The sequence below is a fragment of the Anser anser genome, assembly GCF_964211835.1.
Source record: "Anser anser genome assembly, chromosome: 1".
Taxonomy (NCBI): Eukaryota; Metazoa; Chordata; class Aves; order Anseriformes; family Anatidae; genus Anser; species Anser anser.
The window spans coordinates 137,330,453-137,452,862 of NC_139720.1; the positions used below are offsets into that span (position 1 = coordinate 137,330,453).

General features: G+C 39.7%; 5 protein-coding genes across 20 annotated transcripts; 3 read left to right on the plus strand and 2 right to left on the minus strand.

The window, feature by feature from the left end:
• Positions 1-5,259: 5,259 nt before the first annotated feature.
• On the plus strand, positions 5,260-22,453 carry LOC310880185 (arylsulfatase D-like). 6 transcript variants are annotated; one of them, XM_083795648.1, is made up of 11 exons: positions 5,260-5,917; positions 8,463-8,512; positions 9,066-9,215; positions 10,174-10,295; positions 11,718-11,840; positions 14,582-14,795; positions 15,907-16,043; positions 17,256-17,390; positions 18,039-18,201; positions 18,495-18,616; positions 19,259-22,453. In XM_083795648.1, the coding sequence occupies exons 1-11, from the start codon at positions 5,816-5,818 to the stop codon at positions 19,627-19,629; spliced, it is 1,689 nt and encodes a 562-aa protein (XP_083651774.1). In that variant the 5' UTR covers positions 5,260-5,815; the 3' UTR covers positions 19,630-22,453. The 6 variants fall into 6 exon arrangements, with proteins under 6 accessions (XP_083651774.1, XP_083651769.1, XP_083651773.1 ...); XM_083795643.1 differs by having other exon boundaries at positions 5,261-5,917; positions 14,372-14,795; XM_083795647.1 differs by lacking the exon at positions 5,260-5,917 and adding an exon at positions 5,955-6,164 and having other exon boundaries at positions 14,372-14,795.
• An 8,182-nt stretch (positions 22,454-30,635) lies between these two features.
• On the plus strand, positions 30,636-45,347 carry LOC310887931 (arylsulfatase D-like). Of its 4 annotated transcripts, XM_083814142.1 has the most exons (12): positions 30,800-30,854; positions 33,793-33,858; positions 34,854-35,771; positions 35,900-36,049; positions 37,348-37,469; positions 38,416-38,538; positions 40,023-40,446; positions 41,364-41,500; positions 41,714-41,848; positions 43,381-43,543; positions 44,263-44,384; positions 44,856-45,347. In XM_083814142.1, exons 4-12 carry the CDS (start codon positions 35,964-35,966, stop codon positions 45,221-45,223), a joined length of 1,680 nt encoding a protein of 559 aa, XP_083670268.1. In that variant the 5' UTR covers positions 30,800-30,854; positions 33,793-33,858; positions 34,854-35,771; positions 35,900-35,963; the 3' UTR covers positions 45,224-45,347. The 4 variants fall into 4 exon arrangements, with proteins under 4 accessions (XP_083670269.1, XP_083670267.1, XP_083670270.1 ...); XM_083814141.1 differs by lacking the exon at positions 34,854-35,771 and having other exon boundaries at positions 30,778-30,854; XM_083814143.1 differs by lacking the exons at positions 33,793-33,858; positions 34,854-35,771 and having other exon boundaries at positions 30,636-30,854.
• A 141-nt stretch (positions 45,348-45,488) lies between these two features.
• LOC310887949 (arylsulfatase H-like) lies at positions 45,489-70,127 on the plus strand. 4 transcript variants are annotated; one of them, XM_083814182.1, is made up of 13 exons: positions 45,489-47,843; positions 48,570-48,676; positions 48,871-49,143; positions 50,203-50,281; positions 50,748-50,888; positions 51,714-51,835; positions 52,805-52,927; positions 54,487-54,910; positions 56,027-56,163; positions 57,918-58,052; positions 62,400-62,562; positions 63,556-63,677; positions 69,224-70,127. In XM_083814182.1, exons 4-13 carry the CDS (start codon positions 50,247-50,249, stop codon positions 69,592-69,594), a joined length of 1,773 nt encoding a protein of 590 aa, XP_083670308.1. In that variant the 5' UTR covers positions 45,489-47,843; positions 48,570-48,676; positions 48,871-49,143; positions 50,203-50,246; the 3' UTR covers positions 69,595-70,127. The 4 variants fall into 4 exon arrangements, with proteins under 4 accessions (XP_083670308.1, XP_083670311.1, XP_083670309.1 ...); XM_083814183.1 differs by lacking the exon at positions 45,489-47,843 and adding an exon at positions 47,870-48,490; XM_083814184.1 differs by lacking the exon at positions 45,489-47,843 and adding an exon at positions 47,870-48,490 and having other exon boundaries at positions 48,930-49,143.
• Positions 70,128-75,781: 5,654 nt separating this feature from the next.
• GYG2 (glycogenin 2) lies at positions 75,782-93,680 on the minus strand. Of its 5 annotated transcripts, XM_083814232.1 has the most exons (10): positions 93,398-93,680; positions 93,162-93,243; positions 87,916-88,057; positions 85,953-86,127; positions 84,524-84,686; positions 83,826-83,952; positions 82,609-82,831; positions 81,330-81,470; positions 79,548-79,658; positions 75,782-78,225 (listed from the first exon to the last, which is right to left on the minus strand). In XM_083814232.1, the coding sequence occupies exons 2-10, from the start codon at positions 93,166-93,168 to the stop codon at positions 78,064-78,066; spliced, it is 1,251 nt and encodes a 416-aa protein (XP_083670358.1). In that variant the 5' UTR covers positions 93,169-93,243; positions 93,398-93,680; the 3' UTR covers positions 75,782-78,063. The 5 variants fall into 5 exon arrangements, with proteins under 5 accessions (XP_083670358.1, XP_083670357.1, XP_083670360.1 ...); XM_083814231.1 differs by lacking the exon at positions 93,398-93,680 and having other exon boundaries at positions 93,162-93,379; XM_083814234.1 differs by lacking the exons at positions 93,162-93,243; positions 93,398-93,680 and adding an exon at positions 92,189-92,342 and having other exon boundaries at positions 79,548-79,672.
• A 1,636-nt stretch (positions 93,681-95,316) lies between these two features.
• Positions 95,317-118,338, minus strand: XG (Xg glycoprotein (Xg blood group)). Its single transcript, XM_083814314.1, has 9 exons — positions 118,003-118,338; positions 107,249-107,290; positions 106,758-106,814; positions 102,996-103,031; positions 100,485-100,550; positions 99,552-99,608; positions 98,844-98,882; positions 98,439-98,558; positions 95,317-97,131 (listed from the first exon to the last, which is right to left on the minus strand). The coding sequence occupies exons 1-9, from the start codon at positions 118,061-118,063 to the stop codon at positions 97,115-97,117; spliced, it is 495 nt and encodes a 164-aa protein (XP_083670440.1). The 5' UTR covers positions 118,064-118,338; the 3' UTR covers positions 95,317-97,114.
• Positions 118,339-122,410: the final 4,072 nt, after the last annotated feature.

Sequence of the window (122,410 nt, forward strand, 5' to 3'; positions counted from 1 at the left end):
ACCCAAGCCAGTAAATTCCAGGATAGAACTAAAAATAAAGAGGCTTTTAAATAAGTGCTAGGGTTAATAAATATATAACATTTAAAGTACAAGGAAATTTTGTTTTCTGCAGAAGTATTTTGCCAAACATTAAAGAGTTGTTCATTTTAAAAATGCAGTAAGGGAACTCTAGTTCTGCTACTGAAAATCTGCTTAAAACAATAGTGGCTAAAAAGTCACTACTTAAATTTCTGTAACAACAAAGTAAATAACAATTGTCAAGTTCAAACACAATTTCCAATGCCTCAGTAAATACATATAGAGAGAGAGAAGGGGCAAAAGATAAAACTTTTTTAACTGTATTTGTTGGTATATCCTGTAGTGGAGACCTTCCTCAAACTACCCTTGCAGTAGAATTGAATTCAATAACCTGTAAAAAGGGGATCCGTAGTACTTAGTTACAAACCACAAAAAGCCAAAAGGGAGGGAATGGGTTGGAAAAATCAGACATATTAAAATATAATATGCACATGGGGGAAAAGGAATTAAATCTATAACTTCATAAACGGAAAGAGTACCTGAATGGGAATTTTTAAAAAGAAAAAAAAATAAAGAAAAATAAATAAATAAGGAGAGAGAGAGAGAGAGAGTTGTCAGAATTTTTATGAGGCTACAGGTGCTACAGTATTTGGATTCCAGATCATAGCATATAAGGTACCAGCAAAAATTCCAAGGGTATTTCTGTATGTTTGTCTATTCACCTCCCCCCAAAAATCTCCAGATGTTGAAGTGAGATGCTAGCATAAAACACAGCACATTCATGAGTGAAAAATGTGAGATCATGTCCACTGTAGGAGTGCCTGGATGGCATACTGTCACTTAATCATTCCTGCCGAAGATGCATTTGTACCCAAAAAAAAACCATTTCTAGCATTTTAGTTTATTTTAGCAATTTCTTTCCCACAATGCACTGGCAAAAATGCACTTCACAACCTTAGCCAACATACCTATGCTAGCAAAAGTCTGTGGTACAGCCTTGGGTTAAGAATGCCACTGATATAAAAACATTTCACAGAACCTAATCCATGTTTTTGTTCCATGTAGACCATCACAGCAAAGTTGGTTCTATGCGGCTTCCTCAGGAATTTTCCCATCATTGATTTCTGGAGCAAAACTGCCTTGCCTGACAGTGCAAACAATATCTGTTTGAACTGTTATGAACTGACGTCCCCTTTCTGCAGTGGTGGAGCTGTTCAGGTGCTTAGCTGTTGAAGTGGGCAATTCATGTGACTTCTGGTCTGAAAGAAGCAAAAGGTGCTGTTTTCTGAAGTGGATCCTTGATTCCGAACGACAAATGCTCTTCCCCAAGTTTATAATACAAAAATACTATTTAAAAGGACTTTGATTTAACAAGAACTATCCATAATGCTCTGTATGTACAGGCTAGCGTTATCCTTTTTTCTCTTCATTGTTTTCTCAGTGTGAGGATTACAATTAGAAGGCTTGAAATCAAATCATGTCATGGTTTCTGAAATTCAAAACTCAGTCACTGCAGCTGGTGGCAGTTGCCATGAAAATACTGAAGATGGTTTTAAGTTGTCACGCGAGCTGCAGTAACAAGACACATAATTTCTATAACTCTAAAATAGTAGTCATTACCAAAATGTACTCCAGGATCTCTTTTCAGCTTTGCCACTGGGGCTCTTTACAGATAAATATGAGTGTTGTTCTGTCCCCTGCAAGTCATATATAATCTACATGCAACGCATGCTCTATGATACCGTTTCCAGCTTTTTAAGGAGTCTCAAGACCTTTCACCTTTTCAGATCCCATAGTTCTGTGAATGCTGAATTACAGATTTCCTGTCTGATGTCGTAGGAACTGTTGCATGTAAGTTAAATGACTAATAACAGGCAGGAGGTCTCTCATCCTCATTATTTCCTTTATCATGGGATCACTTTTCAATAGACAGAAAAGTTGACTTGAATATGGAACACTCAAAGTTGTTAGGCCATTTGTTTTACTGGCATTTTATATAATGCCCAATTATTAATAGTCATTAATTGCTAATGAATAAGCAATGGAAACTAAAACCTCCTATACTTCCTTTTGAAAATCTTTGATAAAGTATGTTAGCATAAATGTATTTTTGACTTCATACTCAAATTTAGAAAAATATTGAAAATCTGTAACACCTTGTGAGTGCCTTATCTAGCTCTTTTCATTTAGTGGCAACAGTGGCTTGTAGTTTTCCACTGTGTTACCTTATAAATTGGCATGCTAGTAAAAATATTTTATAAAATTGTCATAAGAAGTGTTCTAGATAGACTCAAGCTGTGTGAGTATATTTGGTCTCAGCATCAGAAAACAGACTGAAACTAAATACTTTAGTCTTCTAACCATCCCCCTATAGCTGGACTAGCACCCCACTGAGAGTGCAGCTCTCGGTATCTGCAAGAACTATTGCACTGCTGGAAACTTCATAAGATGGCAAAACACAGGATCAGGTAATACCTCCAAGTTTCAAGCACATGCTTTATCCCAGCCTATTACTGGTTTAAGCAGTTTTAAAGGGCAGCACTTTTAATAACATGTTAGATAGGGTCCTTGCTTCTGCAGACTGTCAAAATAAAAATCTGTTTTGTGTATTTTGTAACTTGTCTGAGAAAATCTATGATTTTTTTTTTCACATCTCACCACTGTTTCTCAAGCACTAAGATCAATACATTCTTGTTTTATTGTTTTTCCCTAATATTTCCAATGTACATTTTAGTCTAGCCATCTCAACTACCTAAAAATTTAATCTTCTATTTTGCTCGCTTTATCATGTGGGGAAAAAGGAATAAATATTTGAAATAAGCTCTGTCAACTCTGGTATGTGTATACATATATATATATATACATACATTCACACGCTAGGTTATCTCTACCTTCAGTGCAATGGAAAGGAGGATGAGAGACCTCCTGCCTGAGTTAAATCATTTAACTTACACATGACAGTTCCTAAAGAGTAGTGTCAAAGCAGACTGCTACAGACGCTTATTCAGCCTGCATAGTCTGGAGGGGGTCAACAGCGGGAGTGATGATACAGTGCTTAGAAGAGCCAGGTGTCCCACTGGAGTGGCAGACAGAGAAGCGACCACCCCTGTGGGACAACACAAGGACTGTGAGTGGGAAGCAGGCAACAGAAAAAACAGCATATGTAAACCTGGGACAAAATCAGTGCATGTCCAAGTGCAGCACAAGGGCCTCAAGAGTCTGAATTGTGTACTCTCTTGTGCAGGAAAGCCCAAGAAGAAAATTTCTTTTCCACTGAGGATCACCTACGGCAGGTTTTCTTCAGCTGAAGAGAGCTAACTTCTGCCTCTCTTGTAAAAGGTGGGATTCATGAAAGGGAAGTCCAGAATCATGGTTCACAGCATCAGAGAACCACAGAGTGGCCGAGGCTGTCGGGGCCCTCTGGAGGCCACCAGGCCCAAGCCCTGCCCCAGCAGGGCCACCCAGCGCAGGCTGCCCAGGCCCATCTCCAGGCGGCTTTTGGAGATCCCCAAGGAGGAGACCCCACAGCCTCTCTGGGCAGCCTGTGCCAGGGCTCCTCACCCACATGGCACAGAAGTGCTGCCTTGTGTTTAGACAGAGCTTTTTGTGCTCCTGTCTGTGCTCATTGCATTGTTCCCATTATAAGGGCTCTTTATACACCTTCTTCACTGTTTCTAATAGAAAAATCCACCAGAAATCAAGGGAGCAAGATACAGAAAAAACATGTTTCAATTTTTTGGGGGTTAGTTCCCACCCTACTCTGCTGAAGAGTTAGATCATACCTACATGCAAGCATCTGGCCCCTACCATTTACACTGGCTTAGACTACACCACAGCAAATTGCTTTTCAGAATGGAAACACCCACAGATTTTTCGGTTCCCTTGAGAGGTTAGATGGTGTTTAAGTGATCTGAATTGCTCTCTGATACTTGTGGCCAAGTGTTTTCCAAGTTAGGCCAGAAGTAGGTAGGTAATGGGAGCACCTGAATTGCTGCTTTAACCTAGACCATGAGCACGCTTCTGAAGCATGTCTCCCAGTCACCCCTACTTACTGCACTCCATTTAATGTTGCAGAGCTGTCCTGGAGTGCAAGCACCAAGTTGCTTTCAGATGACGCAAACCTGGAATACTTGCTTCCAGGATGACAGGTAAGGCTCTGCAACTGCTGGTGGGCATTCACCCCTTGAAAACCCAACACAAATCAGACTTCAAAGAAATCACACCGTTTTACATCATTGCAAACAGATATAAATGTCTTTTAGAAAAATAGAGCAGCAATGGCTTCTAGAAAAATAGAGCATGAGCCAAATATTCTTTAAAACCTAACAAGAGTTCAAAAATAAATTAGTCACTAGAGGGAGACTCTTAATCATCATATCCTACTATAAAACTGCTACGAGTATGGGACTTCAAACTCCTAGATGTACTTTAAAAAGGTCAGTAAGTGATATTTCCTCCATCCCTTAGTTTAAAGAAAACAAGGCTAAAAGACAAGAGTATGCAAGATTTTTGCAAAATGCCACAAACATTCATAATTCAGAATGAATACGGGCTTTCTGAAGATTTCCCCACAGAAAATAGGTACAGAGAGCGCAGTGGCAGGGAACAGAATTAGCTTTGCTTAGGCTTTGTGAAAAAGCCCTCTGTATGTGGCATCAGTGAAAGGACATTCATCTTTCTCCCCCTCCAAGATAAAATACCAAAATAAAAACCACTTGCCATTGTGAGAGGATTCTCCTTAAACCACAAAACCCTCTCTTCTTCCTTTATCTTCCTTACACTATAGTTGTGCCCAGGTGGCAATTCCCAGTAGCCAGGTTTTAAGGAGTGCTGCTTACACAGTAGTGATCTGGTCTAGCTCCTTATGAGTTAGAAGGCCACAAGCAAAACAAGGAAGACATGTTCCTGCAATGTCACTATAGATGTGCATTCAATTTTCTGCTATGCTCTAAATTTAGTAAATAATGCAGCAGTTATAGTTTGTGGTTTTCCATTACAAACACTATACAATTTGCAAGAAGTCATGGAAAAACATAAGAAGAAACAGAAGAGCTGTGGAGGAGACCCCAGCTGCAGGAGGGCCTGCCCCAGTCAGCACTGGGACTGATTGCATCCTGGACAGAAAAATGCAGCACCTCTGAACGTGCTTTCATTTTAGAAAACATTCAGCAGCAGAGGGCATCAGACAACCAGAAACTGTATGTGTGTTAATGAATCCTGAAGTGCTAAAGTGAAGGGGAATGTGAACTGGAGATGTACAGACTGAGTGACTGTAGAGGAGGATAAGTGGGGATAAGGAAGCAGGCACTGAGGGTAGGAGGAGAGAAGGGAAACCAAACACATCATTTCTGTGTGTGCCAGCTGTAACCTCTCCAGCACAGAAATTTTGGGTTGTGAGAGAGTGGAATAGGGGTCCTGTACAGTGCTGTAATTAGCCTCAGACATGTTCCACTAGCAAAGTAACCTGAGCACTGCAGTTGCTGGTGAACCACCAACTCGTAACAACATCCCTTCTCTTTTAAGGCATGAAAGCACAGGAAATTCTCTGTCAGCAATGCAAGATTGTTGTTTGTTAGTATTTCACATTTTCCCAAAACACTTGGTACAACAGGACTCAAAGAAGAAAAGTCAAGAAAGAAAGCATTAGCCCACATGTTAACTTAAAGCATCCATTTGAGTGATGACTAGAAAACAGGCAGTGCTCAGATATGAAGCTGAATGACTCATTTTCCGCAAGGGCAAACTCAGGTCTCTTCCTGCCATTTCCTTCCCACACCCTGAAACTGCTTCTTACTGCATGTGCAGAGGTGACCTTGTCATCACTGCAGGCGCTCAGGGCGGCTACAAAGTGAAGATATGCACTCCATTCCTGTTTCCACAGGCAAAGAATTGCTGCTTTGTAAGTACAGTAAGTTTCTGTTTTCCTCGGTGGAATGCGGGGAGGTTTATTGGGAACTGTTACTTATAGCGTCTTTCATTGGAGCCTGTCAGACTTGAAGGAGGTCCTTTGCTGCCCATGAAAACATGGTGGCTGGGCAGAAAGCATTTTAGCTACATCTCTGGTGCTCCCAGCCTGACCTTCATGCCTGTATGAATGTCATCGTTGTGCGAATGGCAGCAGGACGTGCAGCTTGAGGGACTCCAGTGTAAGTCAGACCATCCAACAGCTTGTCAGCTCTGGTACAGCAAGGCTTTCCTGTGAAAAAATGCGCATGAGCAGCCAGGGCAGATTTAAGGACTGCCTTCAGCAACAGATGTTAGATGCTGTGATGTAGTAGCAGTTGCTGTGCTGAAAAATTTGGAATGGTTTTAAGTCGACTGAAAATAAGCTCACACTCCAGTGCATCAGCTGCCTGCTTTGAGCCTAACTTGATATTACCAGGTACTGTATTTCTCCCCTGCTGTCTCTGGAAATGCTCAGGAAAATTTTAACGGGTGTTTGAAAAAGTTTGTTGCTGTTGTAGACAAAAATATCTCGAGGAAGTGTTTCGAAGGCATTTCCCTTTACAACAATATTATTCTCATCCATGCCTGAGTACAAAGTGAATCGGCAGCAGAGAACTTATCATGAGTGAGTCTGGCTTTTTTTATCTATGTGAAGTCTGCAGATAAGGAATATTTAGAAGATATTTTCACAGACTGAAGAGTAGCAGACTGAATGGAATATAACCTGGAAGAGCTTTCAGTGAGTGTTGCGTAGCTGATGCCACAAGTGGGTACTGTTTTTGTGAAAAGCATCTGAGCATAAAGAATGTGAAAAGTGCATCTGAGCTTATCTGAAAATGTGAATAATTTATCTTATGCAAACTGGCTTGAATTGGGATCTCAGTATCTTGTGAGAATTTTAATAGAAAAGCAGAGATGGATTTTAAAAATTCAGTCAGTAAAGCGAAAGAGTAAGGTAAGGAAGACCTGCAAGTTATACCAACCTCCCCCCACCCCATCCCAGGATTATTAAAATGGATGAAAGAAGAGATAAAATCTAAGTTATTATTGAGGGGTTTAACTAATGGGAGAGGGAGGAATGAGTTTTGCTTGGAGCTGTGTTTGGTTCCCTCAGCAGAGCCATGCAGGCCCCACAAGGTTTTGTTCCCAAAAGTGCTCGTGGCCAAGTCAGCATCACTACTGTGTGGGTACATGGGGCCCTCTCTAATTTCTCAAAAAGGTGAGGAACAGGGAAAAAATGCTCTGATTATCCCTTTTATTCCCCTAGGAGCTGCTAGGGTTCCTCTGGCAGCACTCCCGCTGCTTTCACTAAGGAAGCGGCCTGGCAGGAGTAATGTCATGCAGCACAGCAAGCTGTTGTCTGTATTTTACCTACTGTTTCACAGGCAGCTTCCGAGGAAACCCTTCCAATTCCCATTAATTTCACCTGTTTTGGAGGCATGTAGCATGTATACATAAAACATGGCTCAGCTGTACCCTAGTATCTTTCCTGTAGAGGCCTAGGATGCACCAAAGGCACAAATTCAGATGCAGGAAACAAAGTTTGAATGTCTGTAGATAACAATGCTGCACCAGCATTTATGCATTGTACACGTCTGAATATCAATTTTCTAAGCACAGAAATGTGCGAAAGCTTTCGCCGTGAGGCTTGGAGTGTTGATCAATAAAATGTATGAACCATGGCTATTAACTAAGTTGCTAAATAGTATAATTTCTGGAAAACAAATGTTAAACCAACAGGATTTTTAAAACTGGGACACTTGGGATAATTTAACCAGACATGGGATAAAATTGAAAGGAGTCTTTTGAAAAGCCTGGTCACTCGGCTCCAACTTTAAAACCTTTTAACATTTTGTCTCGCCCTGGTAGTAAAAGAGAAAGATCCAGAAGAACCTTTGCAGAAAGCTGTACAGAGAAGGGGAAAATAGCATAAAACCCTGAAATCTGACACGTACAAAGAAGGAAAAAGGCTCAGCTTAGAGTATAAAGCCAAACAACAGGAGGACACAGATTTGGTGTCTTCTGTGAAAATGTCATCATTGAAGGAAGATGACTAGAATTTCTATGGCTAAAGATATCCCTCATAAGCCTGAAAGGAAACTTGGCACATTATATGAAGAAGCAGCAGGCTGCTTCTGTCTCTGTGATTACAGAAGAATAATGATATTGAGGACTAGGTTTTAAAAAGATCTTCTCTTCCTTTCTGACTGAATAGTAAGTATTTTTATAAAGCTGTCATGTAACAAAGGAGAAATATTTTGCTATTTTAAGAAAAACTTCACAAAAGAGCAAAATTCCTCTAAGAAGTGAAGAAGTCCTATCAATAAAAAATACTTTAATGCCCTTACTCTTCTTCATTTAGGAGCTGATCAAAGTCATACTAAAGTAAATAAAACAAAATGAATGTTGTACGGTTTTGATTAAGTTTTATCTATTTTTATTGCCTTAACTACTAGGAAGATGCAAACATGACAAGGCTCTTTCTCTTGGTTTTACAGGATCTGAACACTCCAAATGCAAAAATGATTTGGCAACTAACATCTTACTGGTAAGAAAAGAGTTCATGAATTCTTTTTATGTCATTATTAAATCTAAAGTGATCTAAGTTTAATGACAGAATATCATATTATAAAAGAATGAGGTTGTTTATCCATAAAATATACTCATGATGTTATTTTTTTGTCTTTTTGGTTGGTTGTTGTTCTTACCATTGTTTTTAACACAAAGGTCTCAGTCTGAGCAAGAAGGATGTCAGTGGAAGCTGACCAAATTCTCAGTTTCCCAAACCAATTTCTAGAAACATCCCAAATTATTAAAGCAAAATAATTTCTTCATCATCTTTAATGTGTAAATTCCCAAGGGACACTGCTCATGAGAATTTTGTAAACAAATGGGAAAGGGTATCTTAAATTTATGCTCCTGACGCTTTCCTTTTTATGACATCTGTTTGGGTCAGTGATCAAAATTTAAGATCCCCTCTATGTTCTGGGCAGAGAATGGTCTGGTCTACAGACAAGCTCATGTGGGAAGGTCTTTAGCCATGAGCAGTGGGAGGGATGAATGGACAGACCTTTGGCTTCTTTCCTTCTTCTGTGTTTCAGGACATACCTGGTCACGTCCGTGATTTTCGGTCTGCTTCTGCAGCTACCACTGGCACAGCTTTCCATCATCACACAGCCAAACTTTGTCCTGTTGATGGCTGATGATCTTGGCATAGGGGATGTAGGTTGCTATGGGAATGATACTATCAGGTAAGGAAACAGACTGTAATAATGAACAGACCTGGTGTTATTTCCTGTAAGCCTGCGATCCTCTGCCCATCATCAACCATTAGAGCTCTCTTCAGATTTGTTTACTGGAGAACTGGGGAGATTTCCTGAGGGGGTCACTATGTAAATATAAAGCACTACCAGGATTATCTCACACACTAGAGGGCATTCCCAGGGCCAGCTCTGCTATCCAGAGCTGTTCCACTCCGGAAATATGTGAATAGTTCTTGTGTATTCCTTCCAACACTGAGAAATGCAATGCTCTTGCACATACCTGAAGATAGAAATGCTGTTTCCTCTTTCAATGTATCAGGCCTCATTACCTCATTCAACTCTGTTTTGCCATTCTTTCCAAGTCTCACATAAAAATACAGTTTTAATCACTATGATGCGCTATGTTACTGGGAAATACTTCTGTATACAGACCCGAGATCATAGAACTTGTCTACTCGTTAAAAATTATGCCACATTAATGCCTGCTGGCTTCCTACCAGCTTGTCATTTCTCTGCAAAAAAAAACAGACTTGGTGGGAGCACTCGCCTCATCCAGCAAAGATCTCAGAATCTCACCCTGCTGGCACCAACTGGCAAGTTTCAGACAGGCAGGTGATGAGGCTCTGCATGGCTCAGCCTTCAAGATAACATCATCCCCAAGGCATGAGTTCTCTTCTTCAAGAGCAGTGGGATGCATTTTGCCAAGACACTTCATGGGACTTAGGAAATAAGAGGGAATGACTGGGTTGAAATTTATCCAGGTAGCTATTGTTAAATGAAAAGAAAAAAAAAAAATAATCATCCCCATTCTTGAAAATAAATAAAAGAAATCAAAATAATTAAAATAGAATAAACTTCCAAAAATGAAGATAAGTGTACTATTTCTCATTCTCATTCCCTTGAAGGCCCTCTGAATAATACCTAACAGTGTTGGTTGCATTTTTAGGACACCGAACATCGATCGCCTAGCAAAGGAAGGAGTAAAACTGACCCAACACATCGCTGCAGCTCCACTTTGCACCCCAAGCAGAGCAGCTTTCCTCACTGGCCGATATCCCCTCCGATCAGGTTTGCCTTGCACAGCCAAGTGGCCTTTAAACTTTGCTTTATTGCTGAAGGGAAGAGTGTCGTACAGTTGGCACAAAGGAATGAAGGCATGCAGAGACGAAGTGCCATAGACTTACCGTCACTCACTAAGGACACAAAAGACTCACCAGCTAGGTCTAGTACCTTGGAGGCTGCATCTATATTTATGGCATACAATGAACCAGCCCGGAGGGAAGTAAGGCAGAGAAGAACCAGCTCTGCAGAGCAGCTCTCTCCCCACCAGCTAGCAACTCTTGTTGCATTTTGGTGCTGTATTGCACAGCTTGCAGCCAGAATGGAGTTGGTACAAATTGTTTCATTCAAATAAGTCATTACACAGAGTATGAAAAGTAACACATCTTTAAAACACTGGTTACATTTAACTTCGGTTTTGGGGGACTCCTCATCAGATATAAGAAATAACAGAGCCCTTCAGGGAACAGAATATATCTATGCAGATTTGCGTCCATTCCCTCCAGTCTGCATGCAGAGTGAGTCATTTACAGGTCAGCTTTGTAAACCTATATATCAAAATTCATCTGTCCTACAAAACAACAGTTTGACAGCTATATTATTTTTCCCAGTGCTGTTTTTGAAGAAAAAATACTATCCTGTCAAAATGCATTCCTGAGCCGAAGAGGTATGAAAAGCAAACAGCTCTGTACGTTTCTAACAGTGACTCTAATGCTTGTTCTATTGCAAAAATCTTCAGTGCCTTCATTCCTGAGGCATTTTGAAGCTGACATGTCATCCTACTCTCATCCTGACAGCTCCCACTGAGATAGCTGAAAAATGCACATGAACTTGTATAGACTCTGTGTCCCCCTGTAACAGCAGGGCTGTTCAACACTTCCAAGACATTTCATACTTCACATTACATTATATGATGAGGTTATGCCAGCATATAACGCTGAATAACGGGGTGTAAACCTGAGGAGAAGACTAGGGTGCTATATAGCTTCTCTGTGGTTTTCAGCAGTTGTATACAAGCCCTCCCACCAGGCAGGGACATTGTGAGTTTGCAGGCAGCCTTATGCATGCTGGAGTTTGAGGCTGAGAGAGGGCTGAAATCTCCCTGCCCTGCTCCCTGCCCTCACCAACACACCAGCCCAGTATACTGCATGCAGCCTGGATGCCACCGCAACATAGAAATGCATCTTTACGACTGTGCCATTCCAGATAAAATGGTGTAGTATGAAGTGCAAAGAAGGATAGGTAATATGCAATGGAGAGATTTAAATCTTTTAAAATCTCACCCTTGTACACTGTCCAAGATTCATTTCCCTAAACAAACAGCATTAGGATAAACATTTGACACTGTAATACCAATGAAACCAGGAAACAAGGAAGTATATTTGATAAAACTACCAGTTGTACTTACTGAGATTTTATTATATTTTGTAGGAATGGATGCAATAAACAATTATCGCGTTATTTTTTGGAATGGTGGCTCAGGAGGGCTCCCTCCAAATGAAACCACTTTTGCCAAAATTCTGCAGCAACAAGGCTACAGCACAGGACTCATAGGTATGGAGATGTTCCTGAAAATGTTCCATTCAGACCATTTGGTTTGGTTAGCAACTGCTTATATCACAGTTGTGATACTTTTATTTCCTGATACAAGAATATTATGTAAGAAGAAGTCCTGACCAAAAAGAATCTCTCTTAAAAGAACAAATATGTGATAAAAAATGATCTTTACTGTTGGCCTGCTTTCAAACACATTGACCTATGGTAGTTAAAAGATATACTGGAAAATATGTTGTTAAAAAATATTCCTTAAATACAATTCTACCACTTATATGATAATTATTCCAGTACTATTAAATAAGAAACATATAGCGTTTCATGCAAAGATGCATGTGCATGCTTTCCAAAGAGCAGAGCAGACAACTTGTAGACAAGAGAACAACTGCTACTTAAAGCAATAGGATCAGTTCAAAATGTCACAGGATTTGGTCTTTCAAAAACAAACAAAACAATTATTTCTTCTTTAAGTACAGCGTGCCACTGTAGTTCACTAATATTTCAGTACAGCCCATGAAATATTACTTCCTTCAGCATTAATAAGAATTCCATTTTACTTTATATTTTACAGGACTTTTTTTTAATACAGTTGTAAATTTTTTGTCATGATCCAGTTTCAAATATTTATTTATCTTAGATATGTCACATAGTTTCACAGACTGAGGAAATACAAATGTTCCTGAGCTGAGTCATGAAGCAAGAAATCTTATGCAGCACGTGCCCACATCACCACAGCTGAATAGCCACTACATTGATTCACCTAAGTGGTTTGTGTTTGGTTTGTTCTGAGCACAGCCAGTGTGACTGCAAAGTTAAGTCCTATTAATAAACTGTGGCTTGATGTGATAAGCAGACTTTATGTTGGGAAATGCTTTACAAAGTCTTTGTAGTCAGAAATACAGCGTTGTATAACAGGGTCTCAAAGATTAATTTATCTTAATCAGACAATTTATTATCTATGGTATTGAGTCTTTTGCAGCATGTCAGAAGCCTTTATTGACCTCAGCTAGAGGTTTAGGTGTTGAAGTGCATCTGAAGCCCAAGAATACATTAACTGCACCTCTATTTATGACCAATACATTTGTATGTTTATTACAAACCTGTCTCATTTTATAGCTGGCTCTAAATATATTATGAGGTAAACTGAATTTTAGCTGAAAATAATTCATCCACCAATAATATAATTTTATATTTACATCCAAAAAGTAGCATTTTCCCCCTCCAAAGTAGATTTTTCTGCTCCTATTGTAATGCATTGCAATTCTTTTGAAATCTACTCAGGGGTCACTGTTAGTATATGTATTAGTGACATAGTGAACCAATTGCTTAGGATAATATGTTTTTGTCAGTGCACAGTTCTTTACTCCACAATAAGAACTGGTTGCAAATTAGTTTTCAGGTAAAATTCTAAGAGTTCACTTTGATCTATAAATCTGGTATCCAAGGCCTACATTACATCAGTTGTAAAAATTAATTAACTGCCCCTGAGACAAAGAAGAAAAAAAAAAAAGAAAAAAAAAAGTAAATTCTGGTCACTTGATTCACATACCTGTAACCCTCAGTGTTTGAGCCAAATGAAACAACTTGTTATTTTTCCATGTAAGTGCCTAACCAGTCTGGCTGAATAGACTTAAGAGGGAGGAAACGCATGATTTTGATGTGCCATTCATCATAATAGTGGACATATGTTCATAATAAAGAACAAATGTTATTGCAATTGCAAACAGCCATGAGGTGTTCCTTTTGATATATGAAGACTTCATTATAAAAAAAAAAAAAAGGCTTTGACAATTATTTAAAACTTGATTAAATACAAATAAATGGTAACAAAATATAAAACAAAGCTTTCTATTCTCACCCAATATATGGAGATACTATTATCAGCAAAGTTACTTACATATGTACAATTTCATAATAAATCTTGATCTCCTGAGCTCAAGTTCTTCTGAATCTGATGGTTTGCCTGGCAAACTCAATGTTGAGATGCAAGCTGTTTATTTACACTGTCCGTAGCTGTGACCAGCACATCACTGAGTGTTGCCATAGGACTGCCATTAAGCCATCCAAAACTTTCCAGAAAAAAAAGATTCCATAGCATCTTAAAGGTAAAGAGACAACAGAACAGCGTTATTTTTACCCGTGCTTACAAAAGGACTCCTTCCTCCTATTTCATACCTGACAGGTCTCCAGGAAAGCCATACATTTTGCAAAGTTCTGAAAACCCAAGGTCTTCCCTATTTCTTGTTCCTTTTATAGTCCAGACTTTGTTGCATTTGATCAAAGCTACAAGGCATGAATATGTATACAGAGCACCCTAACAGGGTGGTGGAAATAACTCTGGTGGAAATTTATAAATTGTAGTGGTTAACTTTCATCATTTATAAGATATACCCCATTTTATCAGTACATACTTGGTATGTATCTGTAGGATGAAGAAGCAGGAAAAGAAAACATTTTTTGAGAAATGTTTTTAATGAGAAAAAGTTTGTTTTTAAATATTAACTCTATATTTTAATAATGCATATTTTTAGGGAAGTGGCATCAAGGTGTTAACTGTGAATCCCGCAATGACCATTGTCATCACCCTTTGAACCATGGGTTTGATTATTTTTATGGGATGCCTTTTACGCTAATAAGTGACTGCCAAACAACAGAAGCACCAGAGATGGACAGAGTCTTCAGAAGAAAACTCTGGCTTTACACTCAGATTATTTGCCTTTTTACACTCACTGCTGCCCTAGGGAGAATCACCGGCTTGATTCCAGTCCGCTGGAAAACACTGACCTGCCTTGCTGGGTTTAGTCTCCTGTTCTTTGTGTCTTGGTTCTCAAGCTACGGATTTGTGAGATACTGGAACTGCATTATGATGAGAAACCATAAAATTACTGAGCAGCCAATGGTGACAGAAAGGACTACATCCCTTATCTTGAGAGAGTCCATTGCATTTATTGAAAGGTAAAGTACATTTCCTTTGATCACATTTATTCTGGTTCTTGCATATCTTTCAACAGCATTTTCCCATGTGAAGTCTTTGTAGAATTATAGGATCACAGAATGGTTTGGGTTGGAAGGGAATTAAATCCCATCTAGTTCCAATCCCCTGCCATGGGCAGGGACACCTCCCACTAGATCAGGTTGCTCAAAGCCCCATCCAACCTGTCCTTGAACACTTCCAGTGATGGGGCATCCACAGCTTCTCTGGGCAAACCGTAATATCTATAACTGTGAAGAAGAATATAAATACTATTATGCCTATTAAATACTAACAATGCTAATAATGACACTACAGTATTAAACTATAAATTGTCACTTAAAGACATCTGTTATTCATAGCCTCATTGAAGTGGATAACCTTTCCAAATTTCCACATGTTGGATTGAATGTTTATAGGCTATTTTGAGGAAATGCATATTTCTATGCCTGTCAGTGTTCAAGAGGCATTGGATAATGACCTTAATAACATGACTTAACTTTTGGTTAGCCCTAAAGTGGTCAGGCAGTTGGACTTGTTCATCATTGCAGGTCCCTTCCCAACAAACTCAACTCAACTCAACTCAACTCAACTCTCCTCTGCTCTCCCCTCCCCCTCTCTCCCCCTCTCTCCCCCTCTCTCCCCTCCCCTGCCCCCCTCTCCTCTTCCATTTTGTGACTCCAACAGTGAATCTTTAAAGGATAACAACAGCTTGTGGTAGAAATGTGTGTGTGGGCAGGGGAAAGAGAAGAAGACCTGTGAATTAACCTTATTGTATGGACTGACATGTGGGGAGCCACTGACAGGCAATGAACTTGCTGTTTTTATTTTAGTAGCACGGTGATGGTTTACAATAGTTGAAAGTGGAGTTTCAATGTGAAAATTTTCTATGTATGATTCAGAGAAAAAAGAGAAAAAAACATTTTATCAGACAGACCCTAATCACTGGATTTTAATACCTTACAAAGTAAGATGTTTCTGAAGTGGTTGCTGAAATATGTATGCAAAGCATAATAGTGTTTTCCATTATTCTTGACCTCTGTATGTATTGGGAACCCTCCTCCTAGTAACAAAGCATTGATTTCTGTTTTTTAGAAATAAGCACAAGCCATTCCTCCTCTTTCTTTCCTTTTTACACTCCCACACCCCTCTCCTCACCACAGAGAAGTTTCTGGGGAAGAGCAGCCATGGTTTGTACGGAGACAACGTAGAGGAGATGGACTGGATGGTGGGTAAGTGGCCATAGCAAATAACAGTGTCTCTCTAGCTAATGCCTAGGTGTGAATATGTAATAAAAATGCAGTTGTTATTTGTTAAGAAAACAGGGAAGAAAATTAAAAGCAAGAAGGAAAAGAAGTCCTAACATCAGCCTTGTATGAGCACTATTGGTTTACGCTGTTGGCTTTTTATTTTCTCCAGTTTTGTACCAAGTGAATCTGTTTGTTTGTCTAGTGTTTCCCAGTTTTAACCATGTCCCCTTGGCTGCTCTAAAGATAACCAGCTGCTTCTCTTCCTAAATACTACATGAACTAAGAACTATTTAACTTTCTATAATTATTCCAGATCATGTAATTTCAGCCTCTTCTGTTCATGTCTTATCTGTTTCTAAGCAGGACACATAAGAAGGTGATAAAACTGATAAGCAAAGTAGTTCCAGGTGTAAACCAGCAGGCTATTTTTCTGTGACTGATGAATTCTGCAGAGTACTGAATATTTTTCAGTCCACTCACTAATCCAGAAATGTTCATAAATGTTAATTGATGTTTCCAGAAATTAGATTCAAGTAATTTTTCAACCTGTTTTTTTCAAGGAGAAGGAGAATAATTTTTTATTATCCAGCCATGCAGTAGGAAAAGTAGTTACATTTGTAAAAGAAATAAGAATCAGGTGTATATATACAGAAATAACTGTTTTTCATACCTATCTTTCAAACATTTTCACACTGTAGATATACTTAAAAAGTCAGAATCAGATCAAGAAAAAAGATTTACATCACTAATATATGTTAAATGCAACCGGTAACTTGATGTAAATACTAGCAAAGGTCTAGAAAATTATAAGATAAACGTATACGACATTTTTTCTCATTTTTCTCTGTGGCCATCACTTATGCAGAATCTTACTTTCTGGGAATCTTGGATCAAGATTTCTTTCCATATTTTTATAGCACACCACTTCTGTCCTTTACAATAGAGGCTAGAGGCTTCTCGTGTAGTTCTTGCACTCTTTTCTTATAATAATAATAAAGGGGTTAGAGCATGTCTTTTTTTGTGTGCTTTTATAGACAGTGAAATGACATCTATACATCTCAGTGCTGCATAACTCTTCCTTTAAACACTGAGTAGACCTACATTTTTTAACGTTTGCAAGTCAGAGGGTAAAATCTATATTGTGTGAGCTATGTTTTTGATTTTTTTAATGCACATATATTCCTGTGTTTACAGGACAGGTTCTAGATGCTATTGACAAGGAAGATTTGAAAAGTACTACATTGGTTTACTTTGCCTCTGATCATGGTGGATGGCTGGAAAGACAAGAAGACAAAAGGCAGCTGGGTGGTTGGAATGGAATATACAGAGGTAAGAGCTGTCAGGGGTGGTGACAACCCAGCAACAACTAGCAAATTACTCAGAACACCTCTAAAGATGAGATAAGACTGTATGCTTCAGGATTAACTGTCTTTATTGTTGAGAAGCATTTTTGTCTCTTACTAACTATGCATTCAAAAATATACACAAGCCTAGCACGTGTAGATGTTCTTTTAATGAATAATTCTCAAACTGTCATTTCCTCATGAAGTGATTGATCACAAGTTAATTTTCATTAAGAAAGTGTAACTTCTCTATAAATATTATTAGCTGCATCTTACATCTGAGACTTTGCTTTAACTACAACAGGTATGTTATATGGTTGCAAAAGAGAGAGGAGAACTTGGCTATGTAATCACTTTAGACCTACAAATTGTATTCACACTGAGTTCTAATGGGGTAATGTGTTTGTAAAACAACAAAAAGGAGTAAGGTTAAATAATGTTACTTATGGGGTGATATAGTGAACACATTATCAGTGATGCTGATGAGAAGGAAGTTAGTGGTAACATCAAGAGAGTATGGAAGACTCATGAAGATAACATTAGACAGTTTTATGCTAATACCGTGTCATTAATCTAAAAGGTAAAAACTGTTTATTTCAATGATATATATATATATGTTATTTTTTTATTAAAGGTGGAAAAGCTATGGGAGGCTGGGAAGGAGGAATCCGTGTCCCAGGGATACTTAGATGGCCAGGAGTGTTACCTGCAGGCACAGTTATCAACGAACCTACAAGCCTTATGGACATTTACCCCACAGTAACTCATCTGGCTGGAGGGGTAGTACCACAGGACAGGTACAAACACAACTGTCATTATTGACCCTTTTCTCCCAAGACAATAGAAAATCTACTTTGGAAACAAGTTCTAAGGTTCTAACATTTTCTTTTTCACTCCTGCTCCTTTTCTAGACACATAAGTGTTACCACAGCTCAGTCACCTCATCTCTACATTTGAGATTCAGCATCTACTTGTAGTCTTCTACAAACTCTTCCTTGTTCAAAGATGTCAATTCCAACCAGGAGCGTACAAAGGAAACACAGTACCGTACAACTTATCCCAGTCTGATGGTCTCCCTTTTTTCTGTTAGGGTAATTGATGGCCGGGATCTGATGCCTTTACTGCAAGGAAGAGTTGAGCACTCAGAACACGAGTTCCTGTTTCATTACTGCGGCATTCACTTACATGCTGTGCGGTGGTACCAGAAGGACAGTGAGTACAAGAATCCTTTCCAAGAAATGAGGTCGGTCTACAGAAAGCAGATTTATCTAACGTTTTTTATCTGGGACTGCAGCTTTCCAAGTAGCTCCAGGTGTAAGGTGATAAAGAACTTAATATCATTGTCGTTACTTATATGGCAAAAAGTGCTTGCTCATAGCTTCCAGGTACATGACACAAGCTCTGCCATGCTAGGCAGGATACTGGAGCTCAGGATAGGTCTCACCTACCTCTCTATTTGAATGCTAGGCCTGGGAAGTCCATGCCCTTTTTCTCTCATGGAGAAGTCTTTTCCTCAGTCTTTTGTCTGTCCTTCTGCTACCTCAGCAAGGAAGCAAGCCATGGAAAATCCAAATCTTTTTTGCATGTCTTCATAAAAAAAATCAAAATCAGGGATAAGTGATATCTGCTGGAAACTTTAGAGAAATTTAGAAAAATTAGAAATCATTTGAAATTATTGATTTTATTTTGTGGCATTTAATTTAAATGAAATTATAATGTTATGTCAACTAGTGAGTATAGAGCTGAAGTGCAACCCAGTGCCCAAAAATAAACTCTAGGAAACTATTCACTCCTGTTATACACACCTGGTGATAGCCACCAGTATCACTGCAAGCCTTCTTTCTTTCCTGCCAGGTGGAGCCACCTGGAAGGCTCATTATGTGACCCCAAACTTCCATCCACTCGGGGCTGGAGCTTGTTACGACAGAGGATTTTGCCCGTGTTTTGGGGAAGGCGTGACCCATCATGAGCCTCCATTGCTGTTTGACCTCTCGCGAGACCCTTCTGAAGCCAAACCTCTGTCAGCTGACACCGAGCCCCTCTTTGACACTGTGATAGAGCGGATTGGGAGAGCCATAGAAGAACACCGCAGGACACTGACTCCAGTACCGGAGCAGCTCTCCCTATACAATGTCATCTGGAAGCCGTGGCTGCAGCCCTGCTGTGGGACATTCCCTTTCTGTTGGTGTGATAAGGAAGGTGATAGCGAACTTGATGACCTATAAGGGAAACAACCAAAGTTCCTAAAGTTTTCAGGTCTTTTTTCTCTGAGGGTGTTTATTGGTGAGTTGTTTGATTATAATTTTTTTTGTTGGTTTTGTTTCATTTTTAATGAAATCTTTATTCGAGAATTTCTCCAGTGAATGGCACAGTATTTGGTAAAGGTGTCTTTAAGCTGGATATTCTCAGGGAGGGATAAAGACAGTATGATCTGAACTGCATGTTTTAACTTGCATCTGCTGACAACTGAATAAATAGTTCAAATGCACTGAAACAGGCCAATGTTAGAGCTGTACCAGTAATTCTATGACTGGTTGTTTATTTTTGTTGTTTATGAATGTGCATTTAGAAGCTTGGTTTTCTTTTTTGTTCTGAATTTCTAAGTCATTAAGGGTCTGAGGTGTCCCTTATTTTTTTTTTATACTTACTGGCAATGCATAGCAGGCCCTTATAAAATATTTTTGCAGACTACTTTTCCTCCTGCCTCGCAAATAATTCTAGAGTAATTCTGCCTACAGTTCCTCACAGAAACTCCTTTATAAGTGGCTTCCTTCCTTCTGTGTAGTTAGTCTCTCCAGCAGCAGCAATGATGGCAGCTGGATAGCCTGGCGCTTCTGGATCAGGATTAATTGCCTGGTTGAGGATTAATTGCCTGGTTGAGGCATAAAGCTTGAAAATGTGATGAGCTGGGGCTGCCAGTGATTTTTGAGAAGGAGAGGACTCCTCTGATTGGAGTCAGCCTCTTTTGATGGAGAACAAAAAAACCAAAGGCCTTCCCTTTCCAAAGCCCCCATTGCACCGAGATTCCTAAGCAGCACTGGCAAAGGCATAGTGGAATTCATGGTCACAGAAGTACAACACAGATAAACAGTTTAGTCATTTGGGCACAGGTCACATAAGTTATCTTGCTGCCCTAGAAATGGCTAGGACCCATTTCTCTCCTTTGATAAATGTTGGACTTCTTTTGGTTTTATTTTCCCCCTTGTTCCCCACAGTACATCCACTGGGAAATCTGCAGCTAAATAAAATCCTGCAGATTAAAAGCAAAGTTGTATTGCATGCTGTGACCTCATGCATTTCACAGACTCTTGCTCCCAGAAGAGCACCTAGATGCTCCTTCACTGCTATTCATGAGAAAAAGCTTCAGTCCTATTGTGAAAACTTCAGGAGATGAAGTGAATCCATTACTTCACATATACTGTATTGTTGCTTAATTTTCTCCATTTTTAAGTGTGTGTGTTTTATTTCTCATTTGAATTTATTTGATTTCATTGTTTCTTTCTTGGCTAGATTTAAAGGTATTTTCATATTCAATAGCCAGTATTTTCTTTACAAGAGTTTACTGCAATAAGGCCAGCATTTATCAATCTTCTCAGTCTTTTTCCAAGACCTCACTTCCGTTCTTAAGCCAGTCTAGTATCTGAGATTTTACATCCTCTCAGTTTTTTAACACCCTTAAAAATATGCAGGTATAAGACCTGTTCATATAACTGAAACAATTTTTCTTGCACATGAATACTTCATAGCACTGCACGATATCTGTTTGGAGCTAGATGGCACAGGAAAACATCTGAACTAGAAATTGTGCTGGTCATTGGGGGTTGGCCATGAAAGCACACTTATCGGGGGGGACAAAACTTTTGCTTGTTCCAGTCTCAGGATCATCTCCTAGGCACCAACATGTAACTCTTCCCCCTCCTCTCCCCCTTCAGTCTTCTTCCTCCACGTGCTGTTGAACAGCTACATAACAATGTCACCCCAGCCCCCAGTCTCCCTTAATAGGAGTTTTATAAGCAAATGGTGGCCCATGCAGTCAATAAAATTGGCCCATGACCAGTCATCATGCTGTACCTTCCAAGAAGTTTCAGATGTTGCACTTCTGCCACTTTTTGACCTGTAGCTCTTCCCAAGACTCAACGCATTCAGGTCTTGTTTGCATAGTCCTGTTGCCCATGGTCGATTATACCCAGTTAATATGGCACAAGCAACATAAAACTCATTCAGCCCACAACAGTTAATGAAAATCTGCTTTCAGAAAGGTTAGCATTATTAGGACCCATTGAGATATGTTTGCTTGTTCTTTCACCAAAGCACAGACTATCTGAGAAGATTCTGGACCACCCAATCACTCAAGATACAACTCTAACTTCCTAGGTTTTTACCACTTCATGGCCCTTGATCATTAGGGATGCTGCAGATCATGGAGAGTGTGGGAAACATACCACAGATGCCCTATGTAAATTTGCACAAAGCGTATGGGGACTGTAGACTCACAAATAGTCATGCTCTTACACCTGGTGTTGACTCTGTTGGGATTTAGTAGTGGTTAACTTGCACTACCAATCACTCCAAGAAGAAGGCCTTCACAGCAAGACATCACAGGTGTAACTAAATGCATGATAATCTAATTGCAATCAATATCACCAGGACAGGGTGAAGCAGCAGGTGTAACAGGGCTTTCCCAGTCACTGACCATCCTCCAAAGACACCACCCCAGCAGGCGGTCAATGAGTTTCCTACAATAACTTTACCATCACAGTTTTGCCAGTCATGTTAATTCCTCAGTCACTCACAGACACAGACGAAATGATTTTCATGCAGATCCACAGAACACAGAGAAGTTCTTTTTTTTTTCCTCTTTTCTTTTTCTTTTATGTATTTGAAGTGACTCTTGCAAAGCAGGGGGTTTAAAGAATCCATATGCAGAAGCTCATTAATCTCCTCTAATATTGCATTGTTCCTTTTGAGTGCTTTGTTCTCAGGCCATTTGTGAGTTGATAGCAACCCATTTACATATGTAATTCTGGGAATAAATTCTTCAAATGATGACTTTTTTAAATGAAGAGCTGTGAAATGTTTTGAAAATTTCAGGCTTTTAAGACATTTCTCATTCATTGTCAGTATTGTAAATTCAGCAACATTACTATTTACCACACAAACTGAGAAAAAAAAATAAAGACAGCAACGGGATATGATGGGCAGACCACTCAGTGCATAAGGGATTGGCTTGATGGTGGCACTCATAGAGCTGGTCAACAGCTCAATGTCCAAGTGGAGATCAGTAAAAAGTGGTGTTATTCATTGGGACTGACATTGTTTAACATCTTTGTTGGTGACATGGACATTGGGATTGAGTGCACTCTCACTCGAAGTTTGCAGATGACAAGAAGCTGTGTGCTGCAGTTGACATGCTGGAGGGAAGGGATGCCAGACAGAGGGACCTGCACAGGCTTGAGAGGTAGGCCTGTGCGAACCTCATGAGGTTCAACAAGGCCAAGTGCAAAGTCCTGCATCTGGGCCGGGGCAATCCCAAGCACAAATACAATCTGAGCAGAGAATGGATTGAGAGCCACACCTAAGAGAAGGACCTGGGGGTGTTGGTGGACAAGAAGAATTACATGAGCCAGCAATGTGAGCTTGCATCCCAGAAAGCCAACCGTATCCTGGGCTGCATCAAAAGAAGCGCAGCCAGCAGGTTGAGGGAGGTGTTTCTCCCTGGAAGATCTGGATGCCCCGTCCCTGGAAGTGTTCAAGACCAGGCTGGATGAGGCTTTAAGCAACCTGATCTAGTGGGAGGTGTCCTTGCCCATGGCAGGGGTGGTGGAATTAGATGATCTTTAAGGTGCCTTCCAACCCAAACCATTCAATGATTCTATGACTCTATTTGAGTCTAAATTTTTTACAGGCTTCAAATTAGAAATTCTCGACACTAGGGACTTTCTAGTTCAACACACTCTCCCTTCCAGCACATAAATACAAGATAGTGTACTGTCTAGTCACCTAAGGCAAGAATCTGTATTTGGTAAACTGCATTGCTGTGGACTATATCATCTAAAGTGATAGTTTAAACACGTAGTTCACACAAACATCTACATTGTAAAGATGCCTATGTAAAGGATAAGATTCATTAATCTAAGTAGGTATCTAGTGTCATCTCAGCTGTCCTAGGGTATGAAATGTCTTTCCAAATCCCAGTCTTCTATACACATAGGCTATTGGTCCAAACCTAATTGTGTCTTCCAAAAAAGAAGGAAATATATTAATTATTTTTTTCTAATGAAAGCAGACAGTGTCTGCTAATGATCCACCAGAAGGAATGGTGAGAGATAGGCATCATTCTCAGACAGGGTGAGGAAGGGACCAAATCCTCTGGAGGCATATTTTGATCTTGGAAACTCAAGCTAAAGACAGTAGATATCCTGAAAATATGTGTATGTTCAAAGTAGTAATGGTGAGCTCCCCAGAGGTTATTTCACGACCTCTAAAGGGAACTGGGCGGAATTTTAGCATTTATTACTATGAAAATGACACTCTGGTAGCCATGAAGTCCCTCCTACAGGACTTCAGCTGCTTCTTTGAGCTCAGTACATCCTTTGGGAGCTGCTAAATGTAGGCAGCTCCACGCTCACTACAAATGAGTGCATACTCTCTGAGGGACAATCTCCTACTGAGACAGGAGCAGTCATGAGGAAGAACAGTGCTGCAGGCAGTGTATTTTGTTATTCAAACAGAAAAATGACTATGAATATGGGTGACATTTGGACTAATATGCTGGCCTGAGCATATGAGATGATAAACATTTGTGATATTTTTTCCTTTGGCTATGCCTTTAGCTTAATCTCACAGAATGTGTAATTTTTATCTCTATATATTATTTTCAGTCACCGGTTATCAATTTCTTTACTTGGCCAAGTAGTACAAACTGGTTTATTACTATCTTATTAGAAATAGAATAAGAATTTCTTGTTGTTTTAGAAAGACTAGCACTGAATGCTTAATCCCAAGTGTGATGTTTGAACTCTTAGTATTTATCATCATTGCGTCCTTAGGAGTACAAGGGAATTATTTATATGTCGTTTAAAACAGAGGAAGTCAGTGAAAGGCTTCTGTGAATTTGTAGTACAACTAAGTAGTAGAAAGTAAGCCAGGTAATAAGTAAATAATCATAGCAGCAAATTTGACAGAAAGAGAGATAAACATTCTTTTGCTCCTTTGTGAAGTAAGTTTATCAGACTCCTCTCATATGTAAAATAAATCATATTATTTCTGCTAGACTCAGAAATTTATAGGTTTGGTCCTCATGTACACAACATTTGGCCTTCTTGAGTCAAATCATCCATGATTATACACTAAGGGAAGACAGGGTATCATATGTCTTGTATGAACTAGTACATTATTATTAGATAGAAACTACACCAGTGAGTACTACAGCTCCCAAATTCTATACTGCTCAGGGTTACATTTGTTGTCAGTAACACTCGGTTTGCTGTTAGCAACCCTAGGATACTGGTCCTGGGAGCAAACATCCTTTGAAGCTGTTCAAAGTGCATCAGCAAAATTGCTACCAGAAAGAAACAGTCACATGAAATAAATAAATAAATTTGTATTCTAGGCAAAACACTTACATTTGGATTGGTAAAAGTAGCCTCCAAGGATAGAGAATGCCTATAAACAAGATTTTGCCCTGTGTTGTGACAGTTGCAGTAGCCTTCTAGACTGCTTAACTCACAGCTTTAGCATATTTATGATAGTTTGAATAAACAGCTCCTGAGAAGCTTTCTTCAGCCAAATAAAATCAGCTCAGTCAAAGCTCTGCAGAGTGCTGCATGTTCAGGTATTGACAGATGCGCTGCTCTGGGAGCCTCACAGCTATCAAGACGGAAAAAAATTTCCCCCTTGCAACAAATGTGCACATAGATATCTAAGAACCAAGAGATAGCCCATATATCCTCAGCCTGGTCTGTGTTGCCTCTCCTTTCCTCATTTATTTCCCTCTGAACTCTGTGAAACCATGGCCAGGCCCTGCATCTGACTAGTTTTTGAGAAATCACAAATAAGTTACTGAATATTTTGCTCATGTTCTAGCTGTAGGAAACTCTCAGTCTCCCTTACGATGGGCCCCTGCTCTCTCTCCACAGGACACTCAACGGTGAGTCATGAAGGGATAGAGGATTAATTGCTGTCTTGCGGACACAAGTGAAGCCCACATGTTGAAAAAAAAAAAAAAAGTGAATAAAGGTGGATTTTATTTCCTATAATAAATAATTACTGTTCAGAAATGTGTGATCACTTATCCCTCCAGGTAAGAGAATAAATCCATGCAGACTTGCACTCATTTCCCTCTGGCGGAATTCCAGGCAGAATGGGTGGCTTGCAGAACAATTTTTGTTAGGTGTGTATCCCATTTTGTTCATCCTGTAAAATAGTGACCTGTTTCACAACTATATTATTTTCTGAAATTTCTTCTTTTAAGAAAAGCTTTTCTGTCAAAATGAAATCCTCAGAAAGCTCCAAAAATGAACTAACGTATATATGCCTCTATCAGAAGCTCCCTAATGCCTGGTGCTGCAATGATTTCAATCTGTAAATTCTTGGAGACTTTACTCCGATGCTGGGAACCTCCCACTGTGATCAGCTGGTGAGAGCTAGGCAGCTGGCCAGTGTTTTCTGCAACTTGACCTTTTGTGTGCTTTTTGAAATACCTCTTTTGCTAAATCTCACTGTTGTTGAATGGAAGGCTGATCTTTGATGGACAATTCACAGTCCTGTTCCCGTGTGGGTTTCTACTACCATTAGACTCAAACTCACGGCCTTACTTTCACACCTCTGCAAAGAGAAACATTCAATCTAAGATGAACAGAACTGGTAACTCTGAAATTCTTCAACAGATCTTGAAACTTACAGTCTATTATTTCCTTTCTTGGCAGAAGTAACTTGGATCTCTTATTTACTTAGCCTCCGAATTTCACTGAGCATGTAGAAATTCAGTATCTTTGTGACTCCTAATCTCTTCTTATATTTGGGGGTCATTTAGCAATGAAATAAGAACAGAAAGTTCTGGGAGGATGAGGATCCTGTATTGAATGTATTTCTTTAAAGAACAGGACAGCACATGAACCAAATTGAAGGCTTGTTGTTCAGTCTAGCAGATTCTTGTCTCAGACGAAATTATACACTTCCGTCTTAAGAGAGAAGCAGCAATATATTTATTGATATGATGTAGTAATCTAACAAATCTTAATTGTAAATAAGACATCAACTTAAGATTTGAGATGCCAAGGTACACTAGATTATTTATTGCATAGAGGACAGGGTAAGTCAGACTCATTGGGGGACTCCTGTTGAGTCATGAGGTTCAGAGTGGACCCCTGTGCTTTCTAAATTCCTTAAACCAAAGAGGTAAGGAGACTAGGTGTGGCTGAATCTAATTCTAGTCCCACACTTGGTAAATGGTTTGTCTAAGGATTATAAATGCACAAACAATCTAAGATATAATCTTAGTGAAGTTTACAAAGTTTGGCAAGCTATCAATCACTTACAGGATCTGTTGCCACAAGGAATCTCTGTGAGGAGTAAGGGATGACCCTGAGAGGTGTCTCTGCTCAAGGTGAGATCCTCTTATGCAACCAGTTGCCATGCAGAAGAGTTCAAAGGGCTTGCTCACTATTTAAGGGGTAAGACACTGAACTAATTGACATATTGATTTTTGGTGCATACTCCATTGGCCCTCAGCTGCTGAGCAAGATGTCTATCTGTCAGTTTCTCCAGCACACAGCTTGAGCCAATATTGTAGTCACTATCCACATGAGCAAGGCCTCAGGTGTAGCCAGTACGCTGGTGACTACCTGCCTGAGCAAGTCCTCCGGTGCAACTTGACTTCAGCAAGAAATCACCTGCAAGATCATACACAGTTTTCAATATTTCAGGATGTGCTATTCTATGGAGATCACAATGCAACATTTTGAGAATCTGTCTGGCCCCATGGAGTAATATTTTTGTTCCTGAATATACAACTTAGTACCTGCGATGTCTGCACTTAGGGACATGGTTTAGTGGGTGATATGGGTGGTAGGGGGGATGGCTGGACTAGATGATCTTGGAGGTCTTTCCAACCTTCATTATTCTATGATTATCTCAAGCTTGACTGACAACTTCTGTCAAATAGCATCTCAAGGGCAAGAAATGAATGGCAGTACCTGGAAATGTCAAAATCAGAATTATATGAAAAAAAAATCACATGGCCTCTGTCTGTACCACAATACTGAAGTGCATACAACATTGCCACATAATTTCTATTCAGTGTCACATCAGCTTGTAACTAAGCATTGTTACAAAAAATAATAATAATAATAATAAATGTTTAATCCATAAGTAAATTACTAGTAATGTGATATAAAGAGGAAAGACTTCTGTCATGTTTTTCAGGATTTGTCTTCAATTATTGTTTCCTTATCAGTACTTCAATGTTCTTCTTTTGTCTATTCTTCACAGGACTTTTTTTTCGTATGAAGAGTTTTACTAACCTCAGCAGAAGACTGGGATACTTCCAAAATTCAAACACATGAGATAGCTACAGGGTTGACTTTCTTCAAGTTTGGAAAATATTTTTTAAACAGTCAGCATACCCATTAGGCAGTCTATTTATTTCTTATTAATCATTGCTAAGATTAATAAACTATTTACAGATGAGTTACCTCAGTTTCTTCTTTCCATGAAATTTCATAATCTCCTTCTAAACAGTGAGGGTAAGACATGAGTGGTATGTAATCCTTTGATTACTACAGGTTATTTTTTCTATTTCTCAAAGCTGGCAGAATTCAAAAAGGACCAGAGCTATTCTGTATGAGATTGTGGTTTGCATCTCCTTCTTGTGTGTGACCTACATTAGGGGGCCATGCAGACAGCCTCCAATTTTGATAGAACTTTATCAAGGAAAAGAAAAGCTAAAGGCTAGCAGACTCTAAGTGAGGAAGCTAATTTTTAAATATTGTTTCTTAACATTTAAAAATATGTGTACTTTCAGGAAGCCACCACCAAGGTGCTTACTGTAAAATCCACAATGACCACTGTCATCACCCTTCAAATGATGAGTTTGGTTATTTTTATGGAATGCCTTTCAGCTTAGTAAAGAACTGTCAGATGACTTAACCTCCATGATTGATGAGAGTGTTCAGAGTGAAGCTCTGGTTTTATAATCAGATGACTGGACTCATTATATTCACTTTTGCCTTAGGAAAACTTACTGGCTTGGTATCATCTGGCAAACCATCATCTGCATTGTTGGGTTTGTTCTCTGCCACTTACTGCTTATTATTGATTTGTAAAGCACAGGAACAGGGTTATGATGAGAGCCCATGAAATTACAGCACAACCGGTGCTAATGGAAAGGACTTCATTTCTTATCTTGAGGGAGGCAGCATCATCTATCGAAAGTTAAAGTGTATTTCCCTGCAAATATACTTTTGTTTCTGAGGCACCTTTCTTCTCTGTTTGAATGTCTGAGAAATGAATGATCAGTAAGCCACCAGTTTTCAGTCTTTCTCTGTAGGCCAAACTGAAGATGCTGTTGACAAGGAGGGTTTTTAAAAAATGCCATATTACCTTTCCCTCCTTCTGATTATGGCAGACAGTTGGAGAAACTAGGTGGCAGAAAATTTCTGGCTGCTGACAGTGGGATTTCTGCAGGTGGGAACTGTCATTCAGAGACAGGAATGGTGTGGTCAGACCTGAAATAGAGTAAAGGGGCCAAAAACAAATCTTATTTATGCTGAAGGCTCCTACTCCTTCCTTGCTTTCACACTCTCCTTTCTTTGTCCCACTCCATGAGCTACAGCTATTCCCATCAATTACTTCTTTGGGCTGAAGTTCTTGGTTCTTGAAGAAAATAATGCAATTGCTATTGCAATATGCATATAAACATTTAAGTCCCAAATGCACCCCTCAAGACTTATGTACTGTACCCAGTAGGGACACTATGAATCTCTTCCAGATGTTGGTTTCATCAAGGTCTACTTATCAAGGTCTATATTGTTTGTTTGTTTTTCTTTTCTCCACATTGCAGGGATATTTTATATTAATATTTATTTTGGCCTCTGAGCATTTTAGGATTCCCAATAAGACGTCTACACCAAGAACCTCTACCCTCTTTCCTATCTCTGGTTGAATAAAAGTACATTATTCATAGAATCATAGAATGGTTTGGGTTGGAAAGGACCTTAAAGACCATCTTTTTCCAACCCCCCTGCCATGGGCAGGGACATCTCCCACTAGACCAGGTTGCCCAAAGCCCCATCCAGCCTGATCTTGAACACTTCCAGGGATGGGGCAACCACAGCTTCTCTGGGCAACCTGTGCCAGTACCTCACCACCCTCAGAGTAAAGAATTTCTTCCTAATATCTAAATCTACCCTCTTTTAGTTTAAAACCATTATTCTTTGTCCTATCGCTCCATTCCCTGACAGAGTCCCTCCTCAGCTTTCTTGTAGGCCCCCGGTAGGTACTAGAAGGCTGCTACAAGGTCTCCCTGGAGCCTTCAGTTTTCCAGGCTGAACAACAACCTCAGCCTGTCTTTGTAGGAGAGGTGCTCCAGCCCTCTGGAGCTATAATTCAGTGCATTATAGAATGAGACTTTTGTACCCTGTTTTTAAACCTCCATAAACACACATTCTGTAAAAAGAGGGGTCTTGTGTTCCCAGTGACCTCTGAAGTTGCATGACAAGCCAAGCTATGCAACCATGCAAGTATTAACACTGGCAAAGGAGAGAACCCACAGACAGAGGAGCTACAAGGATACAACCAGGCATTACAGAGGCTGGAATTGCAATGCACACACCAACATGACACTGCAGTGACTGACTGTGTCTGGGCTGGCTTGCTTGCCCTCTGCATTAGCCATGGCTGCCCTGCTTCCATCTGTAGGGTGATTCTCCACACAACACAGGGCAGCCGGTAGCCCCACTGCTTGTGATTTAATGATCTTCCACTCAGTTACCACTAAAGCTCTTTCTACTGGCCTTGGCTGTGAGAGTTTTTACTTTAAAACAGTTACTATTTGGTCAGCATTTGTCATAGGGAATGAGCAGAGAAGTCCTCACCTTATGGTAAGTGGGATGAAAAGCTTTGCACAGTAATTTTGAAGGAAGTTAGCACCCACCGATTACTCTGAAACAAGTACTAGCAGTGCTTTTGAAAAACCTCTCTTTACAAAGACCAGAAAGCTTGAGAGGAAGAGGAGAGCGAGAGCAAAGCTCATGCAACAGAGTGAGCATGAAGTTAGTATAAACTGAGCTGCTAATGAGGGGGAAAAAAATAAAAGAGCCTTCGTGTTTCCCCCAGGACGGACTTTTCCCTCCTCCCCTTGCAGGCCGCTGGCGCCCTTCCCAGCAAGCTGGGGCTGGCGCTCCCCGGGCCTGGCAGGGCCTCTCCGGCACTCCAATAGCCAAAACAACGTGTGAGTGGGGTTGGGGGGACGAGGGGGGTGCTCCATAATTAATGGTCTCTGTTTTCCTTCTCCTTGTAACCCTTCACACCCAACTCCAGTTCTGGGAGGATTTGGTGGTGAATGGCAGGTATTCTGCTTTCCTTATCATCTTTGGAGAATTGCTGGGGCCTTGCAGTGGTGAACAGCAAACACAGTTCGCCTCCAGGTTGCTTCCATGCAATGTCCGTGGCTCCTCTAGCATCAGGGCTCGTCCTTGATTAAAAAACACAGGTTGGTTGCTTGGAGAGTTTGGGTGAGTGGCAATGCAAAACACCAAGTGGTAATACAGTGCTATAACCATGGTGACAGATAGCAAGTACTGATGGCAGCAGTATTAAATCTAAACTATGATACAAAAAAACCTCACCAGCTGCAAGTACTGACTGTGCTCATACCAGCTCCCAGCTCATTGCCCACACCCCTCCCTGAGCATCTGGCTGCCTGGAAGCTGTGCGAAGAAGAGGGGGAAAGGTGGAACAGCATGTTGCACATGGCATGTGTTTCTTCAGGAGCCATAGGGCATGCTGCAGTTAGCACTTTTAATTGCATTCTAATATATTGTTGAATGTGATTAACCTGTTTTGCAGTATGTATTTACAGGAGAGAAAACAAGCATTTATTCTCAGCTAACAGCTAAGCAGCAGCGTACCTCTACACATTATTTGGAAAAGTTTGTCCTAATACTTATAATTCATTTCTGATGTATTTAAATAGGTGGCAAAGGGTGTTTTGTTGTTGTTTGGTTGGGTTTTTAATTTTTGGTGTTTTTTTGATTGTTTTGCTTCAATTAGAAAATTATTCATTTCAGTATCCAAAGTAGAAAAACAAAATTTAGAAATAAAACCAGTTGTTTTGCTGTGTCTGATGACTGACTTTTCACATAACTGACATTTTACATCTGTACATCTCCTAGCATCTTTAAGAAGGAGTTGATTCTTTCAGCTCTGATGGATTCCCTGAACGCATGGTGGTGTGGCCAGTCTTCTGGGGATGAGGGAGATGAGATATGAGAGACATGACTGGCTTTGCTAAATTAGTATTTTGGTCATGGGCAGATGTTTTTGAAATGGAGGCGTGTCTTTTTTCTTCTCCATAAGACTCAAAGAATAGACTCTAATCTGGGAATGTATTCAATATGTGAAATATTCATAGGATGGGGGGAAACTGCCAGGAGTCAAGCTGCAGTGGGTGAGGAAGGGGCTGATTTTCTTGCAATTTCAAGCTTGCAGCTTGCTTGCTGTAAAGCAAAGCTGAAGAAAACAGCTCTGCATGACAAAGTGCCTAGAAAAAGCTTTATAAACCTATTTGGAGTTGTTACTAATCCATTTGAGTTAGGTCCACCTGATTCAGCCACTTAATAAACCAAGCAAAAGCTTCTTTTGTTAAATCTCTTAAAGTGACTGTTTAGCTTCAGGCTTTGCAGCATTGCTGGCAGGTTGAACGAATTGTATTGTATCAATTAAGACTTCGCTATTGGTTGATAAATTTGGAGAAAGAAGTGGTGGGGCAGTCATGTGTAATACCACTTTCAGAAGAGAGTAATTTCTAGATAAGGCTTACAGACAATTAAAAATGTTTAACTGAGCGAGATATGTCCACGCAGAGTTGGGCTGGCCTGTTCCTGTTGCTCATGGCTCATTTTGCAGAAATGTTTAGTGTGATTTACTACAGAGTCTCATGAAATTTTATGTGGAGATACTAGACTGAATAACTGGTGGTGCATACTTCTGTAAATGGAGAAATAAAGTTTTTAGTTAACAATGCCATTTGAGAATTTTTCAGCTGAAATTAACTAGTAATACCATTGATTATGTTCAAGCCAATAGCAAGTAGTCTTACAGTTTGTCAGCTCTATTCGAGTTTGGGGAATCTGCCGTTACTTCTAGTCATTCTTTGCCTGGGAGACTTCTGTTGAGAGTAACTTAGTACCTTCAGAGTTTCCTTTGTCCGTGCAAAGACTAAGCAATCTATAGATTTATTATTTCAAGATTATTTTGGTATTACACTGGCTAGAAGAATTTATGTATTGGGGAGCTATATTGGGGCAAGAGCTAACAGCAATATTGCAATTGAAAAAAAGAAAGGAAAAATTTGAAGAAACTTCCTCAAGTGCAGAGCCATTTTCTTCAGGTTATTTGAACCCTTTAGGTGAGAGTGTTAAAATTGGCTTTAATTGAGCTCTTTTAGATGCCTGTAAAATGTAGAGTAGTCTTATGGCTATTTGGGAATATGTTATGCAGTTTATCTGTAATGCCAACAACTAGATGCTGGTTCGTGGGCACACAGATATGTTTGTTGCTCTGATAATGTTTACTATTAAATTTCAGCTGACTGTCCTTCTGTGGAGCCCCATAACTTGTTTCTTTACAATACTTTATTTCTTCCACTTTAGGCACTCAGTCTTGATCATATTGCACTGTCCTTGGAAGCATGATTGAACAATAAATTACCTTGCTTGCAGAAAACAGGCATGCATTTTTATGCTTCTCCTTCCAAAAACTGTCTCAGTCTCAGCAAAACTGATGAGCTAAGACTTGTGTTTTGACCCCATGAATTTATGCACTAATTAATCTTCTACTGTTTTGATCTTAACTAAGCTCTTTTTCTCATTCAATATAAAACATCTTTCCCACTCTTGAATTCTTTATTTGTTGTTTTCTGCCCCCTCTCCAGTTTTTAAACTTAGTTTTGACCTTTTGATCAAAAAACAAAACAAAACAACAGTGTGATTCCCATCAGTGCCATGTCTTCAAGGTAAAATCACCTCACTAGTACCTCTCTTGTAAAAAGACATAATTGTCTTTTTGTCTCAGATTGACTGAGGGGTTTTTTTGTTTTGTTTTGGTGGTGTTTGCTTTTCTCTAACATCACAGTAGTGACTATACTCAATTTGTGCACTTATTTTCAGGATCGTTGCCTACCAGGAGATGATTGCAGCCCTACCTTACACAGCCATTGCTGCTGTTCTATTCAGGTGAACAGATTTCTGGCTCCCTCCTGCATGTATTTGTTTGTACTTGTATTTTTTGTCGTATTTTTTGATTGGCCCACCTTTTTTTCCCAAGCAACCCAGAGTTCAAATTAATCATTTTTCCTGATGATTTGCTTTGTATTTGTTCCCTTCCTAACCTCTGTGTAGGAAATTCAACTCCATTAAAAATCATGTCATTAATGTTCTCTCTCTCCTCCCCCCCCCCAACTTTTTTTTTATTCCTCCTTGACTGTTCTAAGGTGAGTACAGGAGCCAAAATTTAACAGCTCAGTAGCTTTTCCAACATCTGGTTGCCTGTGCCAATGGCTTCTAACCTGTACTTGAAAGGTCATTGTCAGTAAAAATGTATAGTTGATCATCTATGGTGTAAATCCATATTAAGTCTTGTGAATAAAAATATATAAATAGCAGCCTGTGTTTTCCTAATGGTTTGCACTTACCTAATTCATTAAACTGACATTGTAAAATCACTTTGTAATAATATGTCTTTATGTTTTAAACAAGATCTCTCTCCCAAAGTGGAGTTCTCTGGCTATGCCTTTAATATCATAATTTCCAGAATCTAATGGGTAGTTCTGTAGGTAGTTCTGAAAAGGTTTATATGTGTGTATGTTTTGTATTGTTCTTTATTTCAGCTTTATTGCTTTTGAGTTTTATGAGAGTTTAGTAACAAAACATTCTTACAATCTTCTTCCAAGTATTAAAAGATGGTCACTTTAATTTCCAAGCATGGTTATTTTATAATGTAAGTTCATGCTACCTGACACATTAGGATATGGACTTGCAACTATAAGCAGTAGGTTACCTGGGATGGAATTCGTCCTTGACCCTATCTAAATCCACAAGCAGGGTTACCACTGGGGTCAGCAAATACCCAGCACTTAACGCCATGAGAAAACAAAATGCTAGGATGCTGCTGCAAACGTAATTAAAAGTGGATTTCATCATTTGCTTTCTTTTTCTCTTTTATGTAACAGACGGAGACGGGAAGGACTACTCTTGTCCTCAGCATGGAAGGAAGAATGCCCGAGTGACAGCAATTGGCTGTCAGAGGCTGCTTATTTACAGGGTTCTCTAGGGACCGTCCCCCTGCACCTCTAACTGAATGTATTAGCATTCTGGAAGGATTTATTATACCAGTACAATGCTCTGAAACTCTTATGGAATGGTGCATTGACAAATAGGAAATTTTCCTTTGCTTAAAATAATTAATCCAAGTATAGAAATTGAAAATACCAATGTTGTTTCTAAAGCAACGTCTCATCACAATTCTGTAAATCACTGTTTTAACAAAGTACTAGAGTGTACAAAACACAGCTAGAACTTTGCTCCTGGATGATTAAATTACTGTAGTAACCAGCTGGTTACTTATTTACGACTAGGAGTGCTCAGTCTTGTCTGTTTACAGAAAATCCTGTGTGTTGTGTTTACCTGTTAGAGGTGATGGTTGCTTGTTTATTGAAAAATATGTTTTTCTATATAAGATCGTCACACCAAAATTGCAAATCCTGGAATGATTTGCAGGAGATTTCTCAGTCTGTGCAAGAGACTAAGCTGCCCTGTGTCCATCAAAATTAGCATGTATTGCAATGACAGTGTGCAAGTTAAAAATCAGTCCAGGACTAGGTCTTAAGATTGTTGATCTAGCAGTACTTAGTTGGAAGATTATGTAGTTTCAAATATTCTAGGCATATTTATATAAGTCTGGTATGCATGTGTAAAAATGTAAATTCTCTTTTTGCCAGATATTAAATATAATTGTCTGGTATGGGGATGCTGGCATCTTGGAATGCCAGTAGAAAAGCTCCTGCAGCCACTCTGACTCAAGTGACCTAGGTGGTAGTGATGGAAGAAGTGAAACCCATAAAACTCTACCCTTCTGCTTCCCACTGAAAGTAAGGCTGGAAAATGGAGTTTCCCACTGTTTTGTTTATCATATTGCAGATCTGCTGCCAGAGGGACTCCCAGCACTGTCCCAGTCTTACAAGTCCCATATGTTAAAAGTTACTTTGCTGCATTACAGGAGATGCCTTCTATTGGCACTGTCTTCATGCTTACTCTGGAACACATTTGGCTTGACTACAGCTATGGACTCTAAACCCAACATAGTTTTATTTCTGGCTGACGATCTTGGCATCGGAGATGTGGGATGTTATGGGAACAATACCATAAGGTAAAAAAAAAAAAAAAATTAAAGTCAATACAATATATAGCATAGAATATCTTGGGTAATTAAACCTAATGATAAAATAAGAAACATTCTTAAGTCAAGGCACTGGTAATTCAGGAATTTGTGCATTTAAGTCCTTGTTGTATGCATGCACACGGATTGAGGCCTAAGTAAACAATGTACAGTGAACAAAAAAAAAATCATATTTTCATTTTGATCTTTTTAAAGTTCTTTCTGAGAATTTCTCCCCCACTCCCCAATGTGCTAACTCTCCCATCACCTGTTTTGGTAATAAGGTTTTCTGTCGTTCTTGTTCATGAATTTCTTTCCATTTTATACATAGTTAAGCCTTCCTCTGTCCACCCACTGTTTTTCCAGAATCCCTTGTCCACTTGCTTGCTGTCTCCTCCAATACACCCCAGTCTAGACTCCTGTGGGCTGACACAAATGAGTCATTGCATGGTTAAGTTCCTTCAAAACCGGTGATTACATTCCTTCAAAACTTAAAGGCAAAGCAGAAGTGAATGGGCATTGGGAGCATGTCTTATAAGCCTCAGCTCATGCCATCTGAATGGTGTACAACCTTTTGCTGGCAGGCTCTGTGCTCATCTCCCTCAGATGATGGTGGTGGGGTTGTGCAGAGGAATAGGCTTCTGGAAGACCATAGTCCTCTTTTGCTGGTGGTGAAATAGTCAGGAGACCTCTTTGGTGGTGTTGTAGTCCATTTATGTGGGAGAGCTAGGCTCCCATAAAAATGTAAGCACATAAAGTTACATGTGAAATGTTAGAATATAAAATATTAAAATATTAGTTGAAAGTAAAGTTACATGCAAAGATGCACCACTGTATTATGAAATAAGTACAGTGTTTAAAAGTATGGAACAGGAAAACTTGGTTCCAATAACTCTAGATAGTCTGGGAGACTCTCTGGCTTAATTAACTCTGAAATTCAGGGTCCAAATGGTCTGACAAAAGCAACTTGCAGGAAGTATTTGAATACAAAAATATAACCCTCCTTAGATAAATCTTTCCAGTTTTATTTTCAAACTAAACATTACCAGCAAAGCCCAGATTTCTTTTCAGTGTTGCCAAATGTACTCTATGGCTATGTCCCAAAATGGATTCTCCAGTGGCTATAGCCTAATTCACCCACTGTATCAAGTTTTGTTACTATACTAGTCCTGCAGCATACAGAAAATAACTTTTTGAGGAAATGCTGAAAAGCTTCAGTTCTTCTTGGAAATGTATTAAAATAAGGTTTGGGTTACTTTGCTTCTATTGAAATTGAAACTCTGTTTTAGGACCCCAAACATTGACCGCCTGGCAAGAGGAGGAGTGAAGCTTACTCAGCACATTGCCGCAGCTCCACTCTGCACTCCCAGCAGAGCAGCATTTCTCACTGGCAGATACCCCATCAGATCAGGTTGGGCCCATTTTGAATTTCGAATTTCTATGTACAGTGCTGAGGTACTACAATAACCAATAAGAAGGAACAGAGGAGAATTCAGCTACTTCCTCACCCTGAGTTGGAAAGTACATTGCCAGTGGCTATAACTTTATATATGTGACTTCTGAATGGGAACCACTGCCTCACCAGCTGAGACACCTTTAGCCTTACTTTGTAGGATTCAGGAACACTATATGATAAAAATAGATATGTATGGAGAAATGCTAACAGTAATGTCTGTCATTTCTTTACTACAATAAAACCTGGGGCAAACTGTTGGAAGTCGTCTTGATGGTGGTGGTTAGAGGTGAGGGGTTGAAACAGGGCTCCCAAGAGAAGTGAGAAAGTTCGTAGCCAAAATAGTGCAGAAAGTCACAAAACTCCAGTGAAAATGGAGTGTTGGATCCACTCCTCACGTACCTAAGGCACCTTTTGGAGGAATTCATAGATATCTTTCTTTCACTAGGAAACATACAGCAAAATTATATGCTTAGTTTAGGAGACCTACATGCAAAATCTGTATGTTGGGTAAACTGTATATCACTTAACATTGCATGACATCCCCAAGACAGGGAAATGCAACTGTTATCTGTCATTTTAGACTAAGAGCAGAGAGACTAAATTAGCACAGTTACTCAGAAAGGCAGAAAATAAAACCTGCTATATAATGTCCCTATTGATTAATTCTTAGCTTGATGGTAAATCTGGTGCCAAGCGGTATTTGTTTTGACGGATAACTCTTGACTATCTGAAGCACTTAGGCACACTATTGATAATGTGATGTGACTGCCTTCAAGATATGCTTGGCAGAGTGAGGCACTCTGCTGTCTTCAGGTTAAGCACCTGATCTGGGGGCCGAGAGGAGCAGCCCAGCAAGCAGAGTGCAGGAGGCTGGCAGGACTGACCTAACTATTTCCATCAGGGATGGCTTCCAGCAATCAGTACCGAGCACTGCAGTGGAATGCTGGATCAGGAGGGCTCCCTGCAAATGAAACAACTTTTGCCAGGCTTCTACAGCAACAAGGCTATACCACTGGGCTGATAGGTACGTGAAAAATTTTTAGCATGAGTCTGAAGGATGACCTGGTTACATGAAGGGAATTTAGGGATTGTAATTGCCCTAAATGGTCCACAAGTACTCTCCAAAAGATTGAGGAGAGAAAACAACTTGTATTTGCAAAACTAAAAATACTGTGGTGTAAAGAGTTTTAAGAAAATACAAATGCCTGTACATGGTATGGGAAACAGAAAGGATTAAAAACTGTCTCATAATTATAATGGGTGAGAATTTATTTTACTTGGCCTAAGACTTTTCAATGGTTGGTCCACTGAGAGAGTTTTGTTAACATAGAGATTGTTCCAAATAAAACAGTCTTTAAGTATTTCACCTGCCTTTATGGGTCAAGAGGCAAATAAACCAAAGGGATAGGGAAAGAAAGAAATAAAGCTTGTACCCACAGAGCAGATGGTCTCACAGGTGAGATTGTGAGGTCCCAAAGAGTCATGGTACTGTAGCAGTTCCCTCAGATGAAGCCAAGATGCAAAGATGTCAGAGAAACACTGCCCTGGAGCACTTTCCTCTCTGTGACTTTGAACAGACTTCAACAGTTCCAAGTTTCATCATTCTTTTGCCAAATACTCAAAAATGGACTGGCTAAGTGTCTCTTTTCACTTCTATTCTGCTTTTACTACTGCTCAAGTGATAGAAACTTCTGCAATGGATGCCTTAGCATGAATTAATAGGTAGGGTAAGCACTGTATCCCTTAAAGTGAAGGGGTTCAGCTGTGCCAAATGTAGTCATCTCCAAGTTCTGGAAATAAATATGGCTGTATTGAATCACAAACTAATGAAGTGAATCTTTCTGGCTGAGTCTATAAATTACTTGGCAATCCTGTAACCCAGCAAACATCAGGGTGGTTTGATCCAGCAGTTTTCTAAGCAGGAAACAGCTTTTGTCTGCTTGCTCTGTTAGGGAGACTGGGCAAGGACAGTGTGAAAGGTTGGCATGTAGCTTTTTCTCCTCTTCATGTTGAGTAGAGATAATGCCTGGGAAATCATCTTCCTGAGTCCGGTGATCAAAATGTTTGGTAATGTAGGCAAAAAGTTTACTGGATCTTTTAGTAAATTTGTAACATGATATTAAAATGAAGTTGCAAGTAAAGCATTTGAAAGTTGGGAAGCAAATGTAATAAAGCAGATGGTGATTTAGAGTACCATAATCCCCTGATCCTCATTAAAAGGTGATTAAAATCCCATCCCTATGTGACCCTCATCACTTTAGTAGCTGACCACCCTTCAGATTTCCCTGTTTATTGCATGACCATTTGGGGATTGCACATCATGATACAACATTCACCTGATCAAGCACCGATTTCTCCGTGCATCCTTATGCACCTCAATACTCTCCTGAAAGAGGGAGTGACTCACCTAATCCCCAGGCAGATGCTTACAATGCTACCTTGGGCTTCTTTTGAGTTGTCCAAAGTTGTTTGAGTGTTCTAATTTCTGTCATGCTTTAAAACTTTCAGGAAAGTGGCATCAAGGTGTAAACTGTGAATCCTTCAATGATCATTGTCACCATCCTCTAAATCATGGGTTTGACTACTTTTATGGCATGCCTTTCACACTTCTAAACAATTGTCAAGAAAACAAACCTCCGGAGCTGGATGTAGCCCTTCAAGCTAAGCTTTGGCTTTACAGTCAGATAATTATCGTTGCTGTGATCACTCTTACCACTGGAAAACTGACTGGTTTGATTTCCATCCGCTGGAAGATAATTGCCTGTTTTACTTTGGTGGGCTGCCTTTTCTTCATTTCATGGTACTCTAGTTATGGCTTTGTGCAGCACTGGAATTGTATCCTGATGAGAAACCATGATGTCACTGAGCAGCCGATGAGATTAGAGAGGACTGCTTCCCTTATGCTGAAAGAGGCAGTGTCATTTATCAAAAGGTAAATGATTGTAGTTTTCTTTAAAAGTGGGAGAATACTCTGGGCTCATGGAATAGTATTTTTTTCCCACAATAACTATAGCTGTATCTTGATAAGTTTGAAACCCACATCCAAGTTCCCTATTAAAAAACCCAAACGACTTAAATTTTAATTGCAACTGCCCACTTTGGAAGTAACAGCAAATGAGATGACTTTTCACCAAATCACACATGACCATCTCACCATACACTGTAATCTGTACATAGTTAATTCACTCCAAGATTACCCAGCTAATTTTTACATTTCACTCTACAAGCCTCATTTTTGCTTTTTCTCCTAATCCTTATAAAACACACAGATAAAAGGTGCATGATGCACAAAATCTTGTGAAAATCTGAAAACACTTGAATTCCATTTTCATGTCATTCAGACACTTGAAAAGGAAACTGGGTAAGATCATTCATTTACTAGCTTCAAGTTCCTCTTTGGCCTGCACAGCTGTTGATAAACAATTCAGTGTGCCAAATGTCGTTCTGGAAAACAAGGAGAATAACTATTCTTTTCTTAAAATATGTGAAAACAAATGTACTGACAAGTATAAAAGGCCATCTTAGAAAAGCCATACAAATCTTAAAGTAAATATAAAACTGTATCCATTTGCATTTAATTAAAGAGGCATCAGAGCCAGGCAACTGATTCATTTAAGCACTGTGTAAATGCTATGCCTGTTTACACATTGGAATTTGAAATAATCTGGCTGGAAATGATCCTTCTTGCCTTCATTTTATGCAAGAAAACAATAATTAACTATGATCAATGAGGTTCAGTATGTGTGGGTACAGTATAGACCCATTGTGTCTGTGCATGGATGAATACGAAAACTCAAAATATTACAAATGTACATCAAAAATTATGTTCATTTTTTGTTGTTTTTAAAGAAACAGGTATGGACCATTCCTTCTCTTTGTTTCCTTTCTACATGTTCACACCCCTCTCTTCACCACAGCAAAATTTCTTGGGAAAAGCCATCATGGTTTATATGGAGACAATGTAGAAGAAATGGACTGGATGGTGGGTAAGTATTCTTGATGAAGGATTTGTTTCAGATACATATGCCTGTGTATTTTAAAGCAGGAGAATTAATAAAACCAAAATATCCACAGCAATTTAAGCTGTTAAAGACTTCTTGTAGTGCATTGCAAAAGGTTATTATTGAAACATTATAAATGTGGGGTGATCTTTCTAATTGCTTAATAGGAAACTTGCTGTTGCTCTTCTTAATTTTAAGGCAAAATTCTGGATTCACTTGACAAGGAAGGTTTGGAAAACCATACGTTCATATACTTTGCCTCTGATCATGGAGGACACTTGGAAGCTCAGGATGGCTCTGCCCAGCTAGGTGGCTGGAATGGTATTTATAAAGGTAGAAAATTCATTATGGCCTTACATCTAGGTTAGAAACAGAAACAATGAATTTGCCTGTCTGCAGCTGTCAAGGCTGGAGTGAGTTATATTGTTTTCTAGCTTGAAATACAGGTGACATTCAGAGGTAATTTAAAGTTACCTTTTCTTTCAGTAAAGTTCAAGTGTTATTACACATCTCCTTGATAAAGGGATTGTATAGTTTGATACCTGTAAACTATTCAGTGTTCTCAAATGAAAGTCACTGAAAAAAATGTGATAGTTCCCTTCATCTCTCTCCTCTCCCCCTTGCCACCTCCAATAGGACTGTTCCTGATTTGCTTGTTTCTTTTCTCATTATCTTCCAGAAATCATTGCTACTCACCTAATTGTTATGAAATAGGGTAAGGGCACATTGTGCTATGACTTGCAGCAACCATGTAGTCCCTCTATGCTTTTATACTCTATGCAAAATCGGTGATTAGTGTAAGATCTGAATGACTTTGGTGGTCTACAAAGACCTCACTCTCTACGTTCTAATCTTTGTGCTGTGAATAATGCTTCAACCTGCTCAGCAGTGCGGTAGCATTTTCAAGCCAAAAGGATATGCATTCTTTGCATATTCTCCCACCTACCCCAGCAGCCCTGTGTAATCAGATCACCTGTCCTGTCATTAATAGGTGAGAGCATGCGCTGGGGGAAGGAAAGCTCAGGGTGTAGGCTCTGTTACCAGCAGTGAATCATCTACTTCTTGTCCAAATTTCTGATGTGTTTATTTTCACAAAACAGGTTTCTTCCAATTCAAAACCTTCTTGAGCCTCTCCACAGGACAGAGACAAGGTCAAAGATATGAAATTTTGGCTTCCATGTGATGGATGCTTTGCTGCTGAGCAATGGAGTTTTTGGCTCTTATGAAAGAGAAGGGCTTTCAACTAGTACACAGATCTTCTATCTCACTCCATATTTCCTGTCTTTGCTTGATAAATTATTTGTTTTTATGGATAATAAGACTGATGCATAAGCCTGATGGGATCTAGCAAAGGCAGTGTTTTTGCCATATTGAATATCTTAATTAAAACAGATTTCTGCTTTCAGAGTTAGTTAAATATTGTCTTAATATGTATTGAGCATCAGAATGTTTTATTAGGTTAGTTGATGCTGGTAGCAAGTTGGAGAAAGGTGTTTTCCTGCCATTTTAAGTAATGTGTATATGGCTTGATTTTATAGGTTCCGATTTTTTGCTTCTCAGATGTTCAGAGATGTTGCATTAAGCATCGGGAGAGTCAGGTCCAAATCTCAATTTCAAAAATGTAAAATATGTATAAGGCATATGGAAATGTAAGTGTTAAGGACACAGATTTTGAAGGGAATCCATGGCTACAAAAATAAAATTTTTTTTACAGCTATTTATTAAAGTAGGATACTAACTCTTAAGTCTTGTGTAGGTTTAAACAGAATATCAAATATTTCTTCAGTCTTGTGAGTACTTCCTCTGTGAGTTCTTCCTCATGAGTTTCCCTCTGAACTGCCATATGTTGATTAATTTTACTGCAGGTGGAAAAGGCATGGGAGGCTGGGAAGGAGGGATTCGTGTGCCAGGAGTATTCAGATGGCCAGGAGTGTTACCTGCAGGCACAGTTGTCGGTGAACCTACAAGTCTGATGGATATTTATCCCACAGTTGTTCATCTGGCTGGAGGAATATTGCCACAGGACAGGTGTGGAGATGTTTTCAACAAGAGAAATTCATAGGAGAGCTAACTACTAAATAATTAGTGTTGTGTTTTTGTTTATGTTTTTGGTTTTTTTTTTGTCATCCTTGGAGATCCCACAAGTATTCCCTTAGTCTCAAGCCTAGTCTAAAATTTTAAATGAGAGAACAAATCCCCCCAAATACTCCCACAGATATGCATGTGGCCAGAGGAGTTGCTCCTGCAAAAGACCAGGTGCTTCTTTCAAAAACAGGTTCGACATCTCTCATGAAAGAATTGGTGGCTGAGGTTCTTCTGGTACTGACAGACCTCTGTTATGGACACAAATTCCACTTTAGGTTCCTCCTAAAATGATTAAATCCATTCTTGTCCAACAGATTTCTAAAAGCTCCTTTGAAATGTGCTATATGTAAACAATTATGAGATCAGTATTGATTTTCTGAATAAAGGATATTTTTCGAGTAGACCAAACTCTAAATGGTGTTTAAATATTGCTAAATGGAATGAGTTGACCCAGCTATTTTAAAACTAACTAACTAAATTAATTAAAATCTAGGTATTTAAAATACTGGCTTGACAATCTTCTGGCTGCTCTAAATCTATGAACAAATTATTCTGTAAGCTGTCTCTAGCACCAGTGTAGCTAATGCAAAATCACTAATAAGTATACAGTTCATACTGTCAGGCTTGTCCCCACCTAAGTACATTTCTCCCCATTACATTAGGGTGATCGATGGACGAAACTTGATGCCTTTACTGCAAGGAAGAACTCAAAGGTCAGAGCATGAGTTCCTGTTTCACTATTGTGGGTCCTACCTGCATGCAGTGCGGTGGCACCAAAAGGACAGTAAGTGTAAACATTTGTTCCATGTTAACTGCAGAATATGAGGTTTCTCCTCCTGTTGGCTGCTTTGCAAATTGACAGGTTTATTATATGATAGGTGTTTATCTGTACTGATATCTGAGATTCTTGAAATTGTTATGCATGATATACCAGTACTTCTAGCTAGCTGGAGGTGTCTTACAGCAAGGAGAGATTTGTAATAAAGGAAATGTATTATAGGAAGTGGGGTGGGAATAGAGGCTGTCTACTACTACACTGGAAGATGGATGTTGTTGTCTTCATATTTCTAGTGTTTTCCATCTTCAAAGTCATTACTCAGTGCAGAGGATCTGGTTTGTGGTGATGGGAGAGCCACAAACGAGAAGAGGTGTCTGTAGTAAATAGTCATACTCCCTGAAGACACTTTAACTTGAAGACACTTTCCATTTTCCTCCATTGTCTTATAGTCGTGCCATAAGTTTTCTTTCCTGCCAGGTGGAGCCACCTGGAAGGCTCATTATGTGACCCCAAACTTCCATCCACTCGGGGCTGGGGCTTGCTATGGAAAAGGAATTTGCCCATGTTTTGGGGAAGGCGTGACCCATCATGAGCCTCCATTGCTGTTTGACCTCTCGCGAGACCCTTCTGAAGCCAAACCTCTGTCAGCTGACACCGAGCCCCTCTTTGACACTGTGATAGAGCGGATTGGGAGAGCCATAGAAGAACACCGCAGGACACTGACTCCAGTCCCGGAGCAGCTCTCCCTATACAACGTCGTCTGGAAGCCGTGGCTGCAGCCGTGCTGTGGGACGTTCCCATTCTGTTGGTGTGATAAGGAAGGTGACAGCACACAAAATTTGTGAGATGAGTGATTGTTAACATGTCCTAAGGCACTAAGTCCTCTGCTGAACAAACTTTCAGAAAATAATCAGGTCTTTCCACTGTCTGGCAACCAAAGTGGCTGAAAATAAAGAGAAGTAATGTTGAGTAGAGATTTTCTTCCTTATTCTTCACCACTAGCCAGAAGTCTAAGGAAATCCTGTCTTTTGTGGTAAAGGAATTGAACAGATGGATACTGTGTTGTTTTTTTTTTTTTGTTGTTCATTTTTTGTTTTCAAATTTGCATGTAAGAGACAACTGTAGAGGTATATGACTAAACTCTGTCAACTTTATGCCTGCTCAACGAAGACAATTGGAGAACTCTGCAGAGAGCCTAGTGTATAGTGTTGAGCAGGCATACAGTAAGAAATATTGGACTTAGAAACACTACATGTTTGCAGTCAAGCCCTGTGGTCTATAAATCATACTTATCCAACATAGCAGTTTGAGTCATTATAGCTTCCTGTATTTTTCTGTTATCTTTCCAAGAATATTGTTGAGACGTTGAACAATTGTGAGTTTGTGGAGGATACTCCCCAAGCTGTAAATAACTTCTTGAGTAGAAGAATAGAATAGAACTTGAATAGAACTAGAACTTTGAATAGCACTTTTTGAAGCTGTAAATAACTTTTTGAATAGATCTGCAGCTTTAGTGAGTGACGATAACACATATCACAGATAGTAGAAAGTACCAAACACTGAAGTCCGGTATAACTCTGCAATACTGACAAAAGAGAGAGAAGCATTTTGCTCTACAGAAGGAGGTCTTGGTGCATACTAACTTGGCAAACAGCAGTTTTATTGAATAAAAGATGCCAATTAAAATGTTTTGGATAAATAGCTTGCACTGTTTCAAAGTCAGTTAGCAAAACACGGTTCATTTGAGAGTTATATTGGAATTAGTGCTTAAGAATATTTGGCAGCAGTATACTTATGTTTACAAACTGTAACTTGTAAAAATGGATCATGCCAATACTAGTTAAAACAAAAAACAAAACAAGCAAACAAAAAAACCCACTAGTGATGTGATCCTAGCTAGACTTTCTAAGGAGGCATGTAAGTTTGTTTGCACTGAAGTTTGCAGTGAAACTGTAGAGATTTTAGTGCTTTAAACTGTATTTTTGACCATTCTTTGCAGTATGTAGATGAAGTCAGAGTCTATCATAAGGATGCTGCTAAAACTCTGTAGAGAAATTGGGCTTTGAAGTGAGTAAATGGAAAGTGAATGTTTGTAGGGATTTTTTTATTCTCCTGTGACAGCCCCTGCAAGCATTTTACTTGCTCAGCCGGTTTAATTGCTTAACAGTTTTCTTATCATCTCAGTGTTTTTTCATAAGCATTACATTAAGAAAAAATAATAATAATAAAAAAAAGATTTCTGTTTGTGTCATTTCAATATTTAGCTTCTTCAGTACAATAAGTTCACTCTGAAAACTTGTCAGAGTTATAAGAGAATATATCAATGTCAGTGTCTCCTTGTAGTACTGAGATGTGAGAAACAGAGAGGCAGTATAAAGCACACAAAAACTCAAATGTTTTTGCTGGCAGAGAATTCACCAGTAGTACTGAGTAGTGAGGAAACAACAAATTCCTGTACTTTGGTGTAGTTTAAAAACAGCTGGAAAGGAGGAAATACTGCAGGGCTGGGAATGCAAAGAAACATAATCCCCTTTCTGCTTCATTGTTACAAACCTTTTTTTTTTTTTTTTTCCTTCTCCTAATAAACGATCTTGGTTTAAAAATTAATTCTGTTGGAGACAATAAGTTATCATAGGTGTTACCTTTGCTTTGGGTCACTAACATAGTGGCGAGTAATAGGATGTAAGGGCTGTACGAGCAGCCTCCACTTCCAGGCATAGTTTTATTACTAGGGAAAAATTCAAAGCGTTTATTATTATTATTATTATTATTATTATTTCCTTGTTGTTTTAAAGACATGCCAGCAGCAGCATGGGCACATCTTCAGTAGTGATCACATGGTCAGAACAATGGAAACAGTCTAGAAAACTGAAAGAAAAGTTTAGTCATAATTTGGACCAAAGACAGATGTAATTTAATACTTACATTACTGGCAACTTTTAAAGACACACCTTTCCCAAAGTGTGACATAATTTTCAAGAGAGACAATTTTCAAGAACAATCTTTGCACCAGAAAGATCACAAGCTGTTAAGCAATTGTACCAAATAAGTATTATAGTCAAGTAGGCTTTAGTAAAAGTAGCCAAGTTTGACACCTTGTGTCTTAAAAGGTAACCAAACGTAGTCATGTGTGCAAAGAGGTCAACAAACAAAAACCTGCCTCCAGCCGTGGTTATCCCTGCCAATGTGTTACACAAACCTGCCAGGTGAAGCTGCTTCATCTTTCTGCCTCACTGACTTCTGCTGACTTCTCTCGAGTGCAGAGTTAAATTCAGCACTGGCAGTGTTCCAGAGACTGAGAGGACTGAAATGTCAACAAATGAAGAGACAAGAGTTTCTCTGATTGCTCAAGACCTTTGGAAGGGTAAAATGTATTACAGCAGAGCTAACTTCCCAAAGAAGTGTATGTGTGGAAGGAGGAATGCTAAATACTGCGGGAGAAGACAGTGCAATTAATATCTTCAGGTAGGTTTAATATCACAGTAGGTTTAGCTTTCCTGAAAATGCAGTGAAGAATAAAAGATGACATGAAAGAAGAAAAGGGAGAGGACAGGCTAATCCTGTTATCCTGCCTGGAAGGCAAGAAAGCAGGGTGGGAGGAAACAAAACCGCAGGCTCTGAGTTCAGTTTTGCAATTATTTGTGGCATCTCTTTGGAGGCATTAAAATAGAGCAGTGCTAGGCTTTACACAAATCTGCACAGAATTAACCGGGTAGGGAGTCTAGAAAAGGCGGTGGCCGTGTTGTGCCAGTGTTTCAAGAATAAAGACTTTGTACTCTGCCTGGAATTCATGTGAAACCTCAGCGGCTGTCCCGCTCGCTCGCTGCTCCTGGCAGGCATCCCAGCAGTTCCTGTGTCCAAGACTGGGGGAAGGGAGATTAAGAGCAAAAGCAGTAAATCCAGTCCCGCTTCCTCCCACGCACATCTTAGAGGATCAGGACTGCTCAACAAACCAAGGAGCAAGAAGAATTTGAGAGCAAGAAGAATAATTTGTTTTCCACATTGTCAAAAGGGGCTGGCCTTTTTTATTAGACTTGATGTCCGTTTATTGTGGCTTACTGGTTTACAGAGGAAACTGCTATTTGCCGGATTTGCTATTTTCTTGGATTTGTGTAAGTTACTGTGTGGATTCTAGAGGACAGTATTTTTTTAGATTTATGCATTACATTGTTTTTTGTTTTTGTTTAACAGCTAAGAATTCTTCACAAGCCCTAGGCCCCAGTATAGTGTTCATCACACTCCCAGCAATGTCAGTGAGAGCTCTGCTTTTAGAAGGAATCAGCCCCTAACAGAAAAAGGTGAATATGTATATTTAAATTGATTTTTTTTAAAAAGTTTAGTATTTCTTCTAATCCTTCAGTAGGGGTAGTGTTCGTAAAATGGCTTGTATTAAATCGGGAAGCACTATTTTTAATCTTGCCACAGCCAATAGTATTAAGATCCAAGTGTCTTTTAATATTACCACTGCAGCTCCTCAGTTTGTATTTCTCAGCTTTCTTTAGAAGCTCTACAAAATCTCAATCTAAACATCAATGTAACTGCTGTCACCAGCTGGCTGTGCCACATGAACATGTGGGGACACAGTGGAAGGCAAGAGAGCTGTTGTACCAGCTTGGAAAGCTCATCGACACCCACAGGAGATGAAGAGAAAGAAGTGTGGCAAAATAAGGATTACTCATGGACTGGACATTTCATATTGTGATCTCATTTCGCAGTGAAGCAACAAACATCTTGAATTTACATCAGTGTACAGCATGAAGATGAGGTATGCCAGTCCCAGTGCAACCAATTTATCCCTGGCATCTGCATGTCTGTTTGAATGGTTCCAGTGCAACAGCTTCTGCAGATCTCTTGGTCTGCGTCTATTCACAAGCAAAAAGAGTGCATGCCCCAAGCCATTCTTTGACCAAAGCAACTGACCTCAGCAGGCACAAGAAACTGCTTCCACTCATAAAATGTGTCTTGCCAGGCAAAAATAAATATTTAGAAACCTAAAAGCCATTTCTAGACTTTTAAAGTCCAGGTTGAGTTCACAGAGATGGCAGGTAGAAAAACCTGCTTGTAAACTTATAAATGGCATTATGCTTAGAAGTTCTTTATCAGAATATTTATGTTTCTGGACAGTTTTTAGTAACATTCAGATAGAAGCACCTCCCTGAATATACTAGATGGCATCCAAACCTAGGTGTTACGGTCCCTTCCCTAAGAATTAAACTCTAATTATTGATTTCCAGACGGGCTTTTCTTTGATGCATGCTTTGTAGTTTCTAAGCTCACGATAAGGATTAGCTTCTTTTCCTGGACCTTAAGATAGTTTGATATTACATAGAGAGTGAGGTATTAGTTTTACTTATCACTTCCTCCCGTTCGCCACCTAATGGAAGCCTTCCTTTCATGAAGTTCTGTGCTTGTATTTAGTAACTGGCATCTTTAATGCTTGTTTCAAGCTGTGGGCATTTAGCCATCTTGCCAAACACCAGTCCCCCTGAAGTCAGTGGCAGATAAGAGCAGGCTGCATCTTGTAAAACTGCATGCTGTGCTATCTGACCCTATGTGTCCTCAGAAGCACTCTCTCCTACCTTGCAGTGTCAGTTCAGGAGGGCTCTGCACACACGTGTTCAGGAATTCGGAGAGTGCATGATCAAGCCCTAGTAGTTCAGTCCCCCCGCTCTTACAGTCAGCCCACAGGCGGTGGTGATGTGATTGTGGTAATGGAAGGTAGTTAATGACTAACTTCACAGACAAGATCACAAGAGCTGCTGGGCTCTGATTGCTGGTTTTTGTGGTTTTTTTTTTAATGATTTTTTTCCTTTGTTTTAACCAGAATTATATAACAAACTGTGTACCCATTCCATACAAGGGGAAGCCATGAAGTTTACCAGGGAACACAGTGGTAAGAAAAGGTATCGCTAAGGGTCTTTCCTATGTTTTTAAGTGTTGCACATAAGAAAATGTAACCTCTGATATTTAAAAAAAAAAAAAAAAAAAAAAAACTTCGATAATCTAAGAGCAGAAAATATAGATTTAGAACTATAGGTCTTTCAAGACCTTTCAGCCTATTCTTATAGGATACGGAGGTTTAGTGGCATATGTAGTATATGGTGTATTACATGTAATATACGTCTGATGAGATGGGTGCAAATGTCAAGAAGGAAAAGTACATACAAGATTCCTGTGCAAATGGGAAAAAAATAATACTGGTTTCAGAGAAATCAAGTTTTGTAATACTCGAGAGCTCCATCTGCTGCCAGTATTTGGTAGCTCTTTGCATCTAAAAAGTCTTCATAATACTTAAAGGATAATAATTTAAACTACATTCTAAAGCTCGCAGCAGTTTCCTAATATTAACCTTTTTACTTTTAACTTCAGGAGCTGCCTAAGCATTTGGCTCATTTTATGTTTGTTTCCAAGAACTTGTGTATCAAATCCTTCAAAACCCAATTTTTTACTGATACTGGCTGATGATCTTGGTATTGGAGATGTGGGTTGTTATGGCAATGATACAATAAGGTAAGAGTACATGCTACAGATTAAATTATCTCCCCCCCTTACTGGTGAATTTTAGTAGAAAAAAAAAAAAAGCCACTGATGGCATTACTAGAAAGCTCCTTATTAACGGATTAGTTTATCTAGGTACACTTCTTTTCAAAGACATGTATAAAATAAATGTTCTACAGTAATTTCTACTGGAGTAATAATTATGCGAGCATGCTTGAGTGACTTTCTTGGACTTCCAATTTTCAGCATGTATCGTCAGAATTTTGTAAATGTGCACATGCCCTATATTTTTCAGGCATGTGTATAGTTTGTAAGTTTCCACAACTCATGGGTTGAAATGCTAAGGACCACGATTAGGATATAATACCAGCTAACAATTCCAGTAGGCTTGTTACAGAATGACAGCCCAGTCTATGATGTGATCTATTTCTCCCTAGTGCAGTTTTCAGTCTTGATGTAGCCTGGCTGATTGGTAGAATGATTGTGTGTATATATATCCCTTGCCTATTCTAACCTATTTTAGTCTCACAAATTGTGTGTCCTGTTTCTATTAGAATCTTTTTCACTGTGCTTCATGAGCTTCTGACATAGGATAGACCAGAAATACCTTTATATATATATATATATATATATATAACATATCTATAGAAAATTTCTTTTCAAAGTAGTTAAGATATCTCAAAAATATATAACACAATTTTCCTAGTTGAGTTGTAGATAAAAAGAGGAATTTGTAAATTTGGTGATGATGTCCTTGAGAAAACTAGAAAGACTAGAAAGACACTGAGAAGTTCTGTATAATACATTTTTTATCAGAGATGTGATTTTTCTCTTTAGGACCCCTAACATCGATGGCCTGGCAAAGGAAGGAGTGAGACTTAGTCAGCACATTGCTGCAGCTGCTGTCTGTACTCCAAGCAGAGCAGCCTTCCTGACTGGCAGATACCCCATCAGATCAGGTTGGGCCTCTCTAATGGTTGACTGCAGTTTGTCTAGCCATTATTGCTATTAAAAATCCCCTTAAATAAACCCGTTATAACCCTTTAATAAAGGCTAGTTAATCTAAGGATTTGGGGCATCAGTGAGATGGGCAGAAATCAAGATGACTAGATTCACTGATTGAGTTGTATGGGAAAAGGCCCACATAAAGCACATTTAATGCAGTTAAATGACCACACAGAAAAAGATAAAAATCAAAACAGCACAAAGCACTCAAAGGTAGAAACATGAAGAAAAACAAAAAAGTGTGTAAACGCTGTATGTTCAGTGGTATTAAAATTATGTTAAACAAACCATAATATTTTGAGTATCCTGACAAACGTTTTCATAATGAAATCTGTTAGATGGTGGAATAGTTCTCAACAATAATGTTTTAAAACAAATATTTTAAAAACAAGACAAAACTTGAGCCATGTTATCTCCCAGTAATCATGAGTGTAGATCTTCTGATCTGATTCTGACTTGCTAAAGAAGATGGCTTTGTGGATAAATGAAATCATGAGCTGTACATTTCAGAAGTGTGTACCCATGACTCTGTTAATCTTTTGTTTTACATAAACTTTCCCCTTTTTTGTCTCTTTTTGTTTGTTTGTTTCTTTCTTTCTTTCTTTTTAATGTGTGATATTTTAACACTGTGATATAACTTTTGTTCTAAGAGGTTGCCTAATGTCCAAACATAGACATCTTGGTGCCATTTTAGACACTCCAGCATAGCTGAGGTATCTGCATTGGACTAGCATTTACAACATGGGACTTGGAGGGGATATCCTTCTGGGGATCAATCAGAATGCCCTACAGCATACTGAATGTACAATAAAAAGGTACTAGACTTAGGCAGCTGAATCTTATTCATTAGAAAGAAAAATCTGAAAAGACTGAAAATCTTAAGTATGGCTAGTTTTAGTTTAAAGACTGTTGTTTTTCTCCAGGCATGGCATCCAATACGCAATACCGTGTTCTTTTTTGGAACGGGTGTTCTGGGGGGCTCCCACCTAATGAAACTACTTTTGCCGGAATACTGCACCAGCAAGGTTATTCTACAGCACTTGTAGGTATGAGATGTAGAAACTTGCCACCTTTTCATTGATGTTATTCAAATGAGGCTGTGTCAGTAAATATTTTTCTTTTCCAAATGTCCAAGATCAGTTAAACTAGAGTTTTTGTAGGCATAACTTTAAAAATCAGCAGGGTTTTTAGAATCCCACTCACAACCCCCAGTGTCAACACAGTAATGATAAATCCAAAATAAGGATGTATGGAATACTCAGATATACACAGCAAAAAATAAATAAATAAATAAAAATAAAATCTTGTTTGCCCAGCACAGATTGCTTTAGAAGAACCAACAGAGATATTCAGTGATCTATAGTCTATCTATTTGAGCAGGAAAATGTCTGCCAGTTGGCACCCAGACACTACAGTGTCTTAATTATATCTGATGGATAGATTTTCTATTACTTATGCATCCTGCTTATCATACAGACTCTAAAAATACCTTAATTTTCTTCAAAAAGCAACTCTGTAAAGTGAGACCCAAAAAAACAAAACACAAACAAATAAACAAAAATGAAAGAGTCCCACTGCCTCCAGTGGTTTTTGGATCAGAATCCATGTTCAAGAAATTAAACCCCATTAACTGTTTGCCAATTTCACCTGAACAGTGATTAAAGGATTTGTCCTTCAAGCACCTCACATTCTTAGGCTCTTTTTGAGGTAGTCAAATGTGTCATGTGGTTAATTGTAATGACAATGATTTTCATGCCTCTATTTGGCTCCAGCAAACTGAGGTGTCATGTCGTTCCTAATGAGTATTAGTGATGTACAAGCTTCACAGGAGCCTGTGCAAAGAGGGGATCTTTCCCTAGCTCCTTGCAGTCTGTTATAGCTTATGCTGTAAAACACATTCATATGCAGGCTCACAGAGCTGGTTCGGAGCTCTCCAAAGTTATTTCTCTGGCTAATAGGCCCAAAGCCCGTGGTCATAGACTGTCTGTCTTTCAATGTCAGGATAATTACACTGCTCTGTAATATGACTTCATGAAGCTTCATTATCAGTGCATGACATATTCCATATGTCAGTACATATGTCCAATTGTACTGGATAATTGGAATGGCCTATTTTTGCTACTCATTTTAGGATGAATATAGACACAGAGAGCCAATGTGTACAACTTCTTCCTGAAATCTGTTCTTGAATGTGAAGGTCAAATAGAAATTGTGTGTAAATTAGCTCATATTTTTGCACTTTGCTGTATATTTTGGCAAAAGGGATTCTCCCCACCAGGCCACCCATTAATGAATGGCTACTTTATCATTTAAAAATAATAAGCACCAAATAGCGCAACCATATTGGTACTTATTCAGGGAGATGGCTGAGCTGGACTATTGCCCTGTATGGAATTTTGTTAAGATAAGTGAGGAAAAACAGATATTCTGCTCAGATAGAGTGCCAGAGTATGATTGCTCCCAGACAGCCTGTCCTATTCCAACCTGCTCCTCCCTTGGCTGCACCTTAACTGAGGAGTGCAGCCAACCTGTTAGAAATACAGGCAGACACATATGAAAGTAATAATGTTGGATTTTATTTAATACCTTTATTTTAAATTTGCAGGGAAGTGGCATATGGGTGTGAACTGCAAATCCTCCCATGATCACTGCCATCACCCTTTACATCATGGTTTTGATTATTTTTATGGCATGCCTTTCACCCTTTTGAATGAGTGTCAAGGCACAGATGACCCGGAACTGGCCAAGTCTTTGCAAGATACATATTGGCTTTGCTCACAGATAATCTTCCTTGCAGTGCTTACACTTTTGATTGGAAAACTTACCAGCTTATTCCAGGTAAAATGGAAAATAATCATATGTGTGGCCATCTGTGGTCTCCTGTATTTCCTTTCCTGGTTCTCCAGCTATGGATTCACCAAGTACTGGAACTGTATCCTGATGAGAAACCATGATATCACAGAACAACCAATGAACCTAGAAAGAACTACTTCTAATATGCTGAAGGAGGCAGTTTCATTCATTGAAAGGTAACCACAAAAAATTGTATCACCTCTTAAGGGTTTTCTAAATCATACAATTGCTGTGTCATACGCCACTTGGTTAGGCAGCTGGCATGCTGCACCACATGCCCCTACTGCTGGCAAGTAACAATTTGCTGTTTTCCCCCTACTTGTCAGCATCCAACTGCTGTCCTTCATCTTTTGCATAGCTTGTCAGCAACTCAGGAAAAAGAAGAGATGATTTTGTTGCCTTTATGTTTTGTCCCGAAAGGGGTCCTGGCCAAGGACTATGAATTCCTATTCATAGAAATAGAAAAATGATCTTAGCCTGATGAATGGACTGTCATTTAAAGGTCCATATGAAGTTAATATTTTACGAGTAGGAGACTGATACTGAATTTTGTTTTGTATTCCCAAGGTGTCCTTCATTTACAGTACTATCAGCTAGATTTAAACTAACGGCTAATTTCTTAGAAATATTTACGTGACAAGTCTGAGCATATCCCTGAATAAGATTATATTATTTCTCTGAGGGCTTGGAGGTTTTTTGTTCATTCTTTTTTTTTTTTTTTTTTTTTTTACGGGAAATTGGGGTGAGAGAAAACTCTTCTGTAAAACTATGAACATAGATACCCTCATAGAGGATATCCTCAGGTTCGCAGGATATCCTGCCTGGCCTCTAGCTGCCCGTGTTAAAGGAATATGGTTCCTTGTGGGTCAAGTGTCATACCTGCCAGTTTCGCAAGAATGTCTCAGGGACGCCAATATTTAGGCTTAAGGAAGTGAGTCCTCTTGTCCTTGCCTCTGTGTGTGTGTGTCAGTCTTTAGGCTATGAACTTTTGTGCTTATTTATCTACTGTTCTACACATACTTAATTTGGAACAAGAGAAATGTCCCATTACTATTTTGTCTTCATACAGAACCAAAATCTTTGAGGGGTGTTTTAATACCCTCTGTCTCCCAAGGTCTCGAAAATGCAAAGATGTCAAAATCCAAAATTTTTACTCTAGACCCTAACCATATTTTTAGTGAGATAGTCACTACCATATTACTGTTATATATATCACTTGCATATTACTGTTATATTTTGTTCTGAGTGATAGTTTGCAGAGAAATGACTACTGTTGTTTTCTTTTATTTCAGAAACAAGCATAGACCGTTTCTTCTCTTTTTTTCCCTTTTACATGTTCACACCCCTCTGATTACCACAGAGAAGTTTCTGGGAAGAAGCAGACATGGCCTATATGGAGATAATGTAGAGGAGATGGACTGGATAGTGGGTAAGTGGTGGCTTGAAGGAAATCCTTCATGTATTTGACAGTGGAGAAGAAACACCCCATCAAAGGGGTGGTCACAGAACTCCCTATTTATATATGACAAAAAACATGCCTTGGATATATAGTTAGCTCCAAACGTTGCCATTTCATTACCACACCTTTCTTCTTCTTAGGCTGAAAGTGCAGGCTTTTCTTGTGACAATTTTTTCTTCCTACTTTTTAATTGACACACTTCTGTGTTGTAGAGTTAAATAAAGTCAGATAATCAGATTATTAATCAATATGTATGATATTACTCCAGCTGTCTAGTCTCAAAAGATATAACTGGTGACGCTGATGAAGCATAATACACTGGTTGTTTTGTGTACTTGTTCCCTTCATCAAGAAATAATCCTTACAGCAGAAGTCTGAACTCCTTCCTAGCCAAAAGGCCAAGTTAAAAAGTTATGTTTCATTTAATAAGTTAATTAAATTTAAAAACATAATTTGCACTCACAGCTCAGATTTATACCTAAGCCTTAATTAGTAGCTCCTTTTCGCTTCAATGGGGTGGAGAACGATAGCTCTTATTTACATTTCCTGAAAAGTGAAGGCCCTACTGACAAAGTATTCACCATTCACCTCTAGTTGCCGCACTCCAGACCAGATTCCCTGAGCCTTTTCTACCTCCAATAACCATGTTTAAAAAAATCTGCCTTGAAAGGAGCCTGATTGCTTGTGATTGGCAGGCTGAGCACCTCTGCAAGATCTGATCACACCAGAGGACTCTGGCACACTCCTTTTCTAATTTTTGGCACCAGCTACATTCAGAAACAAGCTACTCAAGCAGAGCAGAATAGCAGAAGTACACTGGTGTAAGGAACATGAGTTGCATAGGACAAACAGGATACAGTTAGGGAGGACAAAAGTCTCCTTCTAAGCTAAGAGATTTGGGCTGTAATTCAGAACCAAGAGGCCTAGATTCAATCTAAATTCCTTTTTGGAGGTAGGTGTTAGTTTTTAAGTAAGGTCAATAACCATCTTGACCAAGGGGACACAAGAAATCTGTAAAGCAGAGCAGACTGAGCTCATGACCCCATCACTGGCCCTTGTTTTTTCCTTGCATGTCAGCTGTTGTTGCTTCTGTAGCTATGGAAGCTGTTTGTGGTGATCATATTTTGATGCAGTGGGTGATTGGGAAAAGCAATCAAAGATAAATTATACTCTGTATAAATGTTTTATCCTGTCAGTACTGAAAACGTTCCTTATGAAGTTAGATCTGAATTGCACTCTGTGGAGTTTTTGCCACTGACTTCCAGAGAAGATTTTGGCTGATCGTGTGAAGCCTCATTTCAGAGTCTCTGTTTAGTTCATGGTGAGACAAAAGCATTTCTCTGGGACGAGGAAGCGCTATTGTTTAAGCTTTTCAAGATGCTTGAGGCTATACAGTGGAGAGAGTCCTTGACTAAGAATTTATAGCATAGAACTGACAATATTTTGAGAGGCCTGAACAAAAGGAGCATTCATTTAACTTATTTTCCATTTGGTTTTATGTTTTATTTTCCAGTAACAGAATTTATTTTCCACAAACGGAATTTGGATGCATTCAGCAGCTTTCTGTTCAGCTCTTATCACTCCCATGATTTAGGATTACTCTGCATTGCTTGTAGTAGCTCATTACAGAACTCATTGACGTCAATGGGATGTGTGTCTTTACAAAATTTAAAAAATCTGACTGCATCTCAGAACATAATTTTGATGTTTTGCTTTGTTTATAGGTAGGCTTCTTGATGTTATTGACAAGGAAGGCTTGAAGAATACCACATTCATTTATTTTGCATCTGATCATGGGGGATCTGTAGAGGCTCACAGAGGAAATGTCCACTTGGGTGGATGGAATGGGATCTATAAAGGTAAAATCTTGGCAGCATGTGCATGCATAAAACTACCTATTAAAAATAAAATGATAGATTAAAATATGTCCAACTATTTTTACAAAGGTATTTACAAAGCAACATGCTGGAATGAAAATCTTAGTTTGTAGGGCTGGAGCAACTTTAGGGCATCAGCTAGTCATCCTTCAGTCCCTAGACAAGACCTCTTTCACCAAAGCTGCTCCTGACAGCTACATTGTCGTACCTATTCTTGAAGACCTTCAGTGATTCCCCAAGTACTCGTTTGCATTGTCATTGCTACTAGATTTGTTTGTTTGTTTCCTGGTATCTACCTTTCCTTGCTGAAGATTATGCAGAAGTTCTTTCCTTATTCACCAATCTAAATTATTTTATTTGACATGATTTCATCTTGGCAGAACTGTTACTGATATGCTAATTTCCTTCTACATGCTTAAAAGTTATACGATTATTGATTGCAATATTTATTCAGGCAGTCTACTACTATTTGTTTTGTTTTGTTCTGTTTTGTTTTCCAAGATAGACATCACAGCTTGCCTTTTTCCAGTCTGATACCTCACCAAATCTTCACAACTCAAACAAAGCAAATCTTCATCAACTAATGCTATGAATGCTCCAAACATTCATCAGGTTTAGACTGTTTGAAAACATCTGCCCTTAGTCAAGGCTCTGATGTTGCCTAATGGATCATAGGGTAAACTATGTTTGTTACTTGGTAACAAGCCATGTTTTTGTATTAAAGACTCATACAGAAGCATTGTTAAAATCATTTAATATTTCAATTTTCTTTCCTGTTTTGTTTGTTTGTTCCCCAATGAACACCAACTAGTACTTTCTGCATTTCTTTCGTCATGATACTTCTCATTTCTCTTTCTCATCACTTGTTACCTTTCACTTTACATGTTTTGTCCTTTCTGATTTTATCATTAAGAGCCCGTAAAATAAACCATCCTTAGTAGCCTGACCGAGATTCTGCCTCTTGTATTACTCCTTCTTGGACTTGAAATCCACCAAAATGCACATGAATTGCCTAAATAATTATACTTCCTAGTTTTGCACTGGAATATGAAAACCTAAACTTGTGCCCTTTAATACTGGTTCTTTAAATACTCACCAATTCTTCTTGATATTTTTCCCCACAAACAGTTTCTCTGAGGAGTCCTCCCTTATCAGTCCTGTAGCTTTATTAAAATCTGCCTTTCTGGAGTTCCTTGTTTTTTTGTTGCCTTACTCCTTTAGGTCTTAAATTTTTCATTGTCATTCTCACCCAAACCACCTTTTATGTGGTTATTCTCCACTTATTCTTGCTTTAGTACTAAATCATAGAATCATAGAATCAATCACAGAATGGTTTGTGTTGGAACAGACTTTAAATGTCATCTTCTTCCAACCCCTCTGCCATGGGCAGGGACACCTCCCACTAGATCAGGTTGCTTAAACCTGGCCTCGAACACCTCCAGGGATGGGGCATCCACAGCTTCTCTGGGCAACCTGGTCCAGTGCCTCACCACCCTCTGAGTAAGGAATTTCTTCATAACACCTAATCAAAATCTACCCTCTTTTAGTTTAAAACCATTACTCCTTGTCCTATCACTACACTCCCTGATAAAAGAGTCCCTCCCCAGCTTTCTTGTAAGTCCCCTTTAAGTATTGGAAAGTTGTTCCCAGGGGTCTCCCCAGAGCCTTCCCTTCTCCAGGCTGGACAACCCCAACTCCCTCAGGCTGTCTTTGTATGAGAGGTGCTCCAGCCCTTTGATCATCTTTGGGGCCCTCCTCTGGACTCATTGTAATATGTCCATGACATTCTTCTGCTGGAGGCCCCAGAGGCAAATGCAGGACTCCAGGTGGGATCTGATGAGAGCAGAGTAGAGGGGGAGAATCACCTCCCTCACCCTGCTGGCCACTCTTCTTTTGATGCAGCCCAGGATACTTTTGGCTTTCTGAGCTGCAAGCACACGTTGTCAGCTCACGTCAAGCTTCTCGTCAACTAACACCCCCAGGTCCTTCTCCTGAATGCATAAATACTCCCTTTTACTTGCTTTTTCCATCTCGTTTGTCATTTTGTAGAAAATAAACTTTTTTCCTCATTGAAAAGCAAAGAAAACAGTTTCTAAAGCCCACTGCTGGTTAGTATTTATGTTTTTCCTCCATTTCCCTTAGATGAGCTCTGCTCTCCTTTCTCTGTGCTTCACCATGAAGTCAGGGAGTGCTACTTTGCATCAAAGTGTACATCAGCGCAGCAGAGGCTAAAGACCAAACCCTTAATGCTTTTATCACAACAGATCTGATGAGATTCCTTAATCTGAACTGAAATCCTCTGGAATTCCTCTAGCTGTCTGAACCCATGAGATAACTCTTGATTTCCAAGACCTGAAAAGCCACTCTGATACCTTGGGCAGCTTGGCACTTACTGTATAATGAAGCCTGAAAACTGTTCCCATTGCTTATTTCCCTACAAATGAAGATTCAGGTGCTTTGATCTTGTTCAGCTTCAAAATGCACATTCTCTAGCAGTAAATTCTTTGATGAGCCACACAATAAACTTTTGATAGAGCTTAGATCACATCCAGTAACAGTCCTAAATGGAAAATTAGGATATGAAGTTTCCATACCAGTAACAGATGCAAAAATAAAGCCAATGGGCTAATTTGAGTCTAAACTAGGGTATTCACTTCTGCTAGCCTAACATAAGTACATGAATAACAAGAGATGAAAGGTGAATGTGATTAGATAGTGATTTCAATGAGAGGACAATGATGAAAACATGCCTGCTTAGAGATGAGACAAGAGGAGATAGATATAATATTAGTTTAGAAATTATCAACAGGAAGGGGTTATTCACATTTATCTCTGCATACAACAGAAGAGGGGACATCTTTTTGAAACTAACAAGCAACAAACAATTAGTTTAATTCATAAATATCTGTAGAACTCACTGCTGTAAGGTGTTTTTACTGCTAAGAGGATATTAAAAACAAGAAGAAGAGCCATGCATATGGGTAATAACAGATGTTAGTAAACAACAAGGTGTGAGAAACCATCATCCTACAAAGCACAATGTTATTGCATAAGTAGGTGGACTTGCCCTTTTTGTAATCCACCATACCACTTTGTCAGCCTCTTAAACCAAGCTCTGGGAACCTTGGCTCTCAGCTCTAACTATGAGCACACCTCATCCATAGAAAAAGCCAGAGTTTAGTTTAAACTACCATTTATGGTAGTTTATTAACTGAACTAATGGTAGTTTATTAACTGAACTAATACACTAGCTTCTAGTTTTGCTTGACAATTTTTCTACAAGGTTTTTCTGCAATGTCTTGGCATTTCTGCCCTAGATAGGATGAACAACAGAGCAAATGTCATGTAGGTACCTGAGCTTCACACTTACATTTTTTTTATTTTCTGAATGGGCCATCAACTTGGCTAAAGGATTTCTGGCTTTAATGGAGTTAAATGGATTTTCTGGCTTAATTAATATCCCCACCCTTGACATTAAGAATAGACATTTGCAATTAATTAATCATTCTCACTTTGAAGTAGCATTCAAAAAAATCATTTGACTTATAAGATAACCAATGTATGGAAGAGAAAATAAAAGGAGAAGATTAAGAAGATTAGAGGAATGCAGGAAAAAAAAAAAAAAAAGACTGGATTTTTTTCACATCAATAGAAATGTAGGTGGGAAGTCTTCCTTACTGCAGAACATTTAGAGTGCTCCCCCATTTACCACATGGGTTCTGCACTTGGGACCACCTCAGACCATCCCTGGGATTGTAAATTCTTGGAGGGCAATCAAACATTATCATAGTTCCTCTCACTGCTCTCCAGGATTGGAGAAATCATTTTGTAATGTTCAGCTACCTCTGGTTTAGGACTGTCTTACAACCAAGCTTGCCCTGCGTTAATCCCCCTTTCGTGGGCACCATGTGAGGCTGCAACCTCTCTTTCACTGACAGAGCCAGATATTGCTTTTTACTAATAATGGATGTGCGTGTTTTTAGGGAGTGCGGAGATTATTCTCAAACATGACATTCAATTAAAAATATGGGTTAGAATGTCTTCTCAGGCATCAGAGGGTGAAAGTGTTCCTCTTATGCCCAAAACGCTGCTTTGTGTTGGGTTTCTATTTCTACCACACAAGGAAGTGTAAAATAAAGTGAGTAATAAGTAATCAGCTTATTCCTGAAGAATGGAGCTTGCATTGTAGCCATTCTGCTGTTCTCCACGTTTTCATTAAAAGTAGTTGAATATTTTGAAAGTTTTAAACCCTTTAATTATACATGCATAATAAACGTCTAGTATCTCTCATTCTTATATTTTTATGGTATTTTTTTTCTCCTCTAACAGGTGGAAAAGGAATGGGAGGTTGGGAAGGAGGGATCCGTGTTCCAGGAATAGTTAGATGGCCTGGAGTGTTGCCTGCAGACATAGTTATCAGTGAACCAACAAGCCTTATGGACATTTTCCCAACAGTGGTTCACCTGGCTGGAGGGGTAGTGCCTCAAGACAGGTACAAAAGTGGCTTCATAAACCTGCTTGCTCTCCTTTCTTGATTTAGATCAAAGCTGACTATATGTCACACATCCTAACACCTGCGGGTTAAATTCTATTAGTTGCTAAACCAGATAGTTCTCTAGCAGTCTTCTGTTTAGTTTTCCCCATCTTACCTGATTATATGGGAAAGGCAAAGGAAAACAACATGTGTTATCAAGGATCAGTTAGCTAACTCAGTTTTCTAATCACTGAAAGGGAACCTGGCCGACTGGGGTCACCGGGATGACTTTAAAAAAAAAAAAAAAAAAAGGAACTTTTATATGAAACTTTTTTATATGGAACTTTTATATATTCATAAAGCTGGTTGGTCCTGTTAAAAATACCTAAGAAGACAGGCCCTTTCCCAGACTAGGATGCCTGGTTCTTTGTGAGTAGGGAATATGGAGCAAACAGCCTGTATTTGGGTGCCAGTAATGGAGAACTAAGTCCCTCAGAAGTAAACAACTGGTAGCATCTATGTAAGACTCCTCTAAAGAACAAGTGAAAGGTTGGGTGGCTACAACATTCTGAGCAAAAAGCAGAAAAGTTCTTGTGTTGCATAAATAAGCCAACTGTCAGTCAATTAACTAAATGGCACTATTTTTACACAGCCCTAAGCTCACAGAGCTCTTGGTGATTTCAGTTTCAGGGAGTCAGATTAAAAGCGGTGACCCTTGCCTTCTCTATGGTTATCACTTATTTACCCCCAGGAAAATCACATTAATGATAACTTATCTCCCCAGGATGTGTGAACTAGATGCAATTTCATAAACTGCTGTTAACTACTAATCACTGGCCTCCACCCTTCCACACAATTAAAAATGTCAGGGCTCGTTAGCTAAACAGTGGCCTATTCTAGAAATAATACTTGAAATCCTAATTCTGCATGCATGCAGAGTGCATACCACTCACACTCCAGCTGCAGGGTGAAATTCCTGAACAGCCTGGTGACCTCCGCCCTCTCCACCAGGGTAATCGACGGACACACCTTGCTGCCTCTACTGCAGGGGACAGCTCAGCACTCCGAGCACGAGTTCATGTTTCACTACTGTGGTGTGGTTTTGCATGCAGTGCGGTGGCACCAAAAGGACAGTGAGTATAAACATTTCCACCCTTCTGCTGATCAGAGATAATGTAATGACCTCCAATTTCCAATACAGTAGCATATAAAAACATCTCTACACATGTGGAGTTTCTTTCTTTAAACTTTTGCAAGGTGCAGAATGGCTGAGCTGTTAGCTAGCTATCCTGCCTGGCCTGAGGGAAGGGTTTTGCTTCCTGAGTAGCATAGCTTTAAGATTCCATGTTGTTGCTGTGTCTCTATAGCTTTTGCTGTGAAAGCACTCAGGATCGGCTTTGCTTTGAAGAAAAAGGAACTGCACACATAAGGTCTTTATCTTAAGGAGTAGTTTGTTTGTTTTCAGTAGCCCTACATTATTTGTTTTGTTCTTTTTCAGCTGTGGCATGAGGCAGGCTGACTGCAGCTGTAATGTTCTCCCTAGCTTTCAACAAGCACCCAATTTTTGCTGATGTCACCCTCCATTAAAGCATAAAATAGAATGGGCTAGCAACTGGTAGCTGAGTCCTTACTCCTGCTCAGAATGGAGGGTGGCATCTGTGTGACCAAACAGAAGCAGTGATTCACCTCCTGATTAGCACATCTGGGCACATCATTAGCACGTTAGATCAGTCACACCTAAAAGTGCCTGCTTCTCTCCACTGACTAAAGAGGGAGCTGAGACTGCCCATATCAGATATAAAAATCTCCCTTATATTAACTTAAAGTTAATTGAGATGAATTATACCTTCTGTGAGCAGATGTGAGAGTATTTGTAAAGCTGACAAATTAGTGGTGGTGCTATACATCACCACTATACATTTTTGTTTGTTTTGTCATTCTGCACAGCTGGAAAAATTCAGAAGCCAAAGGAGTAGGCTATACCTACTCACCTCCCTTTAGGAACTTGAATGAGCCTCTTTGATTTTTGTTTCCCTAGCTATGAAGGGAGAGAATTACTCAGTTCTTATGAGACTACAGTTAGGTAACAATTACAAAATGCTAGGGTATTCCACCAACATCAGCTGTTCAAATTCAGCTGTTGGTATGCTGACAAGAAGCTGGCTGATTAAGAAGTACTTTGAGTGCTGACATTGTGGTGAGATAATGTTAGGCAGCCCTGAAAATCTTTCTTATGTCAAATGCCCGTGAAATCTTTCTTATGTCAAAGTGTTAACTGAGTGATCTTTCTTGAACTTATTTACATTTTCTTTATGATACTTTCTGATACTATGACAGTTTCAAAAATTAATAGTATCAAGACAAGAGTCTGCCTGCTGAGTAAACACCTGAAAACTGCAAAACTTATTCATACATACAAATATTTCAGAGTAGATTTCTCTGTTCCTATCAGAGACGAGACTGTTCTGCTAGAACACACAAGGGCATCAGGATAATTACTGAGAACTTTGCAGTCTTTCTTGTTGGCATGAATAAACACATACCAGGGTTGCAACACCATTTTTTTTAGTCACGCTGCCAGTTTAAACTTGAGGTCAGTGCCCTTGACATCATGCCACAGGAACATGGCTCCGAGGCAGGAAGTCACTGAGCCTGGCTGACAGGAAACAAGGAGGAAAGCAGCAAAGACATAATGTGATGCTGTGTGGGAAGGGGGAGAAAAGAAGTTCTGTAGCTGCCCATCTTCTGCCTTGTAGCTGAGCAATGAGACATTCACAACCCCACACGTCTGAGTCTGAGAACTCAGCTTAGGTCCGCAGTCAGTGCTGTAACCAGCAGGCCAGCCAGGCACTGAGGTGCTAAGGGGAGGAGTGCTCCTGCGGGGGTGCCCTGCGGCACCCGCGCTTCCACCCGGCCCTCGACCCCGGCCTGGCTTCCACCCAGAGTCGGGGGCCAGTGGCCAGGGAGGCCATGAGAGAGGGGCTCGGCTGTGGGCCGGTCAGGAGCCGCCGAGGGGAGCGGGAGGGGAAGGGGCCGCCAGGGGGCAGCGCGGCACCGCCACAACCGCCCCCAAACCGCCACAACCGCCCCCAAACCGCCACAGCCGCCCCCAAACCGCCACAACCGCCGCCGCGCTCCCCCTCAAGGCGCAGCTACCGCGCTTGGGGGGCGCCTCGGCGTGAGTCAGACGTCAAATAAGCACTTTAGACAGGGAGATTAATAAATAATGACAATAACAATTCCCTGGATCTCTGGCGCAGTTACCAGCCCCACTTTTTGGTTTCAAATTTGGATGAGCGTGCAGAGGGAGCGTGCCCTTCCCCCTCGCCCCCTCCCGCCATCACAAAAGTCCATCACAATTCTTAGAGATCTCTTTAATGCATTTTTTTTTTTCCACACAGAGAAAGCAGCTTTGTCTGACTGCACAGACTCCTTGAAAACCACTGCTAGAGGAGTCACACTGCACTTCCCTAGTGAAAAGTTAAATTCATACACCACTAAGGGACAAGTTTGAAGAACTCTTTTTCAGGCTAAAGTACTGTTCTCCACCCCTCCTGCTCACCTGTTGTCCCCCGAGGCTGTACAAGGTTTGTCTACACCACAGTTTTACTTCAGATGAGAAGCGTGCTTTTGAAGCAACCCACCCTGAGCATATCATGTTCTTGTGCTTTGGTTTGCACTGTGGAATGAACTTGGAAGACCATGACTTTAGTTTAGAGCAAACTATCTTTAAAATAGCTTCTAGTATCATAACAAATATGCTCTCATCACTGTCAGATTCTGAGCAGGCAGGACCAGAGAGATAATTTCCAGTAAAGCACCCCCAAAGAAGTACAGTGTGAACGTCAAGCTATTAACACCTCTTTTGCTCTACTGAACAGTTTTTAATAGGTTATACTACTTGCAATATAGACACAGATATGATATACAGATGTTATACAGAGTTATTTTGTCTTCCTCTGAAACTAAAGCACAGCTTCAGCTCTCATGCATGCCTTTCTACAGTTTTTACCATTGAAACACACTGCTGATGGCTAGGGGATTTAAAACAATGGGATGTTCTGCATATGAAAGACTAGCTCATCAAATACTGCTCTTTGGCTCAACTTTCAGCTAGGACAAATTCTGATTCTTTGCTCTGACAGCCGTTCCTTCTTACTAGGCTGACAGATTTTTTTAAGTCTAAGTTTTCTTATAGTTGGGCCCATTGAAAGGTATATCACATTCATATTATGTATTTAATGTCTGTTCCCTTTTATTTGCTGGACAGGCTGAATATGAAGCCATTGTGTCTTGATGTCAGGATCCATAAATTAAGCCCTTCACTGAAGCCAGAAGAATCCTTTAGCTGTATGTTAAAGTGTTTTCCCCTACCACAACACAATAAGACTTATTAGTGATAGCCCATTTCTTTCTGCTCATTAAATTGATTGATTGTTACCAGATGGGTTTGAGAGATGTTTGGATGGAAGAAGCAGGCTTTCTTTCCCTTAGATATATTACATTAACATGTTGCCCTAAAATTCACACACATTCTTCAAATTCCATCAGAGATACTTCAGTAGTAAATTCTGTATCCCTCCTTGCCTCTTAGAGAGGGCCCAAACCCCTGCTGGTTCCATCAATGCTAATTTCTACCACCTTTTTTAATTTTTAATTCTTTTTTCCTTTTTTTTTTTTTTTTTTCCCTGATCCCGCTGTAACCTCACTATTTACTCAGCTCACCAGCACAGGTTAATTACAATCAGCCTGACTCTGTCCTTCTGAATGAACTAACAAGGGCCTGGCTCTCTCCTACTCTGCCACCCCAGTAATTCTTTGCAGCTGTGAAAAATAGATATTAAAATTTTTGTAAAATCAGAACAATTCTGCTCAGGCACTCTACTCTCAATTGCTGTAGGATATATGTTGTGAGGAATTCAGCTCAGTTGTTAAAGAGTGACTTGATTTGTTTTTTCTGAACACTGATCACAAACTTCTCTATTGTAGGAGTTCATATCTGTCTATCTCCTATTTGTCTATGAAATGGTCAGTCATTTTAGCTGTATCACAGTCATACAGATAATCAGAAAAAAATGCATATGGCCCAGAGAGTACTTATTTAACTCCTTCTAACAAGCATCTATGCTATGCAACCAACAGACATAGGACCCAAACCCCATGCTTAGGGAACCCTGATATGACAGAGAATGCTCGCATTCTTGTCATAAGATAAAAACACACTTTTAGTCTCAAGACAGGGAAAAGTAGGTGGTGTTGGAAGACACCCCTGCCAGCAGGACAGCACCCACCCAAACAGAGCTAAGGAACACCTGTCCTCGGTAAGCCATCAGCAGCAGTGAGCCATTTTCTTTTCTGAAATCCAGCTCTGCATCCTTTCTCTGACAATTTCAGAAATGGAGATATCTAAAATCTAACAATTCTAAAAGTATTATGTAAAAACATTTCAGAACCATTGAGACATCTTCCCTGCACAGGAATGTAGAACGATAGTTCAGCAGGATGTGGAAATTGTAGAGTAGAAATAAATAGAAACATGGCAAGACAGCAACGGAAGATTTTAAGCTAAAAGATTATCTGAGCTTTAATAGCTGTTATTTGCTCCCCCTCACATTTTAAGAAGTTTTGACAGTGATGGTGGTATTTTATTTTTATTAATAATTATTTTTTTTCAATTAACAACATGTCCTAGCTACAGTGACACAAAACAGACAAAGAGTAAAGCTACAGAATCCCCGACACAAAGCACAACACAGGGGACAACAGGAGGAAGGACAGTTCAGCAGATCCCATTGAACCAAAAAGAAAAATGCCACATAGGCATTTGTCATTTCAGATGTCAGCTGTTTGTGCTCAATGCATCAAAGAAATGGCTCCAAGTGTTGAAGATCCCCTTTCTTCTCCTCTTCTTTTTCAGATATAGTGTCTAATAGCTGTCTTCTTACTGGGCTGTTCTTTGCCTCCTCTTGGAATGTGTTCAGTGTAGTGCTTTCTAAACAGAGGGAGAGGAACAGAGGGAAAGGAGGAGGGAGGGAGGAAGGAAAATCCCCATTTGGACTGCATTTACTTTGTCATATTTTCACTACAAGTTACAGATCTGCACTTATCCAGTGGTCAGTACAACAGCCTGGTAAAATACAAGCTCTGAAGCTGCAAACTGATTGCATTCGTGGTGTTCACTTAAAAACTATTCTCCACATTTTATTGTTTTCATGGCCTGCCATTAATGCCCTCTTTGAAGAAGTGCTTGAAAATGGGCACAGAAATGTGTTGCATCAGCTCCTGCCCAGGTGCTGCTCCTGGCTCAGACATACAGAGCTAGCAGAAGAACCATCTACCAGTATCTACATTGAGAAATGGGGGATACATTCTCCATTTTCCCCACGAAGAGGGGTGTAGAGTTTTAAAGGGGCACAAGAAAGGGGCAGGCTCTCCACACTCAAAATACTAGACCTAAGCATCCACCTAGTGTATATGGCCTTGCAAATACTTGTAGCCCAGGTGTGCCTTTGAGTCATGGAAACAGTTCTGAGTCCCTGCCAGCTCCCCAAAAGAGCCTTTTCCCCAGACGTGACAACCACGAGGGAAGCTTGCAGGTAACTTAAAATTTGAACCACCTTTCCAGGGACCTCCCTGACTCCTACTGCCACTGAGCTGTTCAAATGTGCTTTTGTTACAGGGGGCACCACATGGAAAGCTCATTATGTGACTCCAGTATTCCAGCCAGAAGACTCCGGAGCCTGTTTTGGAAGACGAATTTGCTCATGTTTTGGGGACGGTGTAACCCATCATGACCCTCCACTGCTGTTTGATCTCTCACGAGACCCTTCTGAGGGAAATCCTCTCTCGGCTGACACTGAGCCCTTGTTTGATACCATAGTGAACAGAATAGGGAAGGCTGTAGAAGAGCATCGCAGGACACTGACTCCAGTCCCACAGCAGCTCTCTCCTTACAATAACGTATGGAAGCCGTGGCTGCAGCCGTGCTGCGGCACATTTCCCTTCTGTTGGTGCGATAAAGAAAACAACAAAGCAGATGACATACTTTAATACCAAAATCAAAGTACAGTTAGCTTAAAAAAGGTACTAATTTTCACATTCACATGACTACAGTCATACAGCAATGGGGACAGATTACACTGTAATAACTGAAAGGGACATTCTTGATGCTTTTTGTTCAATCTCTTCTCTCACAAATATTCACTAAGCCTATACTTAAAAAAAAAATGGTTTTTTTAGATGCTCAAAACATATTTTGCCTATGAGTCACCTGTATAATCTATGCCTCAAATGCACAATTCTAGATCAAATATCCAGGTAAATGAACCAAAAATTCTTTCCTTACTGATTTTAAATTCAAATAAATTATGGATGACATGAGATTAAACTTTAATTGCTACTGTTTATACATGTAACATGCTTGTTAAGGCAAAAGGACTGAGCCCAAACAGATCTCTCTTTTCAAGCCTTACCTTTTTAATAAAAAAGCTGCTGTGTGCTTAAAAACACACTTATACATTTAACTTGGAACCATGAAAACACACTGGCCTCTAAGAAATAAAAGCTTTTAATTTACAGCAACAGTTTGCTTTATCTGTCCATTCATTTATCTATCATGTAAGAATTCCCAGGGAGAAGAAAACAAACAAAGAAACAAACTGCCAAGTATGTTTTAAAAAAGTAGGTAGCTAAAATTACAATCCCAAATTCAGCAGGTAAGTATCTAGCTATTCTGGAATACTAAACCACGGCAACTCCTACTGACGTACCTTTTCCATGTTGTTAAATCATGTCCCATGTAAGAGCATTGAAAATCATCATCCAGCTGCCTGGACAAGATAGTCCCAAATTTCACAACCTGCGAGACCGATTCATAAGCTGCATGTCCCACTTCAATGGTAATGCTCCTGATTTCATATGCTCCACGCTAATATGCTCCATGAAAAATGTGCTTTGTTTTGGAAGACGGTATTTTGGTTTCAACAGGAGGTGTTAAAAAAATCCACAGCACACACACTAATCATCTCAGTGTATAGGTCATATTCAACAAGCCAAACAAGTGTCAGCACTCTGTACAGTCATTAGGGAAAGGTAGGGAATTAAAATGTCTAATCCTCTCTCGCTGCTCTCTGGTTAACTAAATCATCTCTTAATATATAATCCTAACCATGTTTTTGCAGGGTTTTTGTGTCAACTCCAATTTTTATGCAGAGGCTCCTGCATTTTCTGCTTAAAAGAAAGTAAGTTGTGTGGTAGAGACTGATATTCAAACTTCTAAGCCTTCCTGGGCACGGTGTATTCACTCCTACCACGCAGCTAAATGCCTGCATGATTTCAAAAGTGACAAGGGAGGGCAAGACCAGCACAGCAGAAGCTTCAGGTAACTTGTTTCCCTAAACCTAGCAGCCTTGCACAATACGAAGGTCACCTGTGTGTCATTTTTCCCCCTCGTAGGACAGGGAGGAGATAAGGAGGCCAGGGCAGCACAGCACTGCTGGGTTGGTAATCCCAGAGCAGCATGCAGCTCTCGAGCTGTGACAGCAGGTCCCAGTCCTTTCACCAGCCTCAGGACAAGACAGCACGTGTGCCTGGAATTACACGCTTTTCAAGGTGTTTTCAGGCAAGCTCCTGACTTTTATCCCCCATGTGCACATCACCAGTGTGGTAAGTCGTGATGTTGTCTTGGGCTAAAGAGCACATGTTGTGACCATGATGCAGCACCAAACGAAGTCTCCATAAAGCAAAAAGGGCATTTCTTTGTTATTTTCCCCTTAGTACTTTTCCTCTAAAAGGACGCCAAGCAAATTATGCGGATATTATTCTGCATAAATCAAAGGGCTAATCTGACAATGAACTGATAAGACAGATCAATGTCAGGCTTGACAGAAGTATCTAAAAATACATTTGTTCTTACTGGCTGATAGCATTTAAATCGAGATCAGCCTTGCTAAGAACTTGTCAAAAGGCATTTTTCTGTGGCTGACAGGGATTGAAACCAGAGCAGCTGGATTCACAAGGAAAGAAAATAGCATAAAAGACCCCGTGCTTTAAAGCCAGTTTGGCCGATTCAGAGGTGGAAAGGAGTGATCTTGCTGCTCAGGGGGGAACAAAGGCAAAAGTTGTTTTCCAGAGTCAACCCAGCCTGCCCAGTAACACCTATGCTGCCAGTAAAACACGAGCATAAGCTTACCCTCAGATCACCCCAGCACCCTCCTCCCATCCCCAACCGGTCAGACACAAGAACCTGCCCCGTCACAGGCTAGGCCACGACTACCGGGTCTACCAAGAGGCAGGCAGCACAAAAGCACACGTCCAAGCTCCTGCAGGCAGAGTGGGAAGCCCAGTACATCAGCAAAACCCCCGAACCTCACCTCTGAGCGCAGTGTGAATACTTCTGGCCCGTGGTCAAAGGCAGGCTAAGAGCTAGCAAGAAGAGCAGAGGGCATTTGGATGGGCTGACTGCACATCCAGCACTAAAGCCTGCCCTTCACCTCACAGCAGAGACATGGTAAATTATCACCAGAATTAGAAATTATTTTATTATTATTTTATTAATAAAATTATTATTTTATTATTATTAGAAGTTATTAGGTAAATTATTTTACCTGTTTCCTGCAGATCCTGGCCATGGAGTGGTTCCAGATCTCTGACTTCATACACTCTGTATACACTATCTCCTGGGAAACATATACTCCCCCTACAGCAGGTGAACCCAACACCATGCTTAAGAGTTGTCCTGGGTGCATGCTTCCACATAAAATGCATTAATGGATAAAAGGCTGTTTTTGTCAAATGCGACATATTTGTATTTGTATGATACTAAAAAATAAACTCAGTTACAAAGGTGTTTTTTTTTTGGAAAAAAATATAATGATATTCTGAAAAAAAAAAAAAGGAATATATGATGAGTTCTCTCCATTGTTTTCTCATGGCTTCTCCCTTTGTAGAAGGGAAGAAGTACCACATAAACTGGCCTATTAGGCAAATCTGAGACAACTGGCAAACCACCAAGCTACTGTTAACCACAGGAGAATGCGCCTACATAAGGTTAAATACAGATGCCATACAGAAGGAAGCAGCTCTGTAACAAAGGAAGTTTGTTTTTATGGAAAGAGCTGTGGCTGAGCTGTACAAATGTCTGACATTCGTGATGTATGAAGCTGACTTCCATCTAAATAGTTCGATCATTATTAAATAACATTTGGAATCTCTGCACTAGACTGACTCAACAAAGTAATTGTTGAGTCTCACAACAGTGAGACAATAAGCTTCTAAAATAACTCACTTCACCATGTTTAAATACCACAGACGCGTTGACGTGCTCTCTGCTGCGACCCAGGGGAACGCCAGTGCATAAATCACTAGAGCCCATCACCTAAGAATACAAATAATTGTGTAACAGACAAACTGAAAACAGGATTTTGAAATCAAACTTTCTCCTGCTTGAATTTGGGGGAGAGTGGGGGACACAACTCATTTACAAGAGTGATGTAACTGAAGAAGTGAAATCAAAAAACTTGTGCTCCCCAACAGATTGTAGGCTAAAATACACACACAGTGTTGAAATGAATCTCAGAATATTTCTCTAGAATGTTTTAATTGCAAAATTACTTCTGAACAACTCTGCAAAACTCCTATTTTCTCTTTGCGTTAACGTGCCCCATTACTAAGATGTTTGAAAGGAAAAAAAAAAAGTGACATTTCTGAGGAAAATGGGGATATTGCAGATTGTGAATGACTTTGGCTTCTGTTCTGCCACGTGTCTAAAAGCCTTAAGTTCTTCAAACACGAAGAATTTAAGGAGGTTTCAAAATGAAAAAACAGGTACCCACCAATCACAAGCAATCACTTTTGTTCCAAATACTTAATAATATGGGCAGGCTTTGAAAATTACAGTTCTTTAAATCTAAAATAAAACAAAATCACCTGTTTCTGGTATTACACATCTAGAGGAAAACCTCCTCCATCTATCATGGTTCACATCCCTCTACAGTCTTGTAAATGGATACAAACACTTCTCCAAGGCGGTTAATGTCCTGTCATCCTGAGGTGGGAAAAATATTAAAATAATCACAAATCGAGCCCTGGCTCTCTAGGAATGTTATTTTTTTTCCCCTCCATTTTCTGAGAGTTTAAAGGATCCTGGCAACAGCCAAAGCAAAGTTAAGGAAAAGGCTTAAGGAAAGGCAACTGTGCTTTTTCCTGCATTCATAGTATGTCATTGCAAATATTCTAATGGTTTTTATAATGTTTTATAATAAGTTATATATAAATTATTATTTTTAAGTACCTTGACTATAATTATGATATGCAATTATTACAAGCGCAAAATTTATACCAGGAGGTAACATATTGCTTGAGCGCTGCCCCTTGTAACTCAGCACTAAATAAACTACTTGTTCATGAGCCAGACAAGTCAGGATGAATAGACTTTCAGCTGAAGCATTTTGCAGCCCATACACTGAAAATGCAAGGTATTCCAATGAGAAGTATTAACTGACATGCCTTTTTGCAGGCTATTTAGAGTTGACTGCTAGGCATTTTATCTCATTTATGGGGCTGATTTAAAAATAATCAAACCTCACAGTAGTGAAAACAGTGGAAAAAATGAAACAGATACAACTTTTTTTCATACACTAACCTAAACACTCTCACAGAATGGTAAAATCATTAGAGGTATGAATTAAGAGAACTAGGTCCATCTCATGTTATTTTCAAAGTTAAATGAATCAAAACAGTTTAGCTTAGTAAAGCAACAGAATCCATCACAGAATAAATAGGCATGCTGCAGACTCGCTTCTGTTGAACAGGCAGACATTTTCAAAAACATGTAGACATATAAAGCCACCTGCTAATAACCCAGTCTCACGTTCAGGGACAAGAAAATATATAGGCAGAAAAATAACGAGTTTTTTTTTTTGTTTTTTTTTTTTTTTTCCCCCAAATATCAGCCTTAGAAAACATAACTGATGTGAGCAGACTGAACTACGGAGACAAAACTCTTTTTTCCCAGCACAACCAAATGGAAAGGTCCTCACAAGAAACCAGGCAGTACAGTAAGCAGGGACATTTCAAGAACAACAATCTCCTTTTCCTTTAGGCTTGGGAAGTGCATTAACCCACTCGTCTAAGATTTTCAAGAATTTTCCTTGTGGCACGCCCACAGTATCTCCTGTTTTTAAATGAAGAGCACCCAATAAAATTGTTGTACTGCAAATGAAACTACTCTCCTAAGTCCTGCTGTAAAAAATTAAGACCATGATAGCAGAGGAGACAGCGTATTTTGACTCAAACACAAGCTGTCCACTTGAAATGCCAAGTCTGCCACACAGAGACAGGTCAGAGTTTGGCCTTTCAAAATCCTTACAGCCGCTTCTCAGGTCACCAGGACTTAAACAACGCTGGCAAAACCCTCAGTCACACACGCTCCACACACACCAGACATTAAGAGATCTCTGGTGGTTTTAATTAATCTAATATACCATCTTTCCCCTTAGCATTTCATCGAGGCAGGGTGCTGGTTCTACAGCACCTTCCAAATTTCTAAAGTGAAAACGTGTCTTGTTCAGGGATGAATGGTTCTACCAGAAAGTCTATTTTTCTTGACTTTCTTTACCCTAAAAGTGCCTGGGGCTACAGCATACCTTAATATGGAAGAACTTCTGGGTGAGGCTTGGTCTAAGTTTTATTCCCAAGCTATCCTTTGACTTAGCAAACCCTGTGCTTCACAGCAATATGCTGCACATAACTCTCTCCAAACCTGTTTGTGACCCCACAATTTCACAATGATGTCCATAAAGATCAAAGGATGCTGCCCAAAGTACAGCACATGTGAATTCTGGATAAACTGAAAAGGCTGTCCCTTCTCGCACTCTGGCGACAGCAGTACTGTGCTAGAATCCACTAAGATACCACAGTACTTGTAACAATTTCAACGTTTTTTGTGTAAAGACTTAATGCACAAAAACTTGGGCACGGTTTTTAACAGCAGCTATATTTTTTCTGAGAAACATGGTAACCCAACTACTGTGGTGCTAATTCAAGAGAGATTCTAAAGCTTATAATTATGTATGCCTATAGAAATAACTGTAACTCACACCTTTTAATTCTGCTCAGCTGGTAGCGCTAATGTCTCAAAAGCAATTTAATAAGATGGAAAAAAAAAACATATTAAAGTAAGCAGTCAGTCACAAACAGCACCCCCTGGCACAACATAAACAATCTGTAACCATGCATCTGATGAGCACATGACTTCACAGGTACTCTCCATTTCTGCTTTATTACCATGACATTAGTCAGCTACATTTCTTTGCAAAACACCGTATAATCCACACACAATATCAATTTACATCTTAACACTTTCAAATGCATTCCATACCAGCTCTTTCTACTACATTGATATGCCTATTTTGAAACTTTTCAATTACTGATTTCCCATCAATAATTTTTCCCATAATCTAAGTAATTCTCCCAATAAGATCTAGTAGTTACTACAGGAGTACAGCTGCATAAAGCCCAAGTTTGCATTGCTGACTACTGTTATATAGAGTTTTCAAAAACTGTTTTAAGTTTATTAGCAATAACTGTAAAATAGTTATAAAATGGAGTACTTTTTCAGAAGTGCACAAGTTACTTGTGACTAAGAAAGAGATCAGTGTATCAAACGCCAAATGAATACACTCAGTACACTGCATAATCTCCAGATAGTGCTGTGCTGGGCCATACAAAACAAGACGCAGAAACGGCCTGCCTGCGTGAACATGTGAAGGTTACCTGCCATGGGAAGGCAAGTTATCATGAGTCCCTTTATGACCAGTGGAGAAACTGAGATGATTTATCTTCTGGACATCTCTCTCTTCAACTTCAGAGATCTTCAACACGTAACTTGGACTAGAAGCATAACTTCAACAGACCCCCAAAGACAGAGAGACCCACAATTCCCACATTTGGAATACTTAGAATAAATGAGAAAAAGAATAGAAAGAGAAATAAGTAATTGAGAAAAAGAATAGATAAAACTGGAAATAGCCCACAAAAGTAGAAGTAACTACACTATTGCAAACATTAGGTAGTAATTCTAAAACACTCAACGATCACTTTTCTTCCTTTAATGGATGTTTTGACTCTTTCATTCTTTTCCTAATTTGTGTAAGTTATCCCCTGCTCTTCCCATCCTTTTTGACAGAAGAAAAAGAAAACACTATTTGCTTTCCTCCTACCCCTTTTTCCTTCACTAGCATCTATGGCAATCCCTCTAGTGTGTAACTTTGCTCTACTGTCTTTTAAACAAATTCCCCGAATTATTTCATTAGGTTTATCTGTACCAAAATTGGTGACAGATTAAGACTGAAACATGTCTCAGATCCCACATCAGCACAGCAGAATTCTCATTCTACGATTTGACAGTTATTTATAATGCTGCTGAATATGTTATCATATTAGCATGCCTGACAAGCTTCTTTCTTTCAAAGTGTTTCTTTTTTTCTTGTTTGTTAAAACAAACTTGCCAAGATTAGTCACATTTAAATACCCAAATTCACAAAGCAATCCCCGTTACTTAATATAAAGGAGCCTCATCAATACGTTTTTCTGGAACTCCACTCAGATTTATTAGTTCCAACACACAGTTATTGTTTGAAAGGTCTTTAAAAGGCTTATTTACTAAAACAAGTACTAATTGTGTTTTCAGTTGCATTCAAACTGGAGCAACTATGCTAAATGAGAAGAATGCCTTTGTCAACTGCAGTCTGGAGTACTGTAAACAAATTAATATGAAGCACCAGAAGGTTTATACCATAGTGTCAGTCAGCATTTCTTCCTCTAACTATGCAACTCTGAACACAGAAGTAAAGCTAATGTATATTAAAACAAACAACAAAAGTGGTATCCTATATCAAGAACATAAAAGGTTAACATACATTATCAGTCTATCTTAAGACTATTCTTCATCACACTGGTACCTGAGCAGCTTCCACATAAAACAGGGAGAATATCCACTAGAGATCTCTGACAAAGTCTGAATGTACTCCAAACCTAATTATACTTAAATGAAAAAGTTTAGTTATAGACTCGTATGAGGCCACGATCTCATCTCATTTTTCTCTCATATTGAAATTTACACCATGGTTGCCCTGGGACTTGTTAATTTGCTTTCAAGAGAAAGGTTTTCATTTTAAAAGTTTTTGAAGCCTCTTCTAAGAGATAAAAGTACTCTGAAGTAATCTCAACTTCCAACATATTTTACTCATGACTGTTCCTGCACAGTACTAAATGGGGAACAGTGATAAACACGAGAGTTTCAGACTCAGAAGGTAACATTCATTATACCTCTGAAGGCACTACTGGGGAACAATAAAGATAAGGCACACATAACTGTTAAAAAACACAAAACAAACAAGAGTCTCTATCTGTTAATCTTCCCTCAACTTTGGTGTCAAATACACTACGAAGATATCCAAATGCTCAAGGTTGCATTTATAGAAGAAAGAGATCATGACGATCATTACAGTTCACTTCTTCTTAAAGTAAAAATGTGTCCAGTTTCTTTTTAATATGTTCAAAAGCATCTTTTCCCATATAGTCCATACGCCCTTCCTCCCATTTTCTCCGTTCATCTTCAGGATTTGGTTCTTCTGGTTTGAGGTGAATAGAGAGTTCTGAAACAGAATGTGTAACCTCATTCTGCAGGAAGAAGCAGAACAGTGGGAAAACAGTCATTTGATTGTTCTTATTTCAGTGCTATGAAGTTAATACTTGGAAGTCAAATTTCTGCTTTACACGGTTGCAGGTAAAACATGCAAGCAAACAAACAAAAAACAAACAGTATTTGAACACTCATGCTTACTTTGATAACGTGATCTCGTTGTCTTAGCACCTGTGAACACCAAGCATTTATTTTGCTTCTTTTAACTCAAAGCTTGGCACACTCAGCAACAATACAATGAGATTTCATCATGGGGCTTTCATGCCGGCATAAGTTTCTATATATTTTGGCCATGCATTTTATTGTACCTTCAGTGAGATCAGTATTATTTATCAGACATGAAGCACTTGTTAAATTAATTCAAGAGACTGATATTATCTGAGACTAATTAATTTGGAATGACACTACAAAACTCTGAATCGTGGTTCAAGATCAAGTTATCATAGGTGCAGAAATGTAGGATATATTATTGATAATTTCAACCAAATAAAAGAAAAAACATGTCTGTGACTGACCAATGTTAGTAAAACTAGAACATCCCAACAATTATAACCAGCAATAAAGAAGAAATATAACAAAAGCTAATCAAGACAGGTACTGAAAATCTGCTTTCAGTACTCTTCCAAGAGAATCAAAGGCAAACAACTCACTTCATGTTACAAAGTTAAAATAAACCAGAACAGCCTTCCAGTGAAGCCCTCACCAGTTATAAACATGCTTTAGAATAGGCCTGAATAACTGCAATTAGTGAGATATCAGACTTAAACTGACTAAGTGCCCTGGAATTGCCATTTTATCTGCCAGTTTTGGGCACAGGACTTACATGAGACTTGCACCCACAGACCCGGTAAGGTATTTTGCACAGCCAACATGACACTATATACTGAAGTTAACTGCACTCTTCCTATGTATCCTTGCCTGAGACCCAATCTGTACATGACCTTAAAGATCAATAAACACTCTGAAGAGCATGCTTGACTCACAGTACATCATCTTCCACTTGCTTAGAAACATCACTTCAACAGGTGAAAACAACAAACAAAACATGACAAAAAACGTTGATGATTATGTTATTGGCCAGTTCCAGGCTGGCACTGAAAAATATACACTTAAAAACTAGAAGTATAACTGGTAAAATTGGATCATACGCCATTATTGGAAGAGGTTAAGAAATTAATTACATAGCTGAAATATTTTTACACATTGCATCATAGTTAGTAGATATTTCCCAAAACGATGCTGGCAGCAAAGACATGCACGCAATTATCAACCAAAGTGCAATGCAGAAAGCTACGTGTACCAGTTCTGAGGCTTCCTGAAACGCAGGATGAAAAGTAAGTTGTTCTGAAGGTCTGTCAGGCTCAGAGGGATGGACGTTAGAACTGCATTGTTCAACTTCACATACAGGTTGCTAAAATACAACCACTGAGGTTTTATTAGGAGAACAATTTTTTTCCCAGTTTTCTTATCATGAAAATGCATACAAGACAAGTGGATTTCAGTCTTGGGATAGAGGAAAGCAGTGAAACATCATGAAATATTATCAACAAGGACAAAATTCATCTCACACAGCTTTAGCTATCAAAATGGCACCGAGTCTAAGCTCCTACTATAATCAATCCAGGATAAGTACCTCCAGAGGGCAGCTCATCTCATCCTAAGATAGTTTCAAGAGTGGCTGGCACTCTTCAGAGACTACAGAAAGAGCCTGGAAAACTAGCTTACAGTAGATGTCTACATTCACAAGGCCAAACTTAAATGGGAAACAAATCTCATTTTAGGATTCTAGCTTGCTCTGTAACTCAAGCTTTTTATATGCATAGAATGAGAACAGAACAACGTATTCCAAAAGATAAATAAAACAGGCTGCCCCCAATATATTTGCCTTTGCCACATATCAAAACATAAATGAGTAGGCAGCCTCCACTCTGGGGTCTGCTTTGCCAAAAGCAGAACAGTCTCACAACACTACTGAAGCTAAGCAACATAAAATGGAACGATGGTGTTCCTAACTAAGATGAAAATCAGGTTGTTCACTTCAAATTAATACAATCTTCTGATAAACCAATCTTACTGTATTGTAATAAAAAAAAATAGTATAATTGACATTTGAACTTAAATGAACATTGTTATTTTTCCACCCCAAAAGAGCATCTTGAAAATGCATTCCCTATTTAACTTCAGCATTTCCAATGGTCAGGCGCATCAAATACAAGATAAAACATTCTTGCTAATCAACTATTCTTAAGTTGTAAGACTCTGCGGTTTTCCTTCAGCACTTCCACGCTCAGGGTGGAAAAGAAGGAAGGGAAGACTACAGCTTTATTTTATGGAGTAACTATAGTCTGAAGTGCTGAACATAATAAAAACTGTCTTCGCCTTAACAGAAAATAGTCCCCGAGAGCAGACATTACAACATTAATTTTATTTTCCCCCAGTTGTACCTTGCTAGAGCATGGCTTATCATAACCACACAGTGACTTACACCTGCAGAAACATTGCTCTACTACCTCCAGTTAAATTCCTGCACAAAATAAGGAGAGTCAGTGCAACAGAAATACCCAAATACATGAAGAGTGACAGAAGTACCAGGACCTCTGCAGTGATCACCAGTGAATTCTTTGCAAGATATTCCGTGTTGCACAAATCATTGAAATCTGGGGAACAGTTTTCATAGTCAGCACTTCAGGGATAAAACAAAAAAAAAATCTACACAAAAGGGATAAAAGGATTTTAGCTTTAAGTATATTTATTTACAGGAACATTAATACTCAGTAGATTAATTTGGTAACATAGCTTCTTTTTATTACATTTTATTAAGGACCTAGCAGCTTTCAGTACGTAATCTCTTCATAAAATTCAGTGCAAACTCTTTCAGCCTCCAAGTACATCATGCGCACATGACTAAACATTAAAGAAAACAAATATTCTTGAGACTATTTCTCATGAAAGCAAGAAAATTCAATGGTGACAGCTAAAGTGAAGAAGCTATTATCTCCCAGATCAGAAACCTAAATCAAAATCTTATTTTATTATATCATTTTATTTTGTTACTGCATATAAGAATATACAGCACACTTACAGCTTCGAAACTGAGTTCCTCAGGTGGACAAGCCGTGGAATGCATTTCATATGTCTGCTCTGGAGGTACAGGCATTTGCAGCGAATTTGCCACAGAAGGCTCAGCCTTTTTCAGTGTAATTTCAACTCCGTTGAAAGTATGCTAATAAAAACAAGAACATCCTGTCACTGAAATAAAATTTTGCAGGAAATCAGTACCTTATTTCCAACAGCTTCACTTCTAACGTTTTCAGCGTTGAAATTCATAAAGTCAAACAATTTGTGGTCCCAGTATCAGAACATATTGCAATTTAGATTTATGAACTAAAGAGTATGCTGCCATCATCAGCAGGGAAACCTAACAAGTCCTTCCATCTTAATGTTACTGTAGCTGAACTATTTCTTCACTGCCCAATTTTTTAAAAAAACTAACGTGCATTGAAGTATGAGATCAAAACCTACCCATTCCTTCCTCTGCTTTCCAATTTGTCATGAGATTTATAAACCAAATTCCTCTCTGGAGCTTTGATGATAATTGTCCAACTGATTGTATGACACTATGCAATTCATTTAATGATGGTAATAGTTTAATATTTAAAAAACAAAAAATAAAATATTTTATATGCATAAAGTGACCTAAATTGTCATGTCTGGATATGAAATTAAAAATCATATCTTCCTTCTGCTCATTAGTTTATAATGTAGGTCTCCAAGAAAGCATCTGTTTATCAACAGATTTTTATTCTATTCATGCAAACTATACATTGCTGTACTTCCTCTGATGAAAAAAAGTGTAAAGAGCTCAGTAAATGCTTGATGATGTACAACTAACTTATATAACATCCCAAATGTAATTAACTCTGCCTCTGCAAATCTGATTTGTTAAGACTCTCATAAAACAAATTAAAATGCAGAGCTGATAAGGTAGATTTTACTACAGCTCAAGGCCTAGTTTGATGGTCTAAATCAGCTTAGCTTCAAGAAGTCAGAAGTCTGTTTCATAGCCAGATGATCACCTTCTCTGCCTAATTTGTCCCATATTTCGCATTTAATTTGTAGAACATATTTACATACATTTGCCATACAAATTCCTCCTCAGTTAAGAAGGCGAGTGGGAGAAATCTTTGTAAAGCCATGGTACCCCAAGTGTTTCCTAAACTGTTAGTTTAGATGCCTGTAGAAGCAGTCACTGCTATTGCCAATCAGCAGACGTTTTCCCATGTAATTCTGTCCTCCGGAGAAGGCCGTTTTCATAATTTTTCTGTGACTCAGTACATTCCCACTAACTCCTTGATAGTTACCTTGCATTCCTCAGATTCTGATCGTTCCGTCTTTTGAAGGTTTTCTAACAAAGGCAGTATACTGGCACTGTATATATTCCACCAGAGGGCAAGAAATGACAGCTGATGAAAAGACCCAGAGGTGGTGCCATCGTGCATAACTCTCTTTGTTTGAAGGTTGTATTTGTAGTTCCAGGGCTTTGTCGCTCCCAAGAAGTGAACAACTTTGGCATCTCTGCCAAAACTGTAGAAATTAAACATACAGATCTATACATCAAAGATAATTTTAGCATATATACATTGCTAAAGAAACATGCTTACTCTCTCACTGGTGAGGCAATTTTGACATTTTGTAACAGCAACACATTCAATATGAGTATATATATATAAACATTTTTATCTTTTGAGATTAAGGTATTTCACATAGCATACAGTAAACAAAAGGCTACACTGCCATTTAGCTTCCATCTGCTAATGCCAGTAGAAAAACTCATGAAGGAAACTAAAAGGCACATGCAGTCCCATTTCCAGTCCTTCTCCATGCCCTGTTCACAAACAAATAAATACCACCTCAAACACCAAATCAACAGAATTGTTTAGCACTTTAACATTGTTTAACATTTGAAAATGCCTAATAAAAACATCATCCTAAGTTCACCCCCCAAAAAGAATGTTTTGTGCAACTGTTACAGTTAAACTGTTACAGTTAAACTGTTACACCCTAAATCTTAAAAACAACTTGCCTTTTGCCAGAAAAGTTTCTCTGACTGAACTGTCTGGGGTAATATAATTACCAGCACAAATTCAGTTTCAAGAAGAACCTAAGAATTAAAAAAAAAAAAAAAAAAAAAAAAAAAGAGAGAGAGAGAAAGAAAAAAAATCCCAAATATTTCCCATAGAACTGACTGAAAAAAAGGAACAAATTTAAAAGTAAAGCACTCAGAACCTAATGTTGAAGTAATTTACATATTTCCAAATTTGGGAAAAACTTTTCTGAAGCAACTTTTGAGACAGAGCAGCCAACTCTGGGACTCTCTATCTGTCCCAAAGATAGACATAAGAAGCTTTCGTATTGCTCTTAATCTTCTATTACACAATTTTTACATAATATGTCATTTCTTACTGCTGTAATTTAAATCAACAGAATATGCCAGTGTTATTCTCTCACTTTCTTGTAATAAATGATTTGTTGTTAGCAAGCTACAGTAATTTACAATCAGCCAAAAGTCACTACTTACTGATTGAAAGCAGGAACATAGGTGTATACAGCACTGCTGCTTAAGTTATAGATGAAAGGTAAGTGTTTACCAATATCTGCTGTTGCCCAGTTGCTGAAGAAGCTATTCAGCAAGCCTTGATCACCCCCTAAAGCATACATAAAACAGTATTAGCATAATGTATAAGTACATGCAAATTTACATCAAAATTTCATGTCCAAGGATGGATGTGAGACTGGTATGATCACGGGACCGCAGCTTAGACTTGACAAAACGGCCACATGAGCAGGTGCAAGTGAGTAATACCTGGTCCACTCTGATGCAATTTCAGTGTAAGTGGAGTCCTATCGGAACATACGAAGAGAGGAGTAGGAAGGGGTTTTGGTCTCCCTCAGAGCAGAGGATCAGCTATATTTCTCTCTCCTAAACCAGACGGCAAAATTAAAACTTACTGAGCGAGGCTCAGACACAATGTCCCTTCATTATAATTTTCTGGGAATCACAGCCTGCAGTAAGTCAATGTGTCCTAAATACTGCGTAAGAGGCAAAGATCTGCACCATAAATTTTTGTGGAAGCGTAATTACTTGAAGCCTAGAGAACTCCTGCCTTTCTCCATTCTGCCAGATAGCACGGAAGCTACACAAAAAATGCCTTATTCAGAATGAATCTAATTTCTTACACTTTAACTCTTATGCCTTGCCCCTCTGTTATGCCTTACCGTCAAAGCTGCCATGTTCAGCAGCAAACTGGAGCAGCAGGTTGTAAGTTTTTAAAGATGGTCGGAACACAAATACACCACTATTAAAGCAGTCAGGCCAGCCAGAATCCGGAGCTGCTGAAAACTCTTCTCGATCGAACAATTCATCAACATTGCAAAGCACCTTGGAGAGAGTAGTAGAAAAGAAGTTGTTACAGAAGATGTTTTTCTGGAACATAAGTAGTTAAATCAGTACTAACAAATTCAGTTTAATTCAACCAAGTATGTAGCTTGCATAGCATAAAAGGAGATACAATGCCAAACATGTTTGTGGCCAGCACTTATTTTTTAATGTAATAAGGTAACATTAACTGTGGTTCCCCATGACTTCTCTGACAAAAGTGCAAACCCTATGAAATTACTTTATAAGCCTCAGAGACCCTCCAAAAGGTCCCTTTAAATATTACAACATACCATGAAAACATGTAGTCTCCTATTTCTTAGCTCACTTTCTCAGTGAAATTGAATCCATTGTTCTCAGTAACTGCAACAAAGCTGAGAATCCAAATAATTTGACTTAGCAACAGGATGACTAAAGGGGTAGAAGAAAAAAAACACCTCTTTTTACTGATTTTCTAACGTATGTTAAGCTCAGAGTCTTGCTTTGGTTTGGTTTCAAAGCTTCACAGTGAAGTGGCAAAAATCAATCAGGTTAAGGCCCAGATCAGTGTTAAAGTCGGTAGAAAGACGGCTGTGCAGTCACTGAATGCCTGCACCCCACCCATAACAGTCATCAAGGGAGCCACTGTGAAAATAGAACGATTACTACTTTTTTAAATTCAATTAAAAAACACAGCCAAATACTTGCCTTCTTCCTTTAATACTAAACAGGAAATCATACGCTTTTCCCCTCACTCCCTGAGAATAATAATTTAATTTGGTTTCTAATGCAACTATAATCTTATTAAATCAAAATGCATCCCACTCTCTCAAAATGAAGCACTTAAGTGCAGAGAAAGGCTGACATGACTGTTGCCAAAATTAGTTTGTTTTTTTTTTTTAATCTCCTTATGAAAAAAATATGATTGTTTCTGGCTTTTTTTTCCTCTCTATTTTATAACTAGGCTGCCTTCCTGACCAGAATAAGCCCAAACGAAAGTATATGAGAGAGATCTCTTCTAAACATCTGTCAGAAGCCAATTTGAATAGTGTGTGTTTATATCTTTTGAGGACAGTCCTGAGACTACTCTCAGAAACAGGATCCACTTCTCTGCAGCCAGCAGAACTGTGAGCATTGCCAAACATCCAGCTGGAGCTTCTGTGACCGTGTGTCCCCCAGCAAATCTGGTCACTTGGTAGGCCACCAGGTTGCGAGACAAGGAAGCATCCCACACCCAGAGCAGCTGTTTAAGACACACAAAAATGTTGCCACGGCTCCTGCTTTACTCACCAAAGTGTCTGCATCCATGAAGACACATTTGCTATAATGAGTAAGAGTCCAGCAGTGAAGCTTAGTGAAGGTTACACCCAGTTCTGGCCTCTGCAACAGAGCCAACCGGACCGAGTCAGCACTGTCGAGTGCATCCACCTCGATGACTTCATCGAACACGCTGCGCAGGACAGACCTACCAGAGCAAGCAGTGGAGGGAAAGAAGGAAATTTATGGCGGTTCATCAGACTTCACTTCTGGCACAAAAATAGTGACACACAGCACATTTACTATGACAGTAACAAAGGTTAGATTGATTGGTCAGAAAAAGACATCAAAAGTGCAAAGTCCTTGTAAACAGTCTGCTGAAGTGACAGATACGAGGCCATAAACCATCACTTCTTCCACTAAGGGAGCAGCACATCCACTCTGGGACGCCAGCACATCCCAAAAGTGAAAGGTGCTGCATGGAGGAGAAAACAAACCTTACCTTAGTTACTCAGTCTCCTATAGAAACACTGTCAGAAATTAAAGTAGCTTTCACTCCTGCACAACTGTCTCTAAGGAACAGCACCGTGCTATGTTATGTGTGCATTGTACAGGATGCGGCAGGCACTGTCAGTGCAGTTGTTTGCACCTATCATGCCTGAGCAAAAGCAGCTCCAAAACTGCACCTTCTAAAACAGAAATTATATGCTTGCTCACTACTATAAGTCATCTCAAATGAGACTTTTAGAAAAACATCTTTCCTCTGTGCATCTCTTTCACATGAGTTTAATAGGTGATATCAAAGTAGCTAATTTTCCTTCAAGGCACACAAAAAAAAAGTCTTTTAAACAGTTTATTTATTTACATTACACTATTAACTACAATATCCTGGATTTCATATAAACACAAAAAGAGAAAAGCCTGTGCTGATTATCGAGATTCCAGAGTCATTAGATTTTGCTCGCCTGATCTTCAAGGGACTAAAGTTAACTGTGAAAGAATAAAGAGTAGATACAAATTTCTAGAAACGCAGTTCAGTAACAAACATTTTAAAATGTTATCCTTGGTTTAAAAAAAAGGGGGGGGGGAGGGGAGGGGATCTCGTCCCAGTGAAGGTAGAGGGAGTGGGATGAAAAAATTGAGACTTAGCATCCACCCAGTTGTCAAATTTAACAGTCGTTCAGGAAGGTTTCACTGTTATCACAGACCCTATCTGTGAGAAAAATCCTGGAAAAGCATATTTACCTATATCTAAAGGAGCAAAAAAGGGAAAAATATGTTTCTTGAGACAGCTGCATTGCTAATACTGTAAAATGGCATATAGAAGTTGGGAGTTTGCATGCTTCCTAAACCACAGCAGAATTAAGAGCTTGAGTAGTTGTGGCATGTCATGTTCCTTTTAACAGCTAACACAGTCCTCCAAAAATCAAGGCTAGAGTTCAACAGATCTAATAAATTTCTGTACACACAGTTCTGTCATGCCTGTAGAATCACATCCCAAACTGGAAAGTGATTAAAAAGAAGGGCAGAAAGAAATGTATTTCCCATCATGTTAGCAGTGCACTAATAGTTTAAGATCTGTCATCTGAAATTGAGCCACTGATGTCTTTGGAGAGTTCTGATGTCAGAGGTGGTAGGTCTCTTGCTCTTCCTAAAATAAAGAAGCACTCGGAGGAAGCAAAAAACAAACCAATACACCTTTATTTTGGCTCAAAAGCAAGACACTAAAAGCCTAGTTCCCAAACTTTCGGCTAATGTTCCCAATTACGAGCTTGAAAATCAACTTCTAGCCACAAGCTCTACTTCTGCAAGTGAATTCTTACCAGGCTTACAATCGTATCATGGGTGTTATTTGTGACTCCCCCTCAGAAATCACTAGCCAAGTGGGAAATTCTACAGACAATGCCATGAAACCCGCAGGAAGCCTATTAAAATCCTTCATGTTACTTCTTATTTTTTCCATATTATCGATCTCCAAAATAACATGAATTCTTACCTCATCCCACTGGAAACCCCTGGTGTAATTAGCACTGCCAGTTTTCTGGATGTCGTATGGTTCCTCAATGACTGTCCAAGAACCAGAGCTCCTTGACAATAAACATCATCAGTAGCGAGGGTCACAAAGGCTTGATCCGTTACTGCGAGCAAATATTCAGAAGAGTCATTTTACAGCTTTAATATAAGCTCTTTTGGCTCTACAATCTCCCTCCTCCAGCTAACCAACAGGCTACAGCTTATAACAACCTGCAGCTCCTGTGATAAGCTCTTGTCTTGCCCAAATTCCCCCAGAGGACAAAACTGAATAGAAAATCCAATAAACATAACAGCAGAATATATGCCTTTTTTTTCTTTTTTCTTTTTTTTTTTTTTTGCCTGATTTACATAATACAAAGTAGGAAGCTTTCAGACTAGCCTTAAACAAATACTTCTCCAGGTCACGTTGCCTAAACCTAATGGCAAATCAAACAAGCAGATCTATAAATATTTAGATTGTACATTTATCTAACATAACATTGTATCTAACAATACAACTGATAAAGAAAGTTTTCCTGTTTATATAGTGCCAAAGCTAAGGAAAAAAAAAAGTTAAACACAAACCAGAAATATCTTTCTTTCCATTACCTCACTGAATCAACCTACCAGGCATTATTCTTCGCTTTACTCCCTTTGCACTGGAGTAACTGGTGCTGGCTGAACAACTGGTACCTACTGACATATGCAAAGCAACTGCTGCTGAGGTTGGCAACCCTGCCAAAGTTACGGATCCCTACCTATCCTTACCTTAAGCAACTCCGAGAAAATTAGTTGTGTTCCTCAGAGTCAAAAAGCATATGAGAAAAAAAAAGTTACAATAAAAAAGAAAGCAAGCTACACTCCTGCACAATATCACCTAGAGCACATTTTGTAAAGGTACTGGGCCTGCGACACCAGGTGCTGCTTCTTCAGCTCTGCCCTCCAACAGAGCCATTATCAGGGTTCTGGGGCAAGCCAGAACCTAAAATTCAGTGATGTCATGGGCATCTCTCAGGGATGAAGGAATACCTCAGTTTCCTAGGCTGCAAAATTAACCAGAACGAAGTAACTGGGTCACACAGGATGAGGTGAATTCCACCGAGCTACAGAGCATCAGTAAGAATTTGTCCTGAACTACTCGAATAAAGCCACCGTCAATTTTAGGGAAGAACAATTGTGATAAACTATCAAAAAACAAAACAAAACACGGTGTCACACAGTTTCCAGGCTCTACGAGAGACACTCAGAAGGAATCTGGCAGAACCAGCGCAGAGCACCCAACAAGCGACCTCAGAGGCTGCCGAAACGCGCAGGTTGAAACCTCTGCCCTAGCATCGAGGTGTGTAATGAAGTATGGCCGGTGCCCTCAGACACCGAGCACTTTCATTTCCATGTCATCCAAACCCAGAGGGAAACGCAGGCCCGCTGTGTGCTGACCTGTCCCCGTATCACCAGCCAGACCTGAACTCTCAGTGGGGACAGCCGCCGCGCTCCTCCTACACCACTGCAGGCCCCCGCGATGCTCAACGAATTCGGCAGTGGCAAACTTAGCCAAGACACTCAATCACCCACCCAAACGTAAAACAGCCTGCAGATCCCTCAGCTAAGCAAATTCCAATAGCCTTGTTAATCACGATTCCCAGAAGCACATAAAGAAAAAAGGATCTTTCTCTGTGGAAACACCTGAACCTCCTGTTATTGCAACAGCTCAGGCAAGTTATGGGTGTTGCAGAAAACAACGCATAACTGGTGCTTACATGGAGAGGTTTGGAAGCACAGTTGTAAGCTGCTCTTACTGCAGCTTTCCAAAAGGTTACACAAATACAAGCACACATCCAAAAAAAATAATAATAAACAACACACACACACACAAAAAAAAAAAAGCTGAAGGCCACTTCAGCAATAAAATTATTCTCAGAAGACACAAAGACTCCGAAAAGAAAGGCACTTTTGTGTTAGGCAACAAGCATCTCCAGCCAAAAAAAGTAATAAAACAACTAGTGAGAAGAACGTGGGGGGGAGGTTAGTACAAAAAGCAAACTGTGAAGAGAGTAGGTGTTTAAATCTTAAAACCGCTATTTTAAATAACAACCATAAAACCGAGCACATAATCTCCTTACTGCTTCTGCAAATTCTTTTAGCTACAGAAACCAAATATTTACATATATAATGCACCCAAACTACTAAACAAGCTGCTCATCAAAGAGTTCAGCAAGTTGGTGTGGCAAATTACCACATCTTACACATACTTTCATGCCAGTACCTCTCAGACGAAAGCTGTGGTCAGAACGAGAAGGAGGCAAACAGCTGAACGAATACAGCTTCTAAGAAACTTTGGCTAATGCTTAGCAAAGTAAAGAAACCCATTGTCTCTTCTGAGAATCAGCTGTGGGATACGTTTTCTGGCCTTCTTAATATAGTGAACTATTACAAAGATAATTAAATTGATAATCAAACTACTGGCTGAAACCATACAACATTAAAATGTTACTGATGCAAACAGAAACAGATGCTAGCTATTTTAAAATGATGCAGAGTTATCAGTTACTCTGTTAAAGATCACGGGTGGGGGTTAAAATCAAAAGACTTTATCATTACTTGTTCTTTCATCTAATCCATGTTTTCAAGGGAAAAAAAAGCGTTACTTGAATTTCCCTGTTTGGACCATTCCTTGAAACTCTGTCCCTATAATTACTCTATTTTTAAAACTCGAAACTACAGATAAGATTTGCATAAAGATCTACGAAACTAAACTCTGCCAAAAATCCCCATTTAAATTAAAGAAAGAATAATGTTGCTTTAAATTTAACCTACACAGGGCTTCACCCACTGATTCCAAGCTGCAAAAGCAGCAATATTTGATCTTTAAGTTTGAAAGCCAAGGGTATGGGTACTTAAAATTCATTGCAACTAGATTTTTTTTTCTTTTTTTAAAGTGTCAAGGGCAGCTTTATGCATAATTTTCAGTTCTTTGAGCTGAATGACAATAGGATTTTTCACAGAAAACACCTAGTGTGAAGAGTATTGAGTTTTCAAGCAAATTGTTTTCAAGCTGTGGAACCCTATGGCTGATATCACTAACTCTCAGTGAATTATAAGAAAAGTAAGCGTATGATTAGAATCACATTAAAACTACGTTGTATGAATTTATGACTGCTGATTTCTCTTATCTAGACTACCACACAGCACATGAAGTTGCAAGTTTAGAAATCATCATTGCCAGCACTGGCAAAAGTTTCTCAGAAGAAACCAGAGACTTTCAAGGAAATAACTGTGATGAGTTATTTTAGAGACCCAAGCTGCAGATAGCAGCACAGAAAAGACAGAAAAAGTAATGTGAATCACTACAATAGGCAGAGTGATTTTATGCGCAATGTGTTCCAGCTTTTTTAGTCAAGATCACCAGCTTCTTACGCTACTTACTCATAGCAGTGCCTCAGACAAAACTGCCAGGGGCAATATTCTTAAACAGGCCTGAAAACCAGTTCTAGGGCTGCAGAAAAGCCTTGGAATCTGCACCAGCAAGCAGACCGAGCGGTCCTCACTTTGATGATCACAGAAAAAGGGGAGACAGAGAACGAACCAACTCCAGTGAGAGTCAAAAGTTACTCATAAAATAAGCGCTGAATGAAACACATACCTGCCAGCTTCAAGACAAGTTTAAGTAGTTTCTTTCATAACCCAACAGACATAGCTTTGTAAACATATTTTTGTCTTCTGACAGACAGAGAAAGGATAAATGTGCTCTAGCAGTGACTCCTGGAGTAACAAATTTGTCAAGTTGCCCACTCCAAAGCTGCCATAGGAGACAGAGACATGCAGGCTACAACTCTCCTGCAGGCACACTCTAAATAACACATTGCTGTCACGCATAAAAATAAGAGTGCATAAAATTGCTAAAAATCCCCAACAGGCTGGTTATGTCCCCCGTACGTACTGCCTTGCGTGCTAACCAACATTGGCCCTTTGTTTTCTTACATCTCTCCCTGTTGCCATCTGCTGTTCCTTTCTCACCCCCCCACTGAAGATGTGATCCCTGTGGGGCCAGCACGCTACAGCCTGGGTCTGTGCCCACTCTGAAACCTGCAGCAACGAGGCCATGGCCACTCCTGCCCACCTCACCTTCTGTGGCAGTGGTGTTGTTACCCCTCTCCCACACCCAGGTCCCTGCGCATCTTCCCCTGGAGGTGTGTTTGCCCACAGGTGGGTCAGGCTTACTGCAGAGATAAATGTCACAGCCTCCTGGCTTCGCTGACCTAGCACAACCATCTTCAGAAGCATCTGGCACAGAAAGCTCTGCTCCAGCTGACACCTGGAGCCTCAGCAGCAGGGAGACGTATTCTGCCACAAGTATGCAGGATGAGTAACGGTGTGAAAGGCTCTGCCAGACCACCCACAGAAATTATTATGCAAATTTTCAGCAAAGAGGCGGTTCCTGCCATAGCAATCAAGCGATGGCTGGCGATATTAATTCCCGTGTTTGCTTGGTCTGGGTCCAGTAGTGGAGATACTCGTGTTACTGATGAGCGTTGTGCTGGCTCAGCCAGCACCTCTACATGGAATACACGTTGCCATTTGATGGCGTGCAGTATTTCTTGTGGTCTAACAAAGCCCTGCCCGACCCAAACCAAATTCTCTATTATTAAAGCAACGCTGAATTTTACTAGGCAGGATTATGACTTATCTTGGAAGGCTACAGAGAGGAGACTCGTTTCTCATTTAGCATAGATTTTATTAAGTATCTTTCAGTTATGAACAGCTTGGTACCGCTTCAAGAGCCTGCAATTGTGTTATTCAATAGACTGTAAACTATCTCTGTGAAAAATCAAATGCAACGATGTTATAATATGCAATTAAGCATAATACTAGTTGTAAAACAGTCATGTTTGGCTTTGAAAAACGAAATATGAGTAATTGTTTGAGCGATCCGTTTAACCTCTGGGAGCTCAGCGCCGGGCAGGACAAGGCAGAGGACGCCGCACCTCGCACCTAACAGGCTTCGCCACCCCTCTCCTCCCGAAACGCGAGTCCCGGCAGAGCCGAGCCACGCCGAGCCCCTCCCGCACCCACCCGCAGCCCCGTGTCGCAGCCATGTCGCGACTCCGCCGGCGTGGCCGCTCCACCTGCCGCCGCACGGAGCCCGCCCGGCTCGCCCCCCACCAAATGGCGACCCCCCCATCCCCACCCCGGGCCGCTAATGGCGGGCGGGCCGGCCGAGGCCGTACTCACCGGACATCCTGCGGCTGCGGGGCCGGCCGGGATTAGCCTCCTGGCTAATTAGCCTCCGGGGGCGGCGGCCGAATCGCGCTCCCTGCGCAGACGAACAGCGTGAGCGGCGGGGCTTGGCACGGCCCGGCCCGGCCCGGCCCGGCCCGATCCCGCTCCCCTCTCGCCCCCTGCCCCGCCGGGCGCCCCCGAAGCGCCGCTCCCGGTCCCGGTCCCGGCCCCGGTCCGGGCCCTCGCACCTGCCCGGCGCCCCCCGGCGGCTCGGCGCGGCGCTCCCGCCCCGTTGTGCCCGGCCCGGCCCTCTTCTGCCCTCCTGTGCAGCCTTGTGAGGGAAAACAGAGCCGTCCGTGGGGGTTAAGGTCGCGGGCTGTGGAAATGAGCGTTTAGAGAATGAGCGCAGCGACTTCGGTGTGTCCGACGGTAGCCAGATGGCACTCGCCGCGTCGCCGTGAGTTGGCTGTGCAGTGAGGGTCTTGGCTCCCCTCGGATTCTCTGCAGCCATCGTAGCCCCTGCAGACACCTACATGCTGCTAACTGGCCGCCCCGTCTACAGCTACATGTCTTCTGAGAGAGGGTGCTATTCACAGTGAGATACACGTATCTGCATATGAACATACATTCAAAACAGCATATTTTTCTGCAAGTAACTCCAAACTGAACCCTGTCTATGTAATTCTACCACCCAGTATGTGAGGTAATTTTGGGCTGATTGCGTTCAGCAGAGACATTTTTACGTCAAAGCTTTCAATGGACATCAGTGATTACTTAGCTAAGAATGGTGATTTGAGACTGCGTCATCAAGGAAATTACATGTACCACTCAGCTACTAAACCTTTATTTTCAGCAATTTGTGTGTGATAACTGGTGAGTTATGAGGCTGTACAAGTTGCAGCGTTTGTTCCGTCACATATGGGAAGTATTCTAAAAAAGATGGTATCATTGCTCTAGTAGTAGTGGCAGAGGTGTTCTAGGAAGAAAGGACATAAATGCATAGGAAATGAAGCTTTATTTACCCAACGGAAACAAAAATTTCAGGAAATGTGTTGATCATCTGCTTACATAGCTTACCTAAACAATAGAATCATAGAATCATTAGGGTTGGAAAAGCCCTCCAAGATCATCTGGTCCAACCATCCCCCTGCCACCAATGTCACCCACTAAACCATGTTCCTAAGCACCACATCCAACCTTTCCTTAAACACCCCCAGGGACGGTGACTCCACCACCTTCCTGGGCAACCTGTTTCAATGCCTGCCTGACTGCTCTTTCTGAGAAGAAATGTCTCCTGATTTCTAACCTGAACCTCCTCTGGCACAACTTGAAGACATTCTCTCTAGTCCTATCAGTAGCTACCTGTGAGAAGAGGCTGACCCCCAGCTCCATTCTTACAAATAGCAAGATTGCTATTGTAGATACCTTTATTGGCAGATTTATTTCAATTAGGGGACTTTATAATCAACAAAAGCAACTTATTGGTAATTTAAGCCATGTTTACACCCAGATGTTTTTCTGTTTTGCTGGGGTACCAGCAACACTTTTTATAGCATATGCTAGACTTAAAATGGCAGAGCCAATAATACAAGCTAGAACTCTGATGGTCTAACAACTAGTTTATATTCCTTCCTTTCCCTTGAGATTTAAATATGTTAGAGCTTCCCTACATAAATACCAAACTGATGGAATAATTACGCTAGTTAAGAGGAAAATTAGTACTGAAAATTGTGCCTCCACACCAGTATATTGGTGGCATGTTGCTGTCATTAGCCCAAAGAGCTTCAGAAGGTGAACATTTGGTCAGGGTTTTGTCTAATTCAAGTTCATGGTGTTTGCTCAAATTCTCCATAATAAAATCTGCTTTTTCACTAATAATAACAAAAACAACTTCTACTGAGTAAGAAATTGGTTTACAAATACAATGAATAAATTTAAATCACTTGTAACAATATTTCAAAAGCAAAAATTGGTATGCCCTTAATAATGCCTATAAATCCTTCTATGGACACTGATCCTGAAAAAAAAAAAAAAAAAAGATTCTTAAGCTGTTTCTTTTTTTCCCCCTAAAGTCTTCAGTAGGTCACAGATCACCTTGGATATAAAAGGTATCAGCCAGCATATAATCCATAAAGTAACAAGCAAAACAAACAAACTGCACATCATCTTGGGTAAAACACTGTATGTGTTTATTGAAAATTTTCAAGAGAAAGAAGGAAAATACATATTTTTTTTGTTAACAAGCAGCTAACATCGAAAGTACAAAATGTTTTAACATTTCGTTAATCAAAACTTTATGTCTACCTGGAAAAACATACATCATTTTTTTAATAAATATTAACGTGGAAAATTTGTATTTTTAAAGAAATAGCATGTGTACTTGAAAACCATATTAAAGTATGTTACCATTCATAAGTTGAAAGTGATAGCCACAGAATTACTCATTCCTTCATGTGTTGTCAAAGTGTTTCCGTATTTAAACTGATGTACATTATAATTTCTTACTTTTAGGATCAAAATAAAGATTTTGGTAACCTCCTCAGCAACATAACAATTTCAAGTATAATGTAGACAAAATAGTATTTTATTTTACAAAAAGTGTACTTTTTCAGATGACATCTTTCTCTCAACAATTTAACAAACACAAAATCATGTTTATGCAATCTACATGCAATTTTAGTAAGAAAAAGCATCCTTCATGTATAAGATGAAGACAAAACACATGGATTTCCTCTATGCTTTTAAGTTAGCTAAAATATCTGTACTGTAGAATTATGTCAGTAAACTACTAGTTTTGCCAGCTTTTCATCTACTTTTCATTCATTTGCTAGTATTTTGATTCAGTTAGCTACATGAAGACAGAGAAACTGGAAAAGTGTTAGTTTTTGTTGACAGTCTTTGTCTACATAAGAATGTTTGCTAACACAATCAGGCTGATCAGGAACGAAGGGGAAAAGATGAAACAGCATTGCTACTGAAATTGTAAGCATCAACCACATCTCTGCTAAAGGATATGTATGAAATTTAAAAGTTGGTGTGACTTAGATTTTATAGGACAAAGTGACACAGACTGGTTCTAAATGATTCCAAAACCTTTGAATATAGTGTTCCTTTACAGAAATTATTAATAATATGGTTCTTAAAAAAAAAAAAAAAAGTAAAAAACAAAAAGCCAGATTGCCTTCATAGGCTCCTGGAGCAGGCAGATAAACGATAAACATAATTTATGGCAGATTCTAGTTCCTGAGAAGAGCTAAGTACCATTTCAATAATAAATAAATAAATAAAATCAACTTGTTTTCCTATCATTTTTGTTATTTTAAACAGTGGTTCATCAATGTATTTTTCTTTTCATGATGTATTTCAAAATTAAGAATGAATTTTCCATCTATAGCTCTTTCTACTTTGCAAGAATTCAGACATAAGATACAAAATAAAGGCATGAAAATTCTTAATCCTTTATACTACTTTAAGTTTTCCTTAAACATTACAGAGAATACAGAAATATGCTGAAGAAATCCAAAATGTATGAATGGAAATGGCAATTTCCTTATTTCTGTTCTATCAGAAAGATTAAGTATTTTGGCTAATTTAGAAAAAAAATGTTCATGACTCAAATGTTCAAAGCCAAAACCTTTAAATTAAATTTTAAGCTCGTATACTTGATATCTGTGTTATTTAAAATAACTTCTGAATCAAAATATTTATCCATCATTTATGAATACACATCAGATAGTGCAATACTATTCCTGGACATTTTAAGTACATCTTTGATGATGTAAAGCTCAAGGTGTAAGAGTAACATCAGGTCAAAGAGAACAGTATTGCAATGTCTTAACAAAACGCTCATCAGAGAAAGATATTTTTGTCAGAATTATAAAGCAGAAAAAAAAAGTCAGATCTGTGGGCTGAATGTCGCCAACCGAAGGAGTCTGTCATCAGCGGACAGTTTTCATTTCTGCAGCTTACACTGTAGCCCCACCTAAAAAAAAATGAAGATTCATTCATTTCTCCTCATCATTTTTCCTACGGATATGCTATGCCAGTTCTACATCAGCTGCTTTCCATGCTCTTTTTGCCCCCATCCTTTTGAGACATCAGGGGGGAACCTTGTACCCCTAGAGAAGTATGGGCAGCCTTTCCCTTTCCTCCATTTCACTCCCCTTTGCAGAGGTCAGGTGGGTCACTGATTGCCTCATCATGCCTCAGTTACACCCCAGCTACAGAAACAGAGGAAAAAAAATGACAGGACCCTCAGGGCACGAACAGGCCTCAATGGCCCTGACCAGCCACCCTCAGGGCATCCCCAGGCCTTGCTGTGGCTGAGGATGTCCCCCATGGATCCAGGTGAATGTCCTCTGTGTAACACTGTCCAGGGAGCACCCAGCCCCTCCACAGCTCCCCGTGGCATCTCTAGCAGCCCTCAGTCTAGCAAACCTCTTCTGGATGAGGCTTTCTGAAGCACCAGGGAGATACTGGATCTGCCAGAAATGGCTATGGAACTTGTCTGTGCACATCCTGCATTTCATTCATGTTCTAAAAATCTGGCAGACTTTTTAATATGTGATAAATGTCTTAGTTTTTAGTCCCATTATGAAACTGAGAACTAAAATTAGAAGTTTAAATTGACCTGTATTGCAGCTAAGTGGGGCTGTTCCCAAAAAGGACGTTCACAGGGCAGCCTGGGCCACAGCCTGACCAGCGGGGTGCCACCACACTGCACATAGTAGAGGCAAGCAGAGCGGGGTGGTGATGACAAACAGGTCCTATGTGCAATCCACTGATCCTCAGGGGGAGACAAAGCAACCAGCCAAGCCCAAGGCCAAGCTGAGAAACCCAACAGCAATCCAGGACCAGGGCTGGGGCAGGCACGGTGCAGATGTAGACCAGGACAGGACAGAAAACCCAGGTCTGAGCTGAAATGGGGGCCCTGGCCAGAGGAGGTATGGTGATGTCCCAGGTGAGGCTGATCTGGGTGACTGAGGCTGGTCTGTGGGCTCAGGGCCACAACACTCAGTCACCTCTGTGGCTGCAAAGACTTCACGTTTCACAATTCCTTTTAGTCCTTTCAGCATGCTATGGCTTCCTATGCTTGTCCTTGATGAGCCATATTAATTATCAATATCTCTTAGAGACCACTGAGATTGTGTAGACTTTCAAATGTCCTCATCATTGACCTATCTCTGCTCTGACTCTGACTGATTTTTTTTTTTTTTTATTTATTTGTAAAATTCCCATCTACTTCAGTGCTAAATGAACCCGGAAAGTGGGAAAACAATTTTGTCTTACCACGTGGTTTGAAACAAAGTTTGTTGTTCTTGTAAGCTGTGTAGGCAGCTATTGATCCAACAACTAATATCACAAAAGCAGAAATTATAGGAGAGGTAACTCCAGCTATTAATCCTGAATCTGTAGAAAACGAGAGAAAAAAAAATCAGAGGCACTGAAATAGTATCACTTAAGCATATTCCCTGCTAAGATCTGTTTTTGCAAAACTTTGAGAATTGTTTGGTGAAACACTGGAAATCTATTAAGTAGAATTAAACAGAAGACTGGAAATTATGTTACATGACAGCTAGTGTGAAAACAGTGTCATACAGATCATTTAGTATATATACTACTTATATAAGGCTAACATTTTCTTACTTTTCATGGTGAACTGGAACAGATTGTAGAATACATTATTTACTATACCTGTGTTTCCACCGTGATTGAAATGATGCTCTTCTTCTCCTGGAATAGAGGGTGAAGTTTCATCAAGAAATGCCTTTCATCATGTTTTGAGAACAAAGTATATACTCAGCAAAGTGTGATTTCATACAGCGTGAAATTGGGAAGCTAGAGTGGGACTCTGTGAGAGAGGAGCTCTGATTCTAATCCTGACTCGCACTGGTGTTGGTAGGAGGATTAACCTCCCCTCCTCCAGCCACTTCATTTCTGAAGAAGAATATTATCTGAAGAATATAAAAAAAAAGAAAGGGTAATCCTTAGCTGTCTACATCAGGCTGATTTAAAGGAAATAGAAGGCCAGTACTGTACTCTCATTATCCTCTACTGCCAGACAATCAAATGATTTATGTCAAGATATAGACGTGATGCATTTACTTTCAGTTCTCAGCAGAAGCCCCTTGCTTTGGGACTATCCAAGCTGAATTTGAAGGGATTAATCTTGCAAGGTGCTGGTTTAGCCCTGTAAGGCATTTAGGGATTTGTTTCAAAAGATCTAGAGCTTCATGCTCAAAGCTGTGGTTTGTGGAGAAAGGTGGCTAATCTAAATAAAAATAGCAGAGTCTTGTGCTACACTGTTGGTGACAAACAGATTCCTGCTAAAGCAAAACCATCCAGCTCTTAATTGTAAATATTAGGAAAAAACTGCAAGGAGAATTGGCAAATAAATACTACCTGCTATGTGCGGTGGTAAGGGCTTCCCGTCGACGAGATCTAAGTCATTAAAACCTCCTGCAAGACAAAAATTAGGATTTCTGTTGGAAAAATATCTGAACAGTGGTAACCCCTTCAGCTCTTTTCTACTGTTCTAGGGAAAGGTGAGGGACCTTTGAAATCCCACCAGCTACATGGCAGTGGGCCAGGTGCCTTGCACAAATAGTCACCTGTTCACATTCACCCAGAAGCTGGATAATGAAAACTGTTTTTGGCTACCCGTTCTGAGCATGAAGACATGCACGTTTGTAAATAAGTGCTGTATTTAGGAACCCAGAGTTTGGACTCAAATCCCAGCAGCTCCTGCAGCGGGAAGTCAGTGGGTCCCTTCTAGGCAAGACTCAGGAAGGGCACGTCCACAGCTCACCACCACAATCATACCAGAAGTAAATATGGGGTACATGGTAGTAGCTAGGATTGATGTACCACTTCCACTGTATTTAGAGAGTGTCTGGGACTACATTCAAAGCAATATAGGGTTAAATCCATCTCCCCAGTCCCACCTGTTGTATGCCCCAGAGCCATCTCACATCCATATCTCAGCATGGATTTGTACATAGGGTTATGCACTCCATGTCGATAGATGTCAGTTGAACCTTAGCATGGTTCAGTGTGTACATATTCATAATGAAAGGACAAACAAGAGAAGTATTAGTCTCCTGCCACTTAGGAGTCAACATCCTACATTTGGGGTAGGCAGAAAAGCTTTATGGTGCCATCACAAAAGCTCAGAAAGTCTTTCCAAACACTGGGTCAGGAGCAGTGATAAAAAAGGAAAATAGATGTAAGGGATGATAAAAATTATGTATAAAGAAAGAATAAGAAAGTAAACTATTCAACATATCTGCTCCAAACAGCTCAGTGGTAGATTTTCTTAGGAGAAATTATTCTTACCAGAATTACTGTGGCTTCCTGGCCGTGGTGGAAGAGGTGGGTATAAAGGTTGTCTTGGGATGTCACCTATTGATAGTAAATAGTTAGATGGTTGGACAAGCAGAACTGACAGCTGTAAATGAAGAGTGTAATAACCTGGGATTTTGTACCTATTGCTCATTTGTCCTCTGGTGAATTTAGAAAAGGACCTTGTCACTAGTTAAAAAGTCGCATGCCCTCTATCAACAATAACTAGCTACTAAATCTAATTAGAAAGCAGAAAGGAAATTTTTCAAAACTGAAACGAGAGAAGAACTCAAAAAATGTCCAATGAAAATATTTAATGTATTTCTGGCATGTCCTAATGTTAATCAGTGCTGACAGCTGGAAAGAACAGTATGCTACTGTAGGTGTCAGCGGTGCAGTTACACATAGCCAAGAGAGCAGCTGGTGTTCTGGGCTGGGCAGGAGGCAACAGGTTATCTCTGTGCCCTCAGCAGGTATTACTAAGAACATTACATTACATTAGTTCATCTAAAATATGATGAATTCAACAAATACATGATGAATTTTCTACTCTTAAACAGTGCAAAATGTACTCAGATTTCAGCTTTGTTCCTTAGGACTTTGTGCTGGCATTTAGTCTTAATTCCTGCCAAAGTAACGGGAAGAGGTGCACTGGACAGAGAGGGATTTGATTAGCAGTAGCAGTTTCCAAATTGCACACAAAGAGTTGGAGCAGCGAGGCCTGACCCAAGTAGGATGCCCAGGGCTGTTCCTTTGCATACACAGCATGGGCCCCCTCTTGCTGTCCCTTTTCCAGCCAGGTCAGTAGCTTATTTAACTGCTCACATAGGCAGCAAATTTACATCTGGTAAACCAAAGCTAGGTCACGGAAATAAATAACATTTTCCCTCCCTCTCCTTAAATCTTTCTTTCATCTACAATGCATAGCAGATGCACTTTTATCACGTTTTCTTCTTGTCTAGATGCTAAACATAATACTTCTGCTTGTAACTTTTATGTTCTGATTCAGAAAATTATTTAGAGATATGCTCAGCTTTCAGCATGAATTTAGCCTACTGCAGCCAATAGATTCTAGGCACATTCTTAAAGCTTTTATGAATCAGACTTCGCCTAATTAATTCTATTTAATAGAAGAAGAGACTTTTCCTGTTCTAGAACCATGTGTACCGACCTAAGACTCAACACCAAAGTGGAAAACTGTCAATCCCATTATTCGTTCTATTATGATGCTGCAGTTATTCAGTCTTCCTTAAGCACAAGATATTAGTAGCTATTAGATATTAGACATATTCTATGTCATAGCTGCTAAGAAAATAATGTCACCACAGCTATTGATAGAGGTACATATATTAATCTCATTATACCACGTATGAATATCAGTTAAAAACATGAACTGAAAATGGACTAAAGGGAATCAAGGGAATGGGAGGATGGCTATTACTGAAGATGCTTAAGTCATTCATTAATAATTTAATCAACATACTAAAACAATCCTCTCATAAAAATAGTCAGTAAAAACTTGCAGGAATGGAACAATTACTATGAGCAGGAAGAAGTAACAGCATAAAAAGGGGACTTATCAACAAAATTAGATTCCGCTCTATAAAATGCAGACTAACGCGTCATTCAGCACAGGTACAAAATGTCAGAGGAGAATCTGGAAGTGGGAAGGAACAATGTAAAAGGTATGATCCTCTAAGACTGAAATATGACTAAAACAGACAGCTGCAATAGGAGTCGTAATTCAGAGGCTCTGTGATAGGGGCTAGGAAATATTATTTTCTTTTGTGTAGCCTTGATTCAAGTGGAATTTTATGTCTTGATTTAAAGCTACTTGCACTGTAGGTTATTTCAGTGTGCAAGAACCTTTCTAGAGTACTTCACGGCCTTAATACACCTCCAAACACATCAAGTAAAATGTGGTGCAGAAATTTCCAATGTCTTGGATGTGATATATTTACACAGCTCAATACAGTATTGTCAATACTGCCTGTATGAGGTTTGGATGTTATAGAAATACCTGGAAGTTACAGCAGGTTACAACAGCTTGACTGCCTCAAGCCTACACTGTAATACATCCATCAGTGCTTATCTCTAAACCACTCCTTCCTGCACTTCTGATTTGTGGTCAGCAGAGCTAAAACAAGCTCACAGCTCTCTCCCCACTGTTACCTCGGATTTCTAAACTTCAGCAGATTCCCTTCTGGAAGCTGAAGGAACTACTGGCATTATCTGCTGTCTTCAACCTTCCGCCAGAGGCTGCCACCCTGGTCCCTTGTGGCTGACTGGGCAGTATGGCCACTCCTTAGCCACAGCCGTGGTGGGCTGGCATGGTGATGTGAAGCACAGCTGACTTCTGTCCATACAGATTGAACAGCCTGCAGGCTCCTATAGCTGGCAGTTGGACACAGCCCATCCTACTGTCCCCACTCTTTTTGTACAAATTAGGCAGACTTCAGAAAAAAAACCAAAAAACACACATATCTGAGAAAAGAAAGTACTCACCTCCACCAAAAGCATCTCCTAAATGCAGATCATTGTCTGAAAATGAAAGGGAAGAAGATGTAGAGAAGTCAGTAATACACTGTTCTTGAGGGAAGTGAAATGTTAGCTTTTAACAGAAAATGTAAAACAATTTTTGACAAGGAACTGTTTTTCAGGTCATACCCACAAATTCAAATAAGATATTCCACTTTTCTTGAAAAACTTTACAGAGCTTAATATTTGCCCACAAAATAATAGACAAATTATATCATACTTTCCACTCAAAATACAAAGGATTTATTCCTTCGTAAAAAAATCTTATAATGGAATCAAGATCAGTACGTCTTTAGTATATGTGCAAGATACATAAATAAAATCAGTTATATTAAAATATTAAAATGTATCTGGTTATTTTATTTTATATTTAAAAAAATTTATTAACATCTATGTCTGTAGTTGAAACTTGTATGTGCATGCTTGGCTTGGGTGTAATTTGTTGCATTGCAAAATCGGAATACCTATTTCAAGAACAAATCCTGGGAAGTAATAAACCTACTTAGGGAGAGAGAATTGAATTAACTAATTTATGTAAGGGTCACGGTGAAAGAAAAAAATTGTGCTTCAAGTGATCATATGCACCTGTCTAAGGTTGAGCGACAATCTGTTTTTCTTTGGCTGAACTATAAAAGTTTTAGAATGTTCTTAAATGTCTGCATAGGCACGTTATGCAGTGAATCACAGGCTGTTGCCATTCCCCAGCACTGTGCATGTGTCTCACAGTGCCTGGAATGGAATTTTCCATTAAATAAACAATTTGTCAATGAGCTGCATAAGGTGCACAAACAAGAGGAATTCCATTTCCAATGTTCAGGTGTGGATATGAGTATGTGGGTGATATTTTAGGGTATGTTCGGAAATGACGGTGAGCTCTCAAAGGTCACTGACTTATAGGCAGAAATACATTACTGTCCCTCTCTTGCTCCTAGTTAATGTGGAGTGATAGAAAAAAAATCAGAAGAAAAAGCAAAATCTACCTAGATTTTCATAATGATGCTTATTGCCACACATATATATATATTATAAATATATACTTTTTTCTTTATAATGCATCATGATGCACAGGTCTGCCTTCATGTGTTCTTTCCATCCAGAGGGAGAAGGAAGCTGCTTTTGAACAGTGTCTAGTCTCATTATATATAAATATATATAGAGAACATTTGTGTAACTTCTCTGAAATGCTTTGATGTCACCAGGAAATTTGGAAGGAAAATAATCAAATTCTTGCTACATGAATAGGTTTGTTCTTGTCAAGCCAGGTGTTAATTCTGTCTGGGTCTGGCCAGCAGAGTTGCATTTCAAAAATACCTTTATGTGTAAAAGGTTAATACTGTAAGAAGCAATAAATTGCAAATCGGATTCCATTTATTATCAAGATTAAGAATTCAGGTAAAATGCAGTGTTCCACTTAGGAGCCTTCATGCGGAGATTTGTTAGAGAAATGCTGAGGCTGGCATGAATGAAGGACGAATGGAAACGTGTGTCTGTAAGCACAAGAAGAAACAGCAGAACAAAGGGTTAAAAGAACAGACTATAAAAGTCACCATTCCCTGCAGTAAAATTGAGGAATGTGTTGTTTCTGTGAAAACCAGCAAGCCTGAGCTCCCATAAGGCCACAGCAGAGATAACTTGTCAGCAGGAGAAAAGCAGAAGGGCACTCTAAAGCCAAAGGTTGCAGCTTATCAGCCATACCATTATTTTTCCTGTTAGCCCACCCAAAAAGCAGACTAGAGACATAGTCTGTATACCTCAAACAAGCACAAGCAGACAGTGGACAGCAACCCAGCCTAAGGTTCAGGGAGTCTGAAGGAAGCAATATTATGAAGCAAAGGACCTTTCCATAATAGCTGGTGACTCCTGCAGGGTATGAAAGATCTGCCCATAAATTAGCTTGGCATTTCTTATTGAGAAGAACCACAGAGACAGGATAAGGGCTCAGTAGCTGGTGTACCTTGTCCCACATTGCACATGATGCTCACCAGACTACTGGAGTACACACATCTTGGTGCTCCCGAGTATGCGGGTTTGAGTGTATGACAATCAAATTAATAGCAGGATGAGCATGAATGGCTAAAATCAACGTATGTAGAGATTTTAAAAACACACTTCACCTTTCCCTTCTACTGAATTTTGTTACACTGGTTGGGAACTACCCACAGGAGTGCTTCTACTCAGACAGAGGTTCTTGTCTGGGAAGCGGAGGACATGGCCTGTACCACACTCTACCAAAATTGTCATCTCAGCCACACTCACTTCTCAATGATACTGGCTGAACGAGACACAAAGAAAACCCTGAAGTTAAGATGAAACATCAGGCAGATGTTAGGACATACTTCTGTATCATCTCTGTGCACGTTTCCAAATCCAGTAATTTACTTTAGCACTTTTTTCTTACTAGTTTTAATTGCTTTTAAACTCCCTGAAATTCTCTTTAGTGCTGGGAGAGATTCCAAAATGGTCTGGAAAATACGGAGTTCTTCATTCCCAATAATTAGCAAAGCTGATTCAGGTAGGGCAATCGTCCCACTGCTGCCTCTCTAACAGATTTAGGAGTCCTTAAAAATTCAATTTCTCTCACCTGACTGGGGCAGTATCACCATAGATATTGACTTCTGACTTGGCTTCCATATGTTACCTTTAAGGAAACTCTGAGGAAAGAGTCTTCCAGGTCTTCAAGTAACCTACTTTAAATGTCTATATTAGGATGACAACTAATCCACATTTAGGATTACGCGAACTGTTCCTAGACTTGATGATCTCTCCCCACTGACTTTAAAGGAAGCCAGAACAGCTAGTGAAGTAGAGGACAGTGGCTTCACAGTACATTGCAACAGATACTACTAGCCTAGGTCAAACAAAGATTTTCTTTGCAAAAGCAAGTGGGAAGGAAGAATGCAACCATTGCAAGATTCAGTAGCTATCACATTCACAAAACACTGCCCCCTTTGTTCGAAGAGTAAACCAACATCATGTGGAACATGTAACTACTTTCAAGTATCTAAAACTTAATGAATATTTATCCAAGAAAAGATTGAAGGTTGTTGTGTGGGTTAATGTTACCCAGCATTTCCTGATTCAAGCATTTTGCTTGATAGTCAGAAATTTCCTTCAGTGTAGTTTAGGTGTAAAATGTCTATGTTGTCGCAAAATGTGCTGTCATAAATATGCATGTGGTTTTATTGTTGTTTGGGGTTGGGGTTTTTCAACAGCAACAGGTATTCATTGAAAGTCATAATTTTTCATCCTCAAAATTACAGCTAAAACCTTTCAGTCCTCTCTGCTTTTACCAGTTTCCTTTCTTTCTGACACAGTCATTGTAGCAATCAATACAAGATAATAGTCAAGTCTGTTATTAAGCATTAGGAATACTTTTGCTAAAAGAAGAGGTAATGCAAAGAAGTAGAAGAAGAGTTACCCATTTTTAGCTACAGTTACCCTTTTTTATACTCCCCAGGAATGTCAATCCAGGCTGCAAAAGTATTGAGGATCTTCAGGAAATAAAATGCTATCTGTAGCCAATCATGCTTTAAAGCCTTACTGGAAGTAGTAAAGACATGTAATTGGTAATTGTCAAAAAAAGTACTTACTTTATATACAGAAGACAGCTAGTATTCACACAAATGATCCCAGCTATGGCATATTAGCAAATATAATCAAAAATATCATGGGAGACAATTTCTACGTATTGGAATCAGTTATGACATGTTCATTGTCTGTATTACTCACTCAGCAGAGGCCGTGTTGGTCTTCTGATCACTGTTGGCTTCCTGGTAATTATGTCATCTGTGGGACCCAGTGACATACCAAAAAACAAGAAAATCTTAAAATTGTTCAACTTATCCAAAAAAAAAAGTATCTGCAAATCTAGAGAGCTGCATAAATTTTTATGCATCATGGCAAAAACTAAAAAGGAAGGAATATATTTCCAAGCCATGATCTTTTTTTTTCCAAAGAAAAATTTAATTTAATGGCAAAAACATTGATTTGTTTAAAACAAACAAACAAACAAAACCAAACAGAAAAAAAACCAAACACCACAGCATTTTCCAGTTGTATGTAAATTAAAAACCTAGCATTATCCTGACCTGTAGACTTTTAACTTAAGTACTAGCTACTTCGTCTTCCAGTTCTCAACAAAAAGAGAACAGACTAACAGACTTAAGATTTGTTATTAGATCTAAATGCCATAGGAAAATAAGGATAGCAGATTTACCTACCCGGGTGATCGAGAGCATCAGCTAAGTCAAAGTCACGTTGACCTAGAAGGAAGCAGAGAACATCAGCAGGCAGGCATCCAAGACCTCTGATAGCTCTGGACAAAGCCAGAACCCCACTCAGAGGCAAAAGGAAAATCCATCCAAACAGGAGCTGGCGTAGAGCAAGCTGTCAGCCGCTGTCCCTGCCCCAGGCAGCCCTGAATGACCCCGCTCAGCCAGAGCTGTGAAGCTCTGAAGCTCAGTTTTAGAGATCAGCTTTCCTGGCATGCCTGCCTTGAGATTGCTTGTCACCTGAACCAACTTTTTTTTTTTTCTCCTGTAATTCTCCAGCACTAATATATAAAGATGCGTTTACCTAATTTAGTTTCCACTGTACCTCAGAAAAATAGGAAAAGGGAGAAAAGAATCCTTCACGTTCTGTCTTAGGTGACAATGATGTCATGAAATGTCACAGCAGGAAAATGATGAGTATCCTGCCCTTCAAAGTTAGCAGGTAAATAAAACTGGAAAATATTTAACATATATAAAGCAGAGCATACAACTTTGGACTGAGCAAACAGGTATTCATCCGAGATTTCCATTCCACTCTCTACAGTCTGCCACTGTCCTTTTAATGCGCAGCCTTCGTGACTCACCTCTTTGTAGAGAAAGTATCTGTTAGTCCTCATGTGGACTGAAACTCCATCATTCCTGGGTTTGCATGCCAAATCAAAGCTCAGCATGCATGAGTCCATGGAAAGCCACCATGCGCCATGGCTTTCCTAAGCAGGTGTGCTTTACGTGTCTGTCAAGCAAGTCTCTTGATCTGCGTCTGTTTATTAGCCTGCCTGAAAGGCTTAGTACCTAGCCTTCGACTGAAGTGTTTTTCTTGGTAGGTCTCGAATGCCTCACAGCAAGAAAAGTGTCGTTGTTCAAGCAGGGAAACTGAGGAGCAGATGGAGGCTGTCACAGCCGCCCCGGAGCAGCAGCGCTCGGTGTCGGTCGCTGCTCTGTGGGTGCTGGCAGGCTGCGTGGCGTTCCCCACATTAATTACTGCTCTTCAGTAACAGCTCTTGTCTGTGTCAAAGAGCTCCTGGAAAGATTAATTATCAGTGATAAAACACCGTGTGATCCTCAAATAGAAAGCAGCACTCTGAGTATAAGGTGAAACCACTTTGATTCCCGTGAGGATTTTAACGTAAGTTTGTGAACTTAATTATAGCTACTGTCTGACGAAAGAGATAAAACGATGCTGGAATGCTAAATAGCCAGTGGCCTCTGAAGCAAAACCATCTCTATAAAAGAGCATGGCAAACCCATGTTTGAAAAGGAAAAGCAGATAATAGCATAAGGCTATCCCACTAATGTTATTAGGGTACCATTTTCTGCCTCTTCGCTTGACCCGGTTGTGGAGTGTCCCTTTCCCCTGCCCTGGCCTCTCAGCCAACCTAGCTGGCCAGGTCCTCAAACGGATAACACCCTAATGCTCTGACAGGTTCTTATTTTTATATGAATCAATTAAATGCGTAAATATACCAAGTGGCTTCCTCAGACAACATTCCCTGACAGGGTCCTGAGGCACAACCACCCCCTGCTGGCCCTGGGCCTGCCCGTGGGCTGTCACAGCCCTGCCACTGCCCTGCCCCTGCCATGGGACCTGCAGGCCGAGGGGCAGGCCCTGCACACAGGCTGACGTCCGTGCTCGACCTCAGCCCAGCCACCTCACCGCAGTCCTGCCATCCCTAGTGCATCCTGCTCTTAAGACCCACATGTTCAAATTATGGTGGTTTTTTTTTTTTTTTTTTTTTTTTATGAAGCATTTTTTTTAGTGCCAGCAATAAGAGTTCAGTCTGAGTGTCCTTTGATTTTACCCTCTGGACAAATCTTCATTCATAATCAGCGTCCTGAGAGCTGAAGGAGGCTGTCTGATCTGAGCCCTGCTGCACGGGAATGCCACTTCTCATCAGAGTGAGTCATCAGAAATAGTTTTGGAAGCCCAAAGAGCTGTTGGCCACACCAGCTCCTTTGTTACAGGTCCTGACACGCAGGAACTAAGGCTACAGAAAGCAGCTACTGAGGTCCTAATGCTGTAAGGAGAACTTGACAAAATCATCTTCTGAATGACGACTATGGGAAGCTTCTGGGTGTAATATTTCTTTGAAGTTAGGAGAAGGAAAGAAAACTAAAGAATGGAGGTCTCAAATCAAAAGGGATGGTGGAATGAAGACAAGATGATGCAGATGCTTTCAACTGCATGAGAACCAAAGCAAAACAGCAGACTGAAACGATTACTGGCATCTGCCCTTCTCCTGGAGAATAACTAGGTTTCCCTGTTCTGTTGTATGTGTGCTCCAAAAAGGTGGGAAAAGACCAGAGGTGTTGTTTTGAGATGGCAAGGAAGAAATAGAAGACTGACAGAATTTTAAGAAGAGAAGAAAAGAAGCCTGAGAATCTCCTGCAGAAATTATTCAGGTTGATTTTTTAATTATTTCTGATGATAAATCAAATAATAAAAAGAAACAGACACTAACACAGAATGACTGGGAGTAAGAAAGGAATCTACACTGAAGTCTCTCTGGCTGTGTAAATATAAGCCTTGACAGATGGGCAGTATGTGGACATCTGTGTAGCATAGTAAATGATATTCCAATAAACTGAAAAGATTGCTTGGACTTCCATCCTGACTTCCTCTGATAATAACATGAAATGGCCGCAAGGAGAAAAATTTTGTGGAGCAGAATTTTAAGTGCTCATTACCATTTCTGAGGCTGCACCTAGACATTTTAAGAATCTAATTTTGGAGGATAACAGATGGTTAAATAGCTGAACAGCCCAGATTTCATCCACAAAATGGTGGATCTAAAAACAAACACACATTAGAGACTCAGACAATATTTAGCTCAATAGGAACTGCAGTCACTTCAGGGAACTCTGAAGATAAATGGCATCAGAAATTAATTAGACAAGCTTCTTCACAGAACAAACAGGCCAAAAGAAATTTGACTTTCACCTATAAAAATCGCCTTTCTGGACCAGCTTCCATGATGGAAACAGCTGGAAATTTACTGATGAAAATGAAAGAAATTTCAGTAGAGAGAAATCATTTTTATTCCTTTGGATTTATATATACATATAAATTTATATATATATATTATTTTTAACACGGATGAAGTTATGAAAAAAATTAGTTATGCAGGATGTGCTGTCTCAGAATTATCTCTGTTATTACTGCTTTGGGCTAATATGCTATTTCTTGGCATCATTTCTAGCCTTTCTTCTGGGAGTATCCCTGTTTGTACTGAGAAATAAAATTATTGTAATATTGTTTTTTGTTGGGTGGTCCACAATTATTCTTGACGTATTATTTTAGAAAATGCTTATACACTCCTGCTTGACACCACAGAACAGTCTTTATCTGCAAATGAGGAAATGCTAAGCTAAGAAAGCAAAACTTCCAGATGGATATACAATTTGTATCGAGAAAGGAGATGTTTTAATGATGTTTATATGAGCTGCTCAAACACAATGAACTATACTAACAGCAGGACTTTTGCTGGCAGTTTCAGGCTTATTTGGAATGTAATTCCCTCATCTCCACCAAACATATGGAGCTGTGCCAGCAGAAGTTTCAAGTGTAGACCTGGCTTAAATTGCTACCACTAGATTTCCCTGTGACAGCCACGCAGGCGAGAATGGACTCCATAAAGCCAAGCGTCAAAACACTATCACTCAAACTGCGGAGTTACTACATTTATTTTTACAGGCATAATTCTTTCAGGCAGGACACTTGCTTTCACCAGTGCCCATACTTTCTGTTAATCTTTTTAGTACAATGTGTGGAAGGCTGGTGATATAAAATCACTGTCAGTCCACTTGCTCTGCTCTAGAGGGTGTTATGATTGCTCTTTGCCACAGAGATAGCAAGGCAGCTCTTACTAAGTTCCCTTGAATATAAGGCACATCTTGCTAAAGCAACATGGAGCTCAGGTCACCTTAGCCCACCAAGGCAGTCACTTCCTTGCAAAATCATGTCCTCAGGCAGACACACACTTAATATTCATTAACTTTTGCCCATATGAGCTTTCTGAAAGTGTGATCCAAGTAACTAAATTCCAGACAGCAGCATCATTTGCCTATGATTGAATTTATAACCTAAATATTAAAGAGATCCATTGCCTTTTAGCTGTGTAACTGATTGATTTCAAGAGTCAGAGTTCCCACAGATTGAGGAGACTATACACAGAACAAGGCCAGGTTCTTGCAGGTCGATGTTACCTGTCAGTCACTATGACTGTAGTCAAAATTTTTCTGTCAAAACCCTACCATGGCATCAATCTGCAATTCTGAAACTCAGTAAGTAGGCTCAGTCCTGCATTGCATCCATATGAACAAAGCTCATGGCCATTAAAATGACACACATTGAACCAAGACAGCTTAAATATTGTTAAATGACAATCAGGTTATAGGTCAAATGAAATGAACTTATCAGGCATTTAATACATATAGCCTAGTAATTAAAATGAATCTTAGATACATGAGAAAATGTGTTAATATGTGCATATACATCTTACGGGCATACATCTTTAATGTGCATGTATATGTTAGATAAATTCTTTTTCTCATTGAGATGATTAACTTAATGGGCTTTCAGTGCATCGATAGCAGTCATGAGTGGGATAAGATTAACTGTGTTACAAATAAACTAGAAAGCAAAAAAAAAATAGTCACATGAGCTAGCTAGAAAGAGAAAATAAGTTGATTTAACATTATGTGAAAACAAGGAGAAAAAAAAAGGTTTCTTCAACATAATTAAATAAGAATTGTTCTGCAAATACAATGAGCTTAAAAGATTTTGAAGCTGGCAGAGACTGAGGAAGAAATGAATGACTCACAAGTGAGAAAAAAATATCTGAAGAGGAACAATATGTTACCTAACTCACTCATGGGACTTATGTTCTGTTTAGCAGAAATGGTAAGTTATTCCTTGTATGGATCATTTCTGATTATTGTACAATCATGATACTTATTTTCCCTGTAATGAGAAAATAGTATGTATTCTCCCAAGTCTGTGGTTCAGAACATCCCCGTTTACTGGTCCAACTTTACTCAGGAAGTAATTAGGTTTGTTTAAAGGAAATTACTCATATAAGAAAAGTTGTGGAAGAATGTAAAGGTTTACGCCCCAGAGTGGACACTTCGGACGAAATCTCAGTGAGTGAGTACCGTTTCTTTGATGTAGTACTCTCATGATCCATATTTCCTGATGAGGTTACTGTAGCTTTTCTTTTCCACCACGGCCCTTTCATTCCATAAACAATGATTGCCATTTCAGCCCCTTGATGGCGTGGCGGAAAATGAGCGTGCTTTAAAATCTGTAATTTAGATCCAAGTTCCAGTCTATAGACCACAACATATGGACCTGATTATTGGTTTCATGTGTTTTGCTAGGCCACTTCTGTTTATGTTTTGAATTCAAGGGAAATTAAAAGTCTCTCTCACTTATTCATACAAAAACACATTTAAATAATTACCAGCAAATAAGATATATTAATAAAGCAAGTCTGGAAGTACTCCTTTAGGTCTGGGCAGCATGGTCTCATCAAACACTAAAGAATAACTTCTATTTTTATAGTGTTTACTTTGCCATGGACAAATAGCAGCTGTTCAAAGGTAGCTACTGTTCTTTATGATGTGATGCAGCCCGCATACAAAAAATCTAATATATATATAATTTTCTGTATTTTGCTTCAGAGTGAGTGCAGAAGAAGCTGGTTTGTCCTGTAAAATTACAGGCAGAGCAAAAGATTTGGTATCTCTAATGAAGCAGCACTATATGCCTCTGCATCTTATGGAAGCAGAACACGGAAACTGAGATTTTCAGCCTTGTGTCATGGGGAAGTGGAGCCTATGTCATGGCGTGGGCTGTTCAGCCAAAGCATCTTGCTGTACATGCGTGGTTCATGAAGCTACCATCCCATTTCAGCCATTTATTTCGAGTGTTAACCACAGTCACATTTCGTGAGATCTGCTCAGGGAGGTGGTCCCAGAGAGAGGCCTGTATGCGGGTTCCTACCGAGATGCTGTGGTGCGGCACAAGCAACTGCTGTGTTTGGCTCTCAGGGTGACAAGGCACTGTCTGAGCACCCACTGGCTAATCCTCACATTCCCTCGGTGGTAGTTTAGAGACAACAGGGGATGCTGAAGATAATGCAGGAAGTCAGGGAGACGCCAGGCCTTGTTTCTTCTGTTGCTCGCAGAGTGCCTTCTCATCCCACCTCCATCACCAGGGCAGTACTAGAGTTCATGTACTACCTTTAGCTCGTCATCAGGCTGGAAGGGCGGCACAAATCTTGGTAGTGTTATTCCATAACTGACAACAAACAAAATTTTTTTAATTTTTTTTTTTAGAAATTCTATTGTGTAGCTAACCCTGTGTTCCTGAAGTCACAGTACGCCATCTGCATATGGGTCCCGGGGGTTAGTAACACCGCCAAGTCAAAGTGGGTGGCCAGGGTGTCTCATACGCATTCTCTGCTTGTGCTTTCAAGATGCAAGACAGCAAAGACGTTAGGCCTACAACCTCTCTATTTCATGCCATTAACAATGTGTTTTCTTTAAAACAACAGGGCTGAAAAGAGTTGCTGGAGGTCAGCAAGCAGGTCTGTCCAGCAACAACATGTCTGCTGAGTCTCAAGAGCCACCCCTCCTCTCATTTGGACTAAACGAGAGAAACAATTAAAATCCCTTCACAGAGATGAAGGAGCCACTGGAATGCACAGAGAAGCCTCTGTGAATGACCCTGGGCAAAGAGAGATGGGGCATTAGTTGGCACCTGAACTTCAAAGCAGGGAAATTGGGAGAGGATCTGGCAGCAGAGCCCTCAGAGGGAACAGAGGCCAAGACTCCCGGCGTGCAGAACACTCCGCAAACCTGGGCTGGATTTAGAAGAGAAGGGCCAGCCTTCTCTTTGATAACACCATGCTCAGGGAACAAGCTGCTCTGTAAAATCTTTGTGAATGGAAATATCTGACTCGTATCTCAATTTCTGCCTCTTGCAGATGCCAACCTGCAAGGAGCAGTTGCAGTTTTGCCGCAACATAGATTGTGATCCGAGGAGGAGGGGGCGGGTTGTGGCTGCTAACTCAGGGCTGTGTGAGGAGTGTATGCCTGGTTCCTCCACTGCTATAAGACTTTGGACACAAGAAGGGACTTGCTTTATTTTGTCTACTAATCTTAGTGCATACTCTGACTGTTGTTTTCATTTAATCTGGAGCATTGTTGCTCCAGATTTTTTTATAGATTCCTCAGGAATTCCAAAATCCATTGATGTCAAACAAAGCATACACAGCGGAAGTTGGATCATTATATTTTCACAGCTCATTCAAGTTACTTCTTTCAATTGGGATGGCCTATCTCACTTTCAGCTGGGATGACCTATCTGGCTTCATGAGATAATGTACTACAGAGCAGATTTTAGATAGTATTTTCCATTAACAAACATGGATTTTAGCCCCCACATGGAAAAGAAGGAAGATTCTAAATCTAAAAGCAAAGATCAAAACAATCTGGAGGCGTACTTTTACTGATTTTTGATCCTGAAAGAATTATGACATTTATTAATTTATTGCCCTCAGTGGGATTGAAAAGGATCGGCAGTTGCCATTGCAAATGAGGCAAAAATACAGCCTGAAAACAGGCAGTTTGGGCACTTCTATCAGGCTTGCAAAGTGGCAGCAGTGTTTTGAAAAGTGAACTAGAGAAGCTGAGTAAACACCGTGGTTGTTAGCTTTTCCTGAGCTTTGGCATTGCGACAGCTCTGCTGATATTAGTGTTTCAAACACTTCAGGTATGCTATCTATCAAACTGCAGTCACACCCTGGGATGGCAGTGCTGACATGCCTACAGAGGATAGCAGCTCTGCTATTGGGAGTGAAATAGTTTTGGTACTCAGCAACTAGGGAATTCATTGTCTGGTATATCCCTGTGATACCATGAGCACCTCTGCACGTACACAGGGACCTCACACAGTGATGGTCAGGACAGGAGCTTGATGGAATAGAAGAAGATAAATAGGACTGGGCTTTGCATCTCTCCCCTTCTTTCTTTTAACTCCAGTGAAAACTACATTATTCATAAAACTAAGTCATATAGTGCCTGAAATCCAAACAGGTCTGTAATTTTCTCCCTGCAAAGTGCTTGTATAATTATCACAATTAGTTTTGAGTCAAAGATCTTAGTAAACCTTAGGTGGACAGTGGTACATTGTTTATTGGCTAACAATAAACGCTGTTCCCTTTACCTACATAGCACACAACATCCGATGGAGCAAACTTAACTTGTCTTAAACATCATCAACCTTTGCGCTGTCTTTATTACTAACTAACGACGTGACCTATAAGTTGGTCTTAAAGAACATAGATACGTGGATTGTACCTATAGTGGGAACCCGAGGAGCATTTCTGAGCAGTCAAGTCTGAGCAAGAGTCCCAGCTTCATGCAGGAGGTAGACCTCAGGTCAGACTGCCTCTCCCTGACATGTACACACATGGTGAAAACGGAAGTGTATTGCCCAGACGGGACATTCAATATATCTCAAAGAGGTCCACAGTCTCACTTACTGGGGGACACTGGGGGACTAGGTCTCAAGCTGTGTCTTTCCATGCCCTAAGTGGGATGTGTAAACACAGCTGAAGCTGAATTACCACAGGTCAGCTGAACCATAGTCATTGACCTGTGACATCAGTGTGAGCTTCAGTGAAGTTTCTTTCATTTGGGTTGGGCTAAAAGCAACTCAGGCAATTAGCTGTTGCAGCTGTACTTTTGTGGGAGAACTCATGTAACTTGCCTAAGCTTGAAAATAATAAAAGACAAAAGCGCTTGAGTAAAAGCATGGAAGATCACAGTAAGCATGCAAGTTTCTGAACTATGTCAGGTCTCACTTTTCTTGAGCACTGTGGTCCGTGGTTATGCCATGTTTCTGCATCAAGCCAGTCCAGCCAACTACCTGAATACAGTCTGAAAAAAGGAAACTCTGGATCGTAAGGGGACTGATACGATCTGGCCTGGCCATAGTGGCACAGCAGTTTCTAGGAGCTCCCACAAATGGTTTACAGCTTAGATCAGAGTGCAGGCTTCACGTATATGCACCCATTTGGGTGAATCATGCCATAGACTTTCCGACCATAAGGACTTAGACCAGCTTTTCACTCGCATGCCCAAGCTTTTCCTCATATGATGTCCTGACTAGGACTGAGAGGTGTTTCCTGTAAATGTCCATGGAACATGGTAAAAACTTTGATGATAAAATTCAGTGGCTGTAGCAATAGACTTAAAATAATTCATTTTGCTTTTCAAAAGTGGATGAAATAGTTTCCACAGGCTTGATACTGTGCCCAAAGCCCTCAGCAGCTTGTAGCAATGACTTCTCCCCCAAAGCAGGTCCTGAATTGTCTCTAAATTAGCACATGTGTAAAGTAAGAACGGTTAGCCTGACTGTGCCTGTAATTAATGTGATGCAGTATATGGAAATTGACTTGCACATGCTCAGATTATTTAAGCAGAAATATTCAGCATGAGACCTCTCCATAACAAGAAAGACTGCATGCCAGTAATGAGAGACAGTGTGAATCATCACTGTTCACAACACACTGTGGGGCAGGCCATCACTGTCCTGCTGCTCTGATGTTTCTGTGACACATTACTTGCAGAAGACCTCCAAGTAATTCCTCATTAAAAAAAAAAAAAAAATAAGTATATGGAAGCAACCACTGAATTTTATGATCAAAGTATTCACCATGTTTTCAGGGACATTTACAGGAACCATTTCTAATTAAAGGCAAGGTTCTTCCCACTGCTCATCATTGCAAGATCTCCCAGGGACTCCGTTTACAACCAGACTGGTAAGAGAAAGAGCAGCAGCATCTACTTTATAACTAGTGGTTAATGATTGGCTTCTTCCTGCAGTCAAATGCTGTTCTAAAAGTATTTGCATTAGTACTTGTATATGACAAAGGAAATGTTACTAGTATGCTACATGGCAGGTGCACATAAGGACAATCCTATTTGTTTTGATATCAAAATGAATTTTTACAGAATGTTTTGCTAAAAGAAAATTACTTTAGAATTCAAAACAAACACTTAATACAAATGGATTACATTTTCCCCAACTGCTATTCATTCTTCAAAATACATGTACAAAATGTATTCAGTTCTGCATTACTCCTGCATATAAAGAAATATGCATGCCTGTGTCTGGATTTTATATATTCAAGAATATGTTGGTTAAGGTTAATAAAACAATACCAGTATTAAAGCCTGAACATCTTAAACTGCAGCAGCATTTGTTTTTACAATATACCTAATATATTGCGAAATATCAACAACCAAGGAAAGCTCTAAAAACATGAAGTAAGCGTTTGGCTATGGACCTTTCTGGAAACATTTTACAGCTTCCATTAGAGAAAGTATATTCTCGAGTTCAAGCTTATTGGTAATTTTAGGAGAACAGCACTATAGAAAATAAGGAATGATAATAAACAAACTCCAATCAGCATGATCATAGATCATCAAAAATGATCGCCGCAGAAACTGCAGAAGTACTTACCTAAATATTCTCGAACGCTTCTCATGAAACAAAAGCAACAATCCTAGTGATTATTTCTAAATAAACAAGTGTAGTTGTTGAGGGGCTGGGGTTTAGCGTTCTGTTGTTGTTGTTTTGTTTTTCATTTTTAATAACCACACCCTAGAAATAAGTCAAGGCAAAGGTCACTTACCTCTTACGTGGACTAGAAGAAAGCCAAGGCACAAGAGAAGGATTCTTCTGAATTTCCCCATGGTCTTCTATGCAGCGCTCTGATTGCACCGATTTTTTTCCAGGCAATGACGATAGAAGTTGGCAGTGCAAAGCTTTGAGGGGACGCTTTTAATCAGGGGCTCTGTCCAACAAGGTCACTCACCATCCCACTCAAGCACTGTGGAACAGAGAGACGTCCCCAAAAACCGAGTCTGGTGCAGGACAGGTAACAAAAGCAGACGGCCCCACTATGGCAAAGCCACGCGCAGCACCGTAGGTGCCACCTGCCCACTAAGAAACGTATTTAACGCCCAGGCGGCGAAGGCGGAGAGCAGGGGAGCCAGTGAGAAGGGAGCCAGCGCGCGCTTACTCCACCCGCTCCCCTGAGGGAAAGCCAACCTGTTTGACATCCTCGCCTTCCAAGTGGGGTGTGGTGCCATAGGTGCTAAAATTACCTGGGAGGGGAGGCAGGCCTGCTCTGGAGGGTGCCTGAACAGCCTCTCAGATACACTCTGTCTCCAAAGTGCTGCTTCCCTGCTCAGATTTTGGCTGAGCGGTACCTGCTGCTGAAGTCCCGTCAGAGCCCAAATCACTAACCAGCGCTGCCGAGGTAGGGACGGGGAGGCCAGGAATCTGCTCTGTGGGACTTGGGAACTCTCTGCAGAGGCACAACAACAACTACTAAAAAAATTAGATTACAAACTTAACATGTGATGTCAGCCTGCTGACCTGAAGCATGCTCAGCTCCAAGGTAGATGCTTTTATTCACAAGGTACATATTATCTGTCATGTTTTTTTGTTTGTTTTTGTTTTTTCCATTGATCTAAATATATATTTTAAATGCAAAATATCCATGCATATCCTGCATGGAGAGTGACCTTGAACTGTGCTACGCCACAGTCTGACCACGAGAACAAAAAGCTTTGGAAAAAGAAATTGTGTATACGTCCATTAACATATATTAAAATCACAGTTAATCACATATATTAAGACACAGTTTTGTCATAGTCTTTCTGTAGCAAATGCATGCCACTTCATTTGCCTGCTGAACTGGATTGCCACCATCCCTCTGGCACCCGGCACCAATCAGGACACTGGTGCGTGTACCCTTTTGCTGGGATGTAGGCTGCAGACATTTTTGTCAGCACTGCTTTGACTAGGGCAGCAAATACACGCAGGACGTCGCTACCATTAATGGCAGATCTGTATGCACTTGGTATTGTTGGATGATCCCATCTGATGGGGAGCAGAGGCTGGCCCCAAGTGCATTTCTGCGGAGTTACCTAGAACACACAATACAGAGTTTGCTCTGACTTCATGCTTTTATGTTACCTACAAAAAAACAGATGATACAACATAAATTGGACTGATAAAACCCAGTGATATTGGATCTTCAAGAAGCTTGATGTTCAAGCTAATCAGGTTTGTGCCTTTTTCCCCCATAAATTCAAACAAGCAGAACGGTTTATACAGGACTAGCCAGTATCATGTGGCTTAACCATTTTTAATTTATGTATCAATTTATGTATTGTTCTCCTGGTCAGGGCCAATTGCTCAATCTCAGAAGAATTAAAGACATTTAGGTTAAAGAAAGGACTTTATCAGCCACTTAAAACAAGGATCAGATCATGACACTAGCAATCCCATAGGCCTACTGCTTATTTTTTTCCAGGATAACAAAAGCAGGCACACGTGCTAATCTTCGTATCAGTGATGAATTTGCCTGAAGGGAACAGAAATGTTAGCAAGGCTATGCACTAGTTCCAGACAAGTCCAAGCACCTCACAGACGTTCAGAAGCTTTTTCAAAACAGTTGCTCTTGTAAGTGAAGTCTTCCAAAACACCTTATCTCATCTGTCTGCTGATACTAGTTCTTTGGGATACCTTCTTTGGGATACTGAAGATTATTAGATTTGAAGATGTTGAGCTCACTTCTAGCTCTTCTGAAGCCACCTGCTAATCTCTGTAGCTAAATAAAAACAATACAATGAAGGCACAAGGAACTGTGAGTTGAAGGAGCAGACCTGACATTGGAGTCAGTCAAATACTTATCCCAGATCTGTTCTTGGCACACTGAAAGACCTTTTTAAACTTAGCTCCCTCCAAATACACGTGCAATGGCTTGTCCAAGATATCAAGTAAACAATGTTGCATATTAAGCAAAAATACAGGGCTTTTTACGAGACCATAGATTGCAGTTTTATCACTTTGAGAAACTACCCACCCTTTCCTATTTAAAGGGAAAACAAAGTTCTGCCTAATATTCACCTGACAAGGCTGATTGAGTTGCCTAATTTTTCTATTTATTTTCACCAAAAAAAAAAAAAAGCCCTCATATATTTAAGAAATAGCAAATGTCTTGAGAAATGTAGCTTGTGTCTGCCTATTCTCTATGCCATATACTTTTTGTCCATCAGGCCTCTTTTAGATGAGACAAACTAACGAAGAGCAAGAGGACAGTCACACCTCACCACAGTTGCAACCCCATCCTTCTTGTGGGCAGAGGTTAGACATTGCTCTCTTTGACATGGGTGTCCCGCTGTATGAGTCTATCGGAGATGAAGGAACCAAATTATAAACAGGAACTACTGGGGAAAGCCACTAATATCCTACAGTATTAATTTTTCATCATAAAAATAGAAGTATTTTAATTAAAGTCTTGAAACATCTAGTAATTTTAGACATTCATCTAGACACAAGATAAATAAACAAGTGAATAAGTGATATAATTTCTTGGCAGTAGAAGAATATAATTTCTACATCCTAACTGAATCTTCAGTGTTTTATCATTGAAGGTATAGAAACGTGTATTTTAGTTTTTCACCCTTGTGGTTCTTAAAGTACTCCAAATGCAGGGCTTTGAAAAAAATGTATTTTTATTCCATTCAATTCCTTTTCTGTTTGTAATCATCTCTTTGCTTTCTTTCAAGTTTTATATTCTTTATATTTGCATAGCAGAAAAGAACAAAAAGAAGATAATCTTTCCAGTTCATGGAAAGGTTATGGTATATGTCAGAATCTTGCCAAGCGAAATCTGCAGGAAAAAAAAAGGGGGGGGGGGTAGGGGGAACATACAGTTTATTGACTTAAAATAATGAGTGAGAAAACTACTGAAATACACAATTGGGAGTGTAAATCTGCCCAATGTATGCTGAAAGCTGAGTGCATGAAAGAGTTTTCCTTAACATTCAAAATTCGGCACAGCCTTTGAAATGGGTATGAATAGGAGCTACAGTAGAAAGCTGCAAATCTTATGATTAAGAATTGCCTGTTTTCATTTCCACAGCTTGATGAATTCTTTTGGATAAGTTTAGATAAGTAACTCAAATAGACACATGAAAACCATCAGAACATTTTTCAAGCAGTCCTTTTACTGATAGTTAGGATGAACTAAACCGCACCTTCAGCTCCTTCATAGAAGCTAAAGTGATGCGATGCTCTAGAACCAGATGATCCTGCTTTACGTTTCTTTTCTCCTATTACTGCAGGTAACTTGAACAGCTCTAGGAATGATGCAGCTCCCCTCCTCAAAGGAGGCAGACTGGAGAAAAAACAGAACTCGGAGGACGTGCAACAGGAACAGGAGAGAGCTCCGTGTTGCCATCCTTACTTTAACGATGAAGATTCTTCAGCAGGATTGAAGCTTGCAGTTTGGGCCTGGGAAGGACAGTATTTTTTCATCCCACTGCTCAGGCTGATTGAGACCTGTATGGAAACTAGAAGATAAATTTGCAAACTGGGATCTGAAGGTCACGTTGTCCAGATGGCCATGACGGGCAGCACCTAATGCATGGGAGGTGACCATAAAAACACCTTATGGTGAGGAATAGTTGTTAACTGATGTTTCTTGACCCAATGAGTGAGAGAACTAATGGTCTGGGATATTTAGTTATGCAATGGAAGAACAACTAAGCTAAGAAATAAAACCAAAACTTTAGTGGGCAGTGAGGCATATAGCAATATAGAAATTAATAGCCTGATAACTGAGAAGTGAACTGCTACTCTTTATGTATGTATAACTAACATAAACCGCAAAATCAGCAGCTTTTTGCTCACAGCAAGAGAACAGCCTCGAATTTCAAGCCTTCTCCTCAGCTTTTTCTCCCTAGGTGGCAGCACCCAGTCTTCCTTGTCTCACAACTCCAGCCCGTGAAGCCATTAATGGACAAAGCCAGAGAAGATGAGACCTGCTGAAATCAGTGTTAAGATAGCCATTCCCCCTAAACATCACCTTGAGGCTTGCCTGCTTTGTGGAGTATAGCTGTGCCCAAATTTCATGCAGCATTATGTGCCTATTTAGACTGAAAAGATGAGTAAACTTGTTCCTAGATAGTCACTTGGCAACCACAACACAGCTGTCAGATTTAGTTCCGGTCCTCTCACTATTA

Bases quoted from the DNA above. Each gene is read 5' to 3' on its own strand.
- LOC310880185 (XM_083795643.1), top strand. From the start codon at position 5,816: ATGTGCAGAGGTGACCTTGTCATCACTGCAGGCGCTCAGGGCGGCTAC. The intron at 9,216-10,173 runs GTAAGGAAACAG...TTGCATTTTTAG, and splicing joins TATGGGAATGATACTATCAG to GACACCGAACATCGATCGCC. The intron at 17,391-18,038 runs GTAAGAGCTGTC...TTTTTATTAAAG, and splicing joins TTGGAATGGAATATACAGAG to GTGGAAAAGCTATGGGAGGC.
- LOC310887931 (XM_083814141.1), top strand. From the start codon at position 33,812: ATGATTGCAGCCCTACCTTACACAGCCATTGCTGCTGTTCTATTCAG. The intron at 41,501-41,713 runs GTAAGTATTCTT...CTTAATTTTAAG, and splicing joins AGAAATGGACTGGATGGTGG to GCAAAATTCTGGATTCACTT. The intron at 44,385-44,855 runs GTAAGTGTAAAC...CTTTCCTGCCAG, and splicing joins GCGGTGGCACCAAAAGGACA to GTGGAGCCACCTGGAAGGCT.
- LOC310887949 (XM_083814182.1), top strand. From the start codon at position 50,247: ATGAAGTTTACCAGGGAACACAGTGGTAAGAAAAG. The intron at 50,889-51,713 runs GTAAGAGTACAT...TTTTCTCTTTAG, and splicing joins TATGGCAATGATACAATAAG to GACCCCTAACATCGATGGCC. The intron at 62,563-63,555 runs GTACAAAAGTGG...CCTCTCCACCAG, and splicing joins GGGGTAGTGCCTCAAGACAG to GGTAATCGACGGACACACCT.
- GYG2 (XM_083814230.1), bottom strand. From the start codon at position 92,213: ATGCTTCTGAAGATGGTTGTGCTAG. The intron at 84,687-85,952 runs GTGAGTAAAGCA...ACTCTCTCCAAG, and splicing joins TCATGGATGCAGACACTTTG to GTGCTTTGCAATGTTGATGA. The intron at 83,953-84,523 runs GTAAGGCATAAC...TGTATGCTTTAG, and splicing joins TGAACATGGCAGCTTTGACG to GGGGTGATCAAGGCTTGCTG.
- XG (XM_083814314.1), bottom strand. From the start codon at position 118,063: ATGGGGAAATTCAGAAGAATCCTTCTCTTGTGCCTTGGCTTTCTTCTA. The intron at 106,815-107,248 runs GTAGGTAAATCT...TGGGTCCCACAG, and splicing joins TGATGCTCTCGATCACCCGG to ATGACATAATTACCAGGAAG. The intron at 103,032-106,757 runs GTGAGTAATACA...TTTCATTTTCAG, and splicing joins ACCAACACGGCCTCTGCTGA to ACAATGATCTGCATTTAGGA.